Raw genomic sequence first — 123,193 nt, forward strand, 5'->3', positions numbered from 1 at the left:
TTAATTTATGCATCTATCGGAATCATATTGCATGCTCTCATCAGATCCTGGTTGCTTATTTGTAATGGCCAAAATATTTTGAGTATTCGTCTCATGCACTTATTTATGAATACTTGTATCTTGTGTGTGATTGATTCGGTCACTTTCCACGTCTCACAGCCATATAAAAGTACTGACTTCACACTGGTATTAAAAATGTAATTTTTTTGTTTTCTGGATATTTGGGAGGATTTCCATACTCTTGCAAGTGATGAAAAGGCGTGACGAGCTTTATTGATTCTGCTGTATACATCTGCATCAGCTCCCCCATTTTTGTCTATAATGGATCCAAGATAAGTAAAATCGTTTACTTCGGTGATAGCTGTGCCATTGAGAAGGACAGGAGAGTTGTTCGTTGTGCCTATTCTCATTATTTTCGTCTCTTTAATATTAATTTTCAGCCCAACGTCCAGGCTAAATTTTTGGATGCCGCTTAAGGTATGCGACATAAGGCAAATATCGTCCGCGTAGTCCAAGTCATGAAGACGTTCTCCTAGCTTCCATTGTATACCATCCGTGGCTTCCGCGTTTGTTTTTATTAGTACCTTGTCAAGGACAATCAGAAATAATAGAGGAGAGAGTACACATCCCTGTCTAACACCGTTTTTTATTCTTAGAGGCTCACTTTCTAGTCCCTTGAATGACACTTTGCATGACGCGTTTTGGTATAGCATACGGATGATTTCCACTATTTTGGTGGGAATGCCAACATTTGTAAGGCTTTCCCAGATGGCACTTCTTTCAATCGTGTCGAAAGCTCTCTCGAAATCGACGAAGATTAAATAAAGCGGACTGTTCCATTCTATTGATTGCTCTACAATTATTCTTAGCGTGCTTATGTGGTCAACACAGGATCTGTTTTTTCGGAAACCCGCCTGTTCTTTTCCTTTACTTGGCTCTATTGCTAGTGAAATGCGTTCAAGTATAATAAATGCTAGAATTTTTTGGATAGTGTTTAACAACGTTATGCCCCTCCAGTTCCTACATTCGCTAAGGTCTCCTTTTTTGGTATGGTTACTATCAAACCCTCTATCCAATCAGGCGGTATAGATTCTGATTCCCAAATTTCTCTAATGAGGGGCCAGATATATGTATGTAGTATAGGAGCATATTTAAATAATTCCGCGGGTATATTGTCGGGGCCAGGTGATTTATTGTTTTTTAACTTCGAGATAGCGAATTTAATTTCAGATAAAGAAGGTACTGCTGTTGATATATCTCTCCTTGGGTTCCGTCGGACTGATGATGTATTTGATATATGTGTAACGGTTTGACTTGAGCTTTCGTAGAATTCTTTCCACCGCCGTAGTTGATCACAAGTATTAGTGAGAATATTTCCATGTCCGTCTTTAATATTAGATACGCTACGGATTTTCTCTGAACTGAGTTGTCTTACTGCTTTAAAAACTTCACGTGTATTTCCACGGATTGCTGCGTTTTCTGCGTCTCTTGCTATTTGTTCATAGTGGAGTCTTCTATCGTTACGTGCGGACCTTTTAACATTTTTGTTTGCTATATTATACTCCCTCCTTGCTGTTGATATTTCAATTGGGTTTGTTAGTGAATCTATAATAGATTTTAGTCTCTTTCTCTCTTCTACTACAGCCCAGGTACCTTCACTTATCCAAGGTTTTGTATAGTGCGTCGTGCAGCCTAAAACTTCCCGTGCACTTTCTTTGCAAATGGCAGATATTTCTGACCAATTATTACACTGCTGTGGTAGTTTTGTTCTCAGATGTTCAGAGAACTCTTCTGCTACCATGGGACATCTTAATTTCTGTGTGTCAAATTTGTCTTTCACTGTTTTTTTATGGTAAAATGCTTTAGGGCGCATTTTAAGAATTCCAACTAGGAGTTGGTGGTCACTATAAACATCAGCTCCTCTAATGGTTTTAACATCCATGAGACATCCCAAAAATTGTCTGCTTATTGCAAAGTGGTCAATCTGGTTACGTGTTACACCATCAGGAGACTGCCATGTATACTTGTGTATATCTCGGTGGGGGAATCTCGTACCTCCAATGTATAGTTGGTTTGTCATACACAGGTCGATCATGCGTTCACCATTATTATTTCGTGAGCCGCTTAAACCGTTTTTGCCCATTACAAAGCGCAGATTGGTGTTGTCTATGCCAACTTTCGCATTCATGTCCCCCATGACTATCTTGATATCGCTTTTATTCGCTTTTGCTATCTCTGCGTTTAGTTGTTCATAAAATGCATTTTTTGCCTCTTCGTCATCCATTTCAGTAGGTGCGTAGCATTGAAACAGGGTTAGGTTCCTATATTTAGTTTTAAAACGGGCTATTAAGAGTCTCTCTGATATAGGATTGCATTCAATGAGTGCTTTTTTAATCCGTGGGGTCATGAGGAGACCGACGCCGTTTCTGTGGCAGGTGTTGGCAGCACTGAAAACAAAATATTCGACAGAATCTGTATACATTTCGCCATGATCTTTCCAGCGGACTTCCGAAAGTCCCAGAATATCCAATCGGTAATTCGACATCTCTTTGCAGACTTGCACTAGACGAGATGGTTCAACTAGCGTCCTAACATTCCATGTTCCAATTCCTGTCCGTGTTTTAAAGCCAATTGGTCGTATCATTGTATCCGTTATTATTAATCTTGTTGCTTGTGTAGTTTCGTTGATGTGTTGTTTTTTCCACTCCGGCTTATCGGGCCAGCGAGTAACCCCCTGTGAAGTCGGAGGACCACCTTTTGTTAGCATTTTGGCTTTTTAAATTCGCCAAATGTCCGCCTTGTCATCTCAGGTATCATTGGCACTCAGAATTTGTTAGGTAACCGATGCCACTCAGAGACCCTCCTCCCGAGACCGCTGACTGTCCGCGACTGCAAAATTGCAGTTACCCCGTGTAGCTACGAGGCATCCCACTATCCGCAAACTGTGGACGCGCCCGGTAGCATTCAGCTCTGCTCCCATAAGATAGAGCTTTTCAATATATAAATCTTTTAGACTTATATATAAAAAAAAACGTATATCCCGCAGGCGGATACAAATACAAAATTATTCAGAATTTATGGAAAAAGTGAATGAAATGTGTGTAGTTAAATAAATATATGCTCTGTTCCAGAACCTGCAAGAAGCTACTATTTTTTACTACGATAACATTTTTTCCTTTATGTTATCGGAAATAATAGTAAAAATTAGTAGATTCTTGCAGTACTGGAACGGACCAATAGAAGATACATTTGAAGGAAAGTCTATTGCTTTTCCTATTCATTTAATGCATATTTTATGAGTTTTCGGTTCAAATTTTCGTGAAAACAAGGAAACAAATATGAAGAAAATTTTGTTTATGTTTCTGTTAATTACGAATGGTGTCGTGGAAACGGGTTAAATCGTGTACGTCGTTCGGCAGGCGAACAACGTAATTGAAACGCTCGTGTGAACATGACATAATATTGAAGAACGCTGAACAAACATTGATTTATGTGTATGTCGATATCAACCCCACAGACCCTTGGTCTGCATCGAATTGGATCTTTGTTACCACATTGTTATTTTCATCAACTCAATAGCTTTCATTATTGTCATCATTGCATTGAGTACGTGTCCAATCAAGGTATCCCTATCTTAATATGAATAACAAGATGCGAAACCGAGATGGCTATGAAGACAGATATAAAAGTCGGATATACATGCTATAAAAGATCTGCATAATAAAAATATTTTTGAAGGTATGTGGATTCTGTAATCGGTTGTTTTTGAGAAAACATACCCATGTATACCAATTTCCATAGCTTTCAAGAACAAGCAAGAATGGCGTTAGGTCACGAGCTGTATTGATGTAAAATGGAACAATCAGTTTCCTTTCGTTTATGAATGTACTAAGCTTTTCCAAGGAGAAGTGGAATAGGCTAACTTACGAATATAACTTTCCAATAAACAATGTTTAATACCAATGAAACATCAATGTTTTCTACTCATTCAGAATCGGAAAATCCATGTAACAGTTTTTCCATTTGGACGATGAGTGTACAATCTTTAAAATTTTACAATTTGGAGGTACCTTCATATTTGGAATATACTAAAATATGAACCTATATTGATTATTTTCTGCGTGTAGGTTTTCTCTTTCGCAGTACCATCAACTATGGCGAATGTATTAAAATATACATATGGTAATATTCAAAAAAAGTTTTACAATCGTTGAAGTTGAGGTTCACCATTTAATAACTCGCGAACTGTTAATATCTATATATATAAAAATGGTGTAAAAAATGTATAGTAATTCATAAAATGAGAACGGCTAGGCCGATTTCTGTAAAATTTTTTGTCAGTTATTCGTATTTTCGAGGAGAAGGTCTTTACGGAAGAAAATTTTGGAAAATCTCTCTGGAAAAGTCGGAAAATTGGAAAAATCGAAAATTGAGTTTTTGCATGGTATAAGTAAAGAGGTAGATTTAAATGAAAAAAATTTATAGAACCCTAGTTTTTCCTGAATTCATAAAACTTCAAAATTAGTAAACAAAAAGGCAACAAGTGGGTTTGTTTACAAAATACCAATTTTGAGCATTTTATAAAAAACGGGAAAAATGTATGAAGGACCAAGGTTTCTCCACATAATCGAGTTGTGGATATGATAAAATGATTGTTTCAATAATAAGCTGAAGGATTTCTTCCATACAAATGCTATAAAAACAATTTTGAAAATCATTGAATTCGATTGTTTTTAAAATTGTTGGCATATTATTCAAACATCACACACACATACAAAGATTGTGTATATTGTTTTGACGTTTTAAGAACAGTCGAAAGAAAAAAATTAAATTGACAGGAAGCTTTAGCTAACCTTTATTATTAAACCATGAGTTTTTGTATGAAATTTTATTCCTTAATAGCGAGACGAAGTTCGCCGGTTCCGCTAGTATTTTATAAAATATGAATATATTTATATTAATTGAAGTGTTTTAGCCACGATCTCATAATATGGACCATAACAAATAATTTTCGTGGAAGCTGCGTTGATGGTAATATTAAAAAATGGGTAAAAATGTGTTGAAGTTTACAAGTTTTTTTTTGTTCTTTCTCGATTTCTGGTCAAACCACGGAAAATTCAGACATAAGCTCAAAGAAAGAATTGAAGAATACCCCTTGGGCAACATGGTTCTAATGTATGACTTTTCGATATATACACTGCATCCCCCTAAAATCGATGCTGACATTTTGAAAACTGGGTTTTTCGAATTTTTCTTATAATTAGAGGGTGCAACTAGATAATAATCCAAACTAGTTTATAGGATTGTAGAACTCGCGATTCCACGTCGTTCGATGTATATCACATGAGTGTGCTCCGTACAGCTTCCTAGTAATAGGAGTCCAAAGGTGAAAATTTGGTGCGTAAATTTTCTGAAAAAACCTATTTTTTGGCTTTAAAATTTACAACTGTCGTACAGGTACCCCTGAACCCCTCGTGATTTTAGTTTTTTTACGTGCTGCATCTAATGAGCTCTTCCGCGGTCGAATGCATCCACTAAAACGCCGGATATAGATACCTTGAAAGTAGGAAAATCTGCAAAAATATATTTTGACAATTCCGCGAATTGAACCGCGATTTCTTTCATTATTTTTGCATAAATTTAATCCTTTATACGCAATTATAATATTTGCCAAAAAGGTGTGTCACAAAATACAAAGATTCAGGAGTAATATCCCTATTTATCCCAAAATAGAATGCTGTGGCACATCCGCAGTTCTTGACGAATCTGTCTAAAATAATTTATTTAATTAATTCTCTTTCGAGTTGAGCTGTTAGGCCTTTAGAGATACATTGAAAAATTAGGAGTCTACCGACGTCCCACGCATCCAACCATTACACTACGTTTCACGGGTGGTAAATCCGATCTTCAGGTGTATTAGGATGTTGTTTTTGTGGCAGACGAAGGCAAAGCTTGGTAACTGGTATATATATCGAACTTCATTAGATAAATGTATATGCGAAATTATGTCAGTTAATTGAAACTCCAAACTTTTCCTATAGTCCTGCTTTGGTAATCCCATTTTTCAATGTTCACAAATACTATGGTAAGTTTTATTCCTACATCATTAGTAATTGCTCTTCTATATCAGAAGATTTTTATTTTTTGATCATCAATTATTGTCAACTAAAGTTTTGACAAGTTGATGGTGGCTTAGAACGCTAAGACGCCGGCAACCTTGACACTCAGTTGTCGGAGACCCAGGTTCGAATCCCAGCCTGGCTCATGCTGAAATTATTTTTTTTATTTTTGCCTTATTAAGGCGAAGGCCATTTATAGTGATATTTAATTAATTCTCTTTCGAGTTGAGCTGTTAGGCCTTTAGAGATACATTGAAAAATTAGGAGTCAATGTATCTCTAAAGGCCTAACAGCTCAACTCGAAAGAGAATTAATTAAATATCACTATAAATGGCCTTCGCCTTAATAAGGCAAAAATAAAAAAAATAATTTCAGCATGAGCCAGGCTGGGATTCGAACCTGGGTCTCCGACAACTGAGTGTCAAGGTTGCCGGCGTCTTAGCGTTCTAAGCCACCATCAACTTGTCAAAACTTTAGTTGACAATAATTGATGATCAAAAAATAAAAATCTTCTGATATAGAAGAGCAATTACTAATGATGTAGGAATAAAACTTACCATAGTATTTGTGAACATTGAAAAATGGGATTACCAAAGCAGGACTATAGGAAAAGTTTGGAGTTTCAATTAACTGACATAATTTCGCATATACATTTATCTAATGAAGTTCGATATATATACCAGTTACCAAGCTTTGCCTTCGTCTGCCACAAAAACAACATCCTAATACACCTGAAGATCGGATTTACCACCCGTGAAACGTAGTGTAATGGTTGGATGCGTGGGACGTCGGTAGACTCCTAATTTTTCAATGTATCTCTAAAGGCCTAACAGCTCAACTCGAAAGAGAATTAACTAAATATCACTATAAATGGCCTTCGCCTTAATAAGGCAAAAATAAAATAAAATAATTTATATTGACGTATTTTTAATAGGGGGCCATTGAAATCGGATGCACCTTATAATCATAGGCATATCGCGTAATTTTTGCCCACTTGAAGGTTTTTTGAATAGTAAGAAGCAACTGATGGCACACTTTGGCCGCTGAATGAAACATGGGAAAATACATGCATATTGATATACATGGCCTCCCTGTATCCGAAAAGCACATGCACCTCAACCGATTTAAACCAATTCGCGAATTATTCGGTTTTTAACTTCTATGTTTTTTCTTTGATTGTAATTTCAATATTACTCTCTACTTCTTATTTCTATTGCTTATCACAGAAGGCAAATATACTTTCACGATGACTAATTACTTTTCTCGTAGAAGTTTAAGCAAAATACTTCAGGATTTGGATCGAAATTTAGCGAAATAATAGAATGACTCCCAACATTTATTTTTCAAATTTTTCGTATTTAACCAAAAATATATTTTTGAAATAATTTCCAACAATAAGTTTCCGTTCTTTGTTGTTGGTGTAATACGCAAGTTATAAACGCGATCTTTATAATTTTGGTCTCACAGTTTTCTACGCGTTGTCTAGATTCTGTACGTATTTTTAAATTATTTTTTTAGAGATTTTTTGGACACTGATTTAGAATAAATAAAATTTATTCCAAGATTTCTTCAATATTTTTTGATTTTCCGCGAAAATAAAAATAAATTTAGCAACTATTTTAGCATCTACGGATAGATATCAAATGCTGCTAACGATTCATATATACATGTTCTTATTACAACACAATAGGAATTTTTAAATATTTTTTCTTTACAAGAGAGTAAAACCGCATATAACTTTTGAGTGCAGCATCCAATTTTGTGAACGCGAACAGATTTGAAACCACGATTTTTTTCGTAACCCATGTACCAAAAATGGCGGATGTGCTCGCCAAAAAGTTTGTAATTTTTTTTTCTATGTAATTGTAAAGGAAATTTGAAATTTACCATATACATATATCCACATTTCTCTGTAGGCATATTTTAGGCGAAACCTATAGCTCTGCGTGTTGCGTGTGCGTTCAAAAATACAAAAGCAAAATACATGTATTTGTTGTTGTTTTCAATTTGAAATATATGTATTTTGTTTTTGTATTTTTGAACGCACACGCAACACGCAGAGCTATAGGTTTCGCCCTTATACCCATATCGAATACTAAATACCAAATTTTATCCATTTCGGTTGGATAATGTGGCTAAAGCCATCAAAATACCGAAAATCTATCTATAGGGGCTGTATCAAAACGTAAACCTATATAAAAATAGGTAAAAAAACTTTTTAAGTTAAACGGTTTTATGTTAAACATACATTGCAATGTTTAAGATAAATGTAGTAAAATAAAACCGTGGGGCACGTCAATTGTCTACAATCGTTGATTAAAATGTTTGTTTTGTAATGTTACACTATAATTAGGCAGTTGTTCAACCGACAACGATGGACGTGTGATAAGTAGGGCTAGAATGTGGAAACAAGCTAGCAAGCTCGATTATAAGCGAGTTTTAGGGTTTCATAGTGGTGAGCGAGTAGTACTTTGTCGACAAACTACTTAAGTCGATAATTTGTAGACAATTGACGTGCCCCACGGTTTTATTTTAGTCTAGTCTATGCATATGTTTGTTGAGCCCTTTCATTTGATACCCATATTGATGGGATTGATAAAACCTACGTTATCCGCCATCTTGGATTTCAATTTTTTATAGTATATTGTGTTCTGCTTGTTGAGGCCTTTCATTTGATACCCATATTGATGGGATTGATAAAACCTACATTATCCGCCATCTTGGATTTCAATTTTTTATAGTATATTGTATTCTGCTTGTTGAGCCCTTTCATTTGATACCCATATTGATGGGATTGATAAAACCTACGTTATCCGCCATCGTGGATTTCAATTTTTTATAGTATATTGTGTTCTGTTTGTTGAGCCCTTTCATTTGATACCCATATTGATGGGATTGATCTTGGATTTCAATTTTTTATAGTATATTGTATTCTGCTTGTTGAGCCCTTTCATTTGATACCCATATTGATGGGATTTATAAAACCTACGTTATTCGCCATTTTGTAGCGGCCGCCATCTTGGATTTCAATTTTTTATAGTATATTGTATTCTGCTTGTTGAGCCCTTTCATTTGATACCCATATTGATGGGATTGATAAAACCTACGTTATCCGCCATTTTGTAGCGGCCGCCATCTTGGATTTAAATTTTTTATAGTATATTGTATTCTGCTTGCTGAGCACTTTCATTTGATACCCATATTGATGGGATTGATAAAACCTACGTTATCCGCCATTTTGTAGAGGCCGCCATCTTGAATTTATAATGATAATGAATAAACATAATTGTATTGTCACCAAAATCCAAAGTGTATACAAAATTTCAGATTAATCGGTTGACAGGAAGAGGGTGAAATTTGAATTACTAAATTTGACCCAAGAATAAATAATAAATAAATAAAAAACAAACGGGGTGAGCTAAATAAAACCATTTATTTAACCAGTTTATGTGCGAATGTTTTGTAGCTTTAAGAAAGACTAAATACAAAACATCATTCATTTCGGTAAGATAATGCGGCTTACACGTTCAAAATACGGATAATCGGGAGATATCATTATATGGAACAAAAACAAAACGTGAGCCGATATAGCCTATTTTCAATACCAAACATCCTAGGGATAACAGAAACTGTTGTTCCAAATTATAAGGCTCTATCTTAAATATTGCGAGTTGGTTATATCGACTTATGGTTTTACGATGATCAAGAATATACATGCATATATAATTTCAAAGGTTTCCGATGTATTACAAATGGTATGACAAAGTTAATTATATCCACTATATTATGGTGGAAGGTATAAAAAACTTAAGCTCACGTAGATATGCAGGTTTCATAAAAACATGATGCCGATAGTTTTTCCAAACAACCTACGAATGGGCTTTCATTCCCGCTAAGTTTTTCCAATTACGTCCCAACAGAGGATGAGCACATCAAGACATTTCTCCCGAACGTTATATACAAGAACAAAAATTATGTGCCTTTCGAATTTAGTTAACTCAATTCGTCAAGCATAGCTATGTTAAATAAATCACGAGGCAAATCATCAACTTAAATGTACCCTCAATGAGTGCGAGACGAACTTCGCCGGGTCCACTAGTACAAAAATAAAAAAAAAACATTTTTTATACTCTTTTCCAATCGCTTTTGAGATTGATACACAACCCAGCAAAATTTGAAGGAAGGGGTTCTTTGCGATGACGTGATTTCTTGTCATCTTTTGCATTGGTTCAAAGGAAGTCGTGAAAGATCCGATCTTTTCATTAGGATTTGAACCAATGCAAAGGAAGTCGTGAAAGATTCGATGTTTTTATCAGCATTTGTACCCATTCCATCGATCCAATAGAGATGATGTTTGTGTTTTTATTTACACACCTGTTTATTTTCATTTTGGTATGTTCCAGTACTGCAAAAATCTACTAATTTTTACTATTTTTTCCGATAACATAAAGGATAAATTGTTATCGTAGTAAAAATTGGTAGATTCTTGCAGGTTCTGGAACAGACCAAAGTTGTTAGAACTGTCGTCGTGATGTTGTCTTACATTTCCTGCATATCAGACAACTAAAACTTCTAAACAATTGCTATTGTATGAGCTCGAAATGTCTGCAATAAAAATGAAGTCCCAATCATCGAGCTAAAAATAGAATCGGACTGCACACATTGCTATTTTAAAAGTTCCCTTGTCTGTTCTAAATCAGACATAGAACGAAATCAATCAAATCTCGCTTCTTGGAATTTGAAAAAAAGTCCGAAACGAAAAGGAACAAGAATCTGAAAATAAAGAAGAAACGACTTTCGGAAAGAAACAATTAAAAATAAATTAATTAAGCATAAATGGTATTTTCCAGAAAAAGTCTCTCCTCACCGTTCGTTACATTTTGTTCTTAGAGATCCCTAAAGCAAGCCGGGTTGTAGATCCCTACATATTTTCGTCACTAAACAAAAGAGTATAAATTTCCAAAATGTTGTTAAAAAATAACAAAATTATAAAATAAAAGTAATTTACGAAATAAAAATACTTAAAGGACTGCATTTGGAGTCCATGTCGAAATCTGAACTGGTGATGGGAAGATAATAGAAAAAGCCATTTGTAAGATGAAAGAATATCAGTTGCGGAGAACGGAGGAAGTAATCTTTTGCGTTGCAGCGGTGGTGATTACAATGCAATTTTGGATCTAAACATTTTGCTGATCAATTAATTGTAGTTATTTCGTGAATTCGTTTTAATTAATGAAGAGTTTTGTTTGTCCACATTTCAATAGAGCATTTCCATTTTCCAAACAAGACATGAAAATGTCATGCCAAGGGGTTGGTGAAAATGACATGTCAAAGAATGGGTGAAAATGACATGTCAAAGAATGGGTGAAAATGACATGTCAAAGAATGGGTGAAAATGGCGTGTCAATGCATTGGTTAAAATGACATGCCAAAGCATTGGTGAAAATGACATGTCAATGCATTGGTTAAAATGACATGCTTCGGATCCAAAAAAGAACGTCATCTTTTGGGGTCACGCTCATATAAAATTCATAAGTGAAAATGACAAAAAGATGACATGCCAGATCACTTGCACCAATGATTCAACTCATGATTTTTCATCGAAGATTTTACTGGGAATTCAAAGGCCAAGTTTGTAACGATTTTTATACCCTCAGCCTTTGAGGCGAGAACACAATGGAGTTTTGTTGCTTATTTTTTCCGCCTCGCTGCAAAACGCAAAAGTGAAATTGTACTGTTTTCAATAGGACAGAACACAACGAAGCGAGGCTTTCGAACACAAAGTTGAAAATTGTTGAACTTTTGAATTCTTCGCCTGTCTTCATTTTTGACATTTCCTTTCGACATTTAATTTGATATAAACACGTGTCCAATCTGAAAAATAGAATTTGGCTGTAATTTTTATGTTCGGTACTTATTCACATTAAAAAATTGAATTTTATTTGATATATTGAAATAATTATGTTTATAGCGCCCATGAATTTTACGCTTTACTCACCTCACCTTTACTCTGCGTTTACACATGACAGGACAGTTGACTTCATGTATTGATTGTCAAAATACCAAAACTTTCTTGGGTGACGTAGGTGTCCCGACAACTACAAAAAACAGTTATAAAATTATGAATGAAAAAATGTCTTTTTGTTTTCCGTTTTCTTATATATTTTGTTTTTGTTCGTGTTCTTTTTTTTCGACACACTTCAATTACTATCTCACACATTTTTATAAGAAATGTCAAAAATTTGTTAACCCGACTGTCTATGAAAAAATGATGGACAGCTGGGAGACAAACGACAAATGTATGTGTTAGTAAATCAGAGTTGTATTTAAAGACAAGCTGTCTGATGTAAACGCCTAGTTAGGCTGGAAAGGATATATCACAAATGTTGTCAAGTATTTCATATTCCATTTCAAAAAAATTTTAATTTTTTTTCTCGCTACAAAAAAATTTTTGGTACATATGTAGGTAAAGCAACAAATTCCCAGTACGAATCCGCTCGCGAGCCAGTTTTTTGTTGATGCGGACAAAAGTTATGTCGGTTTTTTTTTTCGTTTTAAAGAAAAAATTATTATAAAAACGCTAATTATTTTACCGGGAGCATTTGCTACTAAAAAGTTATCTGGAAGTGGCTTGAGTTAGTAGAGTTCATAATATTTTTTAAATGTTACTCAGTACTCGCGAAATGTATAATAAATTGATAAATTATTGAATTTAAGTCAACTTTTTTCAAAATAAAGGTATATTTACCCGCTATAAAATTATGGAAGCAAAACTTCACGGCGAATCAAATGAGACTAAAATCATACAGATTGGTATTATAGTTTCGATGTCACAGCCAAAATAAACACATATATTGGTTAAATTTTTTTTTGTTTGAAAAAATAATTTTTCGCATTCATTTTAGACTACAAAATTTTGGAAAAATCTATAGGAATACTTCCTTCATTTTGCTTAAATTTCCCATTAAAATATGCGGATTTTGCTTTATATACATTCATATAAAAGCTTTCTTATTGAGGAAGATAATTGGGTTGCTGAGGATATATCTCAAGGCTTCTGAAATGGAAATAGAGTTCACATAACCCATTTTAATTTATATACATTTTAAAATACGTGTAAATCGCGTAATTATCAAAATCATTTTGTCCGCATGCGGTTTTCATGTACAGCAAGGCCATATCTTTTAAGTTGTATACATATATTTTTCGAAATTTAATTTGGAGGCTAATGCTCAGTTTACATTCGGCGTCGTTTCTTGAATTCGAAGGCGTTTCGTGATTTCGCGCGGAATCAAACAAAATTTATCATGATTTCGCATACAAAAATGAAATCATCTCATTTCGTGATTTCAGCGAAATCAACATCGAAATCACAGTACACATGATATACAACCCCGTTTTTGCCTTAAAAAAGTACCAAAAGTTGCAACACTTTTCACGTAGCACAATAAAGAAGGTAGATGGTCAATTGCTGCAAAATTTTAGTATCAAAATTTGTAAACAATGTGAAAAAAAAAAATAAAAATTGCTTCCCCATACAAATTTCTTAAAAAATACGGGAACGGGAAAATGACGGAAATATGCAAAAACTCCTGCATAAATGTCAAAATCAACGTATCATATTAGATGCCAATGAACATGCTTGCTGCTAGTTTCTACTATGCTAAAATTGTATGGCAAAAAACAGGAGAAGAGGGTGTTATTCGGCGCTATTTTTTTAAAGAGAAGTGCAAGTCTTGCCAGATTTCGGAGTACGGGAACGCATTTTTAGCACTAAAGTACTGCAAGTACTCGCGAAATGTGTAATAAATTGATAAATTAAATCGCGTAATTAGCAAAATCATTTTGTCCGCATGCGGTTTTCATGTACAGCAAGGCCATAACTTTTAAGTTGTATACATATATTTTTCGAAATTTAATTTGGAGGCTAATGCTCAGTTTATATTCGGCGTCGTTTCTTGATTTCGAAGGCGTTTCGTGATTTCGCGCGGAATCAAACAAAATTTATCATGATTTCGCATACAAAAATGAAATCATCTCATTTCGTGATTTCAGCGAAATCAACATCGAAATCACAGTACACATGATATACAACCCTGTTTTTGCCTTAAAAAAGTACCAAATATTGCAACACTTTTCACGTAGCACAATAAAGAAGGTAGATGGTCAATTGCTGCAAAATTTTAGTATCAAAATTTGTAAACAATGTGAAAAAAAAAATTAAAAATTGCTTCCCCATACAAATTTTATAAAAAATACGGGAACGGGAAAATGACGGAAATTTGCAAAAACTCCTGCATAAATGTCAAAATCAACGTATCAGCTATCATATTAGATGCCAATGAACATGCTTGCTGCTAGTTTCTACTATGCCAAAATTGTATGGCAGAAAACAGGAGAAGAGGGTGTTATTCGGCGCTATTTTTTTTTTAAGAGAAGTGCAAGTCTTGCCAGATTTCGGAGTACGGGTACGCATTTTTAGCACTAAAGTACTGCAAGTACTAATATTGTACAGGTTCTGAGCACAACTTTTAACTATTAAAATTTATTTTTATGATGTCTCAACTATAAAATCATTTTTTATTTTTGTATTTGTTAGTACTACACACAATTAATACGATATATTGATAATTTTACGATAATTTTCCTAATAAAGTTGTAAAGTTCTATATTTTTAGTATTCTTGATGATTAATTCAATTTACAACAACTTGTTGTGAAAATTCATGTTATATGTTTGAAATGAACAAAAAATAAGTGTAAACACCGGGTTGTATTTTAGGATTTCGTGAAATCCAGTGGATCTTGGAGCGCAAGTGTAAACTTGGCATAAGATGTAGCATCGGCTGCATCTTAGCACTAAAAAACCTATAAAATATCGCTAATTTGCGCAACGTGAATACAATTTTTGTCCGCATCCGATTTCAATGTCCACCATGAAAATCTACATCGATATATGTATATCTATTTCAAGGCGATCAATCAAAAACCGTGGATGTAGCATCCCACACTATTTATACCCTATACCACAATGTGGAAAAGGGTATTATAAGTTTGTTTTGGTAAAAATTCATGTAACACCGCGAAATATTCGTCGGAGACCCCCAATGTGGTATACCATTTTTCATATCTCGACGAGATAAAGCGATTTTGAGATGTGTGTCCGTCCGTCCGTCAGTCCGTCCGTCCGTCTGTCCATTATAAATTGTAAACACGCTCCAGGCCGCAATTATGGACCGATCATCACGAAATTTTGTATGGAGGTTGGGTTCAGATCAGAATAGATCCCTATTCTTATTGGTGATGATTGTGAAATATTTAGCGGGTGAAATGGACCAAAAACATAATATTTATCCAATTTTGTAGCGGCTCTGTAGGTCTCAATAATAGTCCGATCAACGCGTAATTTTAAATAAGGTAAGAGTATATCACAAAGGAGAAGCTTGCATTTTGAGATGGCGATCGGATAATATTTAGAGGGTTAAATGGACCAAAACTTTTGTGTGAAAATTGTGAAAAAATTTAATATACAGCTTATATCTTACATCCTAGAAGTGACATTCCGGACAAGTGAGATATAATTGAAAGTGGAACGCTTGACCTTTCAATTGATGCCAATTATGTTGGTGTACATGATCAGATAACAGAGTTACAGCCTAATATATCCCGTTATTTGTTTGTAGTGTAATAATAAACGCGCTAGAAGTAGCAATTATACATCAATAGTCCCGAAATTTTGCACCGGGTAAGAGTATAGGTCGAAAAATATGCCTACAATTTTGAATGATGATCTGATATTCTTTAGCGGGTGAAATGGACCATTACTTTTGTATGAAAAATATAAAAATTTTATTTTTGGTCGATATTTTAAATCCTTGAGGACATATATATTTCGCAAAGTAGCCTACATATGGAAAAAACTACTGACCTTTCTTTTGATGTAAATTGCAATAAAGTGTTTGCTATATAACGGGCCTACTGCCTAATATATAATGGGTTCTGTGTAGAGAACCACATTTTTATCCCATGCTACATATTGTCTCTCCAATGGTTTATGTAACATCACGAAATATTCGTCCTAGACCCCTTTTTGGTATGCCAAAATTCATATCTCGACGAGATAAAGCGATTTATCGATGTGTGTCCGTCCATTATAAATGGGGTTAAATGGACTGAAACTTTTGTGTGAAATTGGCGATTGTCCAGGGATAGTGGTATAGGGTATCCCATGGTCGGCTCCGTCCGACTATAGACTTTTCTTTCTTGTTTTTGGGATAAAGTGAATGTAGCTCCCTTATCAGTGAAGTTTTTAAATCTCTGTTTCCGCTAAAACGAAGATGCGATACTACCCAGCAAAAATCCTCATTACAAACCTCCTTTCCCACCCATTATTTTAACAAGGGCATGTCGCGCGAAATATCTAGTTATTTTGTAACCACTGAAATAAGTAGTCAGAATCTTCTTAGTATCTACTTATTTCAGTGGTTACCATCTACTTTGTTCAGTGGTTACAAAATAACCAGATATTTCGCGCGACATGCCCTTGTTAAAATAATGGCTGGGAAAGGAGGTTTGTAATGAGGATTTTTGCTGGGTAGTTGTTTCATTGCAGTGGAAACGAACCGCAGAAAACGCGATAAAATACGCGATATTTTCAAAAACATTTTTGGGTGATTTTTCTACTTTGGAATTTCTTGTAACTCGCGTTTTAGTAGATGGATATTCACGGGAAATGATTTATAGGATCCGGAACGTAAAAAACTAAAATGTACAATCAAGTACGAGGAATTCGAATGACAATTGTAAAAATTAGGCCCGAAAAATATGATTTTTAGAAAAATGTTCGCACAAAATTTCCGCATTTGGATGCAGATTTCTATGAAGCTATGTAGACTACATTCACGACACATGTATCAAATATTTGTGCGTGAACTTTTTTTATATTTCAATGGAATAAACGATAGCGTAGTGATTATTAGGCAAAAGTTCATTCATCCCTGCTACAGGAAATCCTTTTTGAGAAAAAATGTCAAAAAGTCATAACCCTAGTCCTTATATTGTGAAAGTAATACATTATTATGCGATTACGCAATTTTAATGTTCCACTAACAATTAAAATTCTAATTGGCGCAATTTGGATAAGCCCAGAATTCTGCTTATTCCCACGAAAGCGTAAAGAAGACACTGCGGATATAGTGTATAGTGTAGTAAACCAAAAATTTTTGCAAGCTTAAACATACCCAGCAAAACTTCGGACCCGTTAGTAATTATGTAACACATTACAAAGTAATGTAACAGGTAAAATTATAAACCATTACAACATAATATAATATTTCTACTAGACATAGATCATTTGCGAATATGGACTATACCGGTCCACACCTTTCGGTACTTCCCCCCACAAAAGTTGAACATTGTTCGTTAAAATAGGGCACACGAAAACTCTTGAACGATCAACCGAAAAGCAAATTTATATCGGCTGGGTAGACGTTATGTTCATGACTACCAGTGAATGCAAACAAACGAAACAATTTCCGTACCAATCACGCACAGCCAGAAACGTTTCTTTTTTTAATCGTTTCGTACCAGAAACCAAAAACCTTTAAACTTTTCAACTGAAGTAGAATAAAAACGGTACAATTACTGAAATATACTTCGTCTACGCCTTGTCGAATTGATATGTTTGTGAAAGAAACGAAAATTAATCGTTTGCACAAGTGCAAAATGATCAATGATACAGCCGTACACACAACATGCTTGGAATATACTACGGCAGAGCTGGCAAACTATCGATTATCGGTCTATCGTTTCGATCACAGTCGTAAAGATTTGTTCATATCCGACTCAGAAGCACTTGTGTTTTAAATAATTCGCGACAGATTACGTAACTTTTGTTTTATGACAGCAATCGATATGTTATCAGTTTTATACTACGGTGGATGTTTCAATGTGTATTGTACTGCATCGTTTTGTATATGTTGTTGTGAAATTCAGAACTTTTCCCTTTTCATTTTGTGTTTACCCACGAACAAAAGGAACCTTAATAGAAAGAACGGTTGACTACGGAACAACATGATTTCAAACGTTTCATAAAGTTGGTTTGCTTACGCTGATCGTTACAGCATTCTAATTATACCCTACATCGCAATGTTGAAAGTGTATTATAAGTTTATTGTGCCAAAACTCATGTAACACCGCCAAATATCCGTCCTAGCCACTCCGTCCAACCAATCTTCATATCTCGACGAAAAAAACGATCAACCAATGTGTGGCCGTCTGTCCATTTTAAATGATGAATGCGAAAAAAATGTTACATATCCTCAAATCTAATATTAAGCCATTGATTTTGGAGCTATAATTCAGCTTCTTCAATTTTCCATGTTACTACCCAGCAAAATGTTTGTAGCCAAAGAAGTAGTTGAATCATGAGTGCAAGTGATTTCGGACTACATATTTTTACGTGAAAGAAGTCATGATTTTTACAAGGGCATGGTGCAGTGAGGATACTGTCTAATTTGCTTCTTAAGCACACATTTTGCATTAGTTCTTTGTAGTGAATAAATATACATTCCATGGAAAAATTGGTTCGCAAGCGAGGATATGGGAGAAGTTAACATTTATTAAGCGACTATTTATACCCTCAGCCTTTAGGCTAAAGAGGGTATTTACACTTTGATACGACCAAAAATGTGCCTCATCGAAATAATGGTTTTAGACCCCAAGTATGTTTGTACGATATCCGTTTCAGACAATTTTGAGTAGATCTAGCAATGTCCGTCCGTCTGTCTGTCTGTCGGTCTGTCTGTCTGGCTGGTGCGCACGATAACTCTCGAACCGATCAATCGATTCGGTTCAAATTTTGGGTATCGAAATATTTTGTCCAGATTCGATTTAAGTTCGAAGATGGGCCATATAGGTCCACTCCTTCAGGTACCTCCCCCACAAAAGTTCAAAAATGATCGGAAAATTTGTGCGCACGATAACTCTTGAATGGAGTAACCGATTTGGTCCATACTTTGCACATCGTGAAATGTGTACCAGACTTAGATAAGGTTTCAACATGGACTCAATCGGTCCACTCCTTCGGGTACCTCCCACACAAAATTTCGGAAAAGTTCAGTTTAGGACCTGGTCTCGAATCGCTTTGATTTTTGTTTACGCAAGTTGTATTCGCTGTCCTCTATACGACGCTGTAAGTTTCATTAAGGGCAAGTCCATACTTCCTGAGAAAATAGCCTGAAAGTTACAAAAAACCCTATTACACCGTGTGTAGTGGTTGGAGCGCAATATAACTCTCGAACGGATCTGCCGATTCGGTCCAAAATTTGGCTTTCGTAATATTTTGTCCAAACTTAGTTCAAGTTCAAAGATGGATTATATCGGTCCACTCCTTCCGGTACCTCCCCCACAGAAGTTCGAAAATGTTCGGAAAATTTGTACGTACGATAACTCTTGAAGGGAGTAACCGATTTGGTCCATACTTTGCACATTATGAAATTTCTACCAGACTTAGATGAGGTTCCAATATGGACTCAATCGGTAAACTGCTTCGAGTACCTCCCACACAAAATTTCGGAAAAGTTCAGTTTAGGACCTGCTCTCGAATCGCCTTGGTTTTTGTTGTACCATCTTGTATTCACTGTCCCCTATACGAAGGTACAAGTTTCCTCACGGGCAAGTCCATACTTCCTGAAAAAATAGCCTGAAAGTTGAAAAACAAACCCTATGACACCATGTTTATGGGTGGAAGCGCAAGATAATTCTCGAACGGAAATGACGGTTCCGGCCAAAATTGGCCTTCGTAATATTGTTTCCAAACTTAGTTTAAGTTCGCAGATTCGTCCACTCCTTCAGGTACCTACCCCACAAAAGTTCAAAAATATTCGGAAAAATTGTGGGCACGATAACTCTTGATGGGAGTGACCGATTTGATCCATACTTTACACATTCTCATAATATCTATCAGATATAGAATATAGAATCATAATATCTACCAGATATAGATCAGGTTCGAATATGGACTATATTTGTCCACTCCATCCCGTACCTCCCACACAAAATTTTGGATAAGTTCACTTTAAGACCTGCTATTGAATCACTTTGATTTTTGTTGAAGCAACTTACATTCGCTGCCTCAATTACGATGGTAAAAGTTGTTTCAGGGGCAAGTCCATACTTCTTAAGAAAACAGCCCGAAGGGTGTAAAAACCCCCTATGGCAACCCCATCGTCTATATCGGCCCATTCCTTTAAGTACCTTTTCAGCAAAATTTTTGAACTTTAACCCTAATCAACATTTTTGTCGGTTCATACGAGACCAAAATTTTGAAACCCCCTAAATACATAAGGTTTTTGTGTAAAAAAGTGTTTCAATTTGCACAGGCTGAGGGTATATCTCTGTCGGCAAAGCCGACTGATACTTTTTTACTTGTTTTCACTGATTTGAGACCTCAGGCCCTTTTATAAAAATTATTTAAAAGAGTTGTGATAACTTGTGGTTAATTAATACGTATGGTCTGTTTCTCTAGGACGCACAGTGCGAAATATGAGCACTTTAGTGGAACTTTACTCAAATTTTGAAGTACGTACAAATCATGATATTCATATGAAAATCCATAGGTATGTATCCCACCATAAATACCTCATACTTAATTTTGCAATTTTCCCCGCGAAACAACCAGAAATGATCGTAAAAGTTGAGCTTTTTATTCATTATTTTTTTTATTTATATATAGCACATCGATTTACTTAAGTTAATAAAGCGATAGTAACAAATGTTAATCCAGTAGGCTATGACTTTTCGTTCTTGTTATATTTTGGAGGAAATTGTGATTTTTTGGTGTTTACAGAATTGCAAAATATGATTTAGTTTTTTTGTTATTCGTCCGCAAAAAAAATGCTTTTTAATAAGTTCTTGAGAAAAAAATATATATATTCTTTGGAAGATTTCTTTATACCCAGCGTGGACCAGCGTACTAAAATTTATATCATTTGAAAGGTAGGAACTTCCTCTATTGGAAAATTAAAAAATCAGCTGCGATTATTTGCGATTCTTAGTAATATGCCATGATTTTCAGTATGACCCCGAAAATATCAAATAACAGTATTTTTCAAAAGTGGAGAGAAGAACCGACATTGGAAGCTATTGTCGGTTTTGTTGTAGAAAAACTGGGTTCGCCAGTTCTAACAAATGATGCTCTTAGTAGTCTGAAAACTACTCTTGCTGTTGTAATTGATACTATAAAGAAAAAATGGAAGAAATGTGGTCGAAATGTGGTCGAAATGTGACTTTTTTAGCAATAAAAATGCTAAATGGCTTGGATGTAACGTTAAATTCTCGAAGACGGTAAATGATGGATTTCTTAGAAGTATCCACCGTATTATTTAGTAAGGGAGGCAAAGCGATTATGCTATCCTATGGACATTATTGTAACAGAAGTTTCAGCTGAAGTATCAGTCCAGTCCCTTCTAGACCATACTGTTGCGAGACTATGTTCAGGGCTAGAACACATTCTTTCTTCTTTATCAGACGTTAATAAACTAAATATTATCGCAAAATGGGGTTGTGATGGGTCAGAACAAATTAACTATTGCCAAAAGTTTACGGACACACAAAATTCCGATGACACTATGTTCAGTTTATCAATGGTACCAATCCAATTATGCGCCGTAAATGATAATGGAGAAAGCCACGCAGTAATTTGGAAGAATCCTGCTCCTTCATCCACACGATATTGTCGACCAATAAAGTTTATGTTTGCTAAGGAAACAATCAGTGTAATTACCTCAGAGGTAAACAAAGTAAAAACACAAATAAATCAACTTAATCCTACCACTATACTTGTTGATGGTAAGGCTTTCCAAGTTACAGCAAACATGATATTCTGTATGATAGACGGTAAAGTTGCAAATGCGATTTCGGGATGTACATCTTCACAAACGTGCTATTTATGTGGAGCTAAGCCAACCGAAATGAACAACAAAAGCAAAATATGTCAAAAAACTATAAATGAATCCTATTTATCCCTTGGACTATCACCCCTCCATGCATGGATACGATTTTTTGAATGTATATTGCATATATCATACAAGCAGGATATTCAGACATGCCACATTCGAGGAATTGAAAATAAAAACAAAGTTGCAGAGAGGAAAAAATATATTCAACGAAGGTTTAAGGAGGATTTTGGCTTGCTTATAGATTTCCCAAAGCAGATGACCGGAAACACTAATAATGGCAATACTGCGAGAATATTTTTTAGAAATGCAGAAAAGTCTTCAGAAATTACGGGAGTTAATTTGCAATTGATCCAGCATTTTCATGTCATATTAGAATGTATAAATAGCGGTCGTAAAATTAATCCCGAAAAATTCGAAGAATACGCCAAAGAAACACTTAACATATATGTTAAAGAGTATTACTGGTACCCAATGCCTGTGACTGTACATAAAGTACTGTGCCATGGAAGGGATATCATAAACTACTGCATTCTTCCAATCGGAGAACTTTCTGAAGAAGCCCAGGAAGCAAGAAATAAAGACAGTAGAAAATATCGCGAACTTTTTTCAAGAAAAACTTCGCGAATTGATACAAATATGGACTTATTTCATCGACTCTTGATTTCATCGGATCCTCACATCACAAGTCTTCGTAAATCACCTATCATAGTGAAATTACACCAGATATCTTACAATTGTTGGACTCATTTGCAGAGACGCATAATAATAACATATCTTCAAACGAAAGTAGCCAATAAGTATTGAGTAGAGATATTGTATGTTATTTCAATGGTTCCACAACAAAAATAAATACCTATAAAATATGTAAAATGTAACATGTAATTTTTTTAACTGAAGGTGGAAAATGTTGAAGTACACCGCCAAACGTTGAAAATAATTATCTAAACCTTTTAAACTACCCCAAATTTGGTGGCTACATCAAAATTAAAACCTAAGTTAATAATATTTGAATAAAATAATACATAATTTGTTGTTGACTTTTACTCCCTACTAAATGTGTTTTGGAGAGATGCTGAACTTAAAAGTGATGTCGAAAAATTGTTGGGAAGATGTTTTCATGTTTTGCATTATATAGAACGTTCTAAACAACATTTTCTACTGATATATATATGTATATACATCTGTAGAAAATGTTGTTTAGAACGTTCTATATACCTCAAATTTGTGTGTCCGTCATATCTGGGCGCACCGGAATGTGGCTCCACGTCCATAATATTTTACACAGAAGTTTTCTATCCACTATCGACATAAAATGCTTAAGTACATTTATATACATAAGAAAAAAGTGACTGAAACCTTGAAAATATGTCATATGGAGGGCTGCTCTTCAATGGGGGCTAAACCAAAACGCGAACAGATATTGACAATATTTTGTACACATATTCCCCGTCCACTGAAACCCCAATATACAAATTTTCAGCAATATCGGCTGAAAAATGAACCAAATATCCAAAAATGGTCACCACCGATACATGGGGGCTATAGGAAACCGCGGAGCTATGTGGTCCATATTTATCCACATAAGACCCACAAATATAAGAAACATTTTTGGAAAATTTTAGTAACCTACGACCTTTGCATCAAAAGTTATGAGTAAAGTTCCACTAAAATGCCCATATTTCGCACTGTGGGACGATTCGAATTAAAATTCGTTCAAATTACTCATGTTTTTGTAGAACATTATTGTTTAAAAATAACAGTAGTTTGATAATAGTTCGATCGTCTGACTGAAATTTAAATATAATTAATATAAAACAATGGAATATCTCAAATAAAGCATTATAAAAAGCGACTGAGTGCAAAATCAAATACTTTTATTCTAAAAATTTAGCTTTTATTACTCAAAAATACCCAACAACATCTTAAAATGCTTCTTGCATAGAGTCATCTAAAATTGATTCCATTCTAGCTGAACCATGTCCTTGTAAAAATCATGACTTCTTTCACGTAAAAAGACATATGCTCTGTTCCAGAACCTGCAAGAAGCTAATATTTTTCACTACGATAACATTTTGCAGTACTTGCAGTACTGGAACAGACCAATAGTCACTTCCACTCACAATTCAACTACTTTTTTGGCTACAAACAAAGATGCAGTCTGACATTTCTTGCACCCATGATTATCTATTTAAATACAAACATTTTGCTGAGTAATTAAAATACCATAAAATAAATTGTTTCTTGTGTTCTTAAGAATATTATTTGCAAAAAGTTATTATAAACATTGTTAAAATGTGAAAATTTTATGAAATAAATTCAAATCGGACATTGTCAAAATGTGAAAAACGGAATGCATTTTTCATGACTGCGTGGACTGCTTCTAAAAAAGCTATTCAATCACTACTTCACATAGAACAACATCAACTAAATTTTGCTGGGTATAATTATTTATGCTTGGAGGAAGAAGATGGCGGAATCCACACAGTTATTTCTATTTTTTTTTTTTTTTTCATAAAGGAATCCAAGAAAAACCAATTCCCTGGCACGTCGCCTTTGCTCAGAGCCCTCGCAAAAATTGTTAGCTGGGTGGTCATTTCTTGTATCTGCTATATTTTCATATCCGGTAGACATTAAGGTTCTAATTACAATGACCTCGAAGAGAGCAGACGATCGGGTCCAAACGTTGCAGATTGCGATTTTTACTTCAAATTGAAATCAAGTTGGAAGTTCAAGTAAAAATCTTTAAAAAACCTGCATTAATTAATTCGCTGATCACTTTTTTCTTATTTCTTTTTCCAGTCAATGGCTGAAAGCACTTAAAAATTTGTCGGCAAATCGGACTGCTTTTTTACTTGTTTGTTGTTTGTAGTAACAATAATTTGCAACAAAATTAACCACTTAGTTACATAGATGTCTGTACATAAGAGCAGGTTATCTGTTTGGATTAAACGTGTTTGGATTATCTTAAATATATAAAAGAGCTTAGTGATAAGTGAGTGAGTGAGTGACATGTATATCATCGCCCAGACGAAACCGCTGAAGCTAGAAAGCTGAAATTTTGACTGTGGGTTGCTGTCGGTGCGTAGGTGTGAGATAAGGCTGGGTTTTTGGAAATTCGCCCTAGAAAGGTACGAAAAGTACCAAAAGGTACTAAATATGGTACCCATTGTATTAGGCAAACGGCAAGAGCTAGAGTTCTGAAATTTGGAATGGATATGGAATGATGGATAGTTAGAAAGATGTACCAAAGGGTTTTTGGAAATTCGACCTCTAAGTGTACGAAAAGTACTAAATTTAGTACCAATTGTATATTTTGAACGGATTTAGCTAGAAACTTGGAATTTCGTATGGAAATGAAGGTTGGCAAGTGGTGTTTATAAAAGGAAATGGTTTGTGAAATTAGTACTCATGTGTACGAAAAGTACTAAATGGTTCTAAATTTAGTACAATTTCGATTTAGGTGAAAGGAATGTAGGATTGAGGAAATTTTGAAAATTCGTACTTATGGGTACGAAAAGTATAAAATTTCGTACAATTTAGACTTAGAGCTGGAATTCTGGAATTAAAATTACTGTTAAAGTGAAGAATTGAGGTAGTTTTGAAAAATCGTACTTATGGGTACGAACAGATACTGCTGGAATCCTGAGATTTGGAATTAAGATTTTTGTTGTTATTGTGTATAATCGTCAGTGTAGGGTTGAGAGATGTGGTTGTCAAAATACGTACCATGGTACTCAATTTGTTGTTGGTTGTAGGGACAGATCTGGAATTTGTATTTTTAGAGTTACGGTGAGTATTGGTGTGTAACGTTGGTATATTTACGAAAAGTACTAAAGAAGTCTAAATTTTGTATCGGGTGTAGGAACGGGTGGAATTCTAAAATTTGTTCTTAGAGTCACTGTTGGTATGTGGGGTTAAGATATGGAGATGGTTTTTTGGAATTTTTGAAATTTTAGGAGGAGATTTCGCAAATTCGTTGTTTTGAATTTATATGTAAATTACTATAATTGGGTTTGGGGGAACTGATAGAGCTGGAAAATAGAATCTCGGTTGGTATAAATGATTGATATGAGAAGGTAAAGTTTTGGGGTTATACCCAGGTGTACGAAAAGTACTAAATTTAGTATGATTTTGTTATTGCATGAACTATAATATAAGGAGTTTTTTCAATGAGTACAAATTATGAAATGAGGGTCTGATGATATGAGGGTCGTTGATGGCTGAAATGATATTGGAAATACCTACTATTAGTTAACGAAAAAGTACTAAATGGTATTGAAATTTGGAATTAAGATTACTGTTGGAGTGGACGATTTAAGTAGCCTTATATTTACGAAAAGTACTAAATTGTACTTAATGTGATAAAATTTGGATTTGGTGAACGCATCGAGCAAAAATCCTGAAATATAGAATTAAGATTACTGCCAGAGTGGAGTTATTGAAGTTCGTACTTTCGTACGAAAAATTTTAAATGGTACTAAATTTGGTATGGGGAATTCGGAAATTTGGTATAATATTCGCTGTTATGAATGTCATTGTGGATATATGTACATACCATAAGAGGTAGAGCTGAAATTGTGAAATTCGGTATTAGGATAACAGTTGGGGTATATTGTGGAGATAAGGAGGATGTTTTGGAAATTCATACAGATTTGGTTTTGGAATAATATATAGAGCTGTAAATGTGTATCGCTGTAGCGATATAGTTTTTGATATAGTGATGTAATTTTTAAAACTATTACCTATTTTAAGTACTAAATTTGGTACCGTTTTGGTGTTGCATAAAGGCATATAGCTGGAATTTAGAATTTCTGTATTAGGTTCTGTGTTAGTGTTTAGATATTGAGCTGGTGTTGGAAATACGGAAATACATTTTGATATCACAAATTCCGAAATTACAACTTCTTCGGTTGGAAAACGTGGATACAATTTTTAAACTACCCATACCGTTGTAGTGAAACGTGAACTGAAATTTAAAATGTTGACGTGTAGGATGCGATAAGGTATTTCGAACTAAAGGTGTACGAACGGTAATTAATTGAAATTAAACATGAATTAAAATAGGTATTGGTACATCAAAATTTTTAGTGTTCACCATTTTCATATTAAATATTGTTTATTTGTATATTCTTCCCTTTCCGCATACGAAGTAGCGGGCATTTTGCTAGTATACAATAGAGATGTATAGTTCATGAACGAACTAGTTCAATTGAACGATTCATTGAAAAGAGCGTATGAACTAGATCAGTCGATATAGTTCATTATAGTTCAATAGCTGACTGAGCGCCGACCGAAAGATCCAAAAAGAACGATCAACGAACGAACGATTCACAATCTAGTTCAGCATGTCATTCACATAAAGTGACGCCATCCTCTGTGCTAAGTGACGCCTTCGTAATGTAATAAGTTTTGTTTATGTTTTGGATCAATTTAAGAGCATCCCAATATATCGAATCCATCCCAATATATCGAATAGAAAAAAGGAAAAAATAAAAAGAAACATACATACAGTGATAATTTCTACAAACACACAACGTAAGATTTTTTGCCGGCCACTTAAATGAAATTGTAATTAAATTTTTTTCGAAGGATGTTTTTTTTTCTAAACTTAATCTTTCTTTATGAATGGAATAAAAATATCTAATTGTAATATTTTTGTAGTTTAATTATACTATTCTAATGTTTGTTCCTATTTGATGTATGTGTTTTCATCAAGAGAACGATTAAGAGCTCGTGAACGATTCTGATCCAAATGATTGAACTGGATAGTGAACTATGAACTAGATTACTGGACTAGTTCAGTTAAAAGAGCAGAGCTATTGAACTATATCTTTCAAATGAACTAGATTGTACAACTCTAGTATACAATAATTGTCGTCTATTATCTATAAAATGTAAGAACTTGAAATAGTTAACTGGCATCAATTTAAGGTTTGCAGTGAGCAACAAACTTATTATATTTGAATTTGAATACATATGTGGTCTGTTCCAGTACTTCAAGAATCTACTAATTTTCACTATTTTTTCGATAACATAAAGGAAAAAATGTTATCGTAGTAAAAAAATAGTAGCTTCTTGCAGTTTCTGGAACAGACATATAATAATTCAAAATCTATATTATTTTTACAGTTGCATTCTAAAATATAGGTATTTAAGCTAAAAAATTTGTTGTAACAGATAATTGTAGCGTTCCATTTCATTCGGAATTATTTACAATTTGCACTGTTAATACACACAGTCCATACCTGTAACTTATTCACTTTAAGCAGTTCTTTAAAGTTTAATTTTGTAGCATTTGCTATTGTTTTGAATACAACTGTATGAATAGTCTTTATAAAGGTCCTAAAACCTTCGACACGTAGCTCTTAAGTTTTGAGATTTAGAAAGATGCATTTGTTGTTTGTCGTCGCAATATGCAGTGTAATATTTTTATGGTTAAACCATCGTTGGAATGATCGGAAAGTAATTCAATTAGCTGCAAAAGTAGGAGCACATAAATTACAAGTGTTAATGGGATTTGGGCCTATAGTGACACCAGCAAGTATGTATTCTAAACAATTCAATCAATTTCAAAAAATGCAAGTGTGTAATTAAAAAATTTACTCAATGTCGGTAAGGATGCTGTGTAAAAAATTTATATTGCCATTATTTTTCTACACTAGTTTTCGTTGAAAAATACTTATACAAATGTACCTTAATGTGAAAACTGAAAATTGATTTTTCTTTTGTTAATGTTGGCGTGATACCAGTGTGAGAAACCCAAAAAGAAAAGAAATAAAAACAATTTGGTGTATGTAATTTTATGTATGTTTATTTTCAAATCTTTGTTGTAAAGTTGGTGGGTTTCAAAGAAACAAAACTTTACCTTTTTGCGTGTGTCGTTAACGAAAGCGAAAGAACAAGTGTCGTTGCAGGTGGGCAGAATAACGATAATAAGGCCGTGACAATCAACTACGACGCAGCATTGGAAAGCGCCCCTCTGCATCCGAACTATGCGAATAAAGCTTTCCAGGAGAGGTAGTAGAAGAGAGCGAACTCTCTCCTACAAATAAGGCTCCTGGAAGAAGTGCAGAGAAGATTTCCCCATAGTGCTCTAACGAGCGGCCAATTAACGTAGTTAATTGGAATGCTGGGAAGGGGAAACAAAGTATCGAACGTATACATTGGCGTAACCAATGTATCGAACTTATACATTTGCCGCCCACCTTGACGCGCTATCTGCAAGGCAACAGGGTTAGACTAATTCGCGAGCAAACTTAAACTAGAGTTAGTAGTGGAGTATGTTGCAAGTGAGAGGTGTCGTAGTTCAGTTTCTATTGAGCATTTTAGGTGTAATTAAATTTTTACTTAATTCGACTAGCACGATTTTTTCAATTTAGGGGTGTACTGCGACTAAAATAACCCAGGAAAACGAAGTATATTGTGAGGTGGGCTAACAAGGTTGAGCCATGACGCGCGATTTTGCATTTTACACGGCATTGGAAGGATATTGGTTGTTCGTTGTGCGAAGAAATAAATTTTCAATGATACGAGAAATTCCGACGAAATGGTTCCTTTATTAGAAAACAATGTCCTAGGGCAACCACGATGAAAATAAAACCGAAAGATGCCAGAAATGAAGCAGCAGATAGGTCAGAAGTGGCTTCTAAGTGAACTGCTTTAGCTAAAAAGCAGGTGAAGACAAGTACGTAACCTTGGGTAATTCGACACGCTTTACCCGTAAATGTCTTCATATCAAATGTGATACGAGGTATACGAAACATCAACTGATTTCCACCATGAGTGGAAATAGCGTGAACGAATTCTGCAATAAGACGAACAAATCGACAACGATACGGCAATAAAATCGGGTGGCGCTCAGTGTAGGACCGTGTTGGAAACTTAACAAGACGCGAACGAGGGTCTTAGTCCAAACGAAGGTTTAGTGACAGAAGTGAGCTTTTATCCTCAGCAAAATATAATTTTTGGGCAAGACTTACTAAACGAAGCTTGGTCGCTTTAATTTCGGAAGTATCTAGGAAATGAAAGAATCGGAATTAGCTTTTAATCGAAGTCCTAATGGCTTGAAACTGTTGAATTATACAAAGGAAGAATGTGGATATAACCAGTTTACCAGGAGAAAAGCGAGACAAAGGAGGAATATGATTTGATGTCCACTTCCTCAGTTCAAAGTTTGTGATGGATAATCATCGACGAATAATGTGAGCTTCGAGTGAATAATGATACTGAGTGTCATCTACTAATTGACAAGGTGTACGAATGGCGAGGAAGGGCGCACAGTGTATCCCACATGTGACCGTTTGCAACTTAAATTTTGAATAGGGTCAGAAGGAGAAGTTCTACACCAAATGATTTGGAAAGGAAAATGCTTGGGATCGACACTATCTATAGAATTACATCTACCTGAAGAGTTGGAGGAAGATGATTCAGAATAATACCATTGAAAGTTAAAAAAAATAAAATACTACGAGTTTTGTGGACGGTTTGTCGAGGTTAATGAATGTGGAATGCAGCAAGCGAGAGAATTGGAATAAGATTTTGGGGGTTGAACATAAACGACTTTTTACCGAGGTCTTCGAAGAAGAGATTTATTCGACCGACAAAACTGTTTCAAACCGTTTCTACGAGAATCCCCCAGTTGCAATGTTTGCGGAAATCCGGAATTAAAGGGAAGCGTTACTGCGTAACGACCCTCCGAATCTCGCACGGTCGTGGCACGATAATTCCTCTCACGAAACATGTCCGATGGTGACCGGAGTAGTGTTTCGCTGAGAGATTCCTCCTCAGCTATATCCAACACAGTCGTGAAGACCTGGACTGAGGAAGAAGGCATGGGACCAGTCAGAATCCAGCCAAATATCGTGTTTTGGGCTAACATAGAACCCAGAATATTTCTTTGCGTCCCTTCCCGCAAAATCTGTGGATACAAATCTGCCCCCAACAATAAATCGACAGGTCGTGAATCAAAGGGACGATCATCGGCTAAACCAATATTAGGCAATCGAGATGTGATGTTTGAACTGAGGGGACATGAGGGAAGGCTTCCGGAAATTTTTGGAAGAACAAACGCACAAGTTTCTACAATTAAGGAGGAATCGAAACGAGAACCAATGCGAAGCGAACAATTTTTCTTCGAAGTGGCATATGTTGAACTATTAACACCAGAAACAGTAGCAGTGATTGACTGGGTGGGTAATTTAAGGCGCTTTTGCAAACGTTCAGTAATAAAAGAAGCTTCTGAACCTGGGTCTATAAGAGCCCGAGCAGGATACGAAACTCCTAAATGAACAATGTTGACCATCGCAGTACCTATCAAGACATTCCGATTTTGGGATGTATGGAACACTTGACTATTCATGGCTCTAGGATTAGCGCCGGTGGAAGTAGAAGCTATGTTCCCATCTACTTGTGGAGGATGGCTATTGGTCAACGACGAAAGAGATGTGGATGGTCTAGGTGAAGAAGATGAAGAAGGCCTATGCAGCATAGTATGATGGCGACTATTGCAAATACTACAATTGTGGGTACTAGAGCAGTCTTTGACTGAATGTCCCACCGAAAGACAATTTAGACAACAACCCTGCTTTTTAGCAGCTTCAAATCTTTTTTCAAAAGAAAGTGCTCTAAATTTAGGACAAGAACGCAGTGAATGGGATTCTTTTCTACAAAGTATGCAGGCCGATTTAGATTTATCTTTAACCGAAGAAGTAGCTAGATTAGTTTTGACTCTACTTTTCGGAATTGAAATAGAAGAAGAACCTCTCATGTCTCTAAGGCAAGCTAATGTTTGAATTCTTTCTGTGAGGAATTTGTCTAATTCTTCCCACGAGGATAATGCAGATTTGTCCTTAATACTCTGCTCCCACAAAGAAACAGTTAGTCTAGGCAAACGTTGTTGACAAATGAAAACCAAAATTGGATCCCAGTGATCCGTGACTACCTCATAAACTGACATAGCAGAAATACAACTATTTATTCCACGCTGTATAGTTTTCAAATTGGAACTAGTTTCACTTTCAAAGGCAGGAAGGTCAAATAGGAGCTTGAGATGGTTATGGACTAGAATACGTTTGTTGTCGTACGTATCCTTCAACGACTTCCAAGCTAAAGAGAAACTTTTGTGGGTGAGCGGAAACTTTGCAACGATTTCCCTAGCCTCACCTTTTGTTTTTTGCACCAAGTGACAAAGCCTTTGAATGTCACTTAGCCCAGCGTTATTAATAAACATGGCTGAGAAAAGGTCCCTGAAAGTGGGCCACGATAAGAAGTCACCATGGAAATCTTCAATGTCACACGGTGGTAAATGAAGATGATGCATGTTATTCGAAACGTATGGTGGTAAGCTCCAATTAGCAATAGAAATGTCCGAAGGGTTTTGGACATCTGGAAAAGCAGTATTCGACAAACGTGAAGGAATCGAATTATTAATAGATAGATTGCCACCATTAGAAGCAGGTGGTTGACCAATGTTTAGTCTATTAGACCCACGAATCGCAGAATCGAATTGTTGAATATTTTGGGATGGACGGTTTTGAGGAGTACTAATGAGCAAGGCAGATGGGGAAGCAGGGGGAGACTTAACTGACTTAAGCTCCTCCAGTTTTTCATTAATTGTCGACAAACAAGCGACGTAGCTTTCGCAAGTAGTTTGATACTTTGCGTCGGCTGAAGAAATGTCCTCAGAATTAGTACCCTGGACGGAAAGCAAATGATCCAGATACTTGTCATAAGTATCCTTCACCTTATTCCACAAATCTTGAAGTTCCGTATTACGAATCTCAAGATTGAAAACAGTGTGGTTTTCTGGCCTAATCAGATTAAAACCAGCAATGAATTTGACAACATTGTCAGAAGCACGAATAAATTGTGTGACAGGAGTGACCGACATGATTTAAGACAAGAAAAAACCAAAAAGTATCGACAGAAAATTCAAAAATCTCAAAAAAAAATCACTTTTTTAACTATTTCAGAAAGTCAACTAGACCCGAATGTAGGGTGCACACGGTCTAATTTGCAGAAAAAGATCGGGAGAAATAAGCACGATGGCTAATAGCAACGAAAAGCTTAAAAAAAGTACGAAAAATTTCGAAAAATCACAAGTTCTTGACAAATTAATGAGAAAATCGTCTATTACCAACAGTAGGGTGCACGTCACACTATGTGGTAAAAACGAATTTATCCAAAAATGTTTCGAAAAAAAATTAAAATTGAATTTATAAATAAATATTTATAAATAATTGAAAAAAAATCAATAAAATGTGAATTTAATATATAAATATTATCAATAATGCCGATTGTAGGGTGCTTTATTCGAATAATATCACGAACAATCAATATTTAATCGCGACACGAAATTATATTCGAAAAAAATAACAAACAAAATTTTATTAAAAAGTTATCAAAAAAATATTATTTTTTACACTGGTGCCCAAGGTGCGACAGCCAGCAACGAAAACGAATAAAAGAAAGGAAAACACAAGCAGCGTCGCGTCGGCAGAGCGATCAACGTATGTTAGTCAAACCACACACAAACCAACCAACGACAAGAGAGTTGGAAAAAAAAGAAATAAATTGTTGCTAGCTTGTATGGATGCTGGAATTTTTGGGTATTTTTGTTGTTGCGATTAAACAACAAAAACCCAAACGACAAATGAGATTAGAAAATTGTTGGTAGTTTTTAGAATTGCAAATAAAAGGGCACGATGGAGAATAGTAGTGTTGTTATTGTTTTTTCTCACTACCCAGCTAACAATTTTTTCCGAGGGCTCTGAATTCCGATTTTTTTCCGAGATTTTCTGAACATTTTTTAGATATTTGTCGATTTCTCTAATATTTTTCTAGAAATTGTACCGATTTTCTAAAACTTTTTTTTTAAGAATCTCTGCACATTTTCTGAAGATCCTTAAGAATCTCGTTCCGAATTCGTTCCGATTTCTAATCGATTTTCTAAGGGATCTTTTAGTTCGATTGTTGTCGAAAAACAAAGTGATTTTTTATAAAATTCGCATATACAGTTTTTGAATTGTTTTAATATAAATGCAAAATATAATAATTCAAGCTAGTGTTGATAGCTTTAACATACTCGTGCACATTCTTCTAAAATTACAACAGGGAAAATCATTAGGACGTATGAAATTAGAATCATCCATAAATAGCGCATTAAAAGAGAATTGTTTCTGAGTTGGGGATTCGTTCTGTGTTGTGTGTCAATATCAAAGGCGTTAGCGGCCAAGAATTTCATCAGATTTTTTCCAGAAAATCTAATCTTTTCTTCGAATTTTTCCAGAATTTCTTTCCGAATTCGGACCGATTTTCTTCAAAAAATCTTAATTTTCCACCGAATTTTCCAGAATTTTTTTCCGAATTCGGACCGAATTCGTTGCGAAACTCTAATATTTTGTTAGAATTTTCTTAGAAAATTCTTTCCGATTTCGGTGGACACGTCCATACAACTTTTGTACCGAATTCGGAAAGAATTCGGCATCAGAATCGGCAACTTGTGCAGAGATTCTGACCGAATTCGCAAAGAATTCGGAAAAAAATGTTAGCTGGGTAGTGGCTGACAATTTCAACGATTAAGGGAATGTGTGTATGTAAGCCCTTAGGTAGAAATAATAAACAAGCACTACAGAATCGATCACCGGCAAACAAATTAAAGCAATAGAATGCGAACAAATGCAAATTAGGCAGAAATTAAATTAGAATAATTTAGATTTTTTGTAAATAATCAGCGAATGTATTAAAATAAAGCACAATATTGGGATTATTGGTTATTTTAATACGATTATTTAGCAAATTGTACGACAATAAGTGGACTGTATGATGGTTTTTATGTTATAACACACGCGTTAAGGCAATTGTAGGGCGACCAGTACGCGACGTAGCGAACGAAATATCAAAAATATCACTTTTTTAAAACCGAAAAAAAAAGCAAAACAACAACACTCGCGGTATGCTCAATATAAAAGAAACTGAACTACGTACCTTTTAGTAAATGATGTTGTTTGTGGATATTTTGGTTATTTGGATGATTTTTGATGTGGATGATGGTGAGATGATGCGCACTGATGAGGGGGGATGATGATGTTGATGATTTTTCTCCTTTGAAAATAGGGAAAGAAACCAAGATTAGCAACAACTTCAATATGCAGGTTATTGATCCGGCTCGATTGGATCAAAATGTTGGCGTGATACCAGTGTGAGAAACCCAAAAAGAAAAGAAATAAAAACAATTTGGTGTATGTAATTTTATGTATGTTTATTTTCAAATCTTTGTTGTAAAGTTGGTGGGTTTCAAAGAAACAAAACTTTACCTTTTTGCGTGTGTCGTTAACGAAAGCGAAAGAACAAGTGTCGTTGCAGGTGGGCAGAATAACGATAATAAGGCCGTGACAATCAACTACGACGCAGCATTGGAAAGCGCCCCTCTGCATCCGAACTATGCGAATAAAGCTTTCCAGGAGAGGTAGTAGAAGAGAGCGAACTCTCTCCTACAAATAAGGCTCCTGGAAGAAGTGCAGAGAAGATTTCCCCATAGTGCTCTAACGAGCGGCCAATTAACGTAGTTAATTGGAATGCTGGGAAGGGGAAACAAAGTATCGAACGTATACATTGGCGTAACCAATGTATCGAACTTATACAGTTAATTTTGTTGTTTATTTCTCCAAATTGTGTATGTAGTGTTTTGTGATATCATCTTCAACTTAGTCTTTCCATGGGAGCTTAAGCCTTCCCTTGGGACATATACCGTCAAGTGGTTCGTACCCATATGCCTTTCTGGCGGGGGCATTTCTATTTATTCTGCTGACATGACTTAGCCAACGCAGTTTTTGTAACTCGATAGTTAAACATATCGCTGTCAGTCCGCTTTTCGAAGAAATGTTTCTCTCAAAAACGTGAAATTCTATCTCATCTGCTTTTGCAAATAACCGTGCTTCGGATACATACGTAAGTACGGGTAGTATCAGTTTGTTTTTAAACTGTTTACCTAAATCAAAGTAGCATCTGTTGGCCAATATTATTCTAATTTTTATTTCATAACTGATGTTATTTCTATTATTTATGACGGTTCCGAGGTATATAACACTGTGATTCAAATGTTGACAAAATTTGTTTGCTGGGGTTCTGATTCACAAATTCTGTTTTATTAGAGTCCATGGAATGCGAAAATAACTCTGGTTGCTTTGGGTCACTTTGTTTTTTATTTTATAACTCTAATTGTAGTGAAAAATGGGGCTTTTCTTGAATTTTCAATGTTAAACAGGCATAACTTCTTTTTCCATAACGGATTTCTATAATTTTTTTTTCATTCCCTAAAATGGGAGAATGATGTCTTTCGAACAAGCCAACATTTTGTCGGTTAACAAATGGCTATGTTATAGTGGTTAAAGTGTGAAACCGCCCAATTTCAGGTATTTTGGCGTTTCTAGTCACAATTTTGGACCGAATGTGAATGCAACTACCAAACATTATGGCTTGTTCGAAAGACATTATTCTCCCCTTTTAATGAAAGAAAAAACAAGTAAGAGAGGGATATAGTCGGAAAGGGCCCACAATATTATACTCTACACCACTACTTTTGGCCACTAGTTTTCCACGAAATTTCTTTTATATGATTGTGAAATATTTTATTTTATATACATAAGTTGATATACAGGATAGTGTCGTCCGGTCATACATACTTAAGTAGATATACAGTATAATCTCGATAATCCGGCCACCACATGTTTCGGCGATGTCCGAATTATCGAATTGTACGGATTACCGAGTAGTTACAATAACATATACTTTTGTAAGCTAAAATCATTAATAACCGACGTTTACTAGATAATAACCTGACTTTTATGGTAAACGAATTTATATTAAGCAAATAGCACGGGTTTTTACAATTTTAAGATTGTCTACCAAATTTACTTCCTAATTTTATTCCTCCAACATAATTTAGGTGACATTTCCTAGGTGTTTTTGTAGTCTCAATATTTTCTACTCTTGGTGTATATTTATTCATAGATTTTTTTTCAAGGATATAAACTTTTTACACATATTGATTTTCAGTGTTCATGGGAAACTTGACATACAACTTCAGAATTCAAATGTACCCATATCATTGTGGTGAATTTATTTTAGTCATTTCTATAAACATCAGCAACTGACTCGTCGTCGAAACCAAAAAAAGTATTTTTAATTAATTGAATTAATCGAACTAACATAATCTAAGGATTATGTGAATTCTAGCGATGTCCCAATATGCGACGATCGTTTCGCTGGTGGTTTAATTCAGCTCATCAGGCATATCGGATGTGAATGGCTGGAAGACAAAGGCCGAGTTTGATAACTTCTATTTGTACAAACAAACAAAAAAACATTGTTCCACAACATCCCATATGGGACAAGGGAGACTTCTCTCATATCAATGAGTGCACCCCGATTCATATTTAGCTCAATGATATGGGACCTACTGTTTATCGCCGAGTCCGAACGGCGTGTCTTAAGACACCACTTGTGGAGAAGTTTTTCAAGGCTGAAATACTCAGGAAATGTCGCCAACATTACTGAGGGGTATTTTGCCACCGATGAAAAATGTTTGATGTTGCTTGGCCGGGGAATCGAACCCCCGACCTTCTGCGTGCAAGGCGGGCGTGCATACCATTGCACCACGGTGGCACCCCTATTTGTACAAACATTATTGCAAATTTGCAGATATGAAGTATTTTTGAATTCTTTTTCTTATCAAGTCAACCTTGTGTCATGTCTAGAATCATTTCTCAATACATGCACATGTACAAATCGAAGGGGGCTTTACTTCATGAATTGTAATGCCTTCCATTTCGGAAGTTTGATATGATAGATCTAATAAGGCTTTCGACCTAATAAGGCAACAATAAACAAAAAAAGGTATTTTTTTATTAATTTTCTCGTTTAGAGTTAATCTTGATGAAAGTGAAAAAGGCAAGCCAAGGACTCGAACCCACACAGTCACCAAATTACGTGACCTGGTTTCGCTGTTAGTTAAGCAGCCCTTTATACGCATCGACTGTATCCGTGCATGTATAAAAACACATTTGCATTTGAAACCCCAAAAGTTCTAGGACAGAGAAGCCATCCCACTGCTGACAATACACAAACGTGAGTTGGGTGTGGATTTGTAGTTGGTCGGAGTTTAAAACATCTGGTCTCCAGCTTCACACCACTTAATAAAAAACTTGCTACAATGCGAATAAAAGCAAAATTCTTCAATATTAGCCTAATCTGCACTCACGCTCCAACCGAAGACAAGGACGAACAGACCAAAGATATATTCTAGTTAGGGTTTTGGATAGGGAAATCCCGCACTGGGATTTCCCGGGAGTTCTCGGTCTTTTGGTTATGAAATTTTCCCGGGAAACAAAATCATGTTTCCCGTGAAATCGGGAAATATCTTTTTAAATTTATCACAACTAATATTGAATTAATGAATAAATTATGCCCGTAACTATTATACCAAAGAATCAGAATTCGATTAGATTTTATAAAATCAATAAATTACAAAATATTTGGAAATAATTGTAATCTACAAAAGTGTTTTCAGGGAAAAAGTTATAAGAGCCGCACCAAAAACATGGACTATAACGACGGATTGTTATTCTGTTTTATTTAAGTGCGAAAGAATATTTTCTATTTTAAAGTCCCTCATCCATTGAGCTAAATAGGGTCCGGCTTGCTGGCTGGTGCGCACGATAACTTTCGAACGAAGCCACCGATCAGGTCAAAAATTTGGCATTTGAGATTTTTTTTCATATAAGTTACTATGGGAAGATAAAAAAAATCACGGAAATATTGATCCACCCTAGTGTTTTAAAATTTTCCGGGAAATCCTGGATTCCCGGGAATGGCGATTTTTTCCGTTTCCCGGGAATGATAAAAACCGGGAAAATCCAAAACCCAAATTTTATGAACGCTTAGAAGAAACATATGACTGTTGTCCTACCCATGACATAAACATTATTCTAGGCGATGTTAATGCCAAAATTGTAAAGGAAAATATCTTCTTTCCAACAGTCGGGAAATTCAGTCTTCACAGTGAAACATCTGACAAAGGTATGGCGCTGATAGACTGTGCAACGGCAAAAAAAACACATGGTAGTTAGCAGCACCAAATTTAAGCATTTCGACATTCATAAGGGCACCTGGCACTCTCCAGATCAGCAAACAAGAAATCAAATTGATCGCGTTGTGATAGATGGGAGACATTCATCTAGCGTGTTGGATGTACGTTCGTTCCGAGCAGCAAACATAGACTCGGACCACCACCTCGTTGTAGCAAAGGTAGCGAATAAAGTACGTACAGACACAACACGAAAGTTAGGCCCAATTGCTTAATTAAAGCTCTGCTCGTCCCGATAACATATCAGCACAATGGCAAAGTATTGCCCACTCCATGCAAACAGTCGCAAAATCCAGAATTGGATACCAGAGACCTCCACCAAGGAATCCATGGTATGACCCGGAGTATGGAGCTGCTACCGAAGAGAAAATGCGGTCTATAGAGCTACTCTATAATCAGTAGCAACATGTAGCGCACGAGAGGGATATCGGAAGAAAAGGAGAGAGGAGAGAGAAGAAACAGGAAAAGGCAGTAGGAGCCGATGGCTTATCAGCCGAGTGGTTCAAAACCGGAGGCGACATTTGGGTATTTACTCTGCGGCTAATCCCGGAGAAGACCAAGAGATGCATATCGACACCAACCACCTTTTTGTCGATAATACGAATAAAGGTATTTCCAAGCCATGTCTGGATTTGGTCAAAAGAAATGGCACAACCTACAGCAACAGCCACATGTTACTTGCTTATGCTGATGACATTGACATCATGGGACGATCAGTAAAGGAAGTAACTGATACCTTTAGGAAGGTAGAAAGAGAATCAACAAAAGTGGGTTTGGCGGTAAACGGCGAAAAGACAAAGTTGATGGTGTCGACGCGCAATGCGTCCATAGAGCACGGACCAATAGAGGAAGATGGTTCCTATAATTTTGACTTCATCTACCTCGGCACCGCCAAAAACACAATACACAACATCAGTTGTGAAATAAAAAGAAGAATTGTATTGGCCAACAGATGCTACTTCGGCTTCAACGATTTTCGCCGCCAGAATGAGCTGTAAAAGCGTTCAAAAAACATTTTTTGGAGGTGTCTCAATCGGAGTGGAAAAAGTTCTTCAACAATTGGTTTGAGCTCATGAAAAAGTGTCTAAATCATGCTGAAAACTACTTAAGAAAACAATAAAACTATTTTTGATGGTAAATATTCGCGTTTTCATTGCCAGACCAGACAGATATCGTGCAGCCCTCGTATATGTTAGACAGTGCCTCCGTTATATTCGTTTTCGTAATTTGTCGGAATATGTCCCCGAGAAATGAAAAATATGATCATTTCACCCGCTAAATACTATCAGATCATTATCCAAAATTATTAGTGTCTTGCTGGACAAAATCTCTTATCTCGTGCAAAATGTTGTCAGTATTAAACTATAACTTCGACCCCTAGCGAGATTATGGTTACTAGGGTTACGACTTTTTTACAAACTCATATCCCTGTATCATAGCGTGATGAGTTTCTACATAAGATTACATAAAATCTTAATTATAAATGTTTTTATTTTAATGTTTTTATGTTTCAGAACTTTTGAAATTTTTTGAAGTCACTATAAGCAGATATTTAACTGAAAACAAGGTATAGGAGAACAAGACATAACCGATATGACATAACTGTCGGTTTCTCACTAGTTTATCGTCGTATTATTACATATATATCATTTTATATTATATATAACATTATTTCATATATCATACAAATTAAAAGTGGTTTGTGCGTGACCTTTTTCAATATTTATATGAAAGAAAAGTTATGTTAGTCATTAATAGGCAAAAGGTCATTTATTCGTGCAACAGCAAATAATTTTTTGAGACAAATTTTTTTCATATCATACGAGTAGTATTTTCTCAAAAACAAAAAATTATTTGAGGCATTAGTAGACAAAAGTTCATTCATACTCACTGCAGGAAATCAAAAAGTCATAACCCTAATGGTTACACTACACACAATCAAAACAATGGAGTCCCTGTAGGCTAGGCTGTAACTCTGTTATCTGATCTTGTATAACAACATAATTGGCATCAATAAAATGGTCAATACATCGTCTTCCAAATATTACGTGAGTTAATTATGCGAAGTACATATCGCTCATTTACTCAAAGAGTGGAATAATTCAAAAAATGCGTTTTCGGAGTTAGCAATTTCTATTTTTGCTACGACTTCTATTTTATCTTGTGTCAAATTTTCATGTTGATATCTGTAAAACTCAACCAGTTACAGCTCATTTACTAAAAGTTTGGCATAATTCAACAAAAATGTTCTTTGAGTTTATGAAGCACTAAAACACTTTAGTGTGCAAGCATGATCTTGCACAGAAATTTAGCAATGATATCTGGTCAGCTGTGTGCAAAATATGGTCCAAGTAGTTATTTTAGTTGTGTGTAATAATCTTTTTAAGTTGGGAAGTCAAATTTCAATCGCCAACTTAAAACGCGCTTTCTCGAAACTGTATTTTTTGAGATGTGTCACTATTTGAGTAAATGAGCGATATGTCTTCCAAGAAAAAAGATACAAGATATATTTTAAAAATTTTACCAATTTTTACACAAAAGATTTGGTCTATTTGACACTCAAAATATTATCTGATCACCATGTTACAGTGCAAGCTTCTTCTTCGTCATAACCTCAAACCTTTTTTAAAATATTGCGCTTATCGGACCATTATTGCAACCTACACAGTAGGTCCAAAATCGGATTAAAAAATATGTTTTTGGTCCAATTTACCAGATAAACATTTTACGATAATTACGAATAACAATAGGTGTCTATTCTGTTGGGAGACCAATCTCCATTCAAAATTTCGTGACAACTAAAAATTATCAATACAAGTGGGAATTATCCTAAGAGAAATTTAAGGTGTTACAATTGGTTGGAAAAAATTAATCCCATGAATTTAATAAATTACAAGTGTCATCAACCATATGGTACTCAAACTTAGTGTTGTTTCTAATTTAATTCTCTCCTTTAATGGGGAGAGTAGACTCAGGAGTGTAAGAGTATATACATTTCTTAAATGTGACCTACGCAGGATTACTTATAGTCAGAAAGGATATAGGAGGCGTGTTACCTCCTGCAATACACCTTATAAACTTCTTCACATCACAGAAAGGACTGAGAACACATGCGTATATCCTGTATTTATGTATTTAATTATTTAATTAATGTTAACCTATAGCAAGCAATTCCACGTTTTGTCCAGTCAAACAGGCCCTTGTATAAATCGATATGTGAGAGCTCGCATTGTCATGAGGCAGAACTAATCGTCTTCTCTTGTTCGTTTTTCGAATTCCTCAGGAGACTTGAGGCAAACAAATTGTAGTGTAACACTCAGAATTAACCGTCCTATATTTCTCAAGCCGTATAGTCGCCACACGGTCAGTTTTGCCGAAGAAACATGCAACCATTTGCTTCGAAGGTCTTCTTCCATGAACAACTTTCCTTAGAGTTGGCTCGCTTTCGAAGACCGAAACGTTCGTTTCCTGCTTTCTGCTAAGCATACGTTTGCTGCTAAGCATAGATGCAAGATTCGTCGTCTTGTGACGATCTTACAGATGTCGTTTGAAGCACCGCGATAGTTTTTATACACTATTTTTTTTTTTTTTTGCACAAATCCACAAGAGTCTTTTTTTGAGCGATTGCTGGATCCAGCGAGGAAAATCCATTTTTGCGGTCAGGTGTTCATGCAATATCAATGTTGGTGGAAGAAATGCCCAAGGATGCCTCTATTTCACGGTATATCACATGGCGATCTTGCATTATTCATTCACGCACGGCTTAATTTTTTCTGGCAGAACGGTCGATTTTCGGCGACCCCCACGACCTTCGCGACCACGACTGAATCAATTAGGCAGTTTTCATAGTGATATAGGATGGGCTTTAATGACATACACAGATTTAATTTGATCGATGCACTCTAGCCTTGATTATCCATGTCGAAGTTTGTGAAAAATTATAGGACGAAAATGTTCACAAGTAAATCCCATTTTTTGCAAAGTGATTTTTTTAAGGTCGAATGTCAAACTGTCCTGAGTACGCTTAGGCTAAAAACTGTCAAACTTTCCAAAAAAAAAGTCAAATGACGCCTGGCGACACTGCGTGTTGCCTAGGCCAGAAGGAAATTTGTGCCCCTCGTATACCGGCAAAGTAGCCTACAAATGAAAAAAAGAGCTACTGACGCTTCCCCTGATGCAAATTGCGATAATGTGTCTGCTAGACAACGTAGCTGTCGTTAAAGTTTTGTTTATATTAATTTTGGCGAAGGCACCCACAGCCTCCTGACGTATAATTGAATATGAATTTTTCCGGCCAGGAAACACAAAATCTTTAATGGTGTGAAAAAAATATTTTATGCCCGTTTAATATTGAAAATCCAAGATACAATACATTAGGTGTGTCTTTTTACGTGATAATTTGTAATAATTATTACGAAATGTTACTAAATGCTGTCTGTTTAAGCAGGGGAAGGCATTGTGACTCACAAGAGAGCCCATGTGCTCTAAGTGAGCGTAAATTTGTTATCGCTCACAGCCTGTGTAGATGCTAACACATTGTGAACAACAACAAATTTACGCTCGTTGAGAGCAGAAGAGAGACCCAAAAATTTTCTCTGCCTCACTCTGGTTTAAGTTAGAAACTCTCTATTGGTATTTTCACTACAAATCTCCAGGGAGGCTTTGTTCGCCTAGTTCGGATCGCAGAGAGGCCTCCCTTCCTTAAGTGTTCTCTACAAACCCTCTGAGAAACTATGTTCGCTTACGGCGGACCGTAGGGTGATATTTCCAATCATTGCCCTACAAATCTTCTCAGAGACTATGTTCGCTCAGCGCGGATCGTAGAGAGTACTCTCTTGGTAGTGGAATTTCTCTGCAATTTCTCCCTGGAACTGTATTCGCTCAGTTCGGATCGTAGTGAGAACTTTCCAATAAGCAGTGATTGCCTCAGCCTTGATTCACTTTCGGTTTTTATACACAAATGACTTATAAGTCATCTCTTCACCTGTACAGACGTATGTACATTTTTATAAGTCGGTTTCTCACCTAAACATCCTTGTTTATACACGCGAATTGTAACGCGTCTCACCCACACCAGGTAAAGTCATCAGCACTTTTCGCCTTAATAAATCACCCACACCAATATTATTATTTATACAAACTAAAAACTTTTGTGTTTTATTTCCTCTCCTTTTATTTATCGGTAACACTCGGGTTTGTATCACCATTGCTCATCTCCACAAACAACAATTATTCTCTGCGGCCTTTCTGAGCAACACCTAAACATTTGGTCCAGTCGAGCCGGATAAGTTCCTTTGGATTTTGTTGTTGTCCACTTAAACATTTCATCCAATCGAAACGGATCAGTGGACAACTTACACGGTGTTGTTTGTACTAATCGGAGTTTTTGTTCTCTTCTTCACCACACAAAAGTTTACCCAATCACCCCTCACCACCATCCTCATCAACAAAACCATCCAATCGCATCACCAACAACAAATATTTCATCAAAAAACATACCAGGTATGTAAATTCAGTGTTTTCCATAAGTGAGCAAATCGCGAGTGTTAAATTTTTTATCTCTATTTTCGCATAAAAAAATATTTCGGTTACTGATCGACTTTAATTCACCCTATCGGTCGGTGATTACAAACAAATACGGTTAAATTCTTTATACAGTCCACACAATAAATCTTTTAATAGTTATTCTCACCAAAATACGGTTGTGTTCCCTTTAAAGTACATGCAAATTGCGTTTATTTTTTACATCCAATACATCTAAAATACGGCATACTGTGTTTCTTTATTATTCACCAATAAGTGTAGTGATCGCCAATACGTATTGTTGTTTTATTTATTTCGGTTTTCTTCTCACTATCCCTACATCCATAATTATTCCAAAGGGAGAGCCCTTTAGTGAGAATTGCAACAACAAACGTGTTACAAATTACCCGCATTTTTGCATTTCTTTTAGCGTCACCTAATAAAACGAAAAAACCTACCAACAACAATTCAATACGTTGTGGTCTCTCTACCTGTTTACCTACTAGTACATACCAGCAAACGTCTACTGCGACGCTAGTTGTGTTTTATTTCGTTTTGTTGTACACATTCGTTATTACTACGGTTACAGTGGGTCGCAGGTGAAAAAATTATTTTTTATATAAATTATTTTTTAATATTTTTTCGGAAAAATAAATATTTGCATATTTTCGAAAAATAATCGGTATTCGGTATAAACGGTTTTTTGGACATCGTACACCCTACAATCGGCATTATATATTTATATTTTTAGTAAATATAACATATATATTTATTCAAATATTCAATATAAATTTATATTTTTGTACTAAAATCACCTTTTTTATTAACATATTTGAATTTTCGGTTGCGTTTTTTTGCTTTTTTGGTTGTTCTAAAGTAGTGCACCCTACATTCGGTCCCTTTGGAATTTAAAATTTTCATTTTTTACAAGGAAAATTCCCAAATTATTCGGTTTTCGATATTTTGGCAATTTATGTTTTCCCATTTCACAAAAATTAATCGATTTTGGACATTCAGTCATTGATTCACCCTACACCTCGCTGCTAAAACAATAAATTCAATTGATTTTTTGCAGCTTTTTGGAAATTTGTTGTTTTTTTTTTGCAATTTTTGAACGGGAATTTGTTTAATTTTTCGGACATTTGGTTTATTTGTGTTTCCTTTTCCGCAAAATAAATCAGTTTTAACATTTTAGCTATTGGTTCACCCTACACCTCGTGCAAAAATAATAAACTCCATTGCATTTTTGCAACTTTTTGTTCATTTTTGTGAATTATTCATACTAATTCGTGGAAATTTGTCTGACAAATTCTCTACAAAGAAATTCTGTACAATGCCGGTCACACCTTTAGATCTCTTTATCAGGGCATCGGATGCTTTGATCAAATTCGATTCCCATTTCAACCAAATGCGGGATAATCTGTTAGATCAGTACGACTTAGAGTTTCGTGGCACAGAATTGGACAAGCTGTGGTCAAAGGTTCAATTAACATTCGATCGTTGCCTCGATTATTTAATGTCGGCGGTAGATTCGAAAAAGGATGACATAGATTCGTTAGATAGTAAATACGAAGTGTGTCATCAGACTTACATTACTTGTAGGTCAACTATGAATCGCAAATTGGGCAAAATTCTTCAATCCTCCAAATCTTCACCTCACACCTCAATAAATAGTTCGGACTTCTCGTCAGAAGAATTTCAGGGCGACCATGCAAATAACTTGAGCACTTCGACACAGGCGTCGCGGGAAATCGGTATTCAGGTGGATCCTCCTTCCATTCAAAACAGTTTTCATACTCGTGACTCAATCTTTTCCTCACCAAATCCGGATAGTGTACATAACCTTGTACTTCCTCCATGCGACATAGAAACCTTTCATGGTGATTTCTTATCGTGGCCGACATTCCGAGACCTTTTCACCGCGATATATGTAAATAATTCCGGTCTTAGTGACATTGAGAGACCCTGTCATTTAGTTAGAAAGACAGACGGCGAAGCTAAAGAAATTGTATCTAAGTTCCCACTAACTCACCGTAGCTTCGTCTTAGCATGGACAGCTCTCAAAAATCGGTTTGACAATAAACGGGTTATTGTCAATAGTCACTTGAAGCTTCTTTTTGATCTTCCATATATTGATCGTGAGACTAGTTCAGGGTTAAAAACACTTCAGCGGGGTATCAACAGTTGTTTGTCCGCAATGGCAGTGTACGATATCATCACAGCATATTGGGATCCAATCTTAGTCTTCATGTGTATTCAGCGTTTACCGCGAATAACTGTCACTCTATGGGAACAGAGTGTTAAAGACAAATCGGCATTGTCTTCTTGGGAAGACTTGGATTCATTTATTTCTGAAAGAATTCAGACTCTTGACTGTTTGCGGGATATCAAAGGCCCTGAACCCAATAAAAAGTATACTTCGAAAGAATTTAAATCAACAATCACCAACAATTCGGTTTATAAAAAATTCAAATCACCAGCCACGATAACTTGTCTTCTATGTCCTACGGAAATTCATTCTTTGCGATCTTGTCCAAAGTTTAAACAATTGCCTTTTGACCAAAAATCTTCTACGGTGAAGAAACAAGGCAGTTGTTGGAATTGTCTTTCACGGGGTCATACAATTAAAACTTGTTCTAGCGCCCATAATTGCAATATATGTCGTGGAAGACATCACACCCTCCTCCACCGTTCTACTAAATCACCTCCCTCAACTCCTTCTTCATCAAATTCTACACCTTCCTCTTCCCGTCATTCTATAGTTCACCACAAAGACAACCTAGCTTCCACCTCCACTGGTGCCAATCCAACTATAGCAAATCAACAAGTGTTCCATACATTACAGAATCGTAATGTTCTTCTGGGAACTGCTATAGTGAATCTAATTCATAACGGTAAAGAGTATCCAGTTAGAGCTCTGATTGATCCAGCATCTGAGGGTTCTTTCATTTCTGAAACCATCAAAAACCGGTTACATTTGCCCACTCGCTCTTCTCTAGCTCGTATTTCCGGCGTAAACGGAACGGTATCAGCTAATACTCAGAAGAGTTGTTCTCTGAAAATCGGTTCAAGAATCAATTCTTCGTTGGTACTTCAAACAGAAGCATTTATTCTCCCTCGGATATCGGATGATCTTCCATCTTTCTCAATAGATCCCGATATAACACATCGTTTACAAAACATTCGGTTAGCTGATCCATACTTTTTTGATAGTAGACCTGTAGATCTATTGATCGGAGCTGACCTATATCCGAAAATATTAAAAGACGGAACTCACCAAAATATACTCGGTTCTCTTCTTGCACAGAATACTGTATTTGGTTGGATCCTAACTGGTCCAATGTCCTCTTCTCCCGGTAATTCGAACGAATAATGTTCAAAAAGACTGCACCAACAGACAATTAAAAGCCAAAATTCTAAAATATTTCCACCAGGATGTATTTCCTATCGGTTTTCACCACTTAAAATGATATAACACTCCTCTTATAAGACTTGAAATCGATTATGAGAACAGCCGTTCAAAAATTAATATCACCTTTTATCGGATGAAAGAATTTTTTTGAAATCATCATCGGGATGATGCTCATGTCATTAATTTATTTTTACCTTCTCCATTTGTATTAATTACGCAACTGCTATAGCTTGATACATTACAGTACGGAATTTTAAATAAAAAAATCGCCAAAGCTCACCTAACTGAATTTACATACTTGGATTCCTAGTTGTAAGTTACTTTAAGTTCACCCATTTTATGTTGAAACACCCCTATGTGTTTCAAGGCTGGCGGCTAATGTTTAAGTTAGAAACTCTCTATTGGTATTTTCACTACAAATCTCCAGGGAGGCTTTGTTCGCCTAGTTCGGATCGCAGAGAGGCCTCCCTTCCTTAAGTGTTCTCTACAAACCCTCTGAGAAACTATGTTCGCTTACGGCGGACCGTAGGGTGATATTTCCAATCATTGCCCTACAAATCTTCTCAGAGACTATGTTCGTTAGCGCGGATCGTAGAGAGTACTCTCTTGGTAGTGGAATTTCTCTGCAATTTCTCCCTGGAACTGTATTCGCTCAGTTCGGATCGTAGTGAGAACTTTCCAATAAGCAGTGATTGCCTCAGCCTTGATTCACTTTCGGTTTTTATACCAGCCAAGATCACCCATATACGTTAACGTGACTGCAACAACAACACAAGTTATTTTTATTCTCATCTGCCGTGGTTTAGCAAAGGAAAGATTTTCTCAGAGAGACTAATGCACAAATATTTTGAGCACCAACGTTTTATACACAAATGACTTATAAGTCATCTCTTCACCTGTACAGACGTATGTACATTTTTATAAGTCGGTTTCTCACCTAAACATCCTTGTTTATACACGCGAATTGTAACGCGTCTCACCCACACCAGGTAAAGTCATCAGCACTTTTCGCCTTAATAAATCACCCACACCAATATTATTATTTATACAAACTAAAAACTTTTGTGTTTTATTTCCTCTCCTTTTATTTATCGGTAACACTCGGGTTTGTATCATCATTGCTCATCTCCACAAACAACAATTATTCTCTGCGGCCTTTCTGAGCAACACCTAAACACTGTCTTTTTACACAAAAGTTCAGTAAAAGAGAGCGAAGTGAGAGAACAATTTTGACAATTGTTTGCTGAGAAATTGCTAAAAGTTGCTAAAAGATTTTTTCCCAGCAACATTTAGCAAGTTCGATCAGCTGTTTTTAAATCATCTGCTAATGGTCAGCTGCTCAATGTTTATCTTATTTTTGTGGAAAAATACTATAAATATTACGATTCAGCTACATTTATTGATTATTTTATTAATATATTAATAACTTTTTATTTATTTTGCTTGAAATTGAAGAACTTTTTCATTGCTTTGGAGTTAGTTTTTCTTTCATGCATTGGCGCCAATGTTTTTGTTTTGGTTATCAACTGTTATCTTACTAAAGTTTACTAAATGCTGTCTTTTTACTTTTTTCTCTATTTTCGTATCAAAGAGTAAAATCTCTTTTACTCTCTGGAAAGAAGTTACTGAATAATTATTACTGAAAAAGTAAAAAGACACAACTATTATTTCTTTAGTTGTGTCTTTTTACTTCTTCACTAATAATTATTCAGTAACTTGTTTTCAGAGAGTAAGAGAGATTTTACGCTTTGATACGAAAATAGAGAAAAAAGTAAGAAGACAGCATTTAGTAAACTTTAGCAAGATAAAGTGCAATGGTACGCACGCCCGCCTTGCACGCAGAAGGTCGGGGGGTTCGATTCCCCGGCCAAGCAACATCAAACATTTTTCAACGGTGGCAAAATACCCCTCAGTAATGTTGGCGACATTTCCTGAGTATTTCAGCCTTGAAAAACTTCCCCATAAGTGGTGTCTTAAGGCACGCCGTTCGGACTCGGCGATAAACAGTAGGTCCCATATCATTGAGCAAAATATGAATCGGTGCACTCATTGATATGAGAGAAGTCTCCCTTGTCCCGTATGGGATGTTGTGGAACAATGTTTTTTTTTAGCAAGATAACAGTTGATGACCAAAACAAAAACATTGGCGCCAATGCATGAAAGAAAAACTAACTCCAAAGCAATGAAAAAGTTCTTAAATTTTAAGTAAAATAAATAAAAAATAATTAATATATTAATAAAATAATCAATAAATATAGCTGAATTGTAATATTTATAGTATTTTTCCACAAAAATAAGATAAACATTGAGCAGCTGACCATTAGCAGATGATTAAAAAACAGCGGATCGAACTTGCTAAATGTTGCTGAGAAAAATTCTTTCAGTAACTTTTATTAATTACTCAGCAAACAACTGTCAAAATTGTTCTCTCACTTCGCTCTCTTTTACTGAACTTTTGTGTAAAAAGACAGCATTTAGTAACATTTCGTAATAATTATTACAAATTATCACGTAAAAAGACACACCTTTTGTTGTGTATATTTAGTGCTATTTTCTTATGTACACATTTGCATCTCGTATGACCCTTTCCAGCAAGACGCTAAATAGGTCACACGATAAACTGTCACCTTGTCCCAAACCTTGTTTGGTATTTAAAATCTCGGAGGGGTTCCACATTATCGTATTAATTTTGCAGGTATATCAAACTCTGACATGGCTTGGAACACTTTTGAGCTTATTGGGCTGTTTATGCTGCTTTATAGTCGACAAAAAGGTGGCATGTGTCGATCTGTTTTTTCATGGGTCTTGTCTAGGATTTGGAGCAGAGTGATGATTTGATCTACTGTAGATTTCCCAGGTTTAAATCCGCATTGGTATGAACTGATTATTCCATTGGACATAGATTTTAGCCGTTCACACAATATCCCTGAAGGGGATGACACATGCAGTCTTGTATCCTTTCTTGTGAACGGGACATAACAGACTGAGGTTCCATTCGGTGGGTATGCATTCTTCCAGCCAAACTTTGCTAATCGACTAATGCATACTCCTTATCACTATGTTGCCACGGGTCATGAATAGTTCGACAGGCAGACCATCAGATCCTGCTGCCTTATTGTTATTCAGCCGATGTTGATTGGTAGTTTTATCGTCACCAATATTGGATATCAATGGAATTTTAAAATGTTTTTGTCAGATACTTAGTACACTATCTGTATTAGTTACCTGGCTCCCTTCATCATCTTTGCCGAAGATTGTGTCTTTTACACTTAGGTAAAATGTTCGGACTTTGTTTTGACTCCTGAATATCTTGAGTTTATAACGCTCACGTTCTTTCTGCTCTATCTTCTTCCTTACCAGAATACGCTTCTCCTGATATTTTTCCTTGACGCTTCGAGTTGCTAGTGACTGCAGGGTTGCTCGATATGCCACAGACTTCTCATCAGTAGCTTTAACACACTCCTAATCGTACTGTGGATGTTTAATGCGGTGGTTTGGTTGGGGTAAAATTAACCACGACTTTAGTGGCAAAATATACATATTGTGTTGTTGTTGTTGAAAATTCTAAAGTACATATTCCGACAAAGTAGCTTATATATGGACAAATAAATCTTAACCTCCCCCTTGATATATATTAAATAATGTATATTAAAATAATTTTAGTGGCGTATGGTATCAAATAATCGTCCCCTCGCTACAATAGTCTGTTCATATTTGTTTTTTAACAGTACATTTTTTTACAGCTTTAATGAAAACTTACATAAATGACTGTCAAAAACTCGGTCACAACTTTGTTAGCTATGTTGGCCCATATTCCCACTTCGTTACCAGTGACCCGGAAAGCATAAAAGATATTCTAACATCAAAAACTACAAGACATAAGTCAAAATTAGCATATAAAGGCTTGCGTCATGCTTTGGGACAAGGAATTGTGACAATGCCAGGTATGAACGTGTAATCAATCGTATTACAATGATGTAACTAGCGAAGCCGCAATGTCACGAAAAAAAATAAAGAGGTAAAACAAATTTACTTGCAAGATCAAACCGAAACATTATTGCTTCGTAATTAGTCAACAATTTTCATTAAATTTTGTTTTGTTACGTTTTGGCAGGTTTCAATTATACCATATTTAAGATGTGTAATTAATAAATATTGTTGTTTATAGATAAAGAATGGCAATCGCATAGAAAACTAATGGATGTTGCATTTAAAATTTCCAAAATTGTTGAATTTTTGCCAATATTTCATAAAAAGATGCCGCGTTTATTTGAGGAACTTGATAAATGTCATGTTATGGAAAATTCATATGATGTTCTCGTACATTGTCGCGAATTTACAATGAGTATTACAGGCGGTGAGTTATATTAAAGTTTGTCTAAATCTGGTTACACATTGTCAGTTTTGAATGACAGCCTTGCTCAAATAAATGGTTGCTTGATAGTGTGTCGTTTATTTTTCTTATTCATCATACAACCACTAAATATTTTGTGGTTGTTGGGCGGCTATAGATAATTGCGAAAAATCAACAGTCAAAACTGACAATGTGTGCTGCACTTTAGAAATATTTTAATGTTTAATATTGCAGAAACAATGCTGGGTCGAGATTCCGATAAAACTACCGTGAATGTGAAACACTATGCCCAGTTAATAACGAGGTAAGAGGAAAAAATCGTTTCGTTTAGTTATTGAAATAATTTTTATGTTTTGTTTAAGTAGCATCTTGGAATACGTTTCGGAAATAATGTTTAAAACAACTTATCAATTCAAATATTTTGTCAAATTAGCCGATATAACATTATTTAGAAAACAACGAAAAATTTTGCATTTTCTTGATAGTATAATTAATGAGGTAAGTTCGTGTTAGTAGTTAAAAAATGCAATTTTAATGTCAAGTCTATAAATAATTGTTTTATGCTTAAAATTGTAATCACTTTTTTATACTATTTATATTCTACACCACTGTGTGTGGAGGGTGGAGGTTTTTGCTTTAAAGTCTATGACACATCAAAATGATGGTCGCAGAACTATATTACACCAAAACAAGTAAGAGAGAGTTGTAGTCGGACATTTTTATTTGACTATTGTCGACAATTTAATTGGTACTGCTGATTTAAAGCTCAGATGGTCTAGTTTCTCTATCACGTTGTCCCCTTGGAATATGTCCGAAAGTAGCAGCCAAGGCACATTTGTATAAGGTAGAAGTGACAGTCAGCTGTATTTTTACTTTCTTTGTAAATTTGGTTTTCAAAATGTAATAAAATTTGAAAATTCGAAATTTGTTACCATAAAATACTTCGTTTCATCCTAAACGTGCAATAAAAGCGACCTACGGCAGTTCTGAATCCTTAATTTTTACATTTTGATTCAAATTTGTTCTATTTTGGAGGATTTTCAAAATGTATTTATGTTTTTCCTGAGAAAATGTTTAGAACGACCCTATTATTGAAGACTAGCAAAATGCCCGCTACTTCGTATGCGGAATGAATATAAAAAACAAATAAACAATATTTAATATGAAAATGGCGAACACTGAAAATTATGTTGCACTAATAATATTTTTAATCAATATTACATGTTATTTAAGAACATTTCGTACTATTTTTCAAAAAAAAAAAAAAAAAAAATCAGCAGTTAGGGGCTTTTTGTCATCTGAATTTTAGTATTTTTAGTACATTTTGTAGCCTAATAATAGGTATTTCCGATACCATTTCAGCCATCAGCGACCCGTATACCAAATTTTAGAATTTTTAATTATTTCAAAAAACGCCTTATATTATCGTTCATGCAATAACAAAATGGAACGAAATTTAATACTTTTCATACACCTGGGTATAATCTTAAAAAATTACCTTCTCATATCAACCATTTATAACAACCGCGAATCTCATTTTTAGCTCTATCAGTTTTTCCAAACCCAATAATAGTAATTTACATATAAATACACAAGTATGAATTTCCAATTTCATATACTTTCAAAAATTCCTGCTACCTTTACACAACAAATTATATCGTAAATTTATGGTACGTATTTCTTAAAACACGGCCATGTACCAACGTTACACACCAATACTCACCCTAACTCCCAAAAATACAATGTCCAGCTCTGTCCCTACACCCAACAACAAATTGACTACCATTTAATACTTTTCGTATACCTTTGTTAGGTATTTCGACAACTACGTATCTTAACTCTACACTCACATTAATACAAAATAATAACATTAATCTTAATTCCAAATTTCAGGTTTCCAGCTGTATCCGTTCGCTCAATACCAAATGGCACCAAACATAGTACCATTTAGTACTCTTTGTACCCATAAGTACGATTTTCCAAAACTATCTGAATTCTACGCTATGACAGTAATCTTAATTTCCAATTTCAGAATTGCAGCTCTATTCGTTCACCCAAATCAAATTTTATCAAATTTAGTACTCTTCGTGGCTCTAAGTACGAATTTCTAAACTTCCTCATTCCTACAGGCCAACAGTAATCATAATTTCCAATTTTAGGATTCCAGCGCTATCCGTTCACCCAAATCCAAATTGTACGAAATTTTGTACCATTTCCATAAGTACGAATTTCTAAAACATCCTCAATCCTACACTCCAACAGTAATCTTAATTACTAATTCCAAGATTGCAGCTCTATTCGTTCACCCAAATCCAAATTGTACCAAATTTAGTACAATTCATTACTTTTCATGCCCATAAGTACAAATTTTCAAAACTTCCTAAATCCTATAGTTCAACAGTAATTTTAGTTCCAACGTCCAGGATTTCAGCTCTATCCGTTCGCTGAAATCCAAATTGTACCAAATTTAGTACGCTTTGTTTCCTTTAGTACAAATTTCCAAAACATCCTCAATCATACACTCCCACTGTAATCCTAATTCCAAATTTCAGGATTCGAGCTCTATTTGTACCATTTAGTACTTTTCGTTGCAATAAGTACAAATTTTCTAAAACTACCTCAATCCTCCACCCCAATAGCAAACTTAATTCCAAATTTCTGGATTTCAGCTCTATCCGTTCAACCAAATACAAATTGTATAAAATTTAGTACTTTCCGTACGCGTAAGTACGAATTGGCAAAACAACCTCAAACATGCAGTCCAACAGTAATTTTAATTCCAAATTTCAGGATTCCAGCTCCGTTCGCTTAAGTTCAAATTGTACCAAATTTAGTACCATTTAGTACTTTTCGTGTCCATAAGTGTAAACTACCTCAATCCTACACCACAATAACAATCTTTATTCAAAATTTCAGGTTTCCAGCTCTATGCGTTCACCAAACCCGAATTGTACCAAATTTAGTACTATATAGTACTTTCCGTACCCATAAGTACGAATTTCCACAACTACCTCAATCCTACACCCCAATAGCAATCTTAATTCCAAATGTCAGTATTCTCCTTCTATCCGTTCACCCAGATCCAACTTGTACTAAATTTAGTACGATTTAGTACTTTTCGTATACATAAGTACGAATTTCTAAAACCTTTTCCTCATATCAATAACACCTTCCAACCTTGATTTCCATACCAAATAACAAGATTCTTGCTATACCCGTTAAAAATACACAATTGATACAAAATTTAGTAACTTTTAGTATTTTTCGTACACTTGTAGTTCGAATTTCCAAAAACACTTTGGTACATCTTTCTAACTCTCAATTAATGACCCTCATTCCAAATTTCAGAATTCTAGCTCTTCCCGTTTGCCTAATACAAAGGGTACCAAATTTAGTACCTTTTAGTACTTTTCGTTCCCTCCCATTCGAATTTCCAAAAACCCAGCATTATCTCACCCGTACACGCCAACAGCAACCCACACTCAAAATTTCAAGCTTCTAGCTTCAGCCGTTTCGTCTGTGCAATGATCTGTCAGTCACTCAATCACTCACTCACTTATCACTAAGCTCTTTTATATAATAAGATTTTCTTTGACATTAAATTTTCAATAACAACAATGTTGTTTTTGTTAATTTGTAATTCATGTATATACCTCATATAAATATACCTTGCAGCGATATTTGCATAAAGCATAGTACACACTGACCAATAAAACTGACAATCATCGAGGTCTATTTCGTTAATATCGAAGTCTAGTTGAATAATTACATACTTTCCTAATGTGTAAATAATACTTCAAATATTGTATGTCGAACATTTTCGCCTAAGCAAAAGTTTTCATTTGCCAGATAATTGTCGTAAAAATACGTTAACTGTCAGTCTAGAATGATGGTGTGTACCCCTCTTAAGAATAAAACGTTGAATTTTTCTCCACATTAGTTTTGTACCCAATTCTACCACTGAAAATTATCTGACCATGACCAAAATCAATGAATTAAAATAATTTTAGTTACGTAGGGTATCGACAATAGTCTATTCTTATTTGTTTTTAACAGTACATATTTTTTGCAACTTTAATCAAAACTTACACAGATGACTGTCAAAAACTCGGTCACAATTTTGTTACCTATGTTGTCCCATAATCCCACTTCTTTAACAGTGACCCGGAAAGTATAAAAGATATTCTTACATCAAGACATAAGGCAAAATTATCATATAAGGGGTTGTGTTTTAACAACATAAAATAATTCAATTAAAATTTATACTATAACAAAGATAGAACAAATTAAATTCATGGATGAATATTTACTTAGCTTAAAAATCGTAATATTTCGCGTTATATGGGTGCTATTCAAAAGCGTTGACTATGTCAAGAACAGCTGATTCCTATACCGCAGCTGATCGTTCGTATCATAAACTGATGGTAACATTATAATCACCAACTAGGCGCCATTATCAATGAATGGCAACGTCATTGTTGCAACAAATAAAAGAATGGCAGTCTGTCGACAGTGAAAATATTTTCGGCCTTTTTTTTTAAATATTAGCAAATTACAGTAGGACCTCGATTATCCGTAATGGTCGGGACCGGTGGCATTGCGGATAATCGATTTTCCCGAATAGTGGAGGCAATGCTTTTATGTAGTTTTTGAACATATTTTTAAGTAAAAATGACATAATATTGTACAATAATATGAAAATCTGCAATTTTTATTAAATTTGTTACGGTAATCCACCAAATTTTAGAAGGATACATTATATCATCATCATCAGATTCATCTGGATTGACTTTGTCCCATGGATTTTGTGATACCATAAATAACAAATTGTGTAATACGGGAGAATTTCCAGTTTTCGTTTGTTTACCTTTTGTTTGATTAATCAGATTAATTGGAAAGTGTGCTTTTACTCCCGAGCAATGAAGTTTATAACGAAAAATAGAAGAAATGGAAAAAAGTCCAACATTTCTTTTCTATCACGGATAATGGAGGTTCCCGGATAATTGATTCACGGATAATCGAGGTTCAACTGTATATATGTCAATATTAAACAATACTCTAAAACTCTAAATTACCTGAAATCGGGCCGTACCGTTATATGGGGGCTACATTAAAACCTGTATCTATATATACAATTTTTGGTAAGGAGAAAACGTTATATTTACTCGTAGAAAACGTTATATTTAAATTAGCAAGATCGGTTGATTATTGTAGGTAAACTCCTTGAAAATACATAATATTGGGTGGTACCGTTATAGGGGGCCTATTTCCCGGCGTCGCAACAACAAACAATATTTAATAACCAAAAATGGTGAACACTGAAACTTTTGGTCTACCATTCCTAAAATGGGGGGTATCTCACCCCCACATATCAGGGGCGAGGTATTTCAAATTATGGCTTTCTGTCGTCAGGGTGTGAAAACGCGTCTGAAAAAATGTCGTAAAGGTCTACGTTTCCAAATGGACTTGCTAATGAAAACACAATTTTCTTGAAAACGAAAAACCGCCTTCGCGTTCACATAAAACGAATGATACAATGATCAATTCAATTTTTCAAACCCTAGACCTTATCTAGAGTTTTACGGTTTTATGCCTACTTGTTCGCCCAATACCTGTGGCATTACGTGTAGAAACATGACATACACACTCATCGCAACAGTGACTCTCATAACAAATTACATATCGCTGGATTTACCACTTTATTTATATCAGTGCTTCAATGTGTAGTACAATTTAGTAATTCTAAAACACTATTGTATATTATTACCCTTTAGAACTTTGCGTACACTTATATTAGTATTCCAAATTATGTAATTTCGGCTTTAATCCCACGCCCAAAACCAAATTTTGTACTTTTCGTAGCTTTATAGATGGTATTTCCAATACCACCTCCATAGCTCCGTCCACGGAGACCTTTGTACCAAAATGGTACCAAAGTTAGTACTTTTTTTACACCTGGGTATAAACTTCCAAAATTATTTCTTATATCAACTCTATATAAATGATTCTCATTGCCAGCTCTACCTGTCCCCCCACCATATCTTAACCCCACACACCAACAGTGGCTCTAATTTTAGAATTCAAACTCAGTCCCCAAATACCTAATTGAGAAAGATTTAGTACTTTTTGTGTATTGTAACGTATTTCTTCAGCAACCGCCAGTTAGTACTTTTCGCATTCCCACAAACACATCCATATCTTAACCATACCTACAAACACCGTAATAAATGCCAAATTTCCAAATTCTCCTCTGTTCCTACAAACGGTATCCGATATTTCTTTCTCATCTCCATTTTACACACCAACAGGGATCCTAATACTAAAATTCAGAATTTCAGTTCTATATTTTAAAAAAGTACCCAAAGGTTCAAACTTTATCACTTCTGGTACACATAAGTACGCATTTCCAAAACTACCTCCATATCTCAATCCTACACAATTCCTAATTTCAGGATTACAGCACTATCCGTCTACCAAAATCCTAATTGTACCATTTAGTACTCTTCGTACTCATAAGTCCGAATTTGCAAAACTACCTCAACTATACACTTGAAGAGAAATCTTAATTTCAATTTTCAGGATTCCAGCTATATCCGTTCAACATATCCAAATTGTACCAAATTTAGTACCACTTAGTATTTTTGTACCCATAGGTACACATTTGTAAATCTAACTCAAACCTTCACCCCAACAGTAACTTCAATTTAAAATTTCAGGTTTCCAGCTGTATCCGTTCAACCAAATTGTACCAAATGTAGTACTTTTCGTACCCATTAGTACGAAGTTCAAAAACTACCTCACTACTATACTCCATCAGCAATCTTTATTCCAAATTTCATGATTTAATCTCTATCCGTTCACCCAAATCCAAATTGTACCAAATTTAGCACCATTTAATACTTCTCGTACCCATACGTACGAATTTTCAATACTACTTCCATTCTACTCCCCATAAGCAACCTTAATTCCAAATTTCAGGATACGGGCTTTATTCGTCCACCCAAATGCAAATTGTACCAAATTTAGTACCTTTACTACTTTTCGTACCTATAAGCACAAATTTTCAATACTACTTCCATTGTAAACTCCAACCGAAACCTATGTTCAAAATTTCAGAATCCCAGCTCTATCCTTTCGCCCAAATCCTATTTGTACCAAATTTAGTACTTCTTGTACCCATAAGTAAGAAACTACTTCCATTTTACACTTCAATCGTAACCTTAAATCTAAATTTCAGGATTTCAGGTCTATCCGTTCACCCAAATCCAAACTGTACCAAATACGAATTTCAAGACTCCAACATACATACTGCAACAGTAACCTTATTTAAAAATTCCATAATTCCAGCTCTATCTGTTCTCCCAAATTCTAATTGTACTAAATTTAGTACCATTTAGTACTTTTCGTACACATGTGTACACCATTCCAAAAACATCTCTTTATGTCAACCGTACAGTCGAAATCGCTTATAACGTCGTCGTTTATAACGTCATATCGCTTATAGCGACGAAATCCAAAAGTCCCGAATTTCTGCCCTTTATATTCCACACAAATAAATATCGCTTATAACGTCATCGCTTATAGCGTCATATCGGTTGTAACGTCGGTTTTTTGTTAAATATTTGAATTTTGCTATCGGTTATAACGTCGATTCATACGAAGAAGGAAATTGTCTCTTAATAATTTGTTGTATGTATATTTTTCAAACTCAAACAACAACAAAATACCAAACTTATGCACAACATGTTCGAAGATGGCGGTCTCAAGTCAATTAAGCTTGAATGTTTGCCACCTAATATCACATCTGTTTTACAACCCATGGACCAAGGTGGAATAAAATCATTAAAATAGCATTGCCGGAAAAGCAAATATCCACTATCCTGTCAAGAATAGAGATGGATCAAAGTGTTAGATGAATCATGGAAAAATGTAACGTCTTCTGTGATTGATAATTTTCTTTATCTTGCGGTGTTGTTAATGGACCTTTAAAAGTTTCTGAAGACATTTATCTTCGTTCTAATTTCTCCCAACACGTAAAAGATATTGCCATCGATGACAAAGTTTTCACATCTGCCATATATAATGACGACGACATAATATTGGAAGTTTTAGATGTAGAAACTCTTCAAAAATTTATTTACTCAGAAGATGTTAGAAACAAAAATGTGTTTTGGAAACCCTTTCAAAACTCAGATCTGAGTTAAATTTAAAACTTATGTCGGAATTCAAAGGCACAAACTAAAATAACAGACTCTTAGAAATAGAACCATATCCTATTTAAAGTGATATTTTGAAGGTGATAGCTGAAGAATGAATTTAATATCGTTATTTTTATTATTTTGTCATTTACAGAATGAAAAAGTAAAAAATTGAATTGATTTTATTTATTTACTCAATAAAACAACGTATTTATACCCAAATGTCACTATACATAATATAATATTACCTCTTTTATAAAAATCGTTTATAACGACTATCGCTTATAGCGTCCGATTTTGGCCGGTCCCTTGACCGACGTTATAAGCGATTTCGACTGTACTTTCTAGCCTTGATTATCACTCCAAATTTCAACCTTTAAGCTTTATCTTTTCACAAAATACGAATTGGTACCAAATTTAGTACATTTTAGTACGTTTCGTACATTTCGTACATTTATAGGTCGAATTTCCAAAAACCCTTTGGTACACCTTTCTAATATCTCCATCAGTGACTCTCATTCCGAATTTCAGAATTCTAGCTCTACCGTTTCGCCAAATACCAATGGTACCATATTTAGTACATTTTAGGACTCTTCGTACCCTTCTAGTTCGAATTTCCAAAAACCCAGAATTTCCAAAAACCCAGCCGGACCAAGAGTCACCCTCACCCAAAATTTCAAGATTCTAGCTATAGCCGTTTATTCTGGGCGTTGATTACACTGGTAAACACGACTTTTGTTTCAACTGAAATTTTTGTTGTTTCTAAATGAATTCGACGAGTTATTTTCAAATCCGGCCACGGTTTCTCTCCATTAGGTCTTGTTCTTGAGATATAGCTCAAAATCAGTTTTTACGAGTTTCACCCACAATTTCGTTATTTCCAGATACAAACAAATATTCTTTTGTGGGGTTTTCGACACTAATATATTAAGGAGATGTTGAACGTTCGATACAAACAGTTTTTGAAATAATTACAGTGAATATATAACAAAAAAAAAAATGGAAACATACGACGGACCTTGTAAAAATTGCATATTTTGCGCACTTAAAACTGTAATTACGTTATCGGGGGAAGTCATAGGATCTTATGCAATATTATTATATGGCAATGCGGATATGCTTAGAGTGTCTACTATATAGCCCAGTATTCAAATATATAATAACAAGTTCATAGCGCCCATGATTCGGCCATAACCTAAAAATCATCATGAAGACTGCCATTGAAAAGTAAATGGCTTATGTGGTAATGATATCACTGGTAAATGTTTTCCCTTTAGCAGTCTTCATGGCGATTTTAGGTTATGGCCGAATCATGGGCGCTATGAACTTTATATTATATATTTGAATACTGGACTATAATTATATATGGAGATTTCTGAGTGAAATCGGATCATTTTTCAAAACACGGTTTTTGATTTCCTGTATTTGTTGCTGTGTTTATGCTGCACATCAGCAAAACATTTTAGTATATTTTCAGATTTTTTTGAGTAACGATTGCATAAATATCGATTGTTGAAAAAATCAAATTCTGTAAAAACTATGTATGGCAAAGAAATACTCATAATTTCTTTAACAGTGCTTCTCACAACATTGTTAATAATGCTCATCAGCAATACATTTTAGTATATTTTCAAAATTTTTTTTGTGTAACGTTAAAAACTATGTATGTCCAAATAAATTCTCATAACTTTTGTAATATTGGTTCAAATAGAAACAAATCTTTTTTTGTTGTTGTTGTATTAGCTATCTAATAAGCAATAGAAAAAAATTTGCACAGTGAACTTGGATGCAATTCTCGCGATTTAATATTTAAAATCAAATTTTATCAATGATTGTACTCTTCGATTATTATAAAAATGTTCTGTATTAAAATTAGATTGAATACAACAAATTTATGTTGTATTTCGTAGTGGGATTCGAAAAATTACTATTTTACTAAATTTTTTAATTTGTATTTTATAATTTGTTATTTTATAAAAAATAAAAAGTTGCATTTATTAACATTTGTTTTGTTGCTTTATTTAGGAATTCATCTTAAACTTCGCAAATAACTTCTTCATTTTCGATTTTGAAAATTGTTTAGCAATTATTAATCAGCATTAGTGAGCATTACTGAATGAATTTTTTGTGTCCGCGAAACGTTTAGCCATTTATTATCTCATATTCATATCCAACTTCGTATTTAAATAATCATATTCTTAAGAAAATAGCACTTTAATATTTGGTAAGTTATTCGACTCGGATTCCTTTCATATAATTCCCAAGCTGCAGATATTTGGTCATCATCATCAGTTGGTGTATTGTCCGGCTTGTAGGACAACCATTGCAAAACCATGTTTAAAATCGAAAAATGACAAAGTTTTTAAGATGTTTGAGATAAATTCCTAAATAAAACAACAAAACAAATGTTAAAACATGTAACTTTTTTTATTTTTTGGTAAAATAACACTGTGTGTAATTTTTTGAGTCATGTTTTATTAACCATATTCTGACTCCACAGTTTGATAGAACACCAAAAATGAGAAGACACGTGTCTCGCCGTTTTTCCCTATCTCATCAACTTTCGTGGTTATAGGCCTCCAAAGGATTGAGGCTATGGTGTAAAAAGGGCCATTTGGTCAAGACTATATCCTCCAAACCGTTAGGAAATTTGAATTTATCTCGGAGGCAAAGTTGTAACTCTTGTCTTAAAGAACAAAAAATGTGAACACATATAACCTATCAAACTTCATCGGCAAGGTCAAAATCGCCATGGTCAAATTTCTTTTAAAATTTTTCTCCAGTTTTGTTATACAGCTATCAAACCGATCAAATTTGAAGCAAACAACCAACTACAAAAATGTACCTCAGATCTTAATAAACATCTTTCTAGAACTTACGAACCCTGAAGGAACAGGTCTTATGCCAGTAATTTCTACTCGTAGTTATCTATGAGTTCATAGATATCCCCCGTGTAAGCAAAATTTCATAATTTCAATCCATAGGTAACGTTATTGGGTCGAAAACGGTCGTGTTACTTACACCAAGGATTTTGTCTGGTTGATCGTTGCCAATGTGTTAAAAATTGTAACACACTTACATGTGGCAATGTTTCTACGAAATCATGAATGAAAATCACCAATGTTACCACATGTTTTCAAAATTTACACGCCTCGGTAAATGGCACGTAGAAATTACCAAACGCGTAAGTAAAGATAACTAGTAGGTAGCTACCTACCCGGTTACCTAGGGCTAGAAATTACGGGCATAAATGGCCAAAATAGCAAAACAATTTCGATTTTTTCCTCTTTTCTCGGCTTCTGCTCCAGAGAAACTAAACCGTTCAAAATACAAGAAAACAATCAACCACAATATTGTAGCAAAGGCATCAATAAACAACTTTCAATAAACAATATGCGAAATGTTTATGAACGGTTCTTAATGGTAAAAGTAGCAAAAATCCTTTGAAAATATCCAATTTTTATGCTTTTTTCTCCGACTCTGGTCCAATGATACGCAACCGCCCAAAAATTAAGGATACAGTCAACTACAAAAATGTACCTTAGATTTTAACAAACAAGTTTCTAGAACAAATGAAGATTCTAGGAACGATTTTTCAAGCTCAAAATTCGATTATTTTAGATCATTCTTTCCTGTTCAAGTTCGTAAATAACAAACTTATCAAATTTCCTTGAGTTTTTAACAGTTTGTTATTTACAAACCTTAGCAGGGGGAATGTTAAAAAAATTTAATTGTTCGTGAATTTCAGCCCTAAGAATTATTCCTAGAATCGTATGTTTCTTATGTTCTAAAAAGTTGTTTATTGAAATCTTAGGTGCGTGGTTGTGGTTGACGGTATCCTTAATATTTGGGCGGTTGCGTATCTTTGGACCAGAGTCAGAGAAAAAAGTATAAAAATTGCATATTTTCAAAAGATTTTTGCTATTTTTACCATTAAGAACCGTTCATAGACATTTCACATATTCCAGAAAGTTGTCTATTGAAGCGTTTGCCAGACTATTGTGGTTGATTGTTTTCTTGAATTTTGAACGGTTTAATATCTGTGGAGCAGAATCTTAGAAAAGATTATAAAAATCGCAATTGTTTTGCTATTTTGACCATTAAGATCCGTTTTTACAGAGTTCGTATATTCTAGAAAGATGTTTATTGAGATCTGAGGTACATTTTTGTAGTTGGTTGTTTGCTTCAAATTTGATCGGTTTGAAAGCTGTATAACAAAACTTGAGAAAAAATTTAAAAGAAATTTGACCATGGCGATTTTGGCCTTGCAGATGAAGTTTGATAGGTTATATGTGTTCACATTTTTTATTCTTTAAGACAAGAGCTACAACTTTGCCTCCGAGATAAATTCAAATTTCCTAACGGTTTGGAAGATATAGTCTTGACTAAATGACCCTTTTTACATCAAAGCCTCAAACCTTTGGAGGCCTATAACCGCGAAAGTTGATGAGATAGGGAAAAACGACGAGACACGTGTCTTCTCATTTTGGTGTTCTATCACACTGCGGTGTCAGAATATGGTTAATAATTTTTGTGTTGCACAGTGTAACAAATGTTTCACACTGGTATAAAGGAAAAACTTTATTGAACATTTTTAAATCTATTTTTAAAAATAAAAAATAATTAAAAAAATTAAGTTTCAGTGTCTTATAAATGCACTTAAAAGTGGAAAATAATTTGTCGCTTTGCCTCAATAAATAAGTATATTCTTCCTCATGATGGAATCTCTCAAATAAAACGCTTGTCATTTAATTTTGCCACAACTTTTAATTTAAATGCAAGCGTTTAATTTGAGAGTTTCATCATGAGGAAGAATATACTTATTGAGACTAAGCGACAAATTAATTTCTAGTTTTAAGTGCATTTATACATAAAACACTGAAACTTAATTTTTTAATTATTTTTATACCCCCCACCATAATATGGAGAGTATAATTAAATTTGTCATAACGTTTGTAACACCTCGAAATACTCCTCGGAGACTCTATAAAGTATATATTTTTGTCCATCCGTCTGCTGAAATTATGATACAGCTCGCGATTTTCAGTATTTTGAAAGTTGTGGCTTCAGTATTCCTCCGAACACTGAAACTTAATTTCTTAATTATTTTTATACCCCCCACCATAATATGGAGAGTATAATTAAATTTGTCATAACGTTTGTAACACCTCGAAATACTCATCGGAGACTCTATAAAGTATATATTTTTGTCCATCCGTCTGCTGAAATCGTGATACAGCTCGCAATTTTCAGTATTTTGAAAGTTGTGGCTTCAATATTCCTCCGAACACTGAAACTTAATTTTTTAATTATTTTTATACCCCCCACCATAATATGGAGAGTATAATTAAATTTGTCATAACGTTTGTAACACCTCGAAATACTCATCGGAGACTCTATAAAGTATATATTTTTCTCCATCCGTCTGCTGAAATTATGATACAGCTCGCGATTTTCAGTATTTTGAAAGTTGTGGCTTCAATATTCCTCCGAACTTGCTAAAGTTTGATATTTAGCCTTCGTTGTAGATACAAAATCCAACAAAATTTTGTCGGTAAAGGTTCACGACTTCATGTAGCCCCCTAGTAGGGTACCCCCGATTTTCGGTATTTTGAAGGTTTTGAATTCCATATTCTTCTGAAATGACTAAAATTTGGTATTTAGTCTTCACTGGGGGTATACAACTTTTCATCAGAATTTTGTCGGTACAGGCCCACGCCTTCATATAGTCCCCATAGAACGGTACCTCCCGATTTTCGGTATTTTGAAGGTTGTGGCCTCAATATTCCACAGAAATGGCGGAAATGTGATATTTAATCTTCATTTGGGGTATAAAACTTTCCATATGAAATTTGTCGGTATAGGTCCACGCCTTCATATCGCTCCCATTGAACGGAACCTCAATGGCCGAAATTTGGTGTTTTTATAGTCCCCATAGAACGGTACCTCCCGATTTTCGGTATTTTGAAGGTTGTGGCCTCAATATTCCACAGAAATGGCGGAAATGTGATATTTAATCTTCATTTGGGGTATAAAACTTCCCATATGAAATTTGTCGGTATAGGTCCACGCCTTTACATAGCCTCCATAGATGGGTACTTCCCGATTTTCGGTATTTTTAAGGTTGTGGCCTCTTCCTCCAAAATGGTGGAAATTTTTTACTTTGTCTTTGTTGTTGGTATAAAACGTTCCCCCCAGAAACTTTCCCCCATAGAACGGTACCTCCTGAATTTCGGTATTTTGAATGTTATGGCCACAATAATCCACAGAAATGCCTGAAATTTGGCATTTAGTGTTCGTTGGGCGTCAACGCCTTAAACGGTACCGATTTTCGGTATTTTGAAGGTTGTTGACTCAATTTTGGTCTTAAGTCTTCATTTGGGGTATAAAACTTTCCATATGAGATTTGTCGGTATAGGTCCACACATAAAATATATCCCCCATAGTTTGTGAAGTCAATATCCCAATGACTGAATTTTGTTATTTAGTCTTCCAGTGGGTTATAAAATATTTCTGAAAAGAATTAATCGTATAGGTTCACATCTTCCTTTATCCCCCATAGAAGCATACCTCTTGATTTTTTGTAATTTTATAAGTTTTATCCACATCACCTTACCGAAATATCGGAAATTTGGTAATTAGTCTTCTTTGAGTCCAAAAACTTTCCGCAGGAATTTTTCGGTATAGATTGACGAAATTTGCTGAAATTTGGATATTATCCTCCTTCAGTAACGAAAGGAAACTAGTTGTTTCATTTTACTTCAATACAACTCGTGGTGGAGGGTATAACAAGTTCGGCCCGGCCGAACTTAACGCCGTTCTTACTTGTTTATTTTTAACTATTTAGTAAATACATTTTTTGACCACGGGGAAGTCCATAGCCAAATAACAGTCAATTTAGGCAAAAAATGTAGATAAAACTTTAAATTGCCTGAAATCGAGTGACACCGTTATATGGAGGCTACACCAAAATCTGACCCATGTCCACAAATTTTGGTGGAGGAGTTTCTTTACAGTTGGCAACTCCAAATGCGAAGTTACAGCCAATTCGGACTAAAAATTTAGACAAAATCCTCAAAACACCTGAAATCGGGTGGTACTGCTATATGGGGTCCATAGGAAAAAATGGACCCATATTGGTTTTGGTTTCATACTCATGTATTGTCATCCAAATCTGAAAAGTGTGCATAGTTTCAGTTCGATTGGTCAACTGAAAACTGTTAAAAATTAGTTACTAGATTTGAACTAAACGGACACCAAAGCAAGTTACATAAAACACTGTAAAAATAGTAATTATTCGATTCGATTAATCGTAGTTTAATACAAAAAAGATTCAAGACAATCCAAGTCAAACAGAATAGCGCCGCGTTTTGGTTTAGACCCATATAAGGGTACCACCCTATTTTAGATTTTTTAAAGATTTTATTCACATTTTTCTACCGATTTGGTTTGTTATTGGATTTTTGTGTTCCGGGAAGATGGAAAAAACCATCCATATATATCCAGGTTTTAGTGTTGCCCCCATGAACTGGTATTGCCCAATTTTATGAAATTTTCGAACCGAGATTGCTGTAATTTCGTAGTCCATATTTACATTAGGCAATTTTCCTTGCGGTATTTGCCAGTTTGTAGATGAGAGAGGGTGTTGAGAGGCAAAAAGTTACCGCATGCCTCACCTCTCTCTCCATCAAACTGACAATTGCCGCAAGGAAAATTGCCTAATAAAAAATATGGACGTAATGTGAGTTGTCAGAGGATACAAAAGCTGGATGAAACTTTGTATTTTGGAAACTCGATGGTCTGAATATGAGTAATATAACATGATTATCATCGTTAAGAGAGTATTTTCTTGACAATAAGGAACTTATTGGTCCATTGTTGATTAATTAATTGTCAATACAGTTCGTGGTGGAGGGTATAAACAGTTCGGGCCGGCCAGACTTAGGAGTTATCTTGGGAAAAAAATTCAAAAAGTCATAGCCCTATTGTAGACCCCAAATTTGTTTGCACGAAATCCGTTTCAGACAATTTGGGGTCGATTTAGCCAATCTAATATTATCATCAATGTTCCTTGAATTTACCCACAACCGTTGATCAATAACATTCATCACTCTGATCCCCTGTGAAGACATCGATTATTTCATGGAATTATTGTATAACAATTGCTCTGTTCCAGAACCTGCAAGAAGCTACTACTTTTTACTACGATAAAAATTGTTCCTTTACGTTATCGAAAAAATAGTAAAAATTAGGAGATTCTTGCAGTTCTGGAACAGTGCAATTTTTATACAATTATTCCATGAAATTACCGATGTCTTCATAGGGGATCAGAGTATCAGACGAAATAAGTATATCACTTCGCTTTATGGATTTTAATAAAAAATATTTTTACTTTCAGGCCTACAAATACTATTCTAACGAAATTCAAAATGATATAGAATATTTGGATCATCAAGATATTGCCGTTGCGAAATACCTCAATAAAGCGATAGAAAGCAATATACTTGAAAGGGAACTTGCCATATCAAGCATGAAGCATTTATTTGGTGCGGTATGTTATTCCACATATACAAAAATGTGAAATGTTAATAACAGTTTATTTTATCTCATGCTTCAGTCCTTTGAAACCACCTCAACTACTTTGTACTTAACCATACTTATGCTAGCCATGCATCCTGAATACCAAGAAAAAACCTATGCTGAGATAAGTCAATTATTTCCCGATAACGATGGCGGAGAGTTTAAAATGACCTATGAACATATTACACAACTCACTTACCTAGATATGTTTATAAAGGAGACAATGCGTCTATTTCCCACAATTCCCATGATCGGACGCATAGCTATTGGTGGAGATATAAGACTGAGTAATGGTCTTGTTATACCTGAAGGCCCTGAAATTATGATAAATATTTACAATTTACATCGTAATAAAAATATATGGGGTCCTGAAGCAGATACATTTAATCCGGATAATTTTCTACCATCTAATGTTGAGAAACGTCATGCGTATGCTTTTATACCATTTGCCAAAGGCATGCGGAACTGTATAGGTAAGATATGCAAATACTGCTTCATAGAGAAAAGGACTACAACATCGAGGCCAATGAGCATATAGTCTTCTGTAACACTGTGCAACATTTTTGAGCCAATCGCGTGCAAACAACTTCTGTCCAGAATTTTATAAAGTAGAGGACCAATAGGCAAAAACCATATTTTGGTTTTGTTTTCTTAGATCGGGTCCGGTTTTTATGGTCTCATCTAAACATGGTTAAAGATCGAATTTTTTAAAACAAATCGGGGCTGTTTCTCTGAAGTCAATATGAATCTTGTTTGACATCTGCAGCAAACTTGTAGATAAGAGCAAGAAGAACATATTTGGAGGAATAGTGAACTCGAAAAACTGCATTTATTGCCTCAAATTGTATCTCGTATCTCCCAAAATGTTAAATTCTTCTTAATGTTACCTTTTGGGAAAATATTCTTTGGAATGTAATACACAACTCTTCAGAACAATATATTGTTGTAAAATGCCTCTATCGCCTTGTTTATAGCAGAATTTTCAACAACAATTTGGTTAATATTTCAATGATTCATTGAAATCCCCAACATGAGAATAAACAGCCTGTGTGAACATTGTTTGAAATATGTTTTGTAAAAGGTATGTTATGAAACAACCCTTAAACAACGTGAAATAACCATTCTAGAGTTTCAGAATGTTCTGAAGAATTGATGGTCACATTATTTGGAAAATTTTTAGAATGGTTACTTGTTTCAACTCCCAACAGTTTAGTTGTTACTGACCAGAATTTCAGAAATTATGTAAACTTTTCTATATTTTAACGCATTTGATGCGCTCGATCCAACTTTTCCTAGTTCATCTGTTTGACAAATAAGTTCTACTGCTTTAGGGCTACAATATTGCTGAAGACTGCAAAGCAAAATTCTTATTACACTGTGCAGCAGCATTTTTGGGGGGGTGGAAAATTTCATTTGGAGATGAAAGCCCTAGATGAATATACTAAGAACCCAAAAGGAAATTTTCGCCTTAGGTAAAGTTTCTGAGATATCGCGCGATGAAGTTTTTGATTTTTTCCCTATAATACTTGAGAAAGTAGCTCCACATATCTGTTTGGCGTTGTTGCACCTTCGTTTTGAGGTGACATGTCTTCTGTTTGGCGTTGTTGCACCTTCGTTTTGAGGTGACATGTCTTCCGACATTCTGAACCAAGTCCGAATAAATATCACAAATGACAATGAAAACGGGACAAAATCGATTAGTTGTCAAAGAGAACCGTACCTAAAATCTTCTGAGCAACATTTTTGTAGAATATTTGGATGCTGAAAAATCTCATCTTGTGGTACTTTCACTACGGTTCAAGAAATAAAGGACGAAAAGGACATGAAATGCATTGAGTTAGAAGAATGAAATGTTCTACAAAAAGATTCGTTAATCGATTTTACTGCAGACATGTCACCTCAAAACGAAGCTGCAACAACGCCAAACAGAGATGTGGAGCTATTTTCTCAAGTATTATGGGGAAAAAATCAAAAACTTCATCGCGCGATATCTCAGAAACTTGACCTACGGCGAAAATTTCCTTTTGGGTTCTTAGTATACCCATCAAGGGCTTTCATCTCCAAAAGAAATTTTCCACCCCCCAGACTTTGAGTTCCATTTTGTGTCACAGTGTTACCGATCACTGGAAAAAAGGCTCATTTTAGGTCGGTTTAGATGAGGCCATCAAATCTAAACCCGATCTAAGAACACAAAACCCAATTAGGGTTTTTGTAGTCTCAATATGTACTTTCAGAAAATGCCCATTAGAAGTTGTTTGCATTTTCAGTGTTGCACAGTGTAATTCAATTTATTGAAGATTAAAATAATAAACAATAAATACATATTTTTATTTTCTAGGAATGCGTTATGCCGAATTGAGCCTCAGAGTTGCAATGGCTAAAATAATAAAGCGTTACAAATTTTCAACCACGGCTAATCCAGAAGATTTAGTGTTACACAATCGTATAGCATTGCATTTGGCTAACCATCCTCCGCTTACTATTGTGAAGAGAAAACAATTATCTTAATAAACTTTACTTAATAGGTTGTGGGAAGGTTTATACCGGAGCTAGGTGTTGGTACAATATTACATTGGGTAGAGAAATGAGAGTGGAGTCGGTTAAGGGAAACGTAGGTAGCCTAGGATAAATGCTGTCTAACCAGCGGGTGTGAAGGTGAAGGAGGGAAGTGTTTTGGCTTTGATGGTGGGAACGAAAAGAGTAGTGGGAACGAATAGACAACGTTGTAGACGGACGTGCATACCTTGGTGAAGGGTTCCTTGCATTTGGATAGTGGTCTTGGCTTATGGAGTATGTTAGAGCCAATACATATCAACTTAGACATGGCGTCGAATGCTACTGTAAAATAGGGCAAAAGGTTGCCTTGGCCAGTGAAGTAAGGGATATTGCAAACCCCCCAAGCAACGGTACTGATCGTGAGGAGATTGTAACTCATTTGAACTGAAATAAGGCGTGGTGATAGCGAAGATGCCAAAAGTGTAGGCCAAAGTGTTTCGGTTAATCACAACATTACCGGGGCTAAATAATGTCAAACGCCAAAGGGGCTTGGTTGCCTTATGGCCTCTAGTTCCATGGTTTAACTAGAACAGTGTTAATCACCGCTGGGCTCGCGAGCCGTGTCTGTGGGAACATACACATTCTCAATTGTGGTGAGTTTCAACATTACTCTCACCACCGATCATCTTCTTTGTTTTAGCAATAAATCAACGCACATGATGTTAATCTAGACTCTAGATTCTAGAGCAGGGATAGATAATCTCGTGTGTGTGCCCAACACAAATGCAGCGGTTGAATTTGTTGTTGCTGGTGAACACTGAACTAGAACGAAGTGTTATCTATATGACTTCATTGACCATTGTTTCTTGTGGAATGTGTACCTGTGCTTCTCCCTGTGGTTGCTTGGTAGGACAAGGGGGCCAACACATGAGGACTAATGCATTCTGTAGCAAGCCATAAACAGAAAGGTCGGTATTGGTTTCATTGTTTTGTCCTTTGTTTTTGTAGCCATGGTGATATAAGATGAGGCATTGGATTCTCTGGCCCGTAAAATGTATGTGGATGGGTATTTTTGTTGGGCATTTTCGATTTTTTATGTTATTTTAATATTTTTTGCAGAAATACATGTGATACCACCATTGCCAAGAGGTGGTATCAATCAGATGTTTTGTGGATCTCGTTCGTTTGACAGTTCAGGGTTGGGAGGTACGTACGTCTATGTAAAGTTGCACGTAAGAGCGTATGTAATAGCGTAATTAAAGAGCATTAACTCCAGTTTAAAATTAGGGATTTTTTTTTTTAAATTTCAAGGACGGTCGTACATTGAACTGGGACCGTTTATCAAGCACGAACAATTTCTTGGTAGAAGAGAGTTGTCTATAGGTATCCGAGAACGTTATGGAAATTAGTGCAATTGAGGCTAAATTTCGCATGAAAGGTTTCTATCTTTCATTTGTGTTGAGGGTTCTGATTACTGAAGTAACGAAAGTTAAATTTCGGTTTAAATAAATAAAACCCTGTCTATCTATATAACAGCAAATTGAAAAGTTCAAGGATTAATAAAATATTCTGAAGACACATATAGTCTTTTGTGCAATTTAGTTGAAAGTTAATTGCAAATTTGGAAATTTTAAAGTTTCTTTGAGAGTATTTTTGCAGTGCATAATATATACGAAATGTGATTAAACTTGTTGGCTATAAGTGATTAATTAATTAGGCCATTTTACATAGTTCTTGCGGATAACTTGGCCAAACTAAATCTCGAAAGCAGTACAACGCTTTAAACCAAATTTGTCGCTGCGTATAGAGCGTAAGACGTCCGGCTCATTTAGCTGCCCGGGACCAACTTTGTGGTTGTGGGTAATGTCAACAAAGTGGATCTCGATGAGAGCAAGTTCCAATTGTTACCCACTCTCCACTTAAGGTCCACGGCTGTTTCCCTTTTTGGGGATGCACTCAAAGAATATACAGCTAAGTGTAGCATAACCGTAGCAGCAATTTTTAAATCAGCAGATTTGTGTTTGTGTGTATGTGTGTTGTCCGTATGTTAGAATCGTGTGTGATATTTTAATTTGAATTAAAATCTAAGTATATAAATTTCAATAGGGAAGTCTCATAAGAGTAGGGTTTTATGACGATAATAAAAATAATATCATCTGAGTGTAAGGGGCCTATCCTACTTAAAAGAAATCCGAAAAAAGTCCTAGTAATATGCCCTGTTAGAGCTCTGATAGGCAGGTTATACTGAGTACGACCTTCAAATTTTACCGGTAGGCTAGATTCTAGTGTTTTTTTTTTTATTCAATTTGGTTTTGCATCCGTAAATTGGTCAGGATAAAGAAAAAAATCAAAGTTTTTATAATTGTTTGTTTCATGATTTTATTTATTCATTATTTTTGTGTTTTTTTATATAAATCAAATATATACGGGTGGGTCCTTAAAAAAATAATATGTGTTATTCGATTAAGTTTTTCTTGTAAGATGCTAAGAATATGTAATAAATATTAAGTGTTTTGTTATCTAAAATGATGTGCTAGTTTGTGTTTTCGGAAGGATGGAGGGGCTGTGTGGGGATAGGTTTGTATGTAGGTGTCAATTCGTTGGTTCCTATGAAGATGGCGTTCCTGCATTGGATGGAACATTAGGTTGGGAGGGTAAAGAGAAGGGACCAAAGATATGGATCCCTGGACACATTGGTTGTTCGGTCACATGTGTGTGTTTAGTCCATATGAAGAAGTTTTGTTTTACTTGCAAATATGTATATATTTGAAATAATAGCGCTTGTGCTTACAAAAAATATATAAACAAATTACAACAGTATCCAGACATTGTGAGAAATAAAACTAGTAAGAACGCGTTATGTTCGGCCTGGCCGAAATTGTTATACCTTCCACCACGAGTTTTATTGAAGTAAAACTGAACTATTAGTTTCCTTTCGTTTATGAAGAAAATTAAATACCAAATGCCAGCAATTTCGGTAAAACAATGTGACTAAATTTCAAAATACCGACCTGTACGGACAAATTCCGGGTGTAAGTTGAACACCTCCAATGAAGACTAAATACCAAATTTTAGCCATTTCGGTGGAATATTGAAGCCACAACCTTCAAAATTACGAAATAGGCAGGTACACTTCTGTGGGGGCAGTATGAAGGCGTAGACCTTTACCTACACATTTCAGGTGGAAAGTTTTGCACCCCCAACGAAGACTAAATACCAAAATTCAGCCATTTTGGTGGAATATTGAGGCCACAACCTTCAGAATACCGAAAACTGAAGATGTACCGTTCTATGTACCGTCATATTTAGAGGGGAAAGTTAAATAACATCAATGAAGATTAAATACCAAATTTCAGTCATTTCGATGGATTATTGTGGTCATACACAGAAAAAAATATTTCAAGAATTTTTACATCTTTTCGTTCGTGATGTAGTTTTTATACCCTACACCACAATGTGGAAAGGGTATTATAAGTTTGTTTTGCTAAAAATTAATGTAACACCGCGAAATATTCGTCGGAGACCCCCAATGTGGTATATCAATCTTCATATCTCGACGAGATAAAGCGATTTTGAGATGTGTGTCCGTCCGTCTGTCCATTATAAATTGTAAACACGCTCCAGGCCGCAATTATGGACCGATCGTCACAAAATCTTGTACGGAGGTCGGGTTCAGGCCAGAATAGATCCCTTTTCTTATTGGTGATGATCGAGAAATATTTAGCTGGTGAAATGGACCAAAAACAAAATTTTTATCCGATTTTGTAGCGGCTCTGTATGTCGCAATTATAGTCCGATCTCCTCGAAATTTTAAATAATGTAAGATTATATGACAGAGAAGAAGCTTGCAATTTGAGATGGTGATCGGATGATGTTTAGAGGGTTAAATGGACCACAACTTTTGTGTGAAAATTGTGAAAATTTTTAATATACCGGAAATAAATTTATTCCTGGACCACACATTCCGCCCACATAAATAATATTTGGAAGGACAACTCTTGCCCTTTTAATTAATGCAAATTCTGTTGATTTATGTGGTCAGATAACAGAGTTACAGCCGAATATATCCAGTGTTTTGCTTGTAATGTAATCGAAAGCATACTAGAGGTCGCAATTATAGATCAATAGTCACGAAATTTTGCACGTGGTAGGTGTTTAGGTCGAAGAAGTTGCCTACAATTTTTGATGATGATCTGATATTATTTAGCGGGTGCAATGGACCATTACTTTTGTATGCTACATAAAAACATTTTATTTTTGGTCCATATTTGAATCCCTGGAGGCCATATACCGGCAAAGTCGCCAATATATCGCTCATTTACTCAAAGAGTGGCATAACTCAAAAAACAGTTTTTCTGAGTTAGCAATTTCTGTTTTTTCTACGACTTCTACTTTATCTGATATCTCTAAAACTCGACGAGTTATAGCTCTTTTACTACGAGCTTCGCATAATTCAACGCAACAGTTTTTTTGAGTTTATGAAACACTAAAACACATCAAATCATGCTTGATCTTGCACAGAAATTTAGCACTGATATCTGGCTAACTGTTTGCAAAAGATGGTCCAATTAGTTATTTTAGTTTGTGTGTAACAATCTTTTTAAGTTGGGAAGTCAAATTTCAATCGCCAACTTAAAACGCGTTTTGCTCGAAACTGGGTTTTTTGAGATGTGTCACTCTTTGAGTAAATGAGCGACATGAAAAATTAACTACCGATCTTTCCTCTGATGAAAATTGCAAAAATATGTGTGCTTGGTAACGGACCTACTACCTAAGATATAATGAGTTCTGTGAAGAGAACCACATCTTCCTCCCATGCTACAAATTGTCTCTATCATAACAGACAAATTTTCAGTTCTTACAAATTGCGTGGAACCCTATCATATTACCTGTCCAATTGTCCAAAATTTAAAGATGTAGCTGAAATTGCTAAACAACGCCAATTTTCAAATTTAAGAATATTTCTTAAAATGTACTGTATATAATTGTTCCACAAACACCCCAGTAGGGACAAGGGAGCCTTCTCTCATATCAATGAGAGCACCACGATTAATATCAGCTCAATGATATGTAGACAGCGGAATTTTATGCAACACCTACACTTCTTCTTCTTTATTGCGTATTCGATTTTCGAATGTTAGCGATCATATTACAATTGTCAAAAAATTACATATTTATGTTTTTATAAATTATTAACAAAATAGGAAAATATATCTCTATTTCTCGCTATGCTTATTAAATTTTCGGCGTTCTGGAATTCTGTCCATTGCTGGATATTTTGAATCCATGACATCTCTTTTCTTCCTCTGGTACGTCTTCCTTCTATGTTTACTTGCAGTATTTCCTGGAGAATGGTGTATTTACGGTTTCGCATAATGTGCCCTAGATATGCTGTTTTCCGTTTTTTTATGTTGTTTAATAATTCTCTTGTTGTATTCATTCTTCGCAATACTTCAATATTTGGTACATGCAGGACCCATGGTATTTTTAGTGCTCGACGGTACACCCACATCTCAAATGCTTCGAGTCGTTTGATATCTGCCGCTTTTAACGTCCACACTTCGACTGAATATAGCAAGACTGGCCATATATACGCTTTTATGAAACGAGATTTTGTTGCAACATTTATATCATGGCTTATTAGGACTTTTTTATATTTATGAAATGCATCTCTTGCCATTTCTATGCGACATTTGATTTCTTTTGAGTAGTCCCATTGATCATTTAGCAAAACTCCCAGGTATTTGAAACTTTGTACCCTCTCAATATGGAAATTTTGTATTTTTTTAAAATCAACTCGTTATGAGCGTTGTTCTTACTTATTATCATAAATTTTGTTTTGAGGGTGTTTATTTTTAGCCCATACAACTCACTTCTTGATGTTAGTCTATCAACAAGATTTTGTAGGCCTGATATGCTGTCGGATATTAAAGCAGTGTCATCAGCATATCTGATATTATTCAGGTAATTGTTGTTTATCAATATACCTTCTTGGATGTCATCTACTGCTTCGTGAAAATTTTTTTGGGAGTATATGTTGAAGAGTAGTGGAGATAAAATGCATCCTTGTCGAACTCCTTTAGATATTGCTATATCTTCAGTTAAATCTCCATTAATGTTGACTTGGGCAGTCTGGTGCCAGTACAAGCTTTTAATACACTTTATCTCTTTCTCATCGATTCCAATTGCTGTGAGAATTTCCATTAGCTTATCATGCTGCACAGTGTCGAATGCTTTTTCGTAATCTATAAAGCATAAAAATACGTCTTTGTGGACATTTCTACATTTTTGAACGAGTATTTGTATGCAGAATAAAGCCTCACGGGTTCCCTTTCCTTCCTTAAAACCAAATTGAGTTTCTCCCATTTCCTTTTCACATTTCTCATATATTCTCTTCTGGATAATTTTAAGAAAAATTTTAAGAGCGTGACTCATTAAACTAATGGGACGATAGTCATTGCATTTTTTGGCATGGGGTTTTTTTGGTATTGTTATGAAGGTGGATTTTAGCCAATCCTGTGGGTATATACCAGTATCGTAGATATAGTTAAACAGTTTTGTCAGTAGCTCAATGTTGCTGTTATTTAGCATTTTTAATAATTCAACTGGAATTTCATCAGGCCCTGTAGCTTTTCCATCTCGAAGGGATTTTATTGCTGATTATACTTCATTATTTGTGATGCTGTTTCCTGTCATATAATCTGGTGCATTGTTAACGTAGCTTGATCTGTTATCATCCTTAAATAGTGTTTGGATATATTCTTTCCAGATATGTTTCTTTTTTGCAATTTCAAAGACCGGTTCATTGTTGTTATTGAAAAGGATAGATGGATTTGTATTCCTATATTGTCCAGATGCTTCTTTCAATTTCTTATGCAGGTTGAAATCGTCATGTAGGCTCATAAGTCTTTCAATTTCCTGACATTGAGTATTTAGGTGATTATTTTTTGCGTTACGTATCTCCCTTTGAATTTCTCTATTTAGTTCCCAGTACTTTTCGTAATCTTTATTTTTAAATGCTCTTCTTTCATCCATTAGCTGCAGGATATCTTGAGTCATCCAATTTTGGTCTTTGGTTTTATAAAATTGCCTAGGGTGTTTCTGGCTATTGAGTTTATAGTATTCTTTACATTATTCCATATATTTTCTATATCTTCGCTGTCGACATTATTCAGCTCTGTATTTATTCTTGTACATACATCCGATTTTAGTGTTTGGTTTTGAAGTTTTCCTAAGTCAAGTTTTTTTACTTTGTGCCTTTTTAGAATGAGTTTTTAGTTTTATGCGTATTTTTGCCATTAGAAGGTTATGATCAGATGGTACATCAGCACTCGGATATGTTGTGGCCTTTCTAATTGATGAGCAGTGTCGCCTGTTGATAAGAATGAAGTCTATTTGGTTTCTAATGAGGTTGCCAATTCTGTCCTGTGGAGATTTCCAAGTGTAGAGCTTTCTTGGCGGTAGAGTGAAAAGTGTATTTGCTATCTTCATGTTGAATTCATGACAGAATTGAATGAGTCGTTCGCCTCTATCATTTCTTTCGCCCAATCCATATCGTCCTGTAACACCAGTTACTTCACCTCTCCCTATTTTTGCATTAAAATCACCTTGGATGATATTTATATCATGGGGTTTTGTAAGTTTAACAAGACTTTCTATTTCCTCATAAAACATTTCTACTTCTTCATTGCTTCTGTCTGATGTGGGAGCATATACTTGAATTATATTGATGTTGAGCGGCCTTGCTTTTATTTTGATCATCATGGTCCTATCTGACTTTGGAAAAAATCCTACCTCGCTTTTGGAAATGTTCCCTCTAATGATAATCCCAACACCATTCCTATGATTCTTGTTCGAATTTCTAGAGAAGAAAATGTTGGCACCATGGGATACGAATTCCGAAACATTCGGCCACCAGGTTTCGCAAACACCTAGGATATCTATATTCAGTCTTTCCATTTCGGATATTGTGTTGCTTAATTTGCCTGACTCATAAAGGCTTCTAACATTCCAAGTACCAATGTTAAGCGTCTTTTTAGTTTTACCTCCGGGGATTCTTAGCACCCTTGAGTTACCGGAGATTGCGGGCCATATATACACCATCGACATATATCACATATGCAAAAATATGCGAAATGTATAAATTATGTATAGGCAAATATTATTTTTGCATATGGAAAATTCCTGCATTTCACATATTTTCTTATGCTACATATATTTCAATAATATCTTCTAAAATGTTTATGTGTACATTTTTATACCCTCAGCATTTATGCTAACGAGGGTATATACACTTTCATACGGGCAAAATGTGCCTCATCGAAATAATGGTTTTAGACCCCAAGCATGTTTGGACGAAATGTGTTTCAGACAATTTGGAGTCGATTGAGCAATGTCCGTCCGTCTGTATGTCTGGCTGGCTGGAGCGCACGATAACTCTCGAACGGATGAACCGATTCGGTTCAAATTTTGGCTATATCGGTCTACTCCTTCCGGTACCTCTCCCACAAAAGTTCGAAAATGTTCGGAAAATTTGTGCGCACGATAACTCTTGAAGGGAGTAACCGATTTGGTCCCTACTTTGCCCATCGTGAAATGTGTACCAGACATAAATACAATTTCAATATGGACTCAATCGGTCCCCCCCTTCGGGTACCTCCCATACAAAATTTCGGAAAAGTTCAGTTTAGGGCCATCTCTCGAATGGCTTTGATTTTTGTTTTAGCAACTTGCATTCACTGCCCCCCATACGACGGTACAAGTTTCATCAGGGGCAAGTCCATACTTCCTGAGCAAATAGCCTGAAAGTTGCAGGAAAGCCCTTATGACACCGTGTGAGGTGGTTGGAGCGCAAGATAACTCTCGAACGGATCTGCCGATTCGATCCATATTTTGGCCTTAGTAATATTTTGTCCAAACATAGTTTAAGTTCGAAGATAAGCCATATCGGTCCACTCCTTCAGGTACCTCCCCCACAAAAGTAACTCTTGAAGGGAGTGGCCGAATTGGTCCATACTTTACACATCCTAATATATCTACCAGATATCAGTTTCAAATATGGAATATATTTGTCCACTCCATCCGGTACTTCCCACACAAAATTTCGGATAAGTTCACTTTAAGACCTGATATGGAATCACTTTGATTTTTGTTGAAGCAACTTGCATTCGCTGCCTTAATTACGATGGTAAAAGTTTTTCAGGGGCAAGTCCGTGTTCTCACTGCGTATAAAATCTTCTTACAAAACATTTTCAACACGGATTTATGCTTCGATGTAGCCCCTTTTATGATACCCCCGATTCGTTGAATTTTTACTTGTTATCCCATATTTAATAACATATTTAGCTATAATATGGTATTATAGTGTCTCCGGGGGTAGAAATCCTCCTTGCAAACATTTCTCAAGATTGGTCCATATTTTGATTTAGCTCCCATACAAATGCACAGCTAAATTTGTATGAATTTCATGCAAAATCCCTTATTTTAAAAGTGCAGTCATCAAAAGATTTGCAAATATTTGCAGCCCTAATGTGGTTATTCCGTATCCAGAGAGTCCAATTTCATTCCCCAAGAAATAATCGAACCTAAGTACGGCCAAGTTTACACGATGCACTCTATGGAACAAGCGCGTACAACCCATTAAAACACAAAAACATTGAATTTTTTGAAAATTCATTGCTATATAACTAAGTACCTCCAGACCCCAAACTAATTTTTATAATTTAAATCTCACCCTCTGCTATTAGTTAAATATAATTCTTGTCCAGTTTCATTACGAATGCATTTAACATTTAAACAAATATGAAGTTAATTTTTGTAAAATTTTTTTTAAAATCTGATGCAACAAAAACTCTTGTATTTGATAGTGAATAACTGAGTGAATATTTACAACAACAAAAATTAAAAAACAAAATCTTTGTCTGCAAAGTGTCTGTAATCGATACAATGAAAAATATTTCGCAATTTTATAGTTCGATTTTTTTACTTTCGCGCCGCTAGATCAGTGGTTTCGACCAGTGTGACCCGCCTTGCACGCTGAAGGTCGGACTTTCGATTCCCTGCCAGCAAACATCAAATTTCCAACGATGGCAAAATACCCCTCAGTAAAGTTGGCAACATTTTCTGAGTATTTTTAACCATGTACAACTTCTCTACAGGGCGTTTTTTAAGACATGCCTTTCGGACTCGGCGATAAACAGTAGGCCCCATACTATTGCTGTAATATGAATCGTGGTGCACGCCCTGTCCCTTTTGTGATGTTTGTGAAACAATTATTATATTGTTATTTAAACTTAATGTGATATGGTTGCAGACTCCAAAAATATTTATTTCTTACAATGAGCTTATTTGTCCAAAAGAAACTTTGGTATCGTATGGTCGGCCCTGTCCGACTATAGCCTTTGCTTACTTGTTTCATACTGTACAGGTGCCTCACATAAGATACATATGCAGTTTCTTATTTCTATCCGAAAGCCACTATTTTTTCCAAAATATGTAAGATTTTCATGAGATGCAAAATCACTTTCCTATTTCTCCCTATATTCCACTATTTGCTCTCATATTTCCTCTCTTGTTTGGTAAATGCTCTCAACTTTGCTCTGGTTTTCTTATGAATCGTCTCGTCGTCTCAGCATCGTATTGACAATGTATTTATTAACAAACCACAACACAACCCCCATCATCGTCTCACCATCACATTGAGACTATATCAACCCAGCTAAAATTTTTTTCCGAATTCGGACAGAATTTCTGAAAAAATATCCGATTCTGATGCCTAATTCGTACCGAATTCGGTACGAAAGTTGTATGGACGTGGTCACCGGATTCGGAAAGAATTTTCTAAGGAAATTCTTAAAAAATATTAGAGTTTCTCGACGAATTCGGTCCGTATTCGGAAGTAAATTCTTGAAAAATTCGGAGAAAAATTTAGATTTTCTAACAAAATTCGGTCCGAATTCGGAAGAAAATTCTGGAAAATTCGATGAAAAATTTAGATTTTCTTAAAAAAATCCGTCCGAATTCGGAAGGAAATTCTGGAAAAATTCGGAGAAAAGTTCGGATTTTCTGAAAAAAAATCGAAAACAATTCTGACGCTGACTCCTTTGATATTGACAAAACACGTGTCGTACTGTACTGAACAAACCCCACTCAGAGACAATTTTCTTTTAATGTACTATTTATGGAAGATTATAATTTCAAACTTTCTAATGATTTTGCCTGTTGTCATCATTTTATGATTAACAGTAGAACAATGTGCAAAAGTATGTTGAAGCTATCAACACTAGCTTGAATTATTATATCGTCGGTGTCATGCTTAAGTGTTCCATACGCCATTTGCCCGTTTTGAGATAATCGCATTTTAATGTTGTGCGGCACAACTGTGTGGAGTTGACTAAAGCAAATATTTATATTTTTGACTTGAAATATTAGTAATAGTATATAGAACATATTTGCCAAAATTTAGAGGAATATTTATTGGAATATAAAAGTTATAGAGATTTTTTAAAAAAATAATTTTTGTCGATTTGTTCCATATCCGCACTTATGACACAAATGTGAAATATTGTAAATCACATGGAACAAAGTGACAAAACATTTTTCCATATTTGCCTCAATAAATTAAATACTTCTAAATTGAAAATTAAAATTCTGATTTTCGAAATGTGTTTTTAAATTTCTAAGTTTTGAAAATATTAATTTCATAACTGAAAAAAATAGGTAAAAAAAACTTTTTAAGTTAAACGGTTTTATGTAAAATATACATTGCAATGTTTAAGATAAATGTATTAAAAACCAAAAAATAATAAAATAGATACAGTCGTGGGAAATATAAACATATGCATAGACTAGACTAAAATAAAACCGTGGGGCACGTCAATTGTCTACAAATTATTGACTTAATGTGCGATAGAAGAATCGTTTAATTCGTCGTTAGGCAGTTGGCCCGCAGACGGTGAGGAAATTACTTACTATTTTCTTGCTCATGGAAATTCCAATAGTTATACACTCCATGTAAATAAAAGAGATGTTTCAACTAGTTTATCGTTGGACATTCACACTGCTGGCTGGCGAGGAATCGTTTCACTGCTCGTAGTTTGTCTTTAATCGACAAAGTACTACTCGCTCACCACTATGAAACCCTAAAACTCGCTTATAATTGAGCTTGTTAGCTTGTTTCCACATTCTAGCCCTACTTATCACACGTCCATCGTTGTCGGTTGAACAACTGCCTAATTATAGTGTAACATTACAAAACAAACATTTTAATCAACGATTGTAGACAATTGACGTGCCCCACGGTTTTATTTTAGTCTAGTCTATGCATATGTTTATAATTCCCACGACTGTATCTATTTTATTATTTTTTGGTTTTTAGTACATTTATCTTAAACATTGCAATGTATATTTTACATAAAACCGTTTAACTTAAAAAGTTTTTTTACCTATTTTTATTTTCTAGTTTTTAGTTTTTATTTCGCATTCTGTTTAATTCATTTAGTGCTTCATTGTTGCAAGGTTTCTTGCCCGTTAGTTTATTGCAGTCCAACTCCTCTATACGTAGTCCCTGCAAAGATCTTACTCTACTAAGAGCCACGTAGGCTTGACCTTCTTCAAACAGTTTCGCACCTAAATATACGACTGCGTGATCCACAGTGCTGGCCTGCATTTTATGTATTGTAGAAGCCCATGATAGTATTAAAGGCAACACACATCTGTGTGTATCGCTCCCGTTGTTTTGTTAACCTGGCTTCATATTCTTCAGGCGTTTCTGACGCTATCATCTGTGTGTATCGCTCACGTTGCTTTGTTAACCTGGCTTCATATTATTCAGGCGTTTCTGACGCCGTCATTTGTGTATATCGCTGACGTTGCTTTTTTAACCTGGCCTCATATTGCTCAGGTGTTTTTGACGCTAATTGTTCCCGTCGTTTCTGTAATCGACTATTTATATCACCTTCACTTTCTTTAGCTCGTTTTGCTTTATACTTTTCTTTCGCTCTTTGAAGCCTTCGTTTACGTTGTGTTGCAGTTTCTGTTTTATTTGTGTTTGTATTTTTTTATATATTTTTTTACCATTTTGTTCCCACGAGTAATGGACATTTAAACGGTCGACCCCCCAGAGGTCCAATAAAGGGGCAAGGCTGTGTACAACAAGATGCGCCTGAGTCTTGAGGGGAAAACGCTAACGACATATCATTTTTATCCACCCTAATGCCATACAGTTCTCGGCGCGTTTTAACCTTTCACCTTAACTTGGGTAGTGTACCGCTAACGACGTATCATTTTTAGCCACCCTAACGCCACACAGTCCTCAGCACAATAAAAAATCTTGACTTGGGTGGTGGATTCAGGCTGGATTAATCTGATACCTAAATTACAGATTCAATTTCTAAATTTAAATCTTAATTATACGCCATTTAGTGGCTGCCCCCATCTTAAATATTGAGGTTGAATAGTGCACTGTATTCTTCTTGTCAAGCCCTTTTATTTGATACCCATATTGGTGGGATTGATAAAAAATTGTTATCAGCCATTTGGTAGCGGCGGCCATCTTAGATTTCAATTTTGCATAGTAAATTGTATTCTACTTGTAGAGACCTTTCATTTGATACCCATGTTGATGGGATTGATAAAACCTAAGTTATCCGCCATTTTGTAGAGGCCGCCATCTTGGATTTTAATTTTATATAGTACATTGTATTCTACTGGTTGAGCACTTTCATTTGATACCCATATTGATGGGATTGATAAAACCTACGTTATCCGCCATTTTGTAGCGGCCGCCATCTTGGATTTCAATTTTTTATAGTGTATTGTATTCTGCTTGTTGAGCCCTTTCATTTGATACCCATATTGATAAAACCTACGTTATCCGCCATTTTGTAGCGGCCGCCATCTTGGATTTCAATTTTTTATAGTGTATTGTATTCTGCTTGTTGATCCCTTTCATTTGATACCCATATTGATAAAACCTACGTTATCCGCCAATTTGTAGCGGCCGCCATCTTGGATTTCAATTTTTTATAGTATATTGTATTTTACTTGTTGAGCCCTTTCATTTGATACCCATATTGATGGGATTGATAAAACCTACGTTATACGCCATTTTGTAGCGGCGGCCATCTTGAATTTATAATGATAATGAATAAACATAATTGTATTGTCACCAAAATCCAAAGTGTATACAAAATTTCAGATTAATCGGTTGACAGGAAGAGGGTGAAATTTGAATTACTAAATTTGACCCAAGAATAAATAATAAAACAAACGGGGTGAGCTAAATAAAACCATTAAAAAAAGTAAAAGAGAAAGCCGATTAGAAATTCAGAAAGATCATACCGGAAAACCCTAGAAACCGCCTGTATCTCAAAAAGTCAAAATGGCGTATGGAACACTTAAGTATGGCAACGACGATATGTTGCATTTATATTAAAAAAAATTGTAAAACTGTATATGCGAATTTTATGACCAGTAATTTTGTTCTTCGACATCAACCGAAACAAATTCCCTTAGAAAATCCATTAGAAATCGGAACGAATTTGGAATGACGATTCTTAAGATTCTTTAGAAAATGTGCAGAGATTCTTAAAATAAACTTATAGAAAATTAGTCCAATTTCTAGGAAAATATTAAAAAAATCGGCCACATTTCTAAACAAATTTAGAAAATCTCAGAAAAAAATCTGATGTCAGAGCCCTCGGAAAAAATTGTTAGCTGGGAACAAACCACATCAAACACATACACACCACAACAATATACCTAAACGATTTTATTGTTACCCTGCGGGATTTTTCTCAACCGGTTTACAAAATAGTTACAAAAGTGTTGTTCTACAACTAACTAAAAGTGGTTGAAAAGTCATCTATAGATCAACCAGATTTAAAATAAAAAAAATGGAGAACTGACTATCTCTGCATTACTTTTCAACTAGTTATTAACCAGTTGGAAAATAGTCGGTTACACAGCAATTTTTTTTTTTAACCAACTATAAGTTAGTTGAAAAGTCATCTAGGGATCAACCAGTTGAAAACGTTGAATGCTCAATAGTGTGCTTTCGACGCAAATAATTCGCATATACACTTTCGTAATTATTTCGATATAAATGCAACATACAATTATACAAGATAGTTTTGATAGACTCGACATACCAAAAGAGGAACAACAAGGGAACATAGTTGAGAAACAACTGGTGTCAACATAAAAAGTCAAAAATAAAACAAAAGAGAGAATTAAAAGAAATACAAAATAAATAAAATATAATAAATAAAAAAATACTTTTTTCTCTCTCTCTCTCTTTAAGAGAAAAACAACATTTTTAAACTGACTATAAAAAGTCAAAAAATAGTTAGATATAAATTAAAATAGTTGGTTTTAACTAGTTAAAAGTAAAGCAGAGATGAACAATTGTCCACTGTCTAGCTCATCCCCATGTTAAAATAGTTAGTTGGCGTAATGGAAAATAATCGAAAAATAACCACTTGTGGGCATTTTTAAACAAGTTATAAACTATCTTTAAACTAATTAATTTCCCCGCAGGGTAGTTAACTGACAAACCAAACAACTACAGTGCGTTTGGTGTCGAAAAGACACAGTGTTTGGCTGTATAGTTCGCAACTACAAGTATTAAATTTCTTTAATATAAAGCCAACATCTAATGTCTCAACCTAGTGCTGATAGACTCAACAAGTTTCAAGTTTCGAGAAAAACGCGTTTTAATCGGATCATCTTTTGTAAAGAGCTAGCCTGATATCAGTGCTAAATTTCTGTGCAAGATCCAGCATGATTTGAAGTGCTTAAGTGCATCATAACCTCATAAAACTTTTTTTATGATTTATGCCAAACTCCTAGCAAATAAGCAGTAACTCGTAGAGTTTTAGAGATATCAACTTGAAAATTAGACACATTATAAAGTAGAAGTCGTAGAAAAAATAGAAATTGCTAACTCAAAAACCCCATTTTGTTTTTTATTCAATCTCTCAGAAAAAACATAATTTTTTTTTTTGCTTTATGAAAGGCGTTCATGAAATGCAGAAATTTGAACCTTGGCAAGACTTTATGAACACTATTCCTGAAATGCAGTAATTATTTTTTCTGTGTAACCATCAAAATACCGAAAATCGGGAGGTACTGTTCTATAGGGGCTACATTAAGGCGTGGAATTGTACCGACGCATTTCTGGGGAAAGTTTTATACCACCAACAAAGACTAAGTACCAAATTTGACTCCGTGAAAAATGGCCCCAAAAGACATTGTGAAAAATGGCCCCAAATTTGGGGTGAAACTGTGTAATGAATTTTGACCCCAATATAATTTTGCCCCAACAATAAAATAAAAAATTGCCCCAAGTTTGGGGTAATTTTGCCTTGGAAATTTTTACCGCAAAATAAAAAATGCAATTTCGCCCCAAAAATTTAATAATTTTTATTGGTAATATAAAAACAGGCTCTGCGAACAGTGGCCCCAAAACAAAATCACCCCAAACTTAAAATGCAAAATGGCCCCGAATTTGGTGTCTGAGTGCATTGCGAAGTTTGGCCCCATTATGTGTCCAGCATTTTGGCCCCAAAAAAAGACAAAATTACCCCCAAAACAAAAATGAAAAATGGCCCCAAATTTGGGGCCATATTTCATTACATTTTTCACCCCAAAATAAAAAATACAAATTTACCCCAAAAAAAATTCAACTTTTTATTAAATAAAAACTACAATACTGTCTTTAACTGACTCCCTGCAGTATGGGCAAAGGAAGTGTGCTGAATTTGATAATGTTGTAGTGCATGAGGAACAGCACTTCAAATGTATACAAGGGAGAAGTACTACATTTGCTAAATTATCCTTGCAAACAACACATTCTCTTTCGTTGTTTTCATCCTCAGTATTCGCCGTTGTTATTTCTTCTTCACCGGATAGACATTCCTCATCTGGTTCTTCTCCAAATATATTTTCAGGTGGAATAAGTTGATTCATATTATTGTTGTAAATTACTCTTGTTAAAAATGTTGCAACAGTAATTTTTCCACCGTTTAATAAATTGGTTGCTTCCTCAATTATGGCATCCCTAGCAACATAATTTTTTTGCGGTATTTTTTGAGTGTACCGCCACTTTCGGCAAGCATTTCAAACTCTCGGCTTTTAAAAAATTCTTCTCGGCGTAAATATTTGACAAATTTGAAAAAGTTGCCATTGGCAGGAATGCATTTTTTCAAAATACCGTTATAGGCTTCAACAGCGGAAGTTGTGCGGGTATTTTGGCTGGAAACGCTCAAATTTTCGCATCCGATCTGAAGAAAATTATGATTTAGAAAAATGTATAATTAACAGATTTAACTTACTTTCTTTATCCATTGATTTTCAAAATGTTTGAGGAACTTTGAGAATTTCCTTTCACTGTCCATTAAATTAATTTCCGTCCGAACTTGACGAAATCCATCTTTTATTAACGCTGAAGGAAGCAGGGGGAGTGCCAAAAGTTTATAGTAAGCTTTTGAAGCTGGCTTTGATTGTCTCAGATAGTTAATGAAGTCTTTACATTTGATCGAATTTCTTCTGACAGCTTGACAAAAGTGAAACCTACAGTTAAATGTATATTTATATAAGAAGGAAAATCGTAAAATTTGCACCAACTATTTGAAACTGCTCTTATGAGTATTCAATTGAAAAATATTGATTGATATTGATTTTTGCGTCATAATCTGTTATTACCACAGCCGGATTTATGTCGAAAACATTTTCCTTTATATATTTGAAAAGGTTCTCATACATCTGAGAAGACTTTTTGTCAGTTAGCACAAAAAATATTGGAAATATCTGAAAAAAATCATATATTAAAAACATTTTTAAAAAAATAGAACGAATGATGTTTTACTTACGTGGTCACAGAACTCGATGTATACTACCAACAGCTGGGTAAAACATCCACTAGGAACAATACTAAATGTTCCATCGATAAGCCATTTTCGTTGATTATCAGTGACATTATCAACAATTAAATTGAGAGATTTTTGAGATGTAAGAATACAATATGTAAACTCATCCTCGACAATACAGGCGGTATAAAAAGGTTTAGGATTTTCCATATCTTGGGATTTTCCATAAGCCTCCCACACTGCCTCCATTGTAAATGCGTCAATGATCTCCTTTCCATTTTTTGGAGATGTAATGAAATTCTTGGACGCAATGAATTGTAGCCCCCGCCTTAATTTCTGGAATTCCAAGTCCTTTGTTTCATTTTGTAACCTCGAATTAAGAGTTTTTTAATTATAAACACTTCATCATTCATAGTTCACTTAGTACTTACCTTTCAGAGACATTTCTAAAAGCAGTTCTGGCACTGCTTATAGCGTTGGGCTGAGCCCCAAGAGTTTTTGAAATGTTTGCGCTTTCCTCAATTTCGTTGAGGGCACAAAGTTTTTTAAATTCTTCTTCCTCTTGGGGATGGTTATGGCTTACAAACTTTTTTGGATATTCGCAAGTTCCGTCAGGTAAATAATTAAGTCGGGACTTACACCCATCTCTCCAACACTCGTACTTAACTACGTCTTTATACACTGATTTTTTTTTTGTAAATCATCTTATCTTCTTTTAAAAAAAGAAGATTTGAATTGATTTTTTTACCCGCAAAAAATACGCACTCCATCATATTATTAGTTTGTATATTCAAATTGGCACTTCTTCACAGCTTTGCAGAACTTTTAAGAATGATGAAATTGAAAGTTCTTACAACAAACCATTCATATTTTTTTAGAAACTACGATTGTCCCGTTATTTTAGTCAGAATGTAAACTGAATTACAAATTTTAACAAAGTGCAAAATGATCCCAAAAATTACAAGGCATTTTTTGGGGCAATTTTGCATTTTCAGAAAAATTTACATTTACAAAATAACTATGAAACGCAAATGGCCCCAAACAATAAACAACGTAGAATTTTGGGTTTTTTTTGCATTTTAATAATTTGGGGCAATTTTTCATTTTCATTTAAATGCAATTTTGCCCCAAAAAATATATGCAAAAATACCCCAAAAAAGGTGAAAAATAGCCCCAAATTTCGTGTTGTTGTAGCCCATATATTTTTTTGGGGTCATTTTGCACTTTGTATTTGGGGTGATTTTGTTTTGGGGCCACTGTTCGCAGAGCCATAAAAACAACCAACCATAATATCGTTTACATTTTCTGTGCAGTAAGGACAAAGAAAATGTTCCGATTTAGCCAATGTTGATGTGCAAACTGAACAACACTTTCAGTGCTTGCAATGAAGCATCTAATAAATCAAAAATTGTCCATCCATAATACATATTCACACCATTTCTTCGATATTTTAAAAATTGCGCGATTTTTACAAAAATCTCACTACTAGTCTCACTAGTTTGAAATGGAATTTTATTTGTAATACTTATCGGGCATGTTCTGGAATTCACCGTGTATCCATTTCACATCACACATGCACTTCACCTGTGAAAGCAATTGATGTTCTGTGTTTCACGTGAAAAGAGCTTACATATTTCTCGAAAGAACTTTGGAAAGCTTTATTACAGCTTTCAAACTTTATCATTAACAATGAAAAAATATCAGTCTGCTTTGGCGCATCAACGAATACACATGCGTGTGTGGGTATGTACGCTTTGTTCGTTTGACTGTTTACGAAACAGGCGTAAACAAAGAAACGAACTTCTACAAGAGCGCGTACATGTTGAATTTGGTATTTTAGGAAAAAAACACATTTTTAAATCATATTGTGTTAAGGAAATTAAATATTTTTTTAAATGCTAATAGAAAACACATTAGATTTTAGTCCTATGCAGTTTTTTTTAGAAAATTTCAATTAGTTTCTTTAAAAAATAAAGATTCACTCAGCTCTCGCCATCAAAATTACAGTGTGAGGAATACACCCCAACTAGGTGTAAAGTGTGTTGCAGAACAGCTTTAGGTGTGTTGTATACACGTGAGGTGCAGAGGTGAATGCCAGAACATGCCTGATATATACTTTATAGGGTCTCCGATGAATATTTCGATGTGTTACAAACGGAATGACAAATTTAATTATACCCTCCATATTATGGTGGAGCGTTTAAAAAATGTGAAATCGCGACTACTACAATCACATAATAAGCTTTTAGACAAATCTAGTTGCCCTCCATATTATGGTGGGGGTATTAAAAATGCGAAATCTCGAGTACTACAATAACATAATAATGTCCAATTTACATTAGCAACTTTTTCGTAATTTGGAGCTGTTTCGTTATTTATTTGCTAAAACAGGCAACATTTTGCGTCATTTACCATACAAAAATAAATGACGATAGCTGCGCCATTTATTCTAAACAACGCACGAAAACACCATACTATTATAAGCAGCCCAGATTTTTTTGTCATAAACTACCAAAAATGCAACTGTTTTATGATGTCTTTGTTTGTGTGTGTTGTAGAAAAACAAAAATACTCAAACGATGATACAAGTGAAAATAAATGTTTAAAAAACTTGCAAATATTATTTTTTTTGTTTTTAGAATTAATTTAAGTTATTTGGTACACATTTGTGTTGTGAAATTCCTATTTCTCTGAATAAATATATTGTGTGCGTGTGTTTGTGTTATTGTATAAGTGTGTATGTGCGATTGTGTGCGTAAGCAAATGACGCAAAAAAACAGATGTAAATACACTTCATTTGATTCTAGGATTTCGTAAAACGAAATCATTTAATGTGCATATGTAAATTGGACTTAAGCTTTTAAACAAATCTAGTTGTGCGTCCGGATTATAGCAAAAATTAAAAAAAATACTCATAAATTGTCCTAATGGATTCGCGAAACCTCAAATTTGTTACAAAATTTTACACAGTTACAAAAATTGTTATTGAAATAGTATTATATTTAAAAATGTATGTAATAAATTACAACAGTAGCCGGACATTGTGAGAAATAAAATGAAACCTAATTAGTGAAGTTTGGAGCTATATTCATGTTGTTTGAAAAAAAGGAAAAAATACGAAGAAAATATGAAAAAAATAAAAATCATATTAATGCAATTTGATTTTTTTATGGATTTATAGGAAAAGTTGAAGAAAAAATGTTTAAGTTCTTTTTGTAAATATTGTGAGAAATAAAATGAAACCTAATTAGTGAAGTTTGGAGCTATATATATGTTTGAAAAAGAGGAAAAAAATACGAAGAAAATATGAAAAAAACAAGTAAAAGCGTTAAGTTCGGTCGGGCCGAACTTTTTATACCCTCCACCACAAATTTCAGCCATTTCGGTGGATTAATGTGGCCACAACCTTCAAAATACCGAAAATCGGAAGGTACTGTTCTATGGGGGCTATATGATGGCGTGAACCTATACCTAAAGAATTCTGGGGGAAAGGTTTATGCCCCCAACGAAGACTAAATACCAAATTTCAGCCATCTCGGTGTGATAATGAGGACAAAACCTTCAAAATACCGAAAATAGGGAGATATCGTCCTATGGGGGCTATATCAAAACGTGGACCTATATAAACACTTTACGGTGGAAATATTTCTTAGCCTCTGGAAACACAAAGTTACAACCGATTCTGTTGTCAAATGGGACTAATACATTCAAAATATATTAAAACAAGTAAGCAAAGGCTATAGTCGGACAGGGCCGACCATACGATACCCTACACCACTACCCTGCGAGTTAGCTTTCAACAAATCAAAGTTTCTTTTGGACAAATAAGCTCATTGTAAGAAATAAATTTTTGGAGTCTGCAACCTTATCACATTAAGTTTAAATAACAATATAATAACACTGTGCTACAGTGAAAATTTGCAGGGGTTCTAATGCATAAATTCGGTTTTGTGGGAGTCCACAGAAGACGAAAATACCTTTGGTTTCTTTGGGTCACTTCGGTTTTTCATTTTATAACGGTAAATGTAGTGAAAATGAGTTTTCTTGGATTTTCAACTTTTAACGGACATTACTTCTTTTTTCCACAACCGATTTGCACACACTGTTTTTCATTATAAAGGGGAGAGTAATGCCTTTCGAACAAGCCATAGATTTTTAAAATCGGTTAACAAATAGCTAAGTAATAGTGGTTTAAGTGTGACAAAAACGCATTAAAAAACAGTAAAATGTTTTTCCTTGTGCTCTAGGCTGCGTAAATTACACCTAACAGTACAATTATTTACAGTTAGCAAGTAGGAAATTTAGTTGGCTTTCCAAAATGGGAAAAACCAACGAAATCGGTTGAAAAATGAATGCGTTATGGCATTTTTTGTGTTTCAACTTTTTGGTTTTCTTTCATATTTTCCTTTATAAAACATTGATACCTTGTGCGTAATTGTTAAGCAGGATAATCACAATTAGAATCGTACATGCTAAGGTACCATCTTTTATAAAGGAAAATATGAAAAAAACCAAAAAGTTGAAACACAAAAAATGCCATAACGCATTCATTTTTCAACAGATTTCGTTGGTTTTTCCCATTTTGGAAAGCCAACTAAATTTCCTACTTGTTAACAGTAAATAATTGTACTGTTAGGTGTCGTTTACGCAGCCTAGAGCACAAGGAAAAACACTTTACTGTTTTTTAATGCGTTTTTGTCACACTTAAACCACTATTACCTAGCCATTTGTTAACCGATTTTAAAAATCTATGGCTTGTTCGAAAGGCATTACTCTCCCTTTTATAATGAAAAACAGTGTGTGCAAATCGGTTGTGGAAAAAAGAAGTAATGTCCGTTTAAATTTGAAAATCAAAGAAAGCCCATTTTTCACTACATTTACCGTTATAAAATCAAAACCCGAAGTGACCCAAAGAAACCAAAGGTATTTTCGTCTTCTATGGACTTCCACAAAACCGAATTTGTGCATCAGAAATCCTGCAAAAAATTTTTGTCCACATTTGTATCACAGTGTAATTGTTCCACAAACATCACAGAAGGGACAGGGCGTGTACCACGATTCATATTACAGCAATAGTATGGGGCCTACTGTTTATCGCCGAGTCCGAAAGGCATGTCTTAAAACACCACCTGTAGAGAAGTTGTACATGGTTGAAATACTCAGAAAATGTCTCCAACTTTACTCAGGGGTATTTTGCCATCGTTGGAAATTTGATGTTTGCTAGCCGGGAATCGAACGCCCGACATTCAGCGTGCAAGGCGGGTGTGCAAACAATTGTACTATGGTGGCACCAATAAGTAATTTTAGAATGGACATTTAGTCTGGACCTAGTTTTTTGCATATTTTGACATATTTGCTAAACCTAATGCAAGACTTTGTGTCCTAAATATCGCATCGAATTGGCTGAAAGTTTGTATTAAGTATTCGTTCATCACAATTTTCGACTTGAAATTTATCGGTATAGGTCCAGGTCTTCATATAGCTCCCATAGAACCGTACCTCCCGATATCCGGTATTTTGAAGGTTGTGGCCTCAATATCAAACTGAAATGGCTGACATTTTGTATTCAGTCTTCGTTGGATGTAAAAAAACTTTCCACCTGAAATTTGTCGTTATATGTCCACGTCTTCATATAGCTCCCATAACCAGAATCTACCGATTTTCTGTACTTTGAAGGTTATGGTCTCAATATCCCTCCGAATTGGCTAAAATTTGGTATTAAGTCTTCATTGGGGGTATTAAACTTTCCATCTGAAATTTGTCGGTATATGTATAAGCGTTCATATAGCTCCCATACAACGAAAGCTCCCCCATTTTCGACATTTTGAAGATTGTGGCTCTGGTTACAGATTTCTCTATTTTATTGACTTGTCTGAAGTGAATTTCAAACAGAAAAAATGTACACATAAACATTTTCGAAGATATTATTGAAATATACATATATTATTGAAATACAGAAATTTTCCATATGCAAATATAATATTTGCATATGCATAATTTATGCATTTCGCATATTTTTGCATATGTGATATATTTCGATTGGAATTTAATTAGAAGCCAAAAATATGCAAATTTTACAAAAATAGGTGTTGCATAAAATTCCGCTGTCTACATATCATTGAGCTGATATTAATCGGGGTGCTCTCATTAATATGAGAGAAGGCTCCCTTGTCCCTACTGGGATGTTTGTGGAAGATTTATATACAGTACATTTTAAGAAATATTCTTAAATTTGAAAATCGGCGTTGTTTCTGCTACATCCTTAAATTTTGAACAATTGGGCAGGTAATTTGATAGGGTTCCACGCAATTTGTAAGAACTGAGAATTTGTCTGTCATGATAGAGAAAATTTGTAGCATGGGAGAAAGATGTGGTTCTCTTCACAAAACTCATTATATCTTAGGTAGAAGGTCCGTTACCAAGCACACATATTATTGCAATTTTCATCAGAGGAAAGATCGGTAGTTAATTTTTCATATATAGGCGACTTTGCCGGTATATAGCCTCCAGGGATTCAAATATGGACCAAAAATAAAATGTTTTTATTTATCATACAAAAGTAATGGTCCATTGCACCCGCTAAATAATATCAGATCATCATCAAAAATTATAGGCATCTTCTTCGACCTAAACCCCTACCTCGTGCAAAATATCGTGACTATTGATCTGTAATTGCGACCTCTAGTATGCTTTTGATTACATTACAAGCAAAACACTCGATATATTAGGCTGTAACTCTGTTATCTGACCACATAAATCAACATAATTGGCATTAATTGAAAGGGCAAGAGTTGTCCTTCAAAATATTATTTATGTGGGCGGAATGTGTGGTCCAGGAATAAAGATATTACCGGTATATTAAAAATTTTCACAATTTTCACACAAAAGTTGTGGTCCATTTAACCCTCTAAACATCATCCGATCACCATCTCAAATTGCAAGCTTCTTCTTTGTCATATAATCTTACATTATTTAAAATTTCGAGGCGATCGGACTATAATTGCGACATACAGAGCCGCTACAAAATCGGATAAAAATTTTGTTTTTGGTCCATTTCACCCGCTTAATATTTCTCGATCATCACCAATAAGAATAGGGATCTATTCTGATCTGAACCCGACCTCCATACAAAATTTCGTGACGATCGGTTCATAATTGCGGCCTGGAGCGTGTTTACAATTTATAATGGACAGACGGACGGACGGACGGACGGACAGACACACATCTCAAAATCGCTTTATCTCGTCGAGATATGAAGATTGGTATACCACATTGGGGGTCTCCGACGAATATTTCGCGGTGTTACATGAATTTTTACCAAAACAAACTTATAATACCCTTTTCCACATTGTGGTATAGGGTAAAATAAAAATCATATTAATGTAATTTGATTTTTTTTATGGATTTATAGGAAAAGTTGAAGAAAAAATGTTTAAGTTGTTTTTGTAAATATTTCGAGCAATAATAAAGATTTTCCGTTGCAACTAGTTTTTGCCTTATAGTTGTGCTATTGGTGAACATTTTTAGATCATTATGTTAAATTGCGTGGGCTTCTAATTGTGGTATAAAATTAAAATAAAGTTATACTGAATATTACATATGTAACTTGAACGCACATAATCCGCGTAATAGTGGTAATGACAATCAAACCCTATTATTCGATATGCCACTTTGTGAAATTATATTTGGCATACACTATATATCATCAGTTGCCTTTTAGCCATAATTTGCAGGAAGTACATTAACATTTTATGCGCATCCGATTTCGATTATTGCCATTAAAAAATACATCATTCTATGTCGTTTCAATACGGTCCATCAAGAACCGTGGATATAGCATCACGCTCTATTTTTAGACAAAATCCATTATATCTCGGGACCCGCGATAGTTTTTAAATATCTATTTTCGCACATTTTAAAAAGACGTATGGCTGATGAGCAGCTTCACCACAGTAAAAAATAAAGGAAATCAAAAACCACTTTATGAAAAAGTGTCCGATTTCACTCAGAAATTCCTATACATATTTAAGTCCACAATCCTAGTTATTGTTGTTGTTTTGTTTTTGTGCAGTCATAGGCTCTGGGTGAATAAATACACTTTCTATTTTTCCACTTTTTAAAAAATATACTTTCTCGCCTAATAATAAAACGGGGTACAGTATAGTCTCGATAATCCGTACACCACATGTTTCGGCGATGTCCGGATTATTGAATTGTCCGGATTGCCAAGTAGTAAGAAAAACATATAATTTTGTAAGTTAAAATCATTAATATCCGACGTTTACTAGATAATAACCTGATATCTAAGGTGGACGAATTCATATTAAGCAAATATCACGGGTTGCGGTCATTTTAAGCAACTTTCCTGGATACCAAATTAACTTCTTAATTTTACTTCTCTAGTGTAATTTAGGTGACATTTCCTGTGTATTTTTGTAGTTTAAAACTTTTGTAATATTTACGTATATTTATTCATTTTTTTTTTTCAAGGATATAAACATCCATGGGACATGAACCTCTTACGACTTGAGATATAACTTCAGAATTCAAATGTACTCATATCATTATGGTGAATATATTTTGTAGATCAAAGAATGAAAATAAAAAGAGGCAGGCTTTTTAAACCATTTATTACAATTTCTATACAAGAAGTGCGATTTTCCAACTCATTCTTTTGCGTTACCGAAAAAATCGGTAAAATTGCTTATAATTTCGGTAATTAACAAAAATTTTCAGTAAATTAGCGGTCAAAAAAAGTAGTCGTTAAGTTCTGCAAGAGTGCAAGAGCAGGAACTTTTAATCAAAACTTTTCATCCATTCCATTAGCGTTTTAATTTTACCGATTTTTGTCGGTAACTCAAAAAATGAGTTCTGGCTATATCACACCTTATGCTTTTTTATATGTATGACATCAGCTGGGTTGTATATTAGTAAACGCAAACTGACAACATACATGTGAAAAAGCATATGGTGTGATATAGCCATTAGAGGACTCAAGAAATGTAAAAAATTATCTATTAATCCTAACGCTTTAAATGTTTTAAACTTTTTTAGATAAAATAGCATTATATATCCAAGGGACATTTTCACTAATCTGACTCCTAATGACCTAATTCATTTAGAGGAAAGGAACACCCATCATCGTTTTTTAAGGGATCTAGGCTACCTAACACTAGGTTTATAATACTGTTGTTTATCATAGTCAGCCATAGCTGGTGGAAGGGTAGAAAAATCATTCGACAGATTCAAATAGTTAATTCCATATTGAATGTATAACTGAGTCAAGAGTGGCTAGCCAGAAAGACGAGATGTGGACCAAAACTTTGAAAAATCTGATTTTTCTTATTTATACACCAATTGATATTGCTAAGAACGAAAACGTCAATGAAATAAATGAGAATCTAATATTCAATATAGGAAAAGATATTGATGCCCGGATTATCGAGGTACGACAAATATGGGATATCCGGATTACCGAGTCTTACTTACTTACTTAGTTGGCCCATTACAGAACATTTGTTCCATAGACCGAACTAAGAAAAGATCTCCATTCCTCTCTGTTTTTCGCTTGACTTTTTGGAATACCGCGCCTTTCCATTTCTTCATCCACTTGTTTGCTCCATCGAAGCTTAGGCCTGCCGATTCTGCGTGCACCGCCATGGGGCATGTATTCATACGCCTTTTTAGCGGGTTCATAATCGCTCATTCTCATGATATGGCCTAGCCAACGCAATCGTTGCATCTCGATACGTTTTACTATATTCATGTCTTTGTATAGCTTATATAGCTCGTGGTTCATACGACGTCGATATTCACCGTCAACGCAAATCGGCCCGTAGATCTTTCGAAGAATTTTCCTCTCAAACACACCAAGCACTGCCTTATCTGCTTGCGCAAGTACCCATGCTTCGGAGCCATACATTAGCACGGGTAGTATCAGCGTTTTGTATAGTGTTATTTTTGTTTGACGAGATGTGGCTTTGGTTTTAAATTGCTTACTTAGACCATAGTAGCATCTGTTGGCCAATACAATTCTTCTTCTTATTTCACAACTGATGTTGTTTGTTGTGTTTATGGCAGTGCCGAGGTAGACGAAATCTTTAACTAACTCAAAATTGTAGGTACCAACTTCCACAGTTGGTCCGAGCTCTATGGACGCTTTGCGCGTCGACACCATCAATTTGGTCTTTTGGATTACCGAGTCTACAATGTAAAATATTCTAGTGCCCGGATTGCCGCGCTGTCCGGATTAACGAGTGTTCGGATTATCGAGACTATACTGTATTTAGCCAATTCTTGTTTACTTCTGAATCACGATACGACATTGTTATTTCACAGCAACTAACTAACTAAAAAAACAAGTTGCAGCGTGTCGACAAAACAAGAACTCTCCCTGCAGTTATAGTTCTTAATTTATGGATATATCACACCATATGCTTTTTCACATGTATGACATCAGCTGGTCTGTATATTAGTAAACCGGAAGTGACAACATACATGTGAAAAAGCATATGGTGTGATATAGCCATTAAGAATCTTAATATAAAGTCAACTCTCAACTGAAAACATAGTCAGCAAACCGGACTGCTGTTTTATTGTTTGTTGTTTGAAATTTTATTATGTCTTAAACCAGAAATTAAACACCAATGTGGACGTTCCATTAATTTAAAATGTATATTTTTATTTGTTGCCTTTGCTATTGTTTTGAATACTATGTGAATAGTCTCATTAAAGACACTGAAATAATCTTCGATTAGAAGTATTTAAGTTTAAGATTAAGAAAGATGCATTTGTTTTTTGTTATCGCAATATACGCTACAATATTTGCATGGCTATACCATCGTTGGAATGACCGGAAAACAATCAAATTAGCAGCAAGAGTAGGAGCACATAAATCACATATAATATTGGGATTTGGACCTGTATTGACACCAGCAAGTATGTATTGAATACTTTTACCAGTAATAATTTTTAAATTTGGAGTCCAATTTTTATTATAAGATTGGACTGTAAATTGACAAAGATGCTGTTTATAAAAAATACCCACTACTTTTGGACATTAACTTTCGACGGATAAACATTTTGTTTACCCTCAGCATTTATGCTAACGAGGGCAATATTTTTGAAAATTTAACATAGTTGAAGCCATGGTTTACCAGTCTATAAATCGCGAATTGTGGTTGTATATTACACAAGTTAAACGCTTTTGGATAAAATGCAATGTTTTTAGACTTGGCAAAAAATATTAGCCTTAAAATTTAATGGGTAAAACCACAGTTTATACAGTTGTGCACTAAGCCCACCTGATTGTTATGTTTGTTGTCAAAAACATTATTGTGATTTAAAATACAAAGAACAAAGACATAAATACAACAAGATAAGACATTTTTTTTTGCTATCATTCTTCAGTGAATGGCTTTTGAATTTAACATTATGTTATATTACGATATGGTGATATAACATTTTTTTCTTTTATACATTTTTACGTATTTAACCGAATTTACCGATTCAATTGACATAGAATTATTCTTGAATAGATCCTTGAATTCATAAATTTCGTTTCTGATACCATTACATGAAATGTTCCTCCTTGGTTGCGATTTTGAATTAACTGCAACCTGTTAAGGGTAATGTTTCTATACAAAGTTTCGTAAACATTTTTTTGTTGCATGCATTTTGTCTAGTCTTAGCGTCTGCCATTAATTGATTCTGACATTTCGAAGCCAGATTTTAAGTGCTCCTTGAAATTTTCTTCTAATTTCATTCCGCAAACAGGTTGTTTAAAAAATCATGTAAGCATTGTAGAACTGGTGATTCTGAGTTATTTGATATATGTATGTGTCGTAAATGTAGTCTACACAGTTTCAATGAAATCTGTATCCAAATACGAACATTTTGTGTGAACATTTTTCTAAAAATCATATTTTTCGGGCCTAATTTTTTACAATTGTCATTGCAAATTTTATATCTTTAGATTCTAATAAATCATTACACGTGAAACTCCATCTACAAGAACGCGAGATACAAGAAATTCCAGAGTAGGAAAGTCACCTAAAATTGTTTTTCAAAATATTGAGGAATTTATCGCGTTTTCTGCACGCAAAAAAAAAATCGGCCTCTCTAACATATGTCCCAAACATATTTTGCAGCAAACATATATATGTTTGCAACAGTCCCAAACATAATATATGTTTGGGTCTGCAAACAAATATATGTTTGGGTGCAAACATATATATGTTTGGGTGCAAAGATATTTATGTTTGGGTGCAAAGATATATATGTTTGGGTGCAAACAAAGATATGTTTGGGTGGAAACAATTTTATGTTTGGGTGCAAACATTTTATATGTTTGGGTGCAAAAAAATACAAACCCAAAAGTCACAAAAAAAAAACAAACACATGCACCAGTGAGCGCTTACTGAGAGCAAGGGAGCGTAAAATTCAATGTAAAACACTTTGAAATGTGTGCTCACTTGCTCTCAGTAAGAACTCACTGGCTATCTCTATAGTATACACACAAATGTTGAGGTTGTTTACTGAAAGGCAAAAGAACAACAAACTTGCTCTCAGTAAGAACTCACTGGCTATCTCTATAGTATACACACAAATGTTGAGGTTGTTTACTGAAAGGCAAAAGAACAACAAACACATAGGTACATACAAAATTCCAAAGAAATACATAACACACTTTAATAAAAGAAAAACTGATTGAAATAATTTGTAAATAGGCACACTTTTAAAAAGGAAAAATATATAGAAATGTAGTTGGACGCTTCTCCTTAGTTGTGAAATAAAACAAATTGTCCTCATAGTTGAAATCATCAGCGGGCAATCGGCATCTAGAATCAAATGATTATGTAATGTAATAAATAAATAGGGATATGCCATATTTCAAATATACATAAGTACGTATGTAATTACCAATATTAAATGCGATTTCTTCCTTGTCCAATAACATAATTCCATTCAACTTTCCGATTCAATTATAAAATGTATTGGGCATTTAATTTACTAAAAAGCACAATTTCTTTAAGAAAACACAAAACACTGATTTATTCACTCACTTTACCGTCTTGACTCTACAAAGGCAACTAAAACACTGAAGAAAGAAAAAACAAAACAATTCATACCATTTCTTCTTATCCTCTTCGCCTGCTGTTAACAACAACAAAACAAGAAACACACGAGTATGACGCATACACGCCATCAAAGCACCAAAGCCCCCTTCTTCGCTTCTACGTCTAATACAATACACACAACCCTTTATTATAAAACAACTTTCCGAAGCCGCGAGAGCACTGTTATTACTCTCATTGACAGGCATCCTCTCTCCACCCATGAAAAAAATGTTCTAACATAAAAAATATGTTTTACCCAAACATATCAAATTGAAATATGTTACAAAATGTTGCAAACATATATTTGTTTGGACCCAAACATATTATGTTTGGATCCAAACATATATTTGTTTGCAACCGGTCCCAAACATAAATTTGTTTGGATCCAAACATATTTCTAACATAAATTTTTCTGCGTGTGCCAGTCACTTTCACTGTAATGAAAAAATGTAGGGTATTACTGCATAGTACAACATCTCCTTTTTTTGCGGAAACAGAGATTTAAAAACTTCACTGAGCTAAATTCACTTTATAACAAAAAATAGTGTGATGCTACATCCACGGTTCTTGAAATCGATATATGTATATCGATGTAGATTTACATGGTGGACACTGAAATCGGATGCGGCAAAAAGTTTATGCACTCTGTTTTTTGGATACTAAGATGCAGTCGAATGCTACATCTTAGATATATACAAATTTAAAGGTATGCTTTTGTTGCACATCAAAATCACATGCGGACAAAGGGATTTTGGTAATTATGCGATTTACACATATTTTCAAAATGCATATAAATTAAAACTGTTGTTTGAACTTTATTTCCATTTAAGAAGCCAAAGGATTTATCTCAACGACCCGAAAAGTTATTCCGATTATTAAAGTTTTGATTTCATTCAATTCACCTTGAAGGTTTGATTTAAAACTAGTTTCTGTAGTTTTTGACGGGTAAATGACTTATATTTTGATTTGAAAAAAATTACATTTGATTTTTTTTTGTAATTTCCGCGAATTTTTTTCTTAACCTATCACTAAGGTGCCACTGGCACGTTTTTGAGGCAATAATATTTTCTCTAGTCTCATTTCGGTAGACGTACCGTTTTCAAGCACACCGTGAAAACCTAACAAAAAAAATCTAAAAATCTCAAAAATAGTAAACCCTAGGAACAAATCAATCTTCTGGAGAATTTTCACAGCTCCAATTTTCTTTAGCCCCATTTCGATACGGCTTGCGGTTTCCAAGCAAAATCGCGAAAACCTAAAATAAACCTAACAACGTGAAGTTTGAGCGCGATTTATTTAAAAATCCCTCCAGCGATTTTTCTTGTTTTTGTTAAGGGTAATGTTTCTATACAAAGTTTCGTAAACATTTTTTTGTTGCATGCATTTTGTCTAGTCTTAGCGTCTGCCATTAATTGATTCTGACATTTCGAAGCCAGATTTTAAGTGCTCCTTGAAATTTTCTTCTAATTTCATTCCGCAAACAGGTTGTTTAAAAAATCATGTAAGCATTGTAGAACTGGTGATTCTGAGTTATTTGATATATGTATGTGTCGTAAATGTAGTCTACACAGTTTCAATGAAATCTGTATCCAAATACGAACATTTTGTGTGAACATTTTTCTAAAAATCATATTTTTCGGGCCTAATTTTTTACAATTGTCATTGCAAATTTTATATCTTTAGATTCTAATAAATCATTACACGTGAAACTCCATCTACAAGAACGCGAGATACAAGAAATTCCAGAGTAGGAAAGTCACCTAAAATTGTTTTTCAAAATATTGAGGAATTTATCGCGTTTTCTGCACGCAAAAAAAAAATCGGCCTCTCTAACATATGTCCCAAACATATTTTGCAGCAAACATATATATGTTTGCAACAGTCCCAAACATAATATATGTTTGGGTCTGCAAACAAATATATGTTTGGGTGCAAACATATATATGTTTGGGTGCAAAGATATTTATGTTTGGGTGCAAAGATATATATGTTTGGGTGCAAACAAAGATATGTTTGGGTGGAAACAATTTTATGTTTGGGTGCAAACATTTTATATGTTTGGGTGCAAAAAAATACAAACCCAAAAGTCACAAAAAAAAAACAAACACATGCACCAGTGAGCGCTTACTGAGAGCAAGGGAGCGTAAAATTCAATGTAAAACACTTTGAAATGTGTGCTCACTTGCTCTCAGTAAGAACTCACTGGCTATCTCTATAGTATACACACAAATGTTGAGGTTGTTTACTGAAAGGCAAAAGAACAACAAACACATAGGTACATACAAAATTCCAAAGAAATACATAACACACTTTAATAAAAGAAAAACTGATTGAAATAATTTGTAAATAGGCACACTTTTAAAAAGGAAAAATATATAGAAATGTAGTTGGACGCTTCTCCTTAGTTGTGAAATAAAACAAATTGTCCTCATAGTTGAAATCATCAGCGGGCAATCGGCATCTAGAATCAAATGATTATGTAATGTAATAAATAAATAGGGATATGCCATATTTCAAATATACATAAGTACGTATGTAATTACCAATATTAAATGCGATTTCTTCCTTGTCCAATAACATAATTCCATTCAACTTTCCGATTCAATTATAAAATGTATTGGGCATTTAATTTACTAAAAAGCACAATTTCTTTAAGAAAACACAAAACACTGATTTATTCACTCACTTTACCGTCTTGACTCTACAAAGGCAACTAAAACACTGAAGAAAGAAAAAACAAAACAATTCATACCATTTCTTCTTATCCTCTTCGCCTGCTGTTAACAACAACAAAACAAGAAACACACGAGTATGACGCATACACGCCATCAAAGCACCAAAGCCCCCTTCTTCGCTTCTACGTCTAATACAATACACACAACCCTTTATTATAAAACAACTTTCCGAAGCCGCGAGAGCACTGTTATTACTCTCATTGACAGGCATCCTCTCTCCACCCATGAAAAAAATGTTCTAACATAAAAAATATGTTTTACCCAAACATATCAAATTGAAATATGTTACAAAATGTTGCAAACATATATTTGTTTGGACCCAAACATATTATGTTTGGATCCAAACATATATTTGTTTGCAACCGGTCCCAAACATAAATTTGTTTGGATCCAAACATATTTCTAACATAAATTTTTCTGCGTGTGCCAGTCACTTTCACTGTAATGAAAAAATGTAGGGTATTACTGCATAGTACAACATCTCCTTTTTTTGCGGAAACAGAGATTTAAAAACTTCACTGAGCTAAATTCACTTTATAACAAAAAATAGTGTGATGCTACATCCACGGTTCTTGAAATCGATATATGTATATCGATGTAGATTTACATGGTGGACACTGAAATCGGATGCGGCAAAAAGTTTATGCACTCTGTTTTTTGGATACTAAGATGCAGTCGAATGCTACATCTTAGATATATACAAATTTAAAGGTATGCTTTTGTTGCACATCAAAATCACATGCGGACAAAGGGATTTTGGTAATTATGCGATTTACACATATTTTCAAAATGCATATAAATTAAAACTGTTGTTTGAACTTTATTTCCATTTAAGAAGCCAAAGGATTTATCTCAACGACCCGAAAAGTTATTCCGATTATTAAAGTTTTGATTTCATTCAATTCACCTTGAAGGTTTGATTTAAAACTAGTTTCTGTAGTTTTTGACGGGTAAATGACTTATATTTTGATTTGAAAAAAATTACATTTGATTTTTTTTTGTAATTTCCGCGAATTTTTTTCTTAACCTATCACTAAGGTGCCACTGGCACGTTTTTGAGGCAATAATATTTTCTCTAGTCTCATTTCGGTAGACGTACCGTTTTCAAGCACACCGTGAAAACCTAACAAAAAAAATCTAAAAATCTCAAAAATAGTAAACCCTAGGAACAAATCAATCTTCTGGAGAATTTTCACAGCTCCAATTTTCTTTAGCCCCATTTCGATACGGCTTGCGGTTTCCAAGCAAAATCGCGAAAACCTAAAATAAACCTAACAACGTGAAGTTTGAGCGCGATTTATTTAAAAATCCCTCCAGCGATTTTTCTTGTTTTTGGATTTTTCTCATCTATGGACATTGCTGTTTCAGAATCCGCGAAAACTTGCCAGGTGTAAGCGGTTTTTATTCAAAGTTAGTTAAGGTGCACCTTGCATCACATTGTTTTAAGGGGGCCATACACTCAGCACATTGTCCTTCTATATCTCAGAAATGGTAAAACGTACGAAAATACCATTGAGGTCAGTCTTGTAGGAAATTATCCCTGCTACAACATTTTCTTTAATCCCATTTCGATAGGTCTAGCGGTTTCCAAGCAAAATCGTGAAAACCTAAAAGAGCTCTAAAAATGTGAACTTTGACCGCGATTTATTTGAAAATCCCTCCGGAGATTTTTTTGTTTTTTTTTTATTTTACTCATCTATGAAACCGCAAAAACTTCCCTTTCATTTAAATTTAGTTAAGGCGCACCATGGTAATAGACTGAATTTCTGGACAATTTAAGGCAGGAGTTAACGAATCTATATGATGACAGTTAAATAACATATTCATAATATTTGTACATTAATAACTTCTGTGCATAGGAAAATACCAGAGTCGGTGTACAAGTGGGGCCGTTGTCCTGTAGCGGAGCGGACTGTATCTATTTAGATCTTGCGGTATAGCGGTGACAACTCTGTCAGTTGTAAAAACAGATGAGATGGTTAAATAAAAGACAGTATGACGATTTCAATGTGGCGGAATTTATTGGTTGACTTCTTTTCGTCTTTAAAGTTCTGATACAAGTGAAGTTGCAATGTAATGCTGCAGCCATTTTGTTCTTTTTTACATTAAGATAAACGAATGGAAATAAATCTAAGAAATGGTAACCTTAATAATTGAGGGTAATGCTTGGTTTACATTTACGAAATCCACTCGATTTCAACTGTCAAATCCATAGGTTAAACGTCAAATGAAATCCAGATGAGATGCACACTCAAAGTATATTTTGTTATTGTGTTGGTTTTGAAACACAAACATTTTGATAGTTTCCGAACATACCATTCAGTCCGATTTTATTAAATTTACGAAAAACAATACGTATAAATACATTCTACAATTACACGGATAAGCTAATAATTATCATACACATTCATTATTTTCAAGAGAATCAAGTTTCGTTTATTCTCCAGTGGCTACACAAGAATTTATAATCGAAATATGATGTTTTGTTCGAGTAATGTTGGGTTGCTGGGTTGTCTTGTGTAATTGAAAAAAATGTGTATTGAAAATGTTCATGTCAAAAACAAAGGCTCCCTTTTTCAATTGTGTGGGTGAGCAAATTGACACACAACGACAGCAGAAGTGCGCCCTTTGAGCAGCCCTGTTTTAGACGGAAGTGAGTGACTGTTTTCCTTTCGTACGGGTTTTCGGCGACATACATGAACAGGCTGTTAAGGTAGTAGTTCAAGTTTTTAATTCATTAAAAATAAAGAAATTCATTGTTTTATTTCAGAATTAACTAATTTACCTCCTGTTATGTATGTCGACCGAAAGGTTTCTTGCGCTTCAGAAGTGGAAAAAAATCATATGACTACGTATCCTATGCGAAATACTACTTTTTTTGCACACATGGCATCGATGGGGACTTTAAGGACGTTGCTTCTAATGACGAACCCTGGCTCTCCACCAAAATTCATCATTGTGGGTACTTTTGCTATTTCAATGCCTATTTTGCGTATTAGGCTTATGACTTTTTGACATTTTTTCTCAGAAATGATTTCCTGTAGTGAGAATGAATGAACTTTTTCCTGTTAATGCCTAAAATAACATTCATTCCAGTTTAATATGAAAACAGGTTCCGCACAAACCACTTTAAAAAAATTCTTTTGAAAAAATTCTATGAAATGAAATTTTTTTCTCAAAAATGTATTTCCTGTTGCACGAGTGAATGTCCTTTTGCCCAATAATGACTTAAATAACTTTTATTCCATTTAAATTTTAAAAAAAGGTCCCGCACAAACCACTTTTAATTTTTATGATATATGAAATATAAAATGATATATCGGCTTTTTGTAGAAAATTTACTTATGTTGAAACTGAACGCATTTAGGTAAAATAAACTGTTCTAGAACGATTCACCGATGGATTTCTTAAAATTATAATTTGAGCGGAAGCTGTGGTCATATTAATGTAAAAAATAGGAAAAAATCGTTGAAGGAAACGAGTTTTTTAAGTCAATTTCAATTAGTGGTATTACAATACAATGTAGAGTATAATGTTCAAAGAAGAAGTTAAAGAATATACTTCAGAGATAAAGTTTCTAATGTATGGTTTTTTAGTATAACCACTGCATCAATCTCAAACGGATGCTGACATTTTGAAGACTAAAAATTTGTGTTTTTTTAATTTTTGCTCTAATCGGGACGCGCAACTGTACGCATTTTTTGTTGTATAACTCGGGCATGTTGCGTTCAAAGGCAATGAACATAAGGAAACAAAACGATTCCCGTACCAATCACACAACGCCACAAACTTTTCAGCTTCTCTAAATCGTTTCATTCACACAATCAAAACAAAACCACAAACTTTTCAATGTAAAAAGATGAAAACCGTACGATTCCTCAAATGTACTTCGGATATGCTTTGCCGAGTTGTTTCATTCACCACCGAAACAAAAAGATTTTTAAGCAAACGTTTGCCGTGCGTTATGGTCAACGACACACACACATGTGATTGCTTAACAACCCTAAAAACTAACATCAACATACCACAGTGAATATTTTATCAACTAACAAACGTTTTTGATTTATGTGCTTTTTACATTAGTCAAGTTAGTTGGTAAACATTTGTGTTGTGAAATTCTTATTTTTCTAAAATAAAATTGTGTGCGTGTGTATGTGTTATTGCATAAGTGTGTATGTGCGATTGTGTGCGTAAGCAAACAGATGTAAATACACTTCATTTGTCTCTAGGATTTAATAAAACGAAATCATTTAATGTGCATATGTAAATTGGACTTTATTATTCACATGTGTTTAGTACTATTTAGTTCTCTATCTGCTCTTATGGAGTTGAGTACTTTTCGCTTTTTGTTTTGTTCGTACTCACGAATGTAAACAAAACGAAACTAAACAGCGAGCTCCGCCAACGTGGGTTATGTTTCGTTTTGTATTGTTCCTATGGAAAATACGAAACGAAACGATTGGAAATATTATATAATTATTTTTACGTACGCTGTTCAAAGGTTCACAACAATCTCAGCTTAAAGTCGTAATTTTTGTGCGTAAATTTTTATAAACAAGTAGGAAAAGCGTTATGTTCGGTCGGGCCGAACTTTTTATACCCTCCACCACAAATTTCTGCCATTTCGGTGGATTAATGTGGCCACAACCTTCAAAATACCGAAAATCGGAAGGTACTGTTCTATGGGGGCTATATGATGGCGTGAACCTATACCTAAAAATTTCTGGGGGAAAGTTTTATGCCCCCAACGAAGACTAAATACCAAATTTCAGCCATCTCGGTGTGATAATGAGGACAAAACCTTCAAAATACCGAAAATAGAGATATCGTCCTATGGGGGCTATATCAAAACGTGGACCTATATAAACACTTTACGGTGGAAATGTTTCTTAGCCTCTGGAAACACAAAATACAAAGTTACAACCGATTCTGTTGTCAAATGGGACTAATACATTCAAAATATATTAAAATGACGCGTACTTTATATGGGGCGTTATATGGGGGCTATACCAAAACGTGGACCTATATAAACCAACTATGGTAGGAATGTGTTTTGGCCTCTGGAGACACAAAATACCAAATTACAACGAATTCGGTGGTAAAATGGGACAAATATCTTAAAAATTCCTTAAAACGACGACGCGTCACGCGTCATTTTGTATGGGGGCTACACGAAAGCGTGGACCTATATAGCCCGCTTTCAATACCAAAAGTCCTACGTAGAAGTAATAGATTTTCCCAAAATTTCATCCACAATCCGTTCGGACGCTAGAGTGATTTCCACAGACGGACAGACAGACGGACGGACATGGCTATATCGATGTAGAATTGCACGCTGATCAAGAATATATATAGTTTGTGGGGTCTACAATGATTGTTTCGAGTAGTTACAAACGTAGTGACAAACTTAATATACCCCCATCCTATGGTGGAGGGTATAAAAAAAACTGTTTTTATGTTTCAAAATTTGCAACTGTTATTAAGTTGTCCGTGAAACCCGCGTGAACTTAGTTTTTCTACGTTCTGAATCTAATAAGCCATGACGCGTTCAAATCCGTCCACTTGATCGGCGGATATGATAACCCTCAAATTTCGAAAATCTGCAAAAAAAGAAAATTGCGCGCATTGAAACGCGTTTTAGAAGTGTAATATTTACTGAAATAAATAGAGCTGTATGCCTGTTTAAAATGTGCAAAAACGTATTTCAAAACTATCGCTAATCCGGAGATACAATTGATTTTTTCTATAAATTGAGTGCGATGATACATGCACGGTTCTTGATGGATCGCATTGAAACGGCATAGAATAATGTATTTTTTAATGGTGATTATTGAAATCAGATGCGCATAAAATGTAAATTAACTTCGTGGAAATTATGACCATCTAACTGTATTTTGCGCCCTAATATGGTACAGAAGCTACGAGTACATCGTGGCCGCGAAATAGAATTTCACAAACAGTACACCAAATAAAAGGGATTGATTCGCTGTATGCTGATTGATGAGTGATTCGCTGTATGATGATTCATGATTGATTCGCTGTATGATGATTGATTCGCTGTAATAACATGATTTTTATTTTTTTCGTCATATTTTCTTTGTAATTTTGCAAATAACATGAATACTGTAGCTCCAAACTTCACGACTTAGGTTTCATTTTATTCCTCACAGTGTCTGGATGCTGCTATAATTTTTTTATATATTTTTTTGTAAATACGTGAAATTATTTAACAAATTTAATTTTTCGCGAATCCATTGAAACTTTTCGATTTTTTTTTTTGCATCATCGCAAAGGATGCGAATTCAGTTAATAGGATATAACAGCATACTATATTAAGCCGCGATTTTTTAAGATTAGCATAATTAAAACGGTCATATGTTTTGCGCGCAACGATCAAAGATGTTAACGAAAACAGATTTGGAATGACCACTTTTTTCTTAATCTATGTATAGTATCAATTTTTTTTTTTGATTTTTTAAATGGAAAAGACGATTTTAGACATTTTTCGTAATATAGTTATAATACGATGATAAAATTTGCGGGAAACAAACGGTTATGTCATTTTGGTTATGTCGTGTGCCCCTATCCCTTGTTTTCATTTCAAAAATGGTCAAAATGTCGGAAAAATAAAAACTTTAAAAGCTTTTTGTGCGGAAGCTTTTTATAGAATCACTTTATAATTAATATTTTATGCAAACTTAGGTAAAAACTCATCAGAATATCATACAGGGATGCGAGGTTGTAAAAAAGTAATAACCCTAATGTTAATGGACAATGGGTGTCACCGTGGTGGCAACAACTGTTCGTTATTTTGTTAACTAAAAAATTTCCGTGACGACGGTGAGCGTTGAACACGCAACTATCTGTGTTTTGTTGTTGTAGCAGCATGAAAACCTACGTAGAACCATAGGTTTGATGCCGGGTTGGCAGCCGCTGGCCGGAACACTATGGTTTCGGGTCAATCCGGTACGAAAGAACCCGCTGCCGTGGGATTGAAGCCATTACATAGTCGATACGTCCGAAGATTTGCTTTACCACCAATCTGTGTTTTGTAGTCGGACGCACTTACTCCGTGCCATCATACTCATTATTTCGTAATAAGTAAAGTAAGAAGTTTTGTCTCGCAATATTTTTAAGAAACAACCCATTAGCTTTCGGCCTACTGATAATGCAGAAACTAGTTTGTTTTGTATTACTAGGTAATGGGTTATTTGGCTCATGTGGCTCCCAAATTTTATCTGGGTAGGTAAGCAAATTGTAGTGTACCAGTCAGAATTGGCGGTCCTACGTTGGTCAAGTAGAACAATCATCACATAGGCCGATATAGCCCATTTTCAATACCAAACATCCTAGGAGTAATAGAAACTTCTGTACCAAAATATAAAACTTTGCCTTATATATTGTAAGCTGCATCTTGTTTTCACAGACGGACAGACAGAATTTAGTACCTGAAGAAAAATAAAATAGCTCACTTTGTTTAATAGCTTCTATAACTCTTAAAGGCAACAACAAAAACAAAAAACCAACACAATATTTGTTATAGTTTCCGAGAAATAACTATTTCTCTCTCCAGAAATTTGCAAAAATTACGTATTTTCCAAAATGGGGGAAATTGTGGTCTTTAGAAGCACGCCAAGCCTACAGCTTCCAATACATGGACCTAATCTGTTGTTTTTCTTAGTTTCAATATGATTACTATCGCACCCCATATAAAAATTAACAATCGGTGTCGAAAAAATTAGGTCTTTGGCCAGGAAAAGTATATTTCTGAAGCATTGTAGGCCGGACATATGTATATTAGGGCGGCTCAAGAAATCACATTTTTTATCTCTGAAACACCTACACCCTAATTTTTTCCATTTAATCCAAATACCTTATATGTGAAACTTTATGGCGATATAGCTATATAGGGTCCAAAATCGGCAAAAAATGCATATTGGAGTTATCTAAATACGATCTTATTTTCATACATTTTTGTAGGATTGGTTTTATAGCCACAATAATGAACTGGTAAAGTTCTTTCAGCGATTGTCCCGTTAGAAAATTTTCGTGAAAATGCACTTTACTATGGAAACTAAGATCGCTAGGTTGGCAAGGGTTAACCCTAACCGATCGCTATAAAATTTCATATATAAGGTTTATGGATCAAATGGAAAAAATAGGGGATAGGTGTTTCAAAAAAAAAAAAAAAATTATTTTTGGGCCGCCCTAATGTGTATAGTAGCATTCGTACATCAGTTCTAGACTTCTACAGTGTAAAAGTAATGGCTTTTGTGGTAAATTTTATTATTGTAAATTGTCTGAATAGAAGAAAACAAATGATGCGAAATACAAAGAATGGCAAATCATAAAGGCTTCTCGGGAAAAATGGAGGTGGATTCCATTAACGAAATCTTCAAACGATCATTGGAAAAACTATAATGTCATGTACCATTACTATAATGTAGATTTGGTGTAGAAGTTATAAAGGTTTTGGACACGTCCAAAAGCGTATGACATTCCGTCTTCGAAATCTAATAAAAAAACAACAAAAAGCTTTGAGCTAAAGAAGCGCTGACAGGGAAATTAATTGACAAGCTCACTGTAGATGCAAAAAGTCGAAAAAATGTCGAGGTTTGAATGTGGTTTAAGTCATCATTATTAAAGAATATTACTTTATTAGCATAGCAGTCTTATATCTTACACTGTATGAGGATCTACAAAATTTTCCAACGTACTTACACGTCTTTTAAACAATTTCATTTTTCCACAAAATTAGTTTCTATCCGACGAAAGTAAATGCCCAAATGTATTGGTGGTGTAGAGTATCACATAGTCGGCCCCGCCCGACTATAGTCTTTTCTTATTTGTTTGTTGTTTTTTATTTGTGCATTTGTTACAGATGTAATCCAGAATGGCATAGATAACTGTCAAAAATTCGGCCACAACTTTGTAAGTTATGTTGGCCCATTTCCGCACTTCTTTACCAGCGATCCTGAAAGCATTAAAGAACTACTAACATCAAAAATTACAAAACATAAGGCAAAATTAGCATATAAAGGCTTGCGTCATGCTATGGGACAAGGAATTTTAACAATGCCAGGTATGAAAGAGTAATAGCAAAATCAAGATGTAATTAGTGAAGCAGTAAATTGTTATACACAAATTGTTTCTGCAATGCTTAATATTATTTAATCAATGCAGTGTCAATAATGTGAAGATAATACAAAACAAACTGTTGGTCCGCTAAAGAAAAATTGTAATATACATATTGCTCATTTCAGATATGGAGTTTAGAAGAATACAATACGAAATTTTTTGCAATAACAAGAGAAATACATATGAACACTTTTTCAAAAACTGTTTTTGATTTCCATTATATTTTGGTGTGTTGATGTTGCTCACCAGCAAAACATTTTAGTATATTTTCAGATTTTTTTTGACTAACGGTTCCAGAGATATCGAGCTTTGAAAAAGTCGAATTCTTTTAAAACTATGTGCAAATAATACTCATAACTTCTTTAATATTGGTGCAAATAGAAAAAAATGTTTTTTGTATTAGTTGTTGTTATTTCAGCTATGTAATATAAAATAGAAACAACAGAGCCAAGGCTATAGTCGGGTCGGGACCGACTATGTGATACCCCACACCACTACCCCTGTGCATAAAAATGCGTTAAACTCCCTTTGCACTTAATGTCTTCACTAATACAGGTCAATTTTGTTGAAACGCATTGAAGTGCATCGTCAGTACAACTAAAATAAAACAAGTGAGAAAAGGCTATAGTAGGTACTGGGCCGACTATGTAATACCCTGCACCACTACATCTGTGCACAATCTGTTCACTCGAAAACATTTTTTTTAGGGAGATACGAAAGTTTTCACCTATCTGGCTTTTATACCAAATGACTTAAGGCGAACTGAACCAAAATAATTAATATTTCATTTTATATTTGACTACTATCGACATCACCAACATCAATAGGCTTCTATCTCTGTGAGAAATTTTTTTGATGATCTGATCAAAATTCCGACCTGTGGTGTGATTGCAGAAAAAGTGGAAAAAGGGATGCATTACCGACTATTGCGATATCTCTATTATTTGACCACCTATGGTAACCTACTTTGCATAATTTTTAAAGATGGGATTTTCTACTTTCTTAGTCAGGCGTTTTTATACCCTCCACCATAGTATGGAGGGTATATTAAGTTTGTTTTTCCGTTTGTAACGCATTGAAATACTCATTTGCGACCCCATAAAGTATATATATTCTTGATCAGGGTAAAATTCTGAGTCGATATGTGCACTTCCGTCCGTCCGTCTGTGGTAATCACTCTAGCATCCTCAAAAATGGAGATAGGACGCTGAAATTTTGGGAAAATGCGTCTTGTGTTTGCAGGCAGGTCAAGTTCGATGATGGGCTATATCGATCCACGTTTTGGTATAGCCCCCATATAATGGTACCCCCCGATTTACGGTATTTTGATGTTTTTAGCTACATTTTCAGACCGATGCACACTGGTCGAAACCACTGATCTAGCGGCGCAAAAGTAAAAAATCGAACTATAAAATTGCGAAATATTTTCCATTGTATCGATTACAGACACTTCGCAGACAACGATTTTGTTTTTTAATTTTTGTTGTTGTAAATATTCACTCAGTTATTCACTATCAAATGCAAGAGTTTTTGTTGCATCAGATTTTAAAAAATTGTTGCAAAAAAATTAACTTCATATTTGTTTAAATGTTAAATGCATTCGTAATGAAACTGGACAAGATTTATATTCAATTAATAGCAGAGGGTGAGATTTAAATTATAAAAATTAGTTTGGGGTCTGGAGGTACTTAGTTATATAGCAATAAATTTTCAAAAAATTCATTTTTTTGTGTTTTTATGGGTTGTACGCGCTTGTTCCATAGAGTGCATCTTGTAAACTTAGCCGAACTTAGGTTCGATTATTTTTCGGGGAAAGAAATTGGACTCTCTGGATACGGAATAACCACATTTGGGCTGCAAATATTTGCAAATTTTTTGATGACTGCACTTTTAAAAAAAAGGGATTTTGCATGAAATTCATACAAATTTAGCTGTGCATTTGTATGGGAGCTAAATCAAAATATGGACCTATCCTGAGAAATGTTTGCAAGGAGGATTTCTACCCCCGGAGACAATATAATACCATATTATAGCTAAATATGCTATTAAATATGGGATAACAAGTAAAAATTCAACGAATCGGGGGTACCATGAAAGGGGCTACATCGAAACATAAATCTGTGTTGAAAATGTTTTGTAAGAAGATTTTATACGCAGTGAGAACACGGAATGCAAAATTACAGCCAAGTTGGTTTAAAAATGTGGTCATGATATTCAAAATACCTTAAATTGGGAGGTACGGTTACATGGGGGCTATATCAAAACGTGCACCTATGTCCATAATTTTTGGTGAAATTATTTTTTGACCACTAGGAACCCTAAGCACCAAATTGAAGATAATTTGCTACGAAATTGTGGCTTAAATCCTTAAAATACCGAAAATCTTAAGGTACCGTTATATGGGGGCTATACCAAAACATCAGCCGATATTGTTCATATTTGGCCCATTATTACCCAAAGGTACAAGCTGAGTTTGTGCCAAATTTCAGTGACGTATCTCAATACGTTTGCAAGTTATTAATTTCGCGCCGCTAGATCAGTGCTTTCGACCACTGTGCGATGTAGATATAATTTGACATTTAGGGTTCTTAAATGTCAATAAACTTATATAACAAAAGTTGTGGACATAGGTCCACGTTTTGGTATAGCCCCCAAATAACGGTACCCCCGATTTACGATATTTTGACGTTTTTAGCTACATTTTCAGACCGATGTGGCTAAAATTTTACATTTAGGGTTCTTACATGTTAATAAACTTATATAGCAAAACTTGTGGACATAGGTCCACGATTTGGTATAGCCCCCATATAACGGTGCCCCTCGATTTACGGTATTTTGACGTTTTTAGCTACATTCTCAGACCAACTTAGCTATAAATTGACATTTAGGGTTATAAATGTCAATAAACTTATACAACTAGTGGACATAGGTCCATGTTTTGGAATAGCCCCCATATAACGTTACCGCCTGATTTCAGGTATTTTGACGTTTTAAGTCACATTTCTAGACCGAATTAGCTATAATTTGATATTTAGGGTTCTTAGTGACCAAAAAACTTATATTCGAAAAAAAATTATGAACATAGGTCCATGTTTTGGTATAGCCCCATATAACGGTACCTCCCTAATTTCGGTATTTTGAGAATTTTACCTACAAGTTTTAACCGAATTATCTGTAATTTGAACATTTGACATTTGAAATTCCTAGTGGTCACAACACCTCTCCATCAAAAATTGTCAACATAGGTCCATGTTCGGATATAGCTCCCATATAACGGTACCTCCCAATTTTCAGTAATTTTTTTCAATTTTAGCCAAAATTTTTAACCGTACTAACTGTAATTTGACATTTGAAGGTTGTAGTGGTCACCACACATCTGTATCAACAATTTTCAACATAGCCCCAATATAACGATACTTCCCGATTTTCGGTACTTTGAGGATTTTACTTAAAATGTTTAACCAGCGTAGGTCCATGTTTTGGTATAGCCCAAAAACAAACCTCCCGATTTTCCGTACCTTAGCTTTATTTTTTGGATGAACTTTCTGTAATTTTAAATTTAAAAGCCAACAAAAGTTCTGCAACAAAAATTGTTCATTTAAGTTCATATTTTCGTATACCCCACATTACCTCCAAACTAGCTGTTAATGACATTTGAAGTTCCCACGTTATGTACCGATTTTCGGTATTTTGAGGATTCTAGCTGCAATTTTTAACCGAATTAGGAGTTATTTGACATTAAAGGCTCCCATCAAAAACTGTCAACATAGGTACATGTTTTATTATAACCCCTATATAACGGTACCTCCCATTTTCTAGCCCACCAAAAATTGTCAATATACATAGTTTGATATAGACACCATAAAAAAGGGCCTCCCGAATGAAGCATGTTATGTACATTATCTGACATTTTAACGTACCCACTTAAAGTTGGGGACAGGAATGAAAACTAATTATTCCATTTTAGTTCAGAGTATTTTATGGTGGAGGGTATGAAAAGTTCGGCCTGGCCGAACTTAACGCTTTTTTACTTGTTTTTTCTTTTAGAGGTCCCCCAAACAAAGGTGTGATATTCGTCATTATAATTAAAATCGCAAAAATGAAAAGTTGGGTTTTATTTGCGACTATTGTGATATCTTCGTTGTTTGATCACCTAAAAGAGCCTGCTTTACATCATTAGAAAGGTGATATTTTCTACTTTCACTGTCAGGTATACCCCATATAGATGCTGAGATATTAGCTTAAAAAAAACATTGTCTTTTTATCCACATAAGTTTTTTGCCCATTCCGACCACTAAATATTATCCGACCATCACCAATATCAATAGGCTTCTTCTTTTGTAGGACCCCCATTAACTCCCAAAATTTCGTGACGATCCGATCAAAATTGCGACCTGTAGCGTGATTACAAATTTTAGATGGACAGACGGACGGACGGACACACATCGCCAGATCGACTCAGCTCTTCGAGACATTCATTTTGATATATACACGCAAAAAAACGCCTCTCTAACATATGTCCCAAACATATTTTGAAGCAAACATATATATGTTTGCAACAGTCCCAAACATAATATATGTTTGGGTCTGCAAACAAATATATGTTTGGGTGCAAAGATATTTATGTTTGGGTGCAAACAAAGATATTTTTGGGTGGAAACAATTTTATGTTTGGGTGCAAACATTTTATATGTTTGGGTGCAAAATTTTATATGTTTGGGTGCAAAAAAATACAAACCCGAAAGGCACAAAAAAAAAACCACATGCACCAGTGGGCGCTTACTGAGAGCAAGGGAGCGTAAAATTCAATGTAAAACACTTTGAAATGGGTGCTCACTTGCTCTCAGTAAGAACTCACTGGCTATCTCTATAGTATACACACAAATGTTGAGGTTGTTTATTGAAAGGCAAAAGAACAACAAACACATACATAGGTACATACAAAATTCCAAAGAAATACATAATACACTTTAATAAAAGAAAAACTGATTGAAATAATTTGTAAATAGTCACACTTTTAAAAAGGAAAAATAGTTGTGAAATAAAACAAATTGTCCTCATAGTTGAAATCATCAGCGGGGAATCGGCATCTAGAATCAAATGATTATGTAAATAAATAAATAACAAGTAAAAAAATATCAGTCGGCTTTGCCGACAGAGATATACCCTCAGCCTGTGTAAATTGAAACAATTTTTTCCCAAAATACGTATGTATTTAGGGGGTTTAAAAATTTTGGGCGTTTTTACCGACAAAACTGTTGATTAGGATTAAAGATCAAAAGTTTTGCCGAGAAGATACTAAAAGAAATGGATCGACATTGACCGTTATGGAAGTGGATCTCCAGCCACAACATTTTACACTCTTCGGGCTGTTTGCTCAAGAAGTATGGACTTGCCCCTTAAAAACTTTTACCAACGTAATTGGGGCTGCGAATGCAAGTTGCTTCAACAAAAATAAAAGTGATTCGAGAGCATGTCTTAAAGTGAACTTATCCGAAATTTTGTGTGGGAGGTACCGGATGGAGTGGACAAATATAGTCCATATTTGAACCTGATCTATATCAGGTACATATATAAGGATGTGTAAAGTATAGACCAATTCGGCCACTCCCATCCAGAGTTATCGTGCGCACAATTTTTTCGAACATTTTTGAACTTATGTGGGGGAGGTACCTGAAGGAGTAGCCCGCTATGGCTTATCTTCAGACTTAAACTATGTTTGGACAAAATATTACTAAGGCAAAATTTTGGACCGAATCGGCAGATCCGTTCGAGAGTTATCTTGCGCTCCAACCACCTCACACGGTGTCGTAGGGTTTTTTTTTGCAACTTTCAGGCTATTTTCTCAGGAAGTATGGACTTGCCCCTGATGAAACTTGTACCGTCGTATGGAGGGCAGTGAATACAAGTTGCTAAAACAAAAATCAAAGCGATTCGAGAGATGGCTCTAAACTGAACTTTTCCGAAATTTTGTGTGGGAGGTACCCGAAAAAGTGGACCGATATAATCCATGTTCGAACTTGATGTATGCCTAGTGGTAGTATTACCATATGCAAAGTTTGGTTCAATTCGGTTACTCCCTTCGAGAGTTATCGTGCGCACAAGTTTTGCGACAATTTTTGAACATTTGTGGGGGAGGTACCTGAAGGAGTGGACCTATATGGCCCATCTTCGAACTTAAATCAAATCTGGACAAAATATTTGGATACCCAAAATTTGAACCGAATCGATTGATCCGTTCGAGAGTTATCGTGCGCACCAGCCAGACAGACAGACGGACGGACATTGCTAGATCTACTCAAAATTGTCTGAAACGGATATCGTACAAACATACTTGGGGTCTAAAACCATTATTTCGATGAGGCACATTTTTGGTCGTATCAAAGTGTAAATACCCTCTTTAGGCTGAGGGTATAAATATGGATATGCCATATTTCAAATATACATAAGTATGTATGTAATTACCAATATTAAATGCGATTTCTTCCTTGTCCAATAAAATAATTCCATTTTCAACTTTCCGATTCAATTATAAAATGTATTGGGCATTTAATTTACTAAAAAGCACAATTTCTTTAAGAAAACACAAAACACTGATTTATTCACTCACTTCACCGTCTTGACTCTACAAAGGCATCTAAAACACTGAAGAAAGAAAAAAATATAATTCATATCATTTCTTCTTTTCTTCTTCTCCTGCTAAGTTGGTTAACAACAACAAAACAAGAAACACACGAGTTTGACGCATACATGCCACCAAAGCCCCCTTCTTCGCTTCTACGTCTTCTATTATACAATACACACAACTCTTAATTATAAAACAGCATTCCACAGCCGCGAGAGCACTGTTATTACTCTCGTTGACAAACATCCTCTCTCCACCCATGAAAAAATGTTCTAACATAAAAAATATGTTTTACCCAAACATATCAAATTGAGATATGTTACAAAATGTTGCAAACATATATTTGTTTGGACCCAAACATATTATGATTGGATCCAAACATATATTTGTTTGCAACCGGTCCCAAACATATATTTGTTTGGATCCAAACATATTTCCAACATAAATTTTTCTGCGTGTACATACATATATGTATGGGTCTACGACCATTATTTCGATGCGTTGCAAACTTTTTGGCCGAAACCAACTTAAATTTTCCTCAGTGGTATAACGAAAAAATTTCTCGAAAAATTTTAAAAACAATTAGAAAAATGTTAATTATTCGAATCCCACTACCAGATAGGGCTTAAAATGTTTGTAATTAATCGTAGTGTAATACCAACAAATTTCACGAAAATCCAAGAGTACAATCATTGATAAAAATTGATTTTAAATCGCGAAATTTGCATCCACGACCACTGTGCTATTTTTTTCTATATTTAATTAGATAGATATTTGTTACATAAAACACCAAAGAATACAAAAAAGATTTTTTCAAATTGGGCCAATATTAAAGAAGTCATGAGTATTTCATTGGATACGTAATTCGACTTTTTTAAGGCGTGATATCTCTGGAATCGTTTGTAAAAAAAATCTGAAAATATACTAAAATGTTTTGCTGATGAGCAGCATCAACATAGCACAACAGAAATCGAAATCAAAAACCACTTTTTGAAAAGTGTCCGATTTCACGTAGAAATCCCCATATGTACTTTTTGAGAATTAGTTAAACAATATTTCTATAGAGTTTAAGGCACGTCCCCACAAAAGTTCAAAAAGATTCGGAAAATTTGTACGCACGACAACTCTTGAGGGGAGTGACCGATTTGGTCCATACTTTACATATCCTAATATATCTACCGGATACAGATCAGTTTCGAATATGGACTATGTTTGTCCACTTGTTCGGGCACCTCCCACATAAAATTTCGGATAAGTTCACTTAAAGATCTGCTCTCGAATCACTTTGATTTTTTTCTTTTTTTTTTTTTTGAAGCAACTTGCATTCGCTGCCTTATTTACAACGGTAAAAGTTTTTTTCAGGGGCAAGTCCAATACTTCTTGAGAAAACAGCCCGAAAGGTGTAAAAATCCCTATGACACCATACGTAGTGGCTGGAGAGCACGATAACTCTAAAACGGATCTGGCGATTTGGTCCACAATTTGGCCTTCGTCATATTTTGTCCAAAGTTAGTTTCAGTTCGAAGATGAGCAATACCGCTGTAAAATTTCCCGTACTTCCCCCCAATATTTAAAAAATATCAGTAAACTGGTATGCACGATATCTCTTTAACGGGACAACCAATTTGGTCCAAATGTTGCTCCTCCTAATAATTTGTCCAAATTTAGTTTAACTTCTAAAATGGCCCGTATCGGTCCTCTTCTTAGGGTACCTCCCCCACCAAAGTTCAACATTTGCCATGCTTCCCGGCATACTGGTCCAAAAGTTGTACGATGACGCACTGAAATGACTAGTGGGCGCGATACCTATCGAAAAGATATGAAAAAGATATGACCATAATTAACTACGTCGGTCCATTCCTTCAAGTACCTTCTCCGCAACACTTTAGAATTTCCAAATCCACATTTTTGTCGAAAAGTTCAAATA

General features: G+C 34.8%; 1 protein-coding gene across 4 annotated transcripts; it reads left to right on the forward strand.

Annotated features, from left to right (window-relative positions):
• The first annotated feature begins 28,437 nt into the window (after positions 1 to 28,437).
• On the forward strand, positions 28,438 to 74,309 carry LOC141397963 (probable cytochrome P450 313a4). Of its 4 annotated transcripts, XM_073974996.1 has the most exons (9): positions 44,480 to 44,590; positions 48,962 to 49,144; positions 51,899 to 52,099; positions 52,324 to 52,512; positions 52,744 to 52,813; positions 52,875 to 53,007; positions 69,106 to 69,258; positions 69,325 to 69,760; positions 71,626 to 74,309. In XM_073974996.1, exons 3-9 carry the CDS (start codon positions 51,904 to 51,906, stop codon positions 71,793 to 71,795), a joined length of 1,347 nt encoding a protein of 448 aa, XP_073831097.1. In that variant the 5' UTR covers positions 44,480 to 44,590; positions 48,962 to 49,144; positions 51,899 to 51,903; the 3' UTR covers positions 71,796 to 74,309. The 4 variants fall into 4 exon arrangements, with proteins under 4 accessions (XP_073831096.1, XP_073831098.1, XP_073831097.1 ...); XM_073974995.1 differs by lacking the exons at positions 44,480 to 44,590; positions 48,962 to 49,144 and adding an exon at positions 28,438 to 28,618; XM_073974997.1 differs by lacking the exons at positions 44,480 to 44,590; positions 48,962 to 49,144; positions 51,899 to 52,099 and adding an exon at positions 28,473 to 28,618.
• Positions 74,310 to 123,193: the final 48,884 nt, after the last annotated feature.

The sequence above is a fragment of the Musca autumnalis genome, unplaced genomic scaffold (assembly GCF_047663935.1).
Source record: "Musca autumnalis isolate F117 unplaced genomic scaffold, ASM4766393v1 scaffold_3, whole genome shotgun sequence".
Lineage (NCBI taxonomy): Eukaryota > Metazoa > Arthropoda > Insecta > Diptera > Muscidae > Musca > Musca autumnalis.

Bases quoted from the DNA above. Each gene is read 5' to 3' on its own strand.
- LOC141397963 (XM_073974995.1), top strand. From the start codon at position 28,465: ATGCATTTGTTGTTTGTCGTCGCAATATGCAGTGTAATATTTTTATGG. The intron at 52,100-52,323 runs GTATGAACGTGT...TGTTGTTTATAG, and splicing joins AGGAATTGTGACAATGCCAG to ATAAAGAATGGCAATCGCAT. The intron at 52,513-52,743 runs GTGAGTTATATT...TTAATATTGCAG, and splicing joins TACAATGAGTATTACAGGCG to AAACAATGCTGGGTCGAGAT.